Source organism: Symsagittifera roscoffensis, chromosome 10 (genome assembly GCF_963678635.1).
Source record: "Symsagittifera roscoffensis chromosome 10, txSymRosc1.1, whole genome shotgun sequence".
Taxonomy (NCBI): domain Eukaryota; kingdom Metazoa; phylum Xenacoelomorpha; order Acoela; family Convolutidae; genus Symsagittifera; species Symsagittifera roscoffensis.
In genome coordinates, this window is record NC_087071.1 from 45348902 (window position 1) to 45493080 (window position 144179).

General features: G+C 40.2%; 4 protein-coding genes and 2 non-coding genes across 9 annotated transcripts; 1 reads left to right on the top strand and 5 right to left on the bottom strand.

Moving 5' to 3' along the window:
• Positions 1-25901: 25901 nt before the first annotated feature.
• Positions 25902-58664, bottom strand: LOC134855486 (protein argonaute-2-like). 4 transcript variants are annotated; one of them, XM_063872023.1, is made up of 19 exons: positions 58124-58664; positions 57611-57808; positions 57008-57168; positions 48579-48718; positions 40991-41155; positions 40309-40493; positions 38043-38232; positions 37585-37672; positions 36979-37150; positions 36552-36735; positions 36150-36272; positions 31572-31725; positions 30550-30714; positions 29425-29675; positions 28672-28866; positions 28305-28434; positions 27698-27805; positions 27242-27440; positions 25902-26833 (listed from the first exon to the last, which is right to left on the bottom strand). In XM_063872023.1, the coding sequence occupies exons 1-19, from the start codon at positions 58270-58272 to the stop codon at positions 26725-26727; spliced, it is 3066 nt and encodes a 1021-aa protein (XP_063728093.1). In that variant the 5' UTR covers positions 58273-58664; the 3' UTR covers positions 25902-26724. The 4 variants fall into 4 exon arrangements, with proteins under 4 accessions (XP_063728093.1, XP_063728094.1, XP_063728092.1 ...); XM_063872024.1 differs by having other exon boundaries at positions 31572-31716; positions 57611-57811; XM_063872022.1 differs by having other exon boundaries at positions 57611-57811.
• Positions 58665-58777: 113 nt separating this feature from the next.
• LOC134855487 (putative peptidyl-tRNA hydrolase PTRHD1) lies at positions 58778-63980 on the bottom strand. Its single transcript, XM_063872026.1, has 4 exons — positions 63650-63980; positions 60316-60381; positions 59738-59841; positions 58778-59098 (listed from the first exon to the last, which is right to left on the bottom strand). Exons 1-4 carry the CDS (start codon positions 63738-63740, stop codon positions 58979-58981), a joined length of 381 nt encoding a protein of 126 aa, XP_063728096.1. The 5' UTR covers positions 63741-63980; the 3' UTR covers positions 58778-58978.
• A 425-nt stretch (positions 63981-64405) lies between these two features.
• On the top strand, positions 64406-64487 carry Trnas-cga (transfer RNA serine (anticodon CGA)). Its single transcript has one exon. It is a non-coding gene; the product is annotated as a tRNA-Ser (tRNA).
• A 254-nt stretch (positions 64488-64741) lies between these two features.
• On the bottom strand, positions 64742-64823 carry Trnas-aga (transfer RNA serine (anticodon AGA)). The gene has a single exon. It is a non-coding gene; the product is annotated as a tRNA-Ser (tRNA).
• Positions 64824-64896: 73 nt separating this feature from the next.
• LOC134855215 (uncharacterized) lies at positions 64897-76055 on the bottom strand. Its single transcript, XM_063871673.1, has 8 exons — positions 75771-76055; positions 72627-72819; positions 71745-71968; positions 71202-71359; positions 70844-70962; positions 69255-69372; positions 68167-68348; positions 64897-65490 (listed from the first exon to the last, which is right to left on the bottom strand). The coding sequence occupies exons 1-8, from the start codon at positions 76041-76043 to the stop codon at positions 65360-65362; spliced, it is 1398 nt and encodes a 465-aa protein (XP_063727743.1). The 5' UTR covers positions 76044-76055; the 3' UTR covers positions 64897-65359.
• A 207-nt stretch (positions 76056-76262) lies between these two features.
• Positions 76263-78522, bottom strand: LOC134855195 (2-hydroxyacyl-CoA lyase 2-like). Its single transcript, XM_063871640.1, has one exon. The coding sequence runs from the start codon at positions 78423-78425 to the stop codon at positions 76560-76562; it is 1866 nt and encodes a 621-aa protein (XP_063727710.1). The 5' UTR covers positions 78426-78522; the 3' UTR covers positions 76263-76559.
• Positions 78523-144179: the final 65657 nt, after the last annotated feature.

The window sequence follows — 144179 nt, forward strand, 5'->3', positions numbered from 1 at the left end:
CTGGAACAGGCATGGGTTCATCTACCACTTCCTTAGGTTCTTCTAATTTAATTTCCGGATTCACGTTTTCTTTCACAGTCACAGCTAACATAAATTGATCCAACCAAATTTTAAAGTTCCACGGTGGATCCGAACTAGCCGACGTCCAGAATACTGGAATACCCATGTCAGTGCGATTATCCTGTGCCATGAATCCTGCTGGCTGCGCCATGTGATAGGAGAGGGAATTGTACAACTCCGATTCAAGACAATTCTGTTATCAATTCTGTTTCTATGGTTCCATGAACCAGCTCGAATACCGTATCTTTCTGTACGTGAGCTTCAGATAAATAATAATGAAGTCAAACGATGATCAACATCCAATGACCTTGGTAATAAGATAATAACGATATAACTGCATAATTATACATAACAAAATAGGTCCCAAGGTCAGTGATCAAAGAGAACAACAATTACTACTGCACTTGCAGTAAGTGCCGTACCAGACCCCTAAATATTTAGTTACAGAAAAAGTATCGTAAAAAACAGAAAAGGCCCGCAACCCTTTGAAACGTGTTGTGCCACATTCTTGGAAATTCTCGGGTTGACCTCCATAGACCAAAATTTTAATCATACAATTCCAAAAAACTGAGCCTTTGAAAAAATATTAGTCATACAATTTTCAGACATTTTGCTAAATGGTGTCATACATTTTGCATAAAATTTTTCTTATTTTTGCATATAAATTTGGTGTATCGTACTAAATAAAAAAAATGTTAAAAAAATTGTATCATACAATTTCCATATATGCAAGATGCAGGGGCGGATCTGGGATTTTATCGAAGCGAGTGCGGACTTTCGAAAAATTTGATGACCTTTTTTTGATTTTAATTTAATTTTCTTAAATTTTCTTTTTTCTGCGCCAAATTTAATTTTTTTTCTGCGCCGTAGGCAAATTTATGAAAAACCAGGTCAAAAAAGTTTTGGACACTTTTTGGAAAACTTTGAGAAAAAAATTGTTTTTTTTTTGGCGCGCGCTCCCCCTCAAAACTATTATATATTGGCGCAAAAGGCGTCTTTAGAAAAAATTTTAGGGTCGGTCGGCCAAAAATGAATTTCTTAAAAGTACTAAAGGGGGGACCCTTTGGGTCGGCAGAGGGTCGAACCACTGAAAGTAAGCGTCCACCCACACCCGCCCCCCCCCCCCTAAATCCGCTCCTGCATAAATGAAATTTGTATGACTACAAAAAAAATTCGAAATTGGCCCCAAAAAAAAATTTTTTTTTTCAACGAAAAAAATTGAGAAATCAAAAAGTAAGAAACCATTGTTTTTGGGTAATGAAAAAAATGCTAGTCATACAATTTCCATATATGAAAAATTACTTATCATAGACCTTTCAGGCAATTTTCTGTACTGATGAAATTGCATGAAAAGTAGTGAATGACTACCATCTTTCCATTAACGAAAATTGTATGATTAGCCTTTTTGGTTAACCCGGGCATACAAACCCGTCCCAAGTCTGTACGTGGCCGTACAAGCTTCACAAACTACGAGGATAATGCAATGGCTACTGATTGGATATGATCACTGAGTTTAAGTTGCTTGAACGATTTATTTGAGATCGGCTGTATGAACTGACCTCATTATCAATTCTCGTGAGCAGTTCTTCTGTTCGCAAACAAGGCAGTAAACTTGTGCCGATTTGTGTCCACACAGATTGTTGTAGAATAGTTGAGACATCTGTTGATGATCCGAATAATTTTGTCTTTCTCAGTGGCCGCATTGACCTTTCCCAGTTTCATTACTGAGGCTACCACAAGAGTTGGTTCCCAACTTAGGCTTAACGACCAAAAATCAACCGGTTCCTGGTCTTTGGTGAACGATTTTTTCTGTACAGCCTTAATTGCCAACTTTGATTCGTTTTGAGAAGTATTGAAGCTACCTTCTCTTGCTTCTTGCTGTAGCATCTAAATTATTTCTAATTTTCTGACACGACTTAAATAACAAAACTTGGCAAATTGTCCTTTCAAGTTGCAGTTTTTGCATGATACGACCAAAGCTTCGAAGCACTGCGTGTGCTTGATGTGAAAAGGTTGCTTCATAATTAAAACTGTAATATATCTTTTTCTTCAATTGGCTCTATTTAGCTCGTTGAGTTATTTTCTGGGCATTTGATTCAATCTTTGATGTTTGAGTTAAATAATTTCAATGAGTTTGCAAATCTTTTCCCGCCGGGGCGTAGTTTCCCGACGATAACGTAGAAAATCACAAGTGCTTAAGCACGACTTTTCCCGCAGAAGTGCTGATTTCAGTGTATCTTCTCACGCTGTACCTGGACAGATGCACTTTCTCACTGAATACTTTTAAATTTGAAGATATCTTTGTCAGATTATTACTCCAGAACTTGGGACCAACCGCTTAAAACAGTTTCGCCAGTCGACCAAAAAACACCGAGTCTAAATTTTCTCGGTCGGAACAGACCGCGTTATAGAATTAACGCCTTTCAGTAATGACTTTTTGTCATTTTTGAAAAAAAAAGTTGAAAACAAAACAGTTTTCAAAGAAGTTTCGAACAACATTGCTTTCAGATTGGCATGAGGATAATTTTACAGGGTTGTTTTCTGTGTCTCAGTACCAAGGGAGAGGAACAGCCGAGCAGAGGTTTCGTTCTTTGATTTGTTTCGCAAAAGTAGACATCGGTAGGCACAGCTGGGCCCTTAACCCTTCTGTATGCATTTGACGTCTCAGTTTTCCGCACTATGCTGTAGCATCATCTTTTTTAGATTCCATGAGTGAGTATTTATTGCTAGGTTGAATTGCCCGACCCAAATTTACCAAAAACTAGGTCTGAAGTAAGTTTTAGCCAAAAAAAACTCTGACTAAATCTGTCCTGCCTGCAGTAAACGGAAACAAAATGTTGGCTGCGCCTTGTGGAGTCTTCAATTGACCTCGAGTACAAAGAGTTAAAGCCAAGACTCAATTATTCCTTGCATATAAGTGAATCGTATAATTTAGCACATATCATTGTCATGACAAACTCTAAAAAAATTCAACTCGAAGGTTTCATAAGAAGAAAACACAAGTACGAATAATGGCACCGTATGTAATTTCAAGATTGGTAGGTCGTCATCGACCTTGACAGAACAGAAGAAGCATATAGTCAATATAAAGATTGCAATTAGAACCTAAGGTACAGTTAGTGTGCTTTTGAGATGCCGCCTCCATGAAAAAAAAAGCAAAAAAGCCCCTAGAAAGTACAGCTTTTTCAATGAGCATAAAATAAGATTGTTGACGAGCTGTTCTGAGAAGACAACAGTAGTCTTTATACTTGTCATCAAAACGAAACAATGAACCAAGTCTGATGATTAACCATTTTTCTGGTTTTAAATTTTATATTTGCTTCACATGGGTGCTTATTTAATTTCGGCGGTTTTGAAGAAAAGTTTTACTGAAACGTCAGAATTTGCAATGAAAAGGTTATATTTTTGAGTAAACTAAAAAAACTCATACTTTCTGTTTCGATGGACATGGCAGATTTAAATCATATTAGCAGTAACATTTTATTTCTAATTAGATTTACAACTTATGAGAAACCTGCATTGCGACACTGCAAAAAAAATCTTGCAAAGGATTGTAAATACTGATGCAAAAACAATCAGTGCTAAATTTCAGTTTCAACAAAAAATTTGAAGCCAGTTTCTATCTTTCTTTACTCGAAGTTTTCTTCATTTTGTTTTTATAATTTTAGGGCAAATTGTTTTTGTGGCACGCCGAAAGTAATTTTTTTTAAATGATAGAAAACAAAACAATCAAAACCGAATTGATCAAACGCTGAAATAAAAGATACTTCTCTCAAAATATTGCAAAAGATTGTTTAAAAAAGATGTTTTTTTTTTCAAATTGTGTTTTTTCTCTACTGTCTTGCATTGCATTTTCCTTGTTGTAGTAATATTCCTCGAAACAGTATTTTTGCCGTTCTTAAAGATTTATCGGAGTTTCTTTTGATATATCGTGTATCAAGTCATCCTTATGATCAACGTAACTAACCTCCAATACCCAAATTACAATGCCGTGACTGGTTTTTTTTCCAGATTATGTCCTAGACTATGAAACCTTGTCCAGTATTTGCGGCTTCGGTGGCAAACTTACATCGGTATCAAAAGACTGGTCATTAATCGAAAATCTCGACCCAGTCTGTTTTTTTGAAGCATGACTCAATATAAAAAACACGATAGAATAAAAAATATGCTATCAGAAAAATCAAACAACCAACTATCAGTAAAATCTTTTTTTTTTAAACTGATAATAGTCTTACGCTAACCATTTATCTTGTTTTTAGTTTAAATCATCAATGAATTTATTCGAAGGGAATTAAGTTTACAGCCTTGAATCATTGCATTGTGAGTCTTTGAAACTAACGGGAGGCAAACTTATCTGTTATTTCAATCCGCACACAAAATAAACTTGCTGGGCACAATTGCTATTCAACCTAATCTAGGCTTAGTTTTGCAAACTGCTTTTCAGACCTCAACAGAGTTTTAGCAAAAACATTTGCAGACCTCGGGAATTTTAGTTTGGACTATAAGTTGTATAAATATATATCCATGTCTGTTGTAGGGGAAAAACACGAAGTTGGTCTTAAAGACAACAAAAATAAAACACGAGAACAAGAATGCACATATCAGGGCAAAGCCCTGAAATTTCCGACTGCGTTTTAATTTCTATGGTGTAAGTTAAAACAAAATAAACGGTGAAACTTTCCAAATAGAACTGAAAAAAAAACTCAAAATGTTTGCTGATGGTTTTTTTTAAAACTTATCCCTCGAACGCTAAGTAGTAAAGCACGCAGCGATATATTTTGCATAGAGCAAAGTTTTAAATAGACCAAAGAGCATGGCTTAATCCAGTTTGGAACGATTTCTAATATGGATTAAATCTCTGCTTACGCGTTAATAGTATGAAATGTATCGCGCGTTAATTGTCCCAAATTGGAGAAATTGGCAATCTTCAAACCTCAATAATTTTACAAAAACGAGAATATGTGAAATATTTTTCAAAATTGAGGCCAACAAAAGTTTTCTATTGATATTTTAAAAAAACGTCGGTTAACAATTGCTACATAAAAAGTCGAAATTTGTCTGGATACAAAAAAAAATAAAAAAAGGCAAAAAAATACAGTTTATATTCAATCAAAAAAATTCCAAATCATCGACGAGCAAAGTTATTTTCAATCATTGGCCAGCAAAAAAAGTTTGAACCTTTCAAAATAAGCCCTCCGACTGCCTTTTGAGGTTTATGGAGCAGTGCTTGCTTTGAGACAATGATGGACTTTTCAATTAGAACTGGAATAAAAACTTTAAAAAAATTTAATATTTTTTAAAACCACCATGACAAACAGCCTACTGCAACCAATTTGGAACAATTTTTAAGAGCGATTATTTCTCCGCTCACGCGTTAATAGCGCAAAATAGTGTTATGTGAACCAGCCGAAGTATCAACCAGCCAGAAATACTAAAGTATTATATAATAATTATATAGCAATCATGTAACAGTCAAGAAAGTTGTGCAAATTCATTCATATGGTGTAACTTTTCGGATGGCTTGAATACTCCGCGCATTTTCATTTTCGGTTGGTTTATACTTCGGCTGCTTATTTATTCTCGCGCAAAAAATTTGGCGCGTTGATTTCTTCCAAATTGGCCGTATTGGCAAACTTTATACCACCATAACCATGATCTGTCCAAGAAAATCCATCAACAAAAATCAATTCATTCCATAAACATGTTTGATTCCTGAAACTAAAAAACAAATTCTTACAAAAACGGCTTATTCGTTGTCGCAAAGCACAATAACTTAACCTTGAATGAAAGGAATAAACTACAAAATGACTATTCTAAGACAAGGCCTTTTGAGGCCCACTGATAGCTTCCCTTTATGCAGAAATCACATTATGATTATTTAAGTCTCCCTTATTTCATGTTATAACCATTTATAAGATAACTGATAAAAACGTAATCTAGGTTTCGATAGCGGGAAAAGAAAACCGTGTTTGTCAGAATGGGGAAGTGCAATTTGGTTTTCTTTTTTGACCTCGTTCGATCTATGTCCCTGGTTGAACATAACTTTACCAGGGTTTTTGGCCCTAAATTATTAACCAAACCATTGCAAACCTGTTTGCCATAAATCATTTCAAGCCATTACTGGAATGATTTCAAACCTATCCCTGCAAACCTTTCAAACTAATCCCTGGTTAATAATTTCAAGCCTTTAAACGTATCCAGCAAGTTATATCCAAACCCTTCTTTCACCATGAAATCTCCTTTGGCGTTAACAACCTATTCAAATGTGTAGCAGCGAATATGAATAGTTCAAAGGGAGTATAGGATTTTGCGCGGATCAAGTAGAGCTGTATCCTCTTCGGGGGTAAATAGCTCGAAAGGTACTTGGGGCATGTTTATAACCACTTGAAGTTAGTTTCGTAAATATTAAATTATATACCATAATCTCCAACAAAAATCTAAAAAAATGCAATTCATGTTAATCCATTGCTCTCACTCGATAACGCCTTTTATTCTGTTTTGCCAATTATGCTTGAGATGGAGGGGGGGGGGGGGGGAGGTAGCTCAAATGATCCTTACGGAGGGGCTTGCTCAATTGATCCCTTTTGCAGACGTGAAAAAATGCATTCATCAATGAGTAATTCGAGAACTTGCGTGCAAGATTTTTGATAATAGCTTATACCTAGGGACGGATTTTTTTCACAAAATGAAAAAAAAAGCCAGAAATTTTAATTCGGGTAAAGTCAGAAATGATTTTTTCTGACTTTTTTTCTCTCCAAGAATTAAGCTAACTTCTTTGTTTAGTTGAGGTTTTTTAAATAATGAAAAAACAACAGAAGCTCGAAGGATATTCTATAGAATAAATAAAGTTTAAAATGTTAAAATTTGAAACGGTCGATCATTTGTTCACAAGGTGGGTTTCGAACAATGCTTGAAAGGCCCTCTAAAACAACAGCAAAACTTCAGGCCAAAATCATGTCCTGGTTTTGATGGCGTCAAGTTTCGCGGAAAAGCCAAATCCTCAGCAGCAGTTCAAACAACCACCTAAAACAGTATGGGAGCCAATAAAACACGTTAGCCTTTAAGCATATGTTTGAAAAGCACTGAATTATTACCAACTTTAAACGCAACAAATTAGCACGACGGTGTAAGAATCATAAAAATACTATTTCGGAAATCTGCTTCAAAAACATTTGATTTAACATGAATTAGTTACACCTAAGTTATATTATTCATTTCTTTGACTTTTCTAAATGACCGGAAATGAATGCGCACTTCAAATGAGGTTTTAGGCTAGCAGAATTTATTTCGGCTTATAAAATTTGTCGGCTTCTTATTAAAAAAGCAAAACTACCAAAAGAATATGTTCAAGTGATGTAATTCATAAAGATTTTAAAGCTTTCTTTTTGACATGATGTGTTTGTACCATTTGCAGAAAGATAAAAATCCAAAAGTATTAACCACGATATAAAAACTCGAACCCAAACATGGGTGAATCTAGCAGTCATCCAAATCAGATTCGGTTTACGATGGGCCTGACACTGCAGAATTGAAAGTTTTGATATATACTCGACTTAAAGCAAGTTCGTCTTAATTAGTAGAACCTTAGATTTAAAATTGTTTAGATTTTTACGATACGATAACTTAATTTCCCAATCGAGTGATTATTAACCTAGGGTGAACAAATCAGGACAAAAAATTAGAGAAAGCTCAGGTTTTAACGTCATTATCGATACTTACCAAATAATCGACATTCAAGTCTTTATATACGGGAAACATTATCCTCGAACCTTAGAGGCGTCTACATAGCACTAAAAAGGAGCTGCAAGAAGTCAGTCCACTTGAAGGCAACAACTTCCCGAGAGCTCCAAAAATCCATCGGTTGAAAAAGAATCAAGATAGGTTATAAAAAATATCTAGGGGCCCCCGCCAACATGAACGTAGAATCTGGAGCGAGCACGTTCATAGCAGCAGTGAGGCAACTGTAGAAGCTCGTCGGAGGACAAAACCAACAGTTTATGAGATCTCAAAAAAACCTCTTGCCCCTGTTTTTACTCTGGCGCGAATAGGGTATGTATAACTTCTACTGTATCACGTCCCCCATCTGTAAAGTAGGTGGATTGAGAAAAGTTGAATGCAAATAATCCTTTTGGCTGTTTTACGGAATACATGCAACCTTGGTAGACCAGTAAAAAAACTTCCAGATACACGGCGCTGGACCAGAAGTTATTAGCACTCGGAAAAATATCCCTTAGACCGGAAATAGGCAACTTACCCAAAATAATCAGCGAGGGAAAATTGACATTATGGCCGCAATAGACAATAGATACCCACCCCGAAATAGATACTCACCCCCGGGGACTCCTTACGGTGTTAATAGCCTTTTCCTGTAAAAAATGTTATTGGACTTTTGAAATGGGAGAACTTGTGAAATGTTAATGGGATATGGATGAAACGTAGTAGATAGGGCCTCATGGGAATTTGAATCTGATTTGAGTTCCCAAGATTGACCCTGCGTGACCCCGGGGGAACTTTAATTGACTTTTGGGTGTTTAGGACCAAAATTGTTTGAAAAACCATGAATTAACATTGGAAAGTGGCGTATTCCCTAACCCTGACCCCTGCAAGCTGAAACCAACCACCTTCCTTACAATTGGGAAAAAAATTATTTATTAGAAACTGAAGCAAAACCTGACAAGGATATAGCTTTTACATTGTAACTTTGAAATACTGGACTATTTAAGATGGACCTGGCAAACACTGGGTTCAAAATAGTTTTCTCTGGCGAACAAGCTAATAATTGAAATTCAACTAGACAAAAGAAAAGTAGTCCCAGAAGAAAATGACAGTAATAGGAGCGCGGTGCTTAAAGTTAACTACCTACCCATCAAAAGTGTTAGTCATTACCCCATGGAAGTCGGAACGTTAAATTAACGAGATAATTAATTAAAGTCCAGAGATTGATTAGTTAAGCATAATTTGGTTTAGAGGTGAAATTTGACTTGATGTTTGCACATCTTACTTGGAGAAAACTATGGTGAAATTGGCATTCATAACTAGCGTCGTTGGAGGAAATTCTGGTTACGACCTTGCACAAGTGTACAAAATAATTGTCAGGACTTGTAGGGTTGATAATGAATTCATCTTTAACTAAAACCCAACCAGACAATCATAGCTAAAAGGTTACGGATAGCCTTACCTTACCTTATGCCGAACATTAAGTACTGTGTTATAGTATAATTGGTTTTCACCAGAGTTGAAAAGGGTGATTCTTGAAGTTAGAGAGATCAGTCAGAGTACCTCAAAAGAATAGTGATTCGTGGAGACACTAATAATTTTAGCATGTGGAATTGAGTAGTTGTGCGTAAATACTGAGTGTAACTGGTTAATTAGGATTAGGAGGAAAATTGTTCAGTTGAAAGGTGTGGAAGTTGAAATGCATTTATTAAAATGCAATTGAATTGAATTTTGATTAGATTGTTAGATTATTTTCTGGCCACATGGAGCCCTCTGTATTTGAATTTTTTTCTAGATTTAATTATAACTGGAATTTTTTGCAATTGTGAGTGCGAGCAATTCAATTTTAAGAGCAGAACAAAGAAGCAAGCATCATAAAACGGTACAGAGTTTAACTCTTTCGGGATTGTGAATATGAATAAAACTTGTATTCGGTCGCCCCGCTGAATTCACTACAAAAGGAACCACATTGCGGTGTCGTTAAGAGAGAGAGAGAGAGAGAGAGAGAGAGAGAGAGAGCGAACGAACGAACCTAGAATAAAGAAAATTATGTTCTTGTGTAAGTCTTTAGCATGGGCAGTAACAGAGAAAATTTTATCTGTTTTTGTTAATTTATAACAATTCGCCAGTACCAGCTGATCAATTGGAATATCTTTCCGCTCTATTCCGTCTGCCAATTTTGATATTTGATCAGAAATTATTGATCCCTTTGCATTGCGTGGGCCCGTCAAACTCTTTCTTACGGGATGCCCCATCCCATACTGTACGCCCCAGCTCTACTGAACAAGATTTTTCTTCCTCGGCCGCCCACTCCTTTTCTTCCTGAAATCCAGCCCCGGTTTGTACTTTTTTGCCCTCCTGATAGGATCGCACTCTCGCTCAATTTGTTTCAATTCCCCTGGGGTCAGTTCTGTCTCTCTTTGCCATCTCACTCGTTTTGTTCGTTCTTCTATTTCCGTCGCTAGTTTCATAGGATCTAGTTTCATGTGTGTCAGTTTCGCTCACTTATTATCCGCCCGCTAGGGCATTGGCTACTCGCGATATAATTATCTCGTGCATATATTCAAATGTTAGCAGAGCTAGTAATTCCGGTTTTCATAACGAAAGTAACGGAATACTTGTGCTGGGGCTTCAGAAAAATTTCGTCTTTTAAGCTAAGAATATTTGAGGGAATTTTTTCATTCCAGCCGGGAGATATCGTTGTCTTGAGCTCAAATTTAAAATATATATATTTTTCTTTTGATCATTTTTCATAGGGTTATGAGGGTTTAAAAATTGCCAGTATGGCCAATTTGGAACAATAACGCGCAATAGAATTCGCACTATTGACGATACGAGCAGTTTTATTTGTGTAAACAATCTTCGTGCCCTTCTTTCTATTTCCTTTCTCTCAATCTGGTCAACTTATTTTTTTACTCTTTTAACACTTTTTATTGCTAATCAATTTTCAGTCTTGCCAAAAAAATGTGAAGTTCATGCTAATTGGAACGGCTAACTTTAAGAAGCAAATCTTGAATTAGCGAGCGGTAAACTGCATTACTTTTTTGGGAACAGTTGGCAATACATTTTTAATACATGTTGTGATTTGTTTTTAGTACCTTAAAATTACCTTCGGTATTTTAATTAATACCTGTTAAACATTTTAGTTACGACCATTGGTCGATATGAACGGAAGTTCAGTGGTCCATTTTAACGATCTTAATTCAACTACCTCCTTTTACCGTTTCATTCTTTTAAGCTTATGTACATAACTTGTACATATAGAACCATAGAATTAGAATAGTTTGTTATGGCGCAGTCAAATGATTCGAACGTGCATGGATTTCCCCCCTTTTTCCCCCTTTTGGCCTAACCATACTCTTGAGCCACCGCATGCCTGGACTCGATGGAGCAACCAATTCCAATTGGCGATCATTGCGAAAGAAAATCTGGATTTAGAGAGCCTACATGGACCAGAGATACCGGAAATGCAAATTCCAATCTTGAAACAAGCAACAAGCAGCGAGTCGGACGCGGAAAAAACCAACAGAGAGAGCAGGAACAAAAGCGCAATGAAACAGTATGAATCCGCCGAAGAGAAACGGATCAACGAAGAAAGAGAAAATTTAATGGAATGAGACGAACGGAGGCGGACAAGAAACTGCGATCAATTTTATTTCTAGCCCTAGGGAGCGAAGGAAAAAGAGTTTTTACACAAAAAAAACCCGACAGTCAAAATTCTAGCAATATCGTTCTCTGAGTTCTGGACTCTACTAGACGCAGCATTTAACAAACCGCCCAACACTACGTTCGAAAGATATAAACTACTAAATCGAAAGCAAAAAGACCGCGAGTTGTACGAACAATTCTGGGGAGCACCGAAGGACCTGGCCAGCACGTGCAATATCAAGGAATCTGACGAGGCAGAATGGATAAGGGATATCTTCATTTGCAACATGAAGAACACAGACACCCAGAGGAAGCTACTTTCAGCTACCATAAGCCCGTCGGAAGCACTTAATCCAGCCCTAATCGACGAAAAGGGATATTTTAACCACCAGAAACTGACAAATATGTCACGGTCATCGACCAACGGGACAACTTTTAAATCTTTTAGTAACCACAATCATATCAAAAAGGAACCAAGTTTAAACATCGAAAGGAGTAACTCGTGCATGAAATGCGGTAATACATTTACGAAAAGGCACTTAAACATTTGCCCAGTGAAGGACATAACCTGTAAAAACTGTAATTATAAGGGACACTTCGCCAAATTATGTAAATCACGCAAAAAGAGACCAACTGTAAATACTGTATCAGATAATTATGTAAATACCGAGCATTGTAGATACACACCTCCGGAAAACTCGTGGATGGAAGAAAAAGAATCGTGCGACTTTATAAATGCGTGGAACGAGTACGGACAGAGTGACAATGACGATTTCTCGGTGTTGAGTGTCATAACTATTTACGACAATAATGGTCTCGAAACAAAGAAACTCCTGAACCTAGGCATCGGCTGGGATATGATTGTAAAAATGAACATACCTGTAGATTCAGCAAGCGCTGTAAGTTTTTTAAAACAGAACGTACTACACGAAATTAAACTAAGATACCCGAACCTCAAGATACACCAGTGGAGAAAAGAATAAACGACCTATACTGCGGATTCACCAACGACACGATCAATATTTGGGGAAAAATTATTGTCAGAACACAGTCCAATGGGTGGATCAGCGAAGAAACCCCATTCTTCATAACCGGCGGACACGAGCGAAACCGTTCCTGGGTAACGACAATTTACCCAAACTGGGCATAGAAATAACACAGAGGAAATGCCTCCAACCAATCTGCATGGTCAATCAACCCACGCTCGAGAGTGAGTATAAAAACTTACCTTCTTTATCTGACAAATTTTTTAACGAGTTCAAAAACTTATTCACTAGAGTGAGGAAAATACCTAACGATCGAAGGTAACTCATTTTCACACACCTTTTAAACCAATACAGTCCAAAGGAAGAAGAGTTCTACTCCACTTACTCGCGGGAGTGAACGAAGAATTAAAAAGAATGGAAAAAGAAGGCCACATGATAAAATTAGAGAAATGCGACGAAGATTGTTTTATCAGCCCAATTGTAATCACTCGGAAAAAGGATACTTCAATAAAACTGGCACTTGACTCTAAGCTATTAAATGATAAAAACTTTAAAAATAAGTATCAAATGCCGAACATCCATGAACTGATTGATAACGTGGCGCTCCAAATTTCAGAAAAATCCAACGGGCGAGTGTGGTTTAGTAATTTAGACTTGAAAAACGCCTATAGCCATCTTAAACTATGCGATCAAACAAGTAAACAGTGCAAATTTAGCATAGTAGCCGGTGAAACTACCGAAACGTATCAATTTTAAACGGGATTTTACGGATTGGGAGACATGCCCAATGAATTCCAACGGGTCATGGACTCACTGTTGAAAAATATCCCGTTTACAAATTGTTACATAGACGACATCCTGGTAGCCTCGCGTGGATCCCTGGAAGAACACAAATCAATAGAGTATAAAATTTTATCAATATTAGATAACAACAACATGGCAGTTAAATGGGGGAAAAGCGCATTTTTTAAATCCGACTTCGAATGGCTTGGCTTCAAGATCTCAGGCGATGGAGTACGACCGTTGGTTGGTAAAGCCGACGCAATAAAAATTTTGCCAACCCCGAAGAATATTTCTGAACTTCGTTCATTTTTCGGCTCGATAAACCAATACGTAAAATTCGTCCCTAATTTATCGACTTTAAGCTCCCCTCTTCGACCTCTTCTAAACAAAATATTGGTATACAAATGGGATACTAGCCATTCAAGAGCGTTTGAGAAGTTAAAAACGGAAATTGTAAATATTACAGAAAACAGCCATTTCGATATAAAAGAGAAGACAAGACTGAAAACGGACGCTTCACATAACGGACTAGTGGCAACCCTAGAACAATTACAGGACGACCAGTGGAAAACAATCGCGTTTGCATCCAGATTTTTAAATAACCATAAAATAAAATATTCTACCAACAAATTAGAGTTGCTGGGAGTTGTATGGGCTACAGAACATTTCAGAAACTACATGTACGGAATGGAGTTTCAAATAGTAACAGATCACAAAGCAATACTATCAGCATTTTCGGCAAATCATGGAAACAAAACGATGCATTGCCGATTGACCCGTTGGGTAAACAGACTTTTACCATTCAATTTTAAAATTTCACATTTACCAGGAAAGGACATGGGCTTAACAGACCTTTTATCTAGACTTCCTTCGGGCAAAGCCCTTCCAATTTCCCATTATGACGACGAATTTGTAGTCGCTTCAATCGACAAAATTCAGAACATCTTATTGACTAAACAATATTCTAAAATAGTTACTGTAATATCTGTAAATATACCAGCGGTCGCTGTAAATACTAATACACGAGTTAATACAATCCCGTCGGAAAACGAAAAATCAAGCGACGTGATTGGTCAGAATCGGTTGAATAGCTCTTTAGCTTTACTTAATCTCAATGTTATTGCTGCTATCATATTTTGTATTGCTCAGTCGATAAAATTTTGCCACAATCAACACTCTTGGACAGAAATTTGCACTACAATTTGCCAACCTGTCGATAATTTGAAATTTAATTTTAAAAGTATTACCTTTTCGGACAAAGTCCTTCTACATTTTTTAATACTAAACAGACACTTCATACCATCTAGCAAGAAACAACCAGAACTCCCAATGGATAAAGTGAACGAAACTCTCTTGATCATTCCCGAAGAACATAATATCGCCCTCAAATTCAGAGACGACCGACTTCCACCCGACCACGCAGACCTCTTAAGAAGATATAAGGCCGAGCTGAATTTACCAAATTCCCCAATTCGCCCGGAAGACCACTGTTCGAAGAAATTGCCTCAGATCATGACTAGAGAAGACAAGGTGCTGTGGGATTTGATAGAGACGATAAAGAAGAATCAACCTATGGGCATACACGGCACTTACATGAAGAACTAGGCCAAAGATCTCCACGTGAAGGATGAGCTACTCTTCTTAGACAATAAATTAGTCGTCCCAGCTACCATCAGGGGAAGTTTTAATTCGATGCTACATGAGACTCATCCAGGACAGTTTGAGATGAAGTCTCTCGTCGAATACTTGTGGTGGCCGCATATTTACCGGGAAATTTACCATCACGGGAGAACAAGTAGCCAATGTCTAAAAGCGGGTAAGAACAGAAAAGTGTTACTAGGCACCCATATTATTTCGAAACTCCCGACGTTGACTATCGCGAACGAAGAAATTAATTTTTGATTTTGCGGGACCGTTGGACGCGTGCTGTGGTAACAACAAATACATCCTTCTTTGCACGATGTAACAGGAACAACGACCCCCGGGAGATTGTTGTTATCCACGATGCGACTACTACTGAAGGATCACAAGAGAATCCAATTCTGGTAGACAGTATTCCGGAACAGATGAACAGCGCGACCCCAAAGACCCGAAATTCTAGACCACGCAGAAATGTGGGCCCCCACAGTTTTACGGAAATCGCAGATTTATAGACGTGGTTCAAGAGAAAGACGACCTAGGGGCGCCAACTTCCATATTCTCTCCGGCACCGGACTCCCACAGGACTACTTTCTCGGTCAACTCTCCATCTGACCTTTTGACTCCATTAGCGGAGGCGCCTCCCAGACAGATTCTCGTCGCGGAAACTACGTTGTCCTGGTCTTCAAGGAACTCCCTCCCGACGGTCAGACTTGCAACCTCTACCACGAAGACTCACCTTCACGAGATTTCTTCGGACACAAATCTAACTTACCCGACCTCGAAGGACCCCATGAAGGACAACTATAGCGATATCTCATCGACTATAGATTCGGAAGTGAGGGCTAAATTGGATGAGTTTGAGGACCAATTCAATTAATCGACATATCAAGTTAAACTGAACAAAACAATTCTTTAATCCATATTTTACCGCGGGACCTTTCAATTTTACCTGTAGATACAATTGTACATGTTAATGTACATGTTGTGGATTAGTTTTATTTAATTAGTTACTGTATACTGTAAAATTTGTAATTCTGTATAGCCACCCTGTACATTGCTACATTCTCTTTCAAATTGTGGATTCTATTTTGCTTCTGTATATTTACCTTCTGGGTGCAGTTTGTAAAACTCTTCCATTTTCGGAGGGGGAAAAAGGATGTTTATAGAATTATGTAGTTCGTTTGCAGTTTCATTTTTTTCCCGGTGGGAAATGTTGTGATTTGTTTTTAGTATCTTAAAATGACCTACGGTATTTTAATTAATACCTGTTAAACACTTTAGTTACGACCATTGGTCGATATGAACGGAAGTTCAGTGGTCCATTTTAACGATCTTAATTCAACTACTTCCTTTTACCGTTTTATTCTTTTAAGCTTATGTACATAACTTGTACATATAGAACCATAGAATTAGAATAGTTTATTATTACATTATTCTTTTTAAGCAGAAAGTTTCAAGTTTGCAAGATACCTTGTGAATAGGAAACTTGAATAACATATGAAGAAACGTAACAATCCAAAAAAGTCTTCATTTGTGAAACAAAAGCACAACGCTCATATTTCTTTTTTGGTTGAAACTTTAGAATTCAAAGCGTTTCAGCACCCGGGTCGAGGTACGCGACTCAAGTTGCGACCAACTTGGGACGCCGAAGTGAACGTTCTGCGACCGAAGTTCCGTACTCCCGCAAGAGGCTTCTGTCGTGCAAAGTCGCAAATGGGTCGCGCAAAGTCACAACGTAGCTAAAAAATGGTTCGCCCAAAGTCGCAACATGGGTCGCTCAAGGTCGCAACATGAGTCGCGCAAAGTCGCATTATGCGTCGTCAGGCAAAGCCGCAACATGGGTCGCGCAAACTCGCAACATGCGTCGCGTAAAGTCGCAATAGGGGTCGCGCAAACTCGCATCACGGCTCGCGCAAAGTCGCAACATGGGTCCCGCAAAGTCGAAACATGAGTCGCGCAAAATCGCAACCTGAATCGCGCAAAATTGCAACCTGCGTCGCCTAAAGCCGCAACATGCGTTGCAAAAATGAGTTGCGCATCATAAAAGATTTCGAGCAGTTTAAGTAATGGATTTTTTAGTTTGCTTAAAAATAATGTTGTCGGATTTTTTTGCTGGCATAAGCGTGATACAGATGCAGGTTGTCTAATTGAAGGATGCAATTAACCAAACCTGTTGGATATTACATCATTTTCCGCAATTAGTTACAACCCGTTATTCGAAGACTTTTAATTTGAAAAGTAGACAGGAAATATTAAGCCCAAGTTACTTTTCTTCGCCAGACTAATAAAAACATTGAAAGGGGAATAATTGCATCAAAAAGTTTCCCAATTCTCTACTGGACTTGTTAACAAATCTATGCAAATAGGACCAATTCCTACAAAGGATGGAAAAATTTAGCCCACACCAGTTGTCTCTATGGTACGTAATTAGTGGCGTTGGATAAATAGGAAAATAGCAAACAATATGACTGGCTTTTTTTGACAACCACAGCTAGCGACAACTCAAACTTCCGTCCAATAGGCCAGTAAATATTACAACTTATTGTACGATAAGAATATGGCAAAGAAAAGTGCAGGTAACTTATTACCCGCGCTCAGTGAAAAGAGAGGATAGATGAAGTAACTAAATCCATTTTTCATTGATTATAATCGCTTATATTTGATTCTAATATATTTTTTCTTCTATAAATTTGGTTAAATTTTGTATTGAAGTATAATCTATTAAGTTTATTTCATTGCAATTTTAGTTGAATCTGAATTGCTTATTTATTCATGCGTTTCATAGACTTTGAGTAAGACTAAACTTTGCTAAACAATTTTAGCACTTTTCAAATCAGTAATCGTGGTAAAATTTTATGTTCAGACGAGCAAAATGTGACAAAACATCTCGCTTTTTAGATTTTTTATTGACAACAAAATTATAATTCATTATAACATATATTTGTGTTGTGATAACATCCTGGCGAAAAAAAAAGAATATGATCCATTAACATTGATGTGAGAAACATTTCTACAAAAACTATATTCGATTATAATTGCTTATAACCTATTTTAGTTACCTGAAAAATGTTGTTATAAAAAAGTTAAACATTGCTTAAACATCAAAATTTGGCTCAAATAATTAATTTGAATTTTCATAAAAGTACAATTATAATCGAAATTTAACCGTTTATTTTCCCTATTTACTAAGTGCGGGTACATTCTGTGAGTTACAACAAACAAAAACATAGTGAGCCGGATGAGTGAAAATTGATCTCAAGATGAACCCAGGTTACTTTTCTCAAAATTAACCTCAGGTTTCACTGTTTTACTGAGTTAAAAGCAATCTGTTAAAACGCACTTCCAGCAAGCTGTATCGAAATTTCTATTTTCCAGTAAATACACTTTGACTTTTAAAGCTATCTTATCTATTAAGTTTACAGTAGATAACAAATGTTAGTTCAGCAGAGTTATTTAGTTACCTTTAACATAAATTGGAGAGCCATATGCAGACGTGACAAAAAGCCCGGATGACTCAGTTGTTGTTGTAGTTGCCTCTCGCCGGGGCCCTACATTGTGGGGTGTACCCCGGCCAGGTCAATGAAACGGGCGGCTTCCACCGGGTTTGTCCAAAGGGCAGTGAGGGGGAGGTCAGTGGGGTTTGTGGGGCACTGGAACAGGTGGGCAGTCGTGTGGGGGGCTGTATGGCAGAGGGGACAGGAGGACCCTTGGTCTGGTTCGAGCCTGGCCCGGTACGACAACAGGTGTTGACTGTAGCCGGACCGAAGTTGGCTGAGGGTCCTCCGAGTACGTCTGGGTAGGGTCTTCTCCTCTCGGACGTTGACAGGAGGGGGTCTTGTACCGAGGACTCCAGACGGTGGATACGACTGGGTTGTCGTCGCCACCGTCTCTGTGTGCACAGTTTTCAGGAGCCGTCGGTACTCCTTCGTTGGTAGCGGCAGGTCAACGCCTTCGAGGAGGTGTTCCAGACGGGGGGCATGGGCAGAGACTAGTGTGGGTTTCATTTGGCGGGGGGGAGGAGGTTTCTCGAGGAGTCTCTGACCAGGGTGTTCGGGGAGGTGGCAAGCCAAGAGATGTTGTGTTGCAAGCATTGCCGTGCGGGCTTTCACCGGGAGCACCTGCGTCTCTTCGTGTAGGTGGCTTTGGGGGGCCATTAGATGGTTCCCGGTGGCGACCCGCAGAGCCGCGTTTTGGATGGTCTGCAGACGCTTGACACTGGTCTCGGATGCGACTGTAGACCAAACTGGGGCCGCGTATTCGAGACGAGGCCTGACCAGGGTTTTGAAAGTCACGAGTAGCGTTTCCGTGTCCTGACCCCAGTCCGTGCCTGCCAAGGCCTTCATGGCGTTGACCGCCCTGGAGGCGTTGGAGGCAGCGACCCTGCAATGTTCCCCGAACTTGAACATCGCGTCAAACCTGACACCAAGTACTTTGGGGTGTTTTTCCAACTTGAGCGGGATATCTGCCACCGTCAAGTGTGGTTGTACGTTGCATTCCTTGGTGTCAGGCGTGAGTAATGTTACAGCGCATTTTCCGGGGGAGAGTGCGAGTTTGAGGGATTGAAAGTAGGATGTTAGGGAGTCGAGGTATGGCTGCAACTTAGCGGTGATGATATTGATCTTCGGCCCGCTGGCCCAGGGCGTCACGTCGTCTGCGTAGCTCACCACGTTGACACCCTCGGGAGGGTAGGGGAGGGAGCCAACGTAGGAGTTAAACAGAGTCGGTGATATGACTGAGCCTTGCGGAACACCTGTTCGGACAATTCTGGAGGGAGATGTCTCACCGCGGAACAGGGTGCGTGCTTGGCGGCCGGTCAGGTACCCTGAGAGCCAGCGGATCAGCGAAGGGGGTAGTGACATTTTCTCCAGCAGGGTGCGGTGACATACCATATCAAAGGCCTTGGAAAGGTCTAATGTCACCAGTACCGTGCGGTCTGCCCGTTTCTTTTGGTTGAAACCGTCGGCGACCGCGCTGGAGATTTCGAGCAGGGCAGTTGTGGTTGAGTGGAGGGGGCGGAAGCCGTGTTGGTGTGGTTCTGGGGTCAGGTGGGATTGAAGTATTGGGAGGATGCAGGCTTCCAAAATTTTGACAGCGGGGCAGAGTAACGAGACGGGGCGGTAGGAGGACCAGTCCTGTGGGGGTTTTCCGGGCTTGAGTAGTGGTATGACAATTGATTTTTTCCAGATGGCGGGGATTTGGGACTTTGCGAGGGAGCCATTGAAAACTTTGGTCAGCCAGGCGACGCCGTGCTGTCCGAGGTTTTTCAAATGCAGTGCGTTTAGCCCATCGGGGCCGCACGCCTTCGAACTCTTGCACTTGCGGATCGCCTTGCTGACTTGGGACGGGGTCGTCTGTATGGGGGTTTCGAGGGAAAGTGACTTCAATTTGCGTTTGATGACTCGGTTCTCTTTTGAGCTTTCGTGTTTGATTGGGGCCGTCAAATGCTTGTTGAAAAGTCTGGCTTGGTCCTTAGGTCGGGTGTATGTGCGTCCGTCAAACCTGATGGACGGGTTTGGCGGGTCGCGTTTTTTGCCGTCAATGGTACGAATGGTCCTCAGTTTCTCTGGTTTTGTTTTGTGATCAAATGTCTGGAGGTATTCGTGCCATCGGGCAGTTTGGGACTTCCTGAGGATCATCTCGATTTTGTTGTTGAGGAGTGGCAAGTCTGGGGATGTGGGGTTGTTTGTCCTCAGGGCATCGCGTTGGCTGGTGAGCTTGGCCGCTTCTGGCGGTAGGCCTGGAGTGCTCGTTGGGCGACGGCCAGACGGGATGTGGTGCTTGGCTACCTTGTTTACGATCTCGCGGAACAACCTTTCTCCTTTGTAGGGATCGGGCTGCTCCTCAAGAGACGCGAACGCAGCTTCTGTCTCCGTCTTGAAGCCGTCCCAGTCCGCGCGGAGGAAGTTTGTGAAGGTCTTGTTCGGGGCTGGAATTGTCAGGGGACTGGTTGATAGTCTGATGATGACTGGCAGGTGGTCGGAGCTCAGCGTGGTTTCCGTCTCCCAGCTCAGTTTCGACAGGAGATCTTCTGAGGCAAGGGATACGTCAGGAGAGGTTGCCTGGCCCGAAGTTGGCATACGGGTCGCTGTGGGTGTGTTCAGCGCTCCAAAGCTCGATGCCTCAATTTCGTCGGCTAGGGTCTTTCCGCGCGAGTCCTGAATGGACGAGCACCAAAGGGGGTCGTGTGCGTTGATGTCGCCCAGTATCAGGGAGCATCTAGTCTCGAGGAAAGGGGTCAACGAGGGGGTGAAGTTCGAGGGGCAGCTACTGCTGGGGGGGGGGGATGTACACGTTTCTTATTGTGAGCACCTCGTTTAGGAGTGGGATTTGAATCGATTGGTGTTCGAGGGGCTCGCCAGGAGGTGTGTTCTCGTCCACAGGGGTGAACGGGATTGTTTGGTGCACGAGAAACATAAGTCCTCCGCCGGCTCCGCTTCCTCGGTCTTTTCGGACTACAGTGTAGTCTTCAAAGACTGGGTCTTAAACCCGGCCGAGGGTCCCACGCATGGGCGCCCGGTGAGAGGAGTTTGACGTTGGTCTGCTGGTAGCAGAGGTCGGGTCGTCGCTCCCGATCCAGAGAGTTTGCAACCGGAGTCCTCGTGGTCCTCTGGTTGTTGGTCCCACCGCAAAAAGGCTCTCTCCTTCCGGGACCTGTAGCCGGACCGAAGTCGAGAACTTTTACACCCGGTTTTATTAGAAATTAGTTCGCAAAAAAGTCCTATATTAACTTTAAATTGACAACAAGTCAGTTTAGTTTTTTACAATGATCCAAACTGAAAAGCAAATTTTTTACTGCGTGCACTATCAAAGTTTCAAAAAAGTGTTGTTACAAAAGTTAAAATAAAATTTAGTAGATAAAAATGAATACTGAATTATTGAAGTGGCTGTGAAAAAAATCTTAACATATTCAATCAATCGGGCATAAGTAATTTCGTCAAATTTAACCGTGGTTAAAGATATCAACGATCACTGAAAGATCATCACTTTTAATTCAAACACTTCAACCAGATTTTTTCAATAATAAATTTTAAATTGTCGTGCATTAACGTTTTTTCGAAAACATCAATTTGCAAAACTTAAGAAAAAATGAAAATCAGAAAAACAGTAATGTTCCTTTACGCTTTACAGGTACCCGCACTCAGTAAAAAGAGAAAATAATAGATAAGAATGGACTTTTATTGCAAGTCTTCATAAATTTCCAGAAGAATCGATTATAATTGATTAAAAATGGATTATAATGTTACTATCTTTCGAAACAAAAAACAAACATCATAATTGATAATAATCGATTATAATCAAATGTTCTTCAGAAATATAATTCAATTTAGCCGATAATAGTCCATTTTAAACGTTTAGAATCCATTATTTTTCAACAAAAGTCATCGCTTGATTTTGCTTTGAATTAATACGTTCTGTGTAATTTTAGCTAGTATCAATTTCTTTTCCATTTTTTTCTACTCGATTTTTTAAATCTATTTTTCGAAAAAAGAACCTTCGAATAGTGCGACCTCAAAAAAATGCTTCAAAATGCAGAAGCATGATAATAAAAGTCTTTGCATTAGTATTAACTAGATTGAGTCAATGTCTGTGTCCAGGGTAGCGGCCATTTAGCCGATGGAATTAAGGCCGAAAATAAACATAATAAGTCAGGCCGAAATTAATAAACTCTTTCTTTGGGTTCCTTTACTCTGGGATATCTTTTTGAATAATTATACCTGTGTTGTGATTGTGTTGGGATATTTCATTACTGCCTCTGGGATACTTTTACTGGGATACCTTTTGGGTACCTTTTTCTTGGGCCTTTTACTGGGGCCTTGCAGCTGCTCGGGAATTTTAATTCGGTTTCAATGGTCCGGAGTGGCCGTTTCTACGGTAAATGGTGTCCACGAACTAAGAAGACTTTTTAAAATCACTTTTACTTTTTTAGTTTACTGGGAGGATTGAACTATGCATCCTATAAAATTTTTAAAAAGTCTGTATTGTTTATTGAAACCATTTACCATTTTTACTTCCACTCCCAACTGTAAAGTTTTTTGATCTATACCAAGTTCCAGCGCGGCCTCCAGAGAATCTATTTTAGCATGACAAATATTTTCAAAATTAAAATTCCGGAAGTTTTTGTTCGGGCGACGTAATTGTTTTCATAAACTCCAATCTGGAGGGGGGGTTGGAAGGGGTTGGGGTGTTCTGTTGGGAGAGGGGTGTTGTGTTGGGAGTGGTGGGGGGGGGGGGGAGCGTGGACGGTTGGTGGCTTGATTCAACCTGGAAGGGTTAACATTTCCAATCTGGGGGGGGGGGGGGTTCTGATTGTGTTAAGAGCGGGGGGGGGGGGGCGTGGACAGTTGGTTTTTATAAACTCTTCAAACTATTATTTTTTGAGTCTGTTAAACAGACTATGACAAGGTCGAGTTTTGAGCGTCTGCTTTGCTTTTTTAATAATTAGCAAAACAAAATCTAGCCAACAGAGAGTTTGAAAAGATGAACACTAAGAATTTTCACTACCTTCATTGACTCTTAACTAGCTGGTATCACTATACGAATCACTATACGGAAAAAAGGAATCACTATACGGAAAATAAATCGATGAAACAAGCCAAAACCTTCCAAACCTAGTTTCGTTTTTAAATGGAGTAAAACACGGCATTTAAATCGAAAGAACAAGCCAAAATTGTAACGTGAAGTCTGCAAAAACTTAGAACACAGTCACTTGCAGCACTATGGTTTTAGATGTGGTATTATTGAAAATTTAAAGAAGCTATCAAGAGAAGTGCCTGCTGAAAAACTAAGCCAAAAAACTAAGCTTTTAAGAAGCTAACATTTAAAGATAAATTTTTTAATTGTTCGGAACATTTTAAGATATTATCAATAAATTTTTTTCTATTATCTTGAACTTAAAAAATAATGTTATGAAAACTATATAAAATTTTGTTATAATTAAAATACAACCAATAACCGATAACTAAAAAATACGTCCAAACGAAATAATAAATTAAAGAACCATCTAGTTCTTTTTTTCTTTACTAACAAAAACTTTTCAAGGTTATTTAGCCAGAATAAAAAATGCATTTTTAATGCTCAAAATTGGGTCTAAAAAACTGGAAAAAAAAGAAAAAACAAAAAATATTTTTTGAAAAACGACTTAGAGTGACCTTATACGAGAAAAAAGTCTCAAATTTTTTGAGCAATTACACAGTTTTTTCGAATGAAAATGTTTTGATCTGTTATCAGTTAAAATTTCACACACCCGAATTTATTCCTAACCTTGATATCAGATCGAAGCATTGATCAAGCTCTTGAAAGAACAAAGAATTCTAAAAAACGGTCGAAAACTCATAAATTGGTTTTCCGAAACCATAGTTTTTTGTTTAAAAAATTTTACGCAAGGGAGCTTCACATAACTTGTTTATTCAACTGAATTTAAAATTTTTGAGAAAAGTAAAAAGTTGGTTCAAAAAAAGGTCAGTAAATCATATTTGTGCTTATTCTGAGGACGATAACTTTCTACTTTTTTGTTGTATCCACTAATGCAGGGGAGCTTCCATAGCTCGCCTCTTTCATGAAATCTTGAAACTCAGATCTGGGAGGGTAGTTTTCGACAGACAATTTGAACCAAAAAGGCTATCAATATCTTTTATGAAAATTTACGAAATAACATATCCTTGTAGTCACTGATTATCATTATTTTTCCAAGCTTAATATTTTGTTTTGCAAATAACTTCATTTGAGAAAAATAGATAGAAAAATCTTCTGTTGTTTCACTAAAAATCTTAGCACAGAGGCACGAAATAAGCCTGGGATTAGTAAAAAAAAATCTGCCACGCAACTGATTCAAACCTGCGACCCGGAGATTGAAAACCTTACTCCCTAACCTCTCAGCCTCCGATGCTTAATAATTGGCAAACACTAGCCACAATTAAAGCAGACAACAGATGCTATGAAATTTCTAATGCTATGGATCATGATTGCAACGAAAGAGCCACCAAATGAAGACTTTTATTTGCGAGCTGGATTCGAAAAAAAGGTTCATACTTACACACGCTTGCAAGCTCGAAAGTATAAAAAAGCACTGTCGAAACTTAAAGTCCATAGTTTTTCGTGCAATTTCATTTTTTTTGTGTTCAAAGCTTATTTTACTTTGCTTTTCGCGAAAGATTCGACGCGAACATAGAAAGAAATCAAACTTAAACAGTGAACAGTCAACTTGAGGCATAATAAATTTAACACAAGAAAAAGCTGACGACCTGAAAAGTGTCTCCCTTCGTTCATTGACAGGTGGGCAACTTGAGGTAAGCAACTCCCCAGTCACTGAAACTCTGAGTCACTTTTTCAGCTTCTTCCAGCTCCCATTTTTTTCGCACAACTAGGCTTAGCCATGGTTTTCTTGATCTTTGCACTGTGCTCCAAAATTAGATCATCCTAACAAAATCTTCTCTCACCGCAAAAAGTTGCCTTCGAAGTTGTAAAACGAATAAATCAAATGTTTTCTTGTATAAACCATTATTCATCTAAACGCTCTATAAAATTTCACACAATAAGGCGGAAGAGTCTATTGCAAGAGAAAGAACACATCAACTTAGGCATTATTAGACAAGTTCAACTTTGTGAAGAAATAAATCAATCGCAATCGTTTCTTGTATCATACCTTTTTTTTGAAGGTAAATCTCTTGAATGCACTTTTGTTTCATTATCTTCTACTGTAACTTGAACTTGGTTCTTGGATGGTTATTAGTGTGATACAGGGGTCCCTGCTTAAAAAAGCAGAAACCAGAGAAGAGTACCTCTTTGTCCCGCAAAATATTACTGAACTAAAGGACTGAGTAGACTTTTCATTTCAGTCACTCCGTTTTATAGCTTGCCAAAAAACAATGACTTTACTTGATATCTTCATCACCTTTTTACGAAAAAAAAAATCAGTAACTGAAAAGAATACATTACCTAATTTTGACAGAAAAACAAATAACTAACGAAAAAAACTAGTAATTCAAAAGATTGGCAGAAAAAAGACAGAAATAAAAAAATGAAGAAAAACTTTAAACACATTTCGTGAGTAGTATTTTTACTTCAAAAGAATGTTCTGCAATATTAGACTTGTTTGCAATTAGGGATCCATCAAAATTTAGGAACCCCTCGATCACACTTGTACCCTTCGATGATAAATTAAAGTATGCTCAGTGATTGATTGGATTGGATAAGATTAGAACATTAAGTCAGCTATACTGCAGTTTGACCCAACATAAGGAAAAACTAGATTATTTTTAGCGAGAAGTATGGACTATTAACATATAGATCTATCTATTACATAAATGACAGAAATAGAAATAAACAAAGTGCTTTAAAACTGAGAAACAACATGTAAAATTGCAGGAATTTGATCAGAAACAGAGCAAAAGAACGGCTAAGTCGGCACCAAACAGGAACGATATTTGACATAGTGTAATAGCTTCTATATCAATATTTGTGGATATTTTGTAATCAATTTATCTTCTTATTCTTTAAGTTATTTACAACGATGTCAATATAAAGCAAAATGAATTTACAAAAATATTTGCCGACAATTATCAGTTTGACAGCAAAACATAGTTTAATGACTGCAGCTCCGCATTTTCTTAAAATTGTCTTTTTCTCCACTTTCTCTCTCTAAATGCCAGGATTGTTTCCAGTAAAAAGTAACGGTGGACATCTTTCGATGGTACGCACTGCTGTAACGCTGGTACGTTCTCGTTGTTGTTGTTGTAACTCGCCCTTAACTGATGTTCTCTTCCAGATCGTTTTTTTGTTTTCATATGTTTTCAAGTAAGCTCCCATGTGTTCTCGTAGCTGTCGTCACTTTCTATTGTTGTCCGGTTTACTTGTTTTCGTGTCATGTGTCATCGTTGTTGTCGTGTCTCTCTTAGGCGAAGTACATGACCTTCTGGGTGTCCTGGTGTACTGTGACACACTTGGACATGGAGATGAGACTCTGCTCTTCCCCGTGTGTAGATGAATGACTCCCGTTGCCACTAAAACAATCACCATACTCAGGGCAGAATTCGACCCCTGATCACCGAGGGGGTCCCCCAAGCAACCCTTAAAATATTTCTTAAAGTCGCCTTTGGCGACAATATATACTTATTTTGAGACAAAAAAACGCGATGAAATAACGTGATTTTTTGGTGATCACCACTCGTTTTGATCACCACGCGTTCCAAAAAATGCCTGGTGCGCAAACAATTTTCGAGTAAAAAAGGGTTTTAATAAAGCTTGCGGGAGAGGTCGGGAAAACAATTTGAAATGCCATACAACTATTCATTCGCTAGAATTGTATGAAAATTTTAGAAGGAGTTTCTCAACATGTTATTTTGATCTCATAAGTTATTTCTTGAAAACAAAAGCAAATAATGCCTCTAAGAGTGATGTAGTTCTGTTACCTGTCGTGGTCTTTGTCGATGAGGTGGTATCTGGCTCTGAAGGCCACCAGATGGGCGTAGTAGGCGGGGGCTGGGATGGAGACACTCCTAGTGCATCTGACATAGGTGTGACACAGTTGGTAGGTGAGGGTCTGGATGTCATCTGAGACGAAGTTGTTGTCATCCCACAACACGTGGTAGTGCGAGGGACGCGACGTGCCTGCAACCACAAACATCAAACATACCTGTTACTAATTCCAAAATTGAACATAACTTTTTGATTGCCCATGCCATGCCGTATTTAAAACAGTTCCGATTAACAAATAAAGCAACCTAAATTTTAAAACTTCAGATCTGGGTCCAATGAAACTATTCATTTTCATTTCTTAGGTAAAACATTGATATATTAAATAAAATCGGAGAAGTGATTCAAAAAAGTGAATTGGAAGACGAAGAATATGAATTTGTGCCACTGACCCTGTATGCCTGCGTGTGAGCAGAGGTAGAAGTCGTACTCGGTGGGGTGTGTGATGACACTGTCCACTGTAGTCCCAGCTGGGATGTTGCCACTCTTCCCTATCTGCTCTACACACAGAGACAGAAACAACATAACTTACTTATAACTTGAACACTTTCTCCACATATGAACCTTTTACACAGGGTCGATCAAGTTCGATATCTCGTGATTTCTAAATTAGACCATACCTATATTACAATGAATTAGAAAATTGCATTTGAGAACAAATAATTATTGTTAAATCGCAAAAAAAGCAAAAAAAATTCTTTCAAATTGTACTCAGGAATGATCTATCTTTGTAGAGTAGGAAAAATGGGGTAACTCTGTAGCATGGCCCTTAAAACAGTTCCAATAACAAGGATAACAGTTCGTATATTGGCCTTATTAGAACATAAATAGATTACTTTACTTATCGAACTCTGTCTTCAGTTTTAAATTAATACCTAAAACCTCATTAGAATATTTTGTTGATGTTTCAGTCTATTGTGACTATGTATTATGCATGTGAATTAAACATTCTATTGTGCTTGTAGTGTAGTGTAGTGTAGTGTAGTGTAGTGAGTGTACCCTTTTTGTCGGCGCAGAACAGTCTGGTGTGATGTCTCTTCTGCACCACCACAAAAGTGATGCCCGGCTGGTATCCCACCTCCAGCCTCACACACGCCTCCCTGATAGCCTTCAACTCATGCACCAACACCTGCAAAAAGAACAAAAAATAAACTCAGTTAAACTCTTAAATTGAAAAGATTATTAAAAATTGAAGAAAAATGCAAACTTTTCTCGCTTTTCAAAAAAAAATTTTAAACGGAAATCTAGGTCACTATTTAAAAACCAGCCTGAAAACAGAACTAAAACCTGCAATTTTCAGCTTAGCTAGCTACATTTTGAATTTCCAGAGGTGTATTAAAATGAGCGAAAATGAAGATGAACATACCTGTTGGAACTGTCCTTCGCTCACACCTGTCCTGTACATGATGAGTCTGAGTGGCTTGAATCTGGTGTTCCTGTAGAACTGGATCAGCAGTTCCCTGATCATAGTAGACAAGTCACCTATCACTTCCTGTCTGTGGGACTGCACACGCACGACTGCCGCGTATCGGGATGGGTGGGCGTCCATTGACCCCACGACCTAAATGACACATTCATGCTTACTGCTTATTTGAGATTTATAATTGAACACAGAGTTTTTAACACTCATACACCAACCACTCAGCCACGGATATTTAATTGATAATAAACGCTAGCACAAATGAAGCAGAGAATCGACACTATGTAATTTCCAATGCTAGATCGTGATTATAGCAAAAGTGCCACCAAATAAGTGAACACTTTCTACTTTCAATGAACACTTTTATTTGCAAGTTGGGATAGAAAAAAAAGAAAATTCGTTCTACAGCACTAGCTTCTCGCAAGTGTAATCAAGAGTAACAAAACAACTAGCTGTATTAGAAGAACAGAATATACATACAAATCGAGCCTTTTTGCTCCGCGAAAAGCTCAAACCACTTTTGTTAACCTTTCTGACCAAACAGCCAACGTATATGTTTGCAAAAGAAAAAGAAAACGTTGCATTGAAAGTTTTAAATAAACCAAAGTTTGGAAGTTGATTTTGAAAAAAACAAGAACCCTCATTGAGCGCCCAGATGAGATCTTGAATGTAAACACATTGCAGCATCTCACAACTCACCGCAGCAATAGATGGCTTCTTCTCATCGCCAGCAGGCGGGTGAGTAATGTCAGCCCCCAGAAACATCACAGGCTCATTGAACACTTTTGGTCTGATATTGGGCACTAGGATGTTGTTCACGCCTCCTAGCTTCACATTGATCTTCAGACACAGATTGGAGAGTGTTTGGGGGGACGTTTTGTTCACATTCTTCACTTGAATGCACTGAGTGGCTAGTCCGAGTACTGTGTCGCCCACACGTTTTACTTCAGCTGTATTAAAAAAAGAAGATCATTTTGTTATTGTAACTTATAATTTTGTATTATGTCATAGTTATGCGTTATTTAGATATCGGTTCTAGGTAGGTCGTTTTTGATTGCTTACATCTATTTTGAAGAGTTTTGTCTTGAAAAATTCACACAATAGCCGAATGACACAAAAACGGGCGTAATTGTGGTCAATCTTCGACTACAGTAGGATATAAAAAAACAGTGATAATTAAACAAAAATGGCAGAAACAGCTTTTATTGTTTTTCAATTGATTCATTTATTATACTTGCATTGGCCATAATTGAGTGATTATTCGAAAATGACAAACAGTTGGAAAAGAGAAATGAACGCAAGGAAACTGAAAAAAACTGACTTGTTTTTTTTTCTTCAAAAACCTTCAACTTTAGAAATTCGAAGAAAAAAATAGATGACCTTAGAGCTCTTTGAATTTGAAGAACAATTTATGATGGAGACTTTTTTGTAAAACGTAACCCAATTTGAGAAAACTGGATCAAAAGGTACAACTTTTATTTCGCTGGGAAATCTGATAATTAATTTTCAATTTTCGAAATCAGGAGTCGATCACGTTTTTCGTGGCCTTTACATTGTTGCTGTTCGATAGTGGAGGCCTTTCTTTTAACAATGGAAATGCACTGAGCTTAAAAAGAAATCAAACTTCAAACCGAGAAAAATTAAACTTGAACGAACAAATTTTGAGACTTTTTACAAAAAAAAAATCAGCGAGACCCTTATTAGAGTACTCGCAACGTTCATTTTTCTCAATATATTTATTTTCTTTCGTACTGTCTGATTGTTGTGTTATTCTTGTTTGCTTCAACTCAAATAGAAAGAATAAACAAACAAATCAACACGCACCATACACAGGTGTCTTTCCAGGCAGCACCACTATGATCAGCTGGAGGTCCTTGTACTTGTCTGCCAGATGTTTAAACATGGCTTCCACCTGGTCAGCCCCAGTGGCATACATGCAGAAGCAGGGCTGAGAGATGATGGGCATGCCAGCGTCATTCGAGATACGACCTAAAACACAACAAACACCCACACATATTTGTACGAAAGCTCAATTGTTCTTCTTACGTGACGAGAAAAACCCACAGTTAGGACACCGAATAATATTTGCAAATGCTTTTGCGCGCCATTCGTGTTTTTTTGTTGTTGTGGGGAGGTTTCCACAAGAAGAACACCTCTAAAACTAGTTACCATATACTGGCTCTTTTACGCCTTCATAACATTATTTCTCAAACTTTGGCTGGGCTAAGTCCTTCCAAATAGTTTCATCTAGCATTTGTTAAAATTCAATTCTATATCCTAACTAGTTGCAGAGAAATTGGCGAAAACGCTAATAAAACATTAGTTCATTTGCTTGTTGAAATCGAAAATGTTTATCTCCCGCGACTGTATAAATAATCCAAATTTTCGAAGAAGTTCTTATAGTTTTGTTACTCTCTGAGAAAGAGAGGAAATTTGTCTCCCAAAACCGCCCATTACGATCTGACTTACATAACCAATCTTACATATCTTTTCAAACTAATTTGCATTAAAGCTTATAAGACTTGACCAATTCCTTCCCCAAATAAAACGATAGACAATGCTGAACAGCGCTACTTCCAAGCAAGATAGTAAACTCTTAGAACAGTCATTTTGAAAAGTCAAGGATTTCTCGAATCATTAACAGCCAATAACGACAGATTTTTGTTTGCAAGTAATTTCGTTGAAAAAATTGGTTAGCCTATGGTTATAAAGGATTGCCACCCCTATGAAGAAATAACGCAACAGTTAAGCATAAGTGAATTTTGTACCTTGAAAAGAATATCCCCTTTACCCCCTTTGGGGGGGGGGGGAGGGGGATAGTTAACAAGATGCTAATTTCAAAATACCGAGTTGGTCGGCGAAGTTGCGCAGGGCGTCCTCCTTGCACTGTCTAGTGGGTGCGAAACAGGCTATGGCCCAGCATCTGATGGTCACTCCCAGATGGAACTGCTTGCCTCTCATATCCCATACACCTTGAGTAGGCACTGCCTGCTGTCTAGTCTGCGAACAAAGGCAGACGAGAAAATATACACGATCAGCTGCACGCTTAAATTGCGTAAATAGATCAAATATTTACAAGAAACCATTACCACACTCTTTTAACAATTTTATTTCATGAAGTTCCGAAAAGCTGATAAAAATTGCCAAAAACGCCGAAATTGAGGTTTCCGAAAATCAGAAAAGAAGTTACAGAAAATTTCTTCAGAGTTGTTAAACACGGAAACTATCGTAAATAGTAGTAGTATGGCAAAAGAATTATCTGGCAAAAAGATATAGGGCAGAAAAATTTTCTCATCTGACAGCATAGAACATAGCCAACTGACAGTTGGAAAAAAGTAATGAACGCAAAGAAACTGGAAAAAAACTGACTTGTTTTTTTTTGAAAAACTTTCAACTTATGAATTTGGAAGAAAAAAATAATAGGCCTTAAAGCCCTTTGAATTTGCAGAACAAGTTATGACTGACACTTTTTTGATAAAAATTACCCAGTTTAGAAATTGGAAGTCGATCACAATTTTCGTGACCTTTACATTTTAGCTGTTCGATAGTGGAGTTTGCCTTCCTTTTACACAGATGCGAAGCTGCGTTTTGCAACTACTTGCGAGAACACGACTAAAAAGCAGCTCTATCAAGTGAAACAAGAAAAGAAAATAGCCTCGAATTAGCAAAAACTCGGCTATGTGTCGGATTCGAATCTGCGAACTAGCAAATTTGAGTCCCACCCACTAACCACTGGACCACGAATGCTAAATCCCCAAAATTTAGCCACGAATAACGCAGCTACATATGCTAAAAATTTACCAATTCGATGCAGCGACAGTAGCACCAAATAAAAAAAGACAATTTCGCATGTAATAAATTGGAAAGCATAAAGCCAAACTATGTGTAAATTATGCATTTCAAAAAATTGCGAGATACATGAGTTGGAAAATTTCTGAAATTGAGATTTTTATCATTGTACTGCTGTTTGAAACAAAAAACTTTTTTCGGTGCATTTGATGAATTAAAATTGCATCAGCTGTGTTAACTTTGTACTAATCAAATGTCAAAGCACATATGATATTATACTCAACCGCAGCGTACCAATTCAAAAGTGCCACAAAAAACCTCTTTTGCTTGCGGGTTAGCTTGGAAAAAATATTTAAATTCTTACTAATACACTTTGCTTCGCAAGTGTAAACAAGGGAAATTAAGTGAACTGATGAAGATACCAAAAGTCGAACCGCAAAAAAATCAACATTGAGCAAAAAAAGCGAAAAAAATCACCAGCCCTTTATAAGAGTACTCACTACGTTCATTACTTCTAATCATATTATCAATCAAGACGCGCTAAACAGAATTAGTGGACAAAAACAAAAGTGTCAACGAACTCAGACAAAAAACATTGCCACAGAAAAAAGTCGAGGAAAGCAAGGAAACAAAACAAAAAACGATAATTTCTGATTGATAATTTTTTGATATAACCGGCTCAATTTGAGAAGACTGGATCAATAAAGTTAAGTTTTTATTCCGCTGAAATATCTGAAAATAAAATTCCACTTTTGATGCTAGCCAATCACGCTTTACGATATCTTCACACTTCGTACTTGGTGAGTGCAACTTATCTAACTTTTAGCGAATGAAATGAAATTGAACACAGCATATACAAAAACGCACTAATAAGTATAGATGCACATTATTGCATCAGCTGTGTTAACTTTGTACTAATCAAATGTCAAAGCACATTTGATATTATACTCAACCGCAGCGTACCAATTCAAAAGTGCCACAAAAAACCTCTTTTGCTTGCGGGTTAGCTTGGAAAAAATATTAAAATTCTTACTAATACACTTTGCTTCGCACGTGTAAACAAGGGAAATTAAGTGAACTGATGAAGATACCAAAAGTCGAACCGCAAAAAAATCAACATTGAGCAAAAAAAGCGAAAAAAATCACCAGCCCTTTATAAGAGTACTCACTACGTTCATTACTTCTAATCATATTATCAATCAAGACGCGCTAAACAGAATTAGTGGACAAAAACAAAAGTGTCAACGAACTCAGACAAAAAACATTGCCACAGAAAAAAGTCGAAAGCAAGGAAACAAAACAAAAAACGATAATTTCTGATTGATAATTTTTTGATATAACCGGCTCAATTTGAGAAGACTGGATCAATAAAGTTAAGTTTTTATTCCGCTGAAATATCTGAAAATAAAATTCCACTTTTGATGCTAGCCAATCACGCTTTACGATATCTTCACACTTCGTACTTGGTGAGTGCAACTTATCTAACTTTTAGCGAATGAAATGAAATTGAACACAGCATATACAAAAACGCACTAATAAGTATAGATGCACATCTGTAAAATATTAGAGCAATTAAAGACCTTCTTTGGTAAGAAAAAAACAAACGAAAGAGGGTTCATCGACTCTTAATAACAAAACGATTGATTTCTTGTTTAGTTTCATCACAAGCAAAACTGCCAGCATTATTTCACCTTTCAGTATTGACCTAGTGGCCACTAAGCCGCAATGCCGATTTAGTTGAAATCAAAACAAGTAACGTCACGAGAAACTTTTACACCACAAACTGCAATGTATAATTTTTTTTAAATAATGAAGTTTTGCCTTTCAAACGATACAAAATAAATTGCGAACCAGCCGATAAAACAAGCGGAAATTAATTAGGCCGAACAGAGCTAATAAGCGGAAGAAAATATACAAAGCCAGGGCTGATAAATTTACAAATTACGGGAGTGAACCAACAAGTCTTGCAACTTACAGCTCAAAAATCCGTGATGTGGCAACTAAGAAAAACACAGCAGAAAAACGAAAGTCCGACAGTTCAATTTATCCGGACAAATTCAATTCATACACACTGAAAAAAAACAAGGGTCTCAAACCTCATATCGAGGTGTGCAAGCGTACACACGTTACATCCAGAGCAAATTGGAAGGAGTCTGGAAGTTAAGAATAAAGCACGGTCAATTTCTTACTGATTTGTAACGAAGTTGTTTACGGGGAGGTCTAGTTTACATGACAATTGCTCTGGCAAGTGTTAAGAAAAATTATATGACTTGAAAGTTGAAATTGATCACTGTTAATGAATGACACTTTTTCCATAAAACTAACTAAAATTGATAAAACTGGATACTTATAAGACGTTTTAGTGCGCTGCGAAATCTTAACATTAAAGTTCGAAATTTACATAAATCGAGTTTTTTCGAGCCATATGCACATTTCTCACTGGGAGCGAATTTGTTTCAACTTCTTTAACAGAATGCTTCTTAAACTTCAAAAACCAATCAAACCACCAAAATATAAACTCGAACTACCAAAACAGAAAACTGAGGAATTTTTCCCGCAAAAAAAATTCAAATTTATTAAAAATTTATTGACAGTTGAAAATTCTGATAGGGCCAATTATCTTTCAGACTAAACCAATAATTTAGTACGTTGTACTGTTTTCGAGCTTTGAAGAGAGAAAGAAAGCATGTTGGCTGAAATAGACTGATAACTTTTTTGAGCTACAACCAGAAAGCAGACTTATTTCGAGAAGATTAAAACATCACGACAGATAACGCTTTTTCTCTAGTTTTACTTATAAGATTGAGATTTATAGGAGGAGGTAAGCTCTCTAAGAGATTTAAATAGGTTTTGATTTTCAAAGCGTTTTTGAGTAGGATATGATTCATTATTTTTTTGAAGATTTGTAGACTCCGTTTTCGTATTAAGAAAAAACTAGGTTAACTTTTTATTTGGTTGTGGAAGCAGTGATTCATAAACAGATAATATATTTTGACGATTTAAAACAAACCCTGTTCTGCAAACATAAAACTACAGCTGTCGTTTTGCGTTTTCTTAAATATATAAAGAACTCAAAAGGTTATAAAAAGCCTAAGTAATTGAAAGATTTCCAATTAAAAGGACGATTTGAGAATCATTTGAAATCCACAATCCACAAAATTATAAAATACCGTGGAAATTGAAAATTAGCCGTGGTATTAGGACTTGTACTTCCGTCTCACAACCACTAACTTGGTGGTTTCAAATGAACAATAGTACGTAGCTCACAAAAAAAAGAATAATATAATAGTTCATTTCCTTGTAGAAAAGCTTTAGTAGGTATGAAGACTCCTTATCCGCGAGAAAAGAACCAACAGATTCGTATGTTCTTCCGGGAATTCAAGTCTTCGCTTTTGTGTTCAGGGGGTCTTGACAGAGAACTGCTGTGCTAGGACCCCTGATGAAAGCCCACGAGTTTTTCATTTTTAACGGTTCATTTTCTTCACTTGGAACTTGGTTCACCCTTAACCTTAACCAACGAGTACGGCAAATGGCGAGCCTCGAACCAGCAACCTTTCTACTGAGAACAGTATACCTCTGCCACTTTATATTAGCTCCTCCCACCTATGCTAAAAAAGACACGAAAGTGAACTTACTCTGCCTCCGTATTGCAGTTTGGGTGGGTTTAGTATCCTGCCTGGCACTTTGACCATTTCGTTCACTATGGTGATTCCGAAGTCATGCAGGTAGTGGTCCCTATCAAAGCCGGCATTCCTGATCTAAATTACATCACAGAAATATTACACTGATCAAGTCATGTCTGAATTCATAAAAAATATACATTTTACGGCTTCGAATCTGTCGAAAACTTTCGAAAATTACTTGGGAGAAATAAAAATAGCAAATCCCTCTCAAAAAAATTATCACTTCTATTAAAACAGACGCCTATAGGTCATACAATGGCTTTTTGATATAAACATTATGTAATACTTCTGTAAATTTAGGGAAAACATGATATTGTTATTCAATCATCGCCACAACAAATCGACTACACTAACCAGAGTAGATATCTCGTTCTCTCTGTCGGGGGCTGATCTGGCAGTAGCTTTAATCATGGTGGATGTCTGCATGTCTGTCAGTTTCTTAATACACCTCTGGCCTCCCACTATATTGCACAGTTCCAGTGGCAGGAACGTATGTTTGCTCTCCTGGCCCACTTGCAGACACGGCAGCTGCGGATATCTGGAACACAGGACATACATAGAAAACACATAGAATCTGAATTTAATTTTTCAAATTCTTATAATAATATAATAAACTGTTTAATTACTTTGTGTAAAGTAAAAACTTCGAGACTCACTTAAGATTGATGGGATTATTTTAGCATTATTTGTTACAATTATTGGCCGCTATTAAACTAATGCTTAAAGTATGGAAAGTGTGTCTGAGATTGTGGGGGATTGTGTGTGAACAGACTAGACTGACTTGAGGTTGATGGAGTACTTGTCCTTGAAGTACTTGGCCACCGTGCACTCCATCGACTGTCCATTTGGGAGGAGGAGTGGGAATGTCTGCTGCTGGGCTGTCCTCCTAGTCACATTACACACTCGGTACTTCCTCTTCTGAGTACCGCCATGTGTGATCTCCACTTTCAGTCCTAATCACACAGAACAATACCAAAATAATGAACCCTTCTACCACACAACAACTTCAAAAACAATGAATCTTATGTTTAGGACCACTTCCATAGAGACCACACCAATACTCACAGGGTTCATACACTACATTAACAACAACAACAAAAGCAACAACAGCATATGCCGCATCAGCAGTAACAACATCAACAAGAAAACCATGATTCTCTTTTTCTAACTCAAAAGTTATACTTTCTTCAACAACGGATAATATCTTTTGGCGACATCCTTTGAGCTAACTGAAATTTTCTGTCGGAAAAGAAAACAAAAAAACTCCATCACTTCTGATGATTCGACAAGAGACAGTGGCAAAGCAAGACCTTCGACTGTAAGGTCACAAAACGGAAAGAGAACTCTTATCTCACACTTACTTAATTATAGGAAATAGAAGACTGACCTTTGATCTCTTTGGTGAACTTGACTCTGTGTGAGTCACTCAGCTGTCTGCTCAGTTCCTGTCCTTGACTCTCCTTCAGATCCAACACCTGCAACACAACACAACACAACTCACAACATAGGGTCACTAATCATAACCTCTAAATGCAACTACATTTTAAGCATTTTCACACATTTTGTAAATCAAAAATTTTACTAAGGGATTCTGAAATGTTTCAAAAGGCTAACTAATCCAAGCTAATATACCGTTTAATCAAAGAACTCAATGGTTTCTTCGACATTACTACGAGATCTTTATTGTCAAAGGAGTATCAAGATACTTTTGAAGCCGAACAAAATGAAATCATGAACTAAACACTCGAAAGTTAGTTTTAACAACCTGCTCAAAAAAATTTTATCAACTTTTTTAAAAAAAATTCTTTGATTTGTACCCTAAAAAGTGAAATTAACTGGACTGACCTCTACGAGAAAATCGATGACACTTTGCTGTTTGTAGAATGCAGTGGCCGAGGCATCTATGTTCAACATCATCTTCCAGTGGGAGGGCCTCACACTCTGGTGGAACCCAAACCACACCTCCCTTCCCCCTCCCAGAGGGTGGTAGTAGTCCTTGGGGGGAGAGAAGAAGGAACGACCCACTGGCGTGTAGCTAGAATACAAAAGGTAAAAAGTTATTAAAATGATTTCAAGTTTAGATGAATGATCCACGCCGGTTCCATTTAAGGCATCTCCAAGTTCGGTCTCTGATATTTTGCTCCTTCAAATAAATCAACGAGTAGTTAGTTTTTTGAGCTATCTAAAATAGAGGTTTTAGTATAAAGGATACACAGTAGATTACAAGAGAACGAAAATCGTCTAGAGAAATCTTTGCTTTCTTCGCCACAACAAAAGTCGTTGCCATTCATATTTCGACACCTTCATCAATATTCGGATATGCTTTGTCAAAACATAACACACAAGCGAAGCTGCACTTCGCAGACACAAGCGTCAAAACGCCCCAAAGTATCTTAAAAAGGGTAAAAACATTAATGAGTTTTGAGGTTTCTATACCCTCTACTGGAATCGAACCACAGGCCTCGACATCAAAGTCGACTTATCAACACAACTATACTACTAAAGCTCATAGAATCGAAACACTGTCACTCGCTACGAGGAGACCACATGCTATTAAACTGCCAATACTATGCAGACAAATTGTTTACCAAAAAAGAACTTTTATGTTAGTTGTTGGATTGGAAAAAAAATTGGACTCGTATTATAACACTATGCTCGCTTCTCATCCAAGTATATGCACAGCGATGAAGCTGCCTTTCGGAAACAAACACGAAAACCAACAAAAAAAACTAATTTCTACACAGTAAGAACACGGCAAAAACCCGCTAATTAAAGTTCAATACGAAAAAAAAAGAAATAAGCCTCGAATTAGAAAAAATTCGGCCAGTTCTCGGATCCGAACTCCGACCTACAGAATAAAAGACTCACGCAGTATCCATTCAACCACGGACACTTGATAATTCACAAACACTAGCCTCAAATGAATCAGAAAACAGATGCTATGAAATTTCCAATGCTACAGTCCGTGCTTATAGCAAAAGTGCCACCAAATAATGAACACCTTGCCACTTAATAATGAACACTTTTATTTGCGAGTTAGGTTAGAAAAAAAGAGGGTTCATACTAATACACTAACACTCGCAAGCTCGCTACTGTAAAAAGAACAGGCGCTTTGAATGCAAACATGCTCAAAACTTGTCTGTTTGTTGGCGAAATAACAGAAATGGAGATGACAGCCACTTGAGCCATCCTGTGAACAAAGTTGTCTACGGCAAAAAAAGTACAGTACCCGGTTGCAACACACTTGCTAATCGCAAGGGTAAAATACAATAAAAGAGAGACGCCCTGTACAAAAAAGATAACTTCAATTATTGTTCCCTTTTCCAGCGGATCAACATGATAACACAGGATGATTTAAATCGATAAAATTCTGTCACAAACAATAGTCACATATAGTAAAAGGGAAGGAATTCGCTATGAGATACAAAATATGCTTTACCATTGATTTAGGCTCTTTATAGGGGGTGGTTACCCTTACTAGCTAACAAAGAAGGTATAGTTAACACAGAGGCGAAGCTGTGCATGGCGAAGAAACGACAAAGAAGTAGCTCCATACAGTGAAATAAAAAAGGTAAAACGTAAGCCTTAAAAAATAAAACTTTTACTGTGGCGAAATCGATCCTACGACCATGAGATTTATAGCCATATAGCTACGAGCTCTTGACGATTTGCGAACACTAGCCACAATTAGAGCAGCTACATATGCTAGTAAATTGCCATTGCAATGCAGCAAACGTGGCACCAAAAATAAAGAGACACAATTTTGCATGTAATAAATGTATAAAACTGTGTAATAACTGTAATATATGGAATGCATAAAACTGGGCATCCACACTAACTTTGCATATAAGAAATTAGAAAGCATAAAGCCCAATTATGTGTAAATTATGCATTTCAAAAACATTGCAAGAGTTTTTCGGTTCATTTGATGACTGACAAATGCATCAACTGTGTTAACTTATTACTAATGGAATGTCAAAGCACATGCTATCCCAAAAGTGGCACCAATTTTTGCGACTTAGGTTAGGAAAAAAATAGTCGTACTATTACACTACGCTCGCTGAAGCTCGCGAGTGTAAATAGCTAAGTGGGAGTAATTAGTAGTACTAACTTGATGGAGGGGAAGTGTCGCATGATGACATCGAGTGCCTGGATGGACTCGGTGGGGGGCAGTTGGTTCTTCCTCTCCAGCACCTGGTCCAGCAGACCCAGACTCACTCTGGTTACATACTGCAGGATCACTTTGAACACACGCTCCCTACTCTCGTCACTGGGAAGAGTCACGTCCACCTCCAACTACACACAAACACTTTATTTATTCTTCATTCATTTTAAGACTAAAATATAAAACTGAATCTTAAACAGAAGTAACAATATTTTGAATCATACTTATGTGCGAAGAACCGAACGCGGGCAAATTTTGTCAGCCAATCAGAATTAACAATTCATAAATTCAAAGATAGTAAGTGATAAAATCAGTCAATTTTGGACAGTTAAAACGGCGTTTATTGGCTGAAAATTCCCGCTCATTCGTTCCTTCGAGCAAGAAAAAATCTCCAATCCTTCCGTGTGATCGTCAAGTACCGCCTTTGATAGACATCATGCCATTTAGATTTATTTCTGATATTCATTGTTTCTGAAAAAGACTCAAATAAAAAAGGACGGCGTTTTCAACGCACGCAATCTGCGTCTCCTATCTATAATTTTTAACAAACAGGATCTCTTACATTCGGAAAAAACTAAATCACCACATCTAAATACAAATAGAATGATGAAACTGTGAATGTGCTCACTGGTCCTTCGAAGTTGTTGACTAGTGGCTGTTTGGAGTAGAGGTTCTTCCTTCCATCGTAGACTGGCTTGTGGTTGCTCTGGAACGTCTGTGGGTTGGCCCTGAACATGGTGTCTATCACCTCCCTGTTCACTCTGCGAGGACACTTCTCAGGAGTGATGGTCACCTAAATAAGTATTCTAGTTATAAACACAGCCAACAGACAGTTGGAAAAAAGTCACTGAACTCACGGAAAAAACTGAATAATTTATGAAAAAACTTGATGTTTCGAAGGTAGAAAACATTTAGGCTTAACCCTCTTTAAGACGAAATTATGATTGGCACGGACCTTCGTTTCACTTGCTATACATTACAAACACCACCAACAGACAGTTGGAAAAGTCTTGACAAACATAAGCACTAAAACTCCAGCTATCGAGTTTCAAAGAAAAAAATTATTAATTAAAAGCTCATCATATTTCCATTTTTTTAATAATTCACTGTTTTTTGCTGATATTAAGCGAAACAGAGAACAATGGATCAACAGATAAATTTTTCAATTTACTGGGAATTAAAAAGTTTAAATGCATTTTTGAAACTTAAGCTCGTTTTGGAGAAGGGAACTGAATTCACTTACTGAGACAGCTTTAAAATAATCAAAAGACAAAAAATCATCAAATTTTTAGACTTTTCTTTAATGTTTTTTTTTAAAATATCTAACTGAGTACATACATTGACACTTAAACAACAAGTCAAACTGGCCAAAAAACATTTGGAAAATTGTCAAAAAAACTAGATCTACTCAGAACATTTTGATTTGTCTCATAAGAATTTCATTTAAAGCAGAAGCTAGCTGAAAGTTCAAACGTTTATAATAATACACTAAGCTGACGCAAATGTAATGAAGCGGCAACTAAGCTGAACAAGGAAACTGAAAAAAAAATGACTTGTTTTTTCAAAAATCTTCAACTTTTGAATTTCGAAAAAAAAACAGATGACAATAAAGCTCTTTTAAATTTTAGAACAATTTATGATGGAAACGTTTATGTTAAAACCAACCCAATTTGAGAAAACTGGATCAATATTTACAACTTTTATTTCGCTGGGAAGCCTAATAATTAAATTCCATTTTCGAAATCAGAAATCGATCGTTTTTCGTGACCTTCACACTTTTTCTGTTCGATAGTGGAGCTTGCATTCCTTTTAACAATGGAAATGCACTGAGCTTAAAAAGAAATCAAACTTCAAACCGAGAAAAATCAAACTTGAACAAACAAATTCTAAAACTTTTTACAATGAAAAAAAAAAAATCAGCGAGACCCTTATAAGAGTACTCGCAACGTTCATTTTTCTTCATATATTTATTTTCTTTCGTACTGTCTGATTGTTGTGTTATTTATTCTTGTTTGCTTCAACTCAAATAGAAAGAATAAACTAACAAATCAACACTCACCATACACAGGTGTCTTTCCAGGCAGTAACCGCGAAAAAATCAAAATTGAGTGAACAAATTTTATGACTTTTTTCTGAAAAAAAAAATCAACAAGACCTATATGAGAGTACTCACAACGTTCATTACCCTTAAGAAACTCCAGAACAGGAAATTTGAAAGTCAAAGTTTTGAAGCTTGAAGTCTTCTTCCGAAGCGCACACAAGCAACAAAAATCACCCTTCAACAATAAAAAAACTTATTTTCATTGTTTCTTAAAGATAATGGAGATCTTATGGATTTATTTTTTTGAATCATCAAGTCGCGGATATTATCTCACAACTTCTGTCATAGGTTTTTTCAGGTTCATGCCTCGATAAGCTGCATAGCTTTTTGCATGATACTTGGTGGGTTTGATTTGTACATGCGGTTTATTGTTTACCTGTCTGTATAATATTACTCTCCTAAATAAACAATCCAAAAATGCGAAAAGGCAAAAAAATTGAACGGAAACGAAGAAAAAAATAATCTGAATCAATGAATCCTGAGCATAGCCAATAAAAGTTGATAAAAAGTCAATTAACGAAAAAAACTTTGGAATTTCAAAGAACAAAATAGATGAAATTAAAGCTCTTTGAATTTCAATCACAATTTATGATGGAACCTTTTTGTGATATAATTAACTCAATTCGAGAAAACTGGATCATTGGGTGTAATTTTCACTGAGTACGAAATTAGAAGAGGATCACGTGCTTCGTGACCTTTACACTTTTGATGTTCGGTGGTAGACCTTGCATTTCTTTTAAACCAAAGATTGAAACTTAGAAAGCAATCAATAGTTAAACAGTGAAAATCAAATGTGAGCGTCAACAAAAATTAAAACTTAAAAAAATTCGTCGGTACTTAAAATGCAAACATGCTCAAAATACGTCTAATTGTTGTGATAAACTTATTAAATAGATAGATATGTCTCGACGAACCGGATAAACATCTTATCTTGGGTAGCCCTTGTCTACGAAGGGATTTTAGAGATCCGGTTGATGGAAATCGAAATTGACACAAACAGAATCAGATAAAGAAGATAAACCAGCTCATTTGAGAGTGGTTACGACAGCCAGAAAAGACACGAACAAATTCCCGGATGTTATCCAGCTCATTTTAGAGCGGGAATGACAAAGAGAATTTGGAAATATCTTTAAACAAATCTACCAAAATCCAGCTCATTTTAGAGCGGAAACGACCAATAATTCCCAGCAAGACAATTGAAATATGTCGTCTCTCCACTGTACAGTATGTCAAAACGCTTTAACCAATCAATCGGTGAAATGCGTCGGTTGTCAAGCTTCTGCCCACTCTGCGTGTATTGGCCTCAACACTGCCGATAAGGTGGTTGGGCACATTGAATGGAGTTGCCCAGATTGTGGAACCTGTAAAAGAGATCTTTTCCGAGTTATTGATGAACTGCGACAAGAACTGTTCTCAATAAAGACTATGGCGCAAGATGTACACGAATTAAAGTCTGAGCTGCTATCGCTGAAGCAATATCGTGAACCAAGTAGTATAATTGAAAAGAACAAAACCAATTATGCTGGGGCAGCGAAGTTTAATCTGAATTCTTCGGCATTCATCAGAAATGCTCGTGAAAGTGTATCCTCAGAAGCTGGTAGCTCGAGGGTTACGAAGCGAAAAGGCTCCAAAGATAGAAATGACCGCAGACCAAAGAAACCACTAATTACGGGAGAAGTGGTAACAGAAGCACTCAAAGGTGTAGAGAAGCCACCACCACGACGCCATCTCTATGTTGGAAGAATAAAACAGACAAATGATGAAAGTGATATAGTCGCATGGTGTCAAAGTAAAGGATTTCCTCTGAATCATATCAGGGAAATAACAAAGGAAAATTCTCGCCACAAAAGTTTCCACTGTGTATTTGACGGCGAACATGCAACAATCATTGATCAACCTAATTCTTGGCCGGAAAATGTTGTAATAAACAGGTACTATCTTGATGCAGAAGCCAGAACCTGGCTCAGAACTTTGAAAAGCGACTGACTAAAATCAAACAAAAAACCCGAGTCTCAATCGAATGCTATGAAAGTTGGTGTAATTAATATACGTTCTCTAGCGAAAAAAGTAAATCAAATACAGAGCATATTGGCTATAGAACAAGTTGATATCTTGATCATTACTGAAACCTGGCTTAAGCCGGATACGGAATATATTCTAAATCAGTGTATAGACTCTTCAAATGAATATCGATATCATCATGTTTCACGAACGGCTAAAATAGGTGGAGGTGTTGCCATAATTTCTCGCGAAGAACTACAGGGTGAAAGAATTTTGAGCCATCTCTGGGACGATGGTGAATTCTTGGTAATTACGGTCGTAACTAGAAAAGTCAAAATAACAATTGCAGCAATATATAGACCGCCGAGTGGAAATTATAACGAGTTTTTTAATGAATTGACTGAAAATATTCTTGCCTCATCAATTGAAACCCAAATTCTCCTCCTGGGTGATTTTAATTTGGATCTAGAAAACAGACGTTGTGCCAAATCCAATACATTTTGTTCGATTCTACTGGAATATAACCTAGAACAGATTGTTAAGAAAGCAACTCACGAATACGGGAAAATTCTAGACCTCATAATTTGTTCAAACCCGGAATTGTGCTCACCCGTTAGAAATGAGCACGTTGAATACTCTGATCACCATCTATTGACGTTCACTTATGAAATCGCAATTCAACGGAAGGATAAAACCAGATTGACTATTTATGATTGGAACAATACAGACTGGAAACATTTAGAGACGGAAATAGATCAGAATTTAATCTTGAATCTGAACACCAGTGACCCGAACGAGATGGCAGAGAATTTTATCGAAATTTTGCAGCTGCTGAAAACTGATTATGTGCCAACTAAGACCAAAGTTGTCAAAAACCGATTTTGTAATTTTTACGATAAAGAGTTAGCAGACGTAAAACGAAAACGTAGAAAATTAGAACGCGTAATGCGTGTAAATCCTGGATTAGAAAACGAAACAGCTTTCAAGGAGTATTTAAAGAAATGTAAAGATCTGTTTAGAGAGAAGAAATTGATATATTTTTCCAGGCGCTTTGAGCTTTCAAATAGCCATTCGCTCAAATTTCGTGAATTGAAACGCCTTGCTGGAGAAAAACAACAAAACGTTCTACCACTGATATACTCCAGTGATTATGAATTAGCTGAAAACTTCAACCAATTTTTCATTCAGAAGGTTAGAAATTTAGTGGCAAATGTTAAAAGTAATGGCATCTCGTCGCCACTCTTTGCTTTCACTGCAGTTTCTTCTTTCCAATTCCAATATGTGACTATAGATGAACTAGAAGAAGCAGTAAGAATGGTTTCAAACGCGAACTCACGAGAAGATATACTGAAAACGATAGATATGAAAAGAATAGCACACTCGTGGAAAGATTATTTCATCATTATGATAAACAATTGCATCGATCAGTCCAAATTTCCAAAATGTCTCAAGAGAGCGGTGATAACTCCTCTCTTAAAAGACCACAAACTTGACCAAAACGTTTTAAATTCTTATAGGCCAATAGCGAATCTGATGTTTATCAGTAAAGTTTTTGAAAGAATTTTATATAAACAGCTCGATCAATACCTTAGCTCCTATAATCTTCTAGATGAACACCAATCTGCTTACAGGAAGCATTTTTCAACTGAAACGGGTCTGCTAAAAACTACAGATGATCTACTGACTAGTCTCGACAACAAGAGACAGGTCATTTTGATAGCCCTTGACCTTTCAGCTGCATTTGATACCATTGATCATAAAACATTGAGAAAGATCATGAAAAATCGGATTGGAATGACGAATGATGCAGTGGATCTAATTCTTTCCTATCTAGAGAATCGGACTCAAATTGTTGCTATCAATGATGTTTTATCGAATTCTCAAGAACTCGAATTTGGAGTGCCTCAAGGTTCTCTTCTGGGACCCCTCCTGTTCTCAATCTACCTGACACCATTGAACGATATTATTGGCTCAACTAAATTTTCATACCAAGTGTATGCCGATGATACTACTTTATACTGTGAAATCAAAAATGAGAGTGAATTAGCAGAAATAGAAAGATCTCTGGTTATTATTTCGAACTGGTTTTCGTCCATGGGGCTTCTGTTAAATGAATCAAAAAGCCAAGTAATTAACCTAGCCACTAGTAAGTCAAAAGGTCTAACAAACAGTTCACTACTCATTGGAAATTCAACGGTTAAGCTGATGAAATCAACAGAAAACTCTGTGAAGTCTTTAGGTTGCCTCATTGACCGATCCTTGTCATTGAAAAAACAGATCGATTCCGTGTGTGGCGCCAGTTACCACAGTCTCCGGAAACTATACAGCATACGTTTCTACCTTGATTTTGAAAATAGAAATATGTTGGCAAGAATGCTAGTCTTAAGTCGATTAGACTACTGCAATAGCTTGTACTCGAGCTTACCAAATTATCTGCTCTACAAGTTGCAAAAAGTCCAAAATAGTGCCTGCAGATTTGTTTTCGGTTTGAAGAAGTCAACGAGTATTACTCCTTATCTACATGATCTACATTGGCTGCCCATAAAATCTCGAGTGATTTTTAAAGTCTTGACAATCGTACAAATGCATTTTCAATCCTCAAATCGTTCCGTCTTATCTGAGTAAATATTTTTCACTACAAAAAAGTTCCTCCCGTTTCAGTGAAAGGACCATGGTCATTAAGAAACCACTGGTTAACACGAACTATGGAAAAAGGACGTTTAGGTTTGCTGCCGCACACCATTGGAATAGTTTACCATGTAACCTTAAACTACCAAATGAAACTGAATTTCGTAAACAGTTGAAAACGTATTTGTTTAACCAGTATTACTATGAGACTTGTTTCAGTTAAAGGTTGCTAAAATGACTGAAACTAGAAAAGTTGGAATTCAAAAGCTAAACGAAACCTTGCGTCTAAGAAATGTTCATGTTGAAACCAGGTTTCTCCCCAAAAGACGGATAATATTGAGCTCTGATAAGATCAAGAGAGTGACATATGCTGTTTTGGGATCATCGCTAGTTTATGGGATTTTTCTGCCAGATTCCGTGACAGTTTCGTGCCCTGGTGGAACTCTCTCAACCCTTTGTAGCGATCAGGTTCTCAATGATATGAAAAACTTGGATGTACAAACAGTGCTCATAATGGGAGGAACAAACAACCTGTTTGACCGTTCAGGGCGCCAGTCATTGGGAGCGACTGAAGTAGCCGAGGAGATGGAGAGTGCTATTTTTAGACTCCTTGACTGCAATTTCGAAGTTGGCGTCATGTCACTTATTAGCCGGGAAGGTAAACGCTCTCTTATCAGGAGAGTGAATAAATGCTACAGAAATCTAACGGCATGGTATAAAATCCCGCTCTTTAAAACTGTAAAGTTCAGCTATCGGAGGCATGTTTGCGCAGATGGTCTTCACCCCACAGCAAATGGCGTGCGCGAACTTGCTAAGGACTTTTATGACGCCTTCAGAAGCATAGAAAATCCAATGGCTGTGAAACGAAGGCAAAGAAGGCGACGACGATGAAACGCCCAGCTCATTTTAGAGCGGGTCCGATTTTTAACCATCTTCAAAGAACATTTTCTGTTCAAATCCCAGCTCATTTTAGAGTGGGTACGGCTATCGACAGAAACGAACTCATCTTTAGCGGAGCGACTGATTATTCTTACGACAAAACTGGTTTTTAATTAAACTCAAACACCTTTCAATTCAAGAAATTGGTGTCGAAATAACATATGTGATGATGGTGATGATGATGTTGGCAGTCCAAGTCTTCAACTATTATCGGGAAAAACGGCATAGTACCAGGTTGCAATACACTTGTTCTCGCAAGTGCAATAGTTCATTGTTCTAGAAAACTCATCACACCGTTCACTATCTGCATTTTTCGAACTAGCCCAATCAAAAAAATGATGAGTTTGGTGCCTTAACGTCAGATACATTTATTTCACCTTTACAGCTTGATTGAAGTATTCCTCGTGATTAATCGAAGTGCACACAAGCAAAAAAGCTTACATCTCCAAAAATTCAAAACTCTATTGATCCAGTGTTCTCAGTTTGGGTTACTATTAGCAAAAAAAAACTGAATTATTAAAGATAGTGGATCAACAAGTCAACTTACATCATAGTGGAAAATGTCAATGTTTGGCAGTTTGATCTTGAAATGATTCGCCCGCAAGTAGATTGGTCTGCCCTCCCGCCCCTGGTCTGGCCTGGTGAGACACGTGAACACTCCGTCGCCAGGGCTGGAAGGAGTTCCCGCTGAAAAAAAAAATAATCGGAGTTATATGCGGAAAAATTACACCTAGAATCCATTCCGACAGTCTGAAGTTCGGTTCGTCCTGATTGGAATATGAAAACATTACCCAACTCAAATTTCACTAAGATTAGACATCATCACCCAATACATTTTACAGCAAGACGTCAATTAAGTTTTTATTAACTATTGTCGGCGAATAATAGAACTGAGAAAAAAAAACGATTTATTGTATAACGGGTAACTTTTTCAAGCTCTCGAACCAATTAAACCGCTGTGAAGCTATTCTAAACGTAAAAGTTATTTTCAAAAAAATTTAACCATCGGAGAAAACTGGATAAACGTTATTCCTTTTATTCCACAACGCCATTTTCACTCATTTTTTTGCAGGACGTTATAGCAGTTGGGACCAATTTACTTTGCCACAATCCAACAAAGAATAAACATTTGAAAGCGTTGAAAGTTGATTTAATTCACCGAGCTATGATTAATCACGCATCATCGATAATTTGCATCAATGATAACTGCATACAAGCTCATATGTCTTCTCATATACGATTAACAATAACCTGGCTTTTACACCAGAAGCCTCATTGTTTCTTCAATTCAGTTTAAGCGACAACGTTTCAAAAGGTTATAAGCTAGAATGGATATGAACTATCGCTTCTAAATTTAAGGTCTTTTCGGCCAAAAAGAACAAAACGGAAATCTCTGTTGTATTATTTCTGACAAAATATCTACTCTATAAAAACAGATAAAAATAAGCCTTGAAAATTAAAGCTTTTGCTGTGCCGGATTCAAAACTACTGCTAGGAGGTTTAGAGCCCCCTGTCATCGCATCTGCTTGCGCCACGGGCCCTTGACAAATTACAAACACTAGCCAAAGATAAAGCAGCTACATAAGCTAAAAAAATTTCCAATGCTATGCAGCAAAAGTGGCACCAAATACGAATAGACACAATTTTGCGGGACCGCGACAAATCGAAAGAAAAGAAAACTCAAAATTAATTTATGTCGTAAGAAATTCGGTTTAAGGTCGCCGGTGGGCGCAATGCATTTGCTTTGCTACTTCGCGGAGATAACCGGCACTAAATTTCGTATGAGGTACTACCCTCTGTAGGCAAGCTCGCAACACGTTGGCACTACCGACTGCGGCGGTGAGTACATTGCGAGTTGCACTTTAATGGGAGCTGTATTTTATTGCGAGTTATCTTTTGTTGCGAGTTGTGGCATCGCGCAACTTCGCAAGTAATAATTTAGATAATAACAAATGAGCATCATGGATAAGTGCATAAGAGTGCAAACAATATGGCCCAGCAAAATGAGAAACTGTAAACATCCAAAATTTTTACGAATATTAAGCGGAGGTTAAATATCTTTCAATATGTTTAACTCGTTGCGTGACATAAGAGGAGTGTAAAAAAACTATTATTTCGCATTGAAATGAGCTTCTTGCATTGGAAAAAAAACGATTGACCGCACTAAACTGGCAAGCGTGCAAGTGTAAAATGTATATTACAGGTGATTTGAACAAACAAATTTGATTCAAAAATACGTATCAAATTGCACGGCTACAATTCAGCCTGTAATTCATAAGTAAATTTATGAATTTAATTTATCTAGTGAGCAACATTAGCGCAAATTATTTAATTTCTGTCTCATATTTACAGCAAACGCTTAAAAAAACGGGAAAATACCGTCTAGTTGCTCTTGTTTTTTTTTTTAGCTGAGACCTCTTTATACGTTAATTTTAGAAGTAGTTCAAAGCATGACTACGTTGCGCTGGTGCAAAAAGGTGATTCAAGCTTCTAAACAAACAATCAATGCAAGAGAAAAAATGAAAATTCACCAAAAGATAACCAACAGAAATTCAAATGTTGAGGAACTCTTGAAGACAAACCGAACAAAAATGAGTGACTTTTGCAAAACTGCGAAAAAACAAATCATGTTATATCTCTTTGATTTTTAGGCATCTTTCAATTTGCGCCATTTCCTATTTGGACAATGAGAAGCGCAAGTTTCGTTCCTCTACGCAATAGGACTGAAATGAAAAAATTTTGACTGAAACGAAATTTTGCAAAACTTCCTTTACGCAACATTTTGACTGAAATGAAAAAGAAATTAAAATTCAAACCGAGAAAAATCAAAACAGACAATTGAAAAAGTGTCAAGGAACTCAAGAAGTTTTTAAAAACATGATTGATTTTGTTAAACAGTTTTGCATTTTCGAGTTTCAAAGAAAAAATATATGACCTTTAAAATTTGAAAATCGCAAACCATTCATAATTGACAATTTTTGTGACCCAAATTGATCATGGAATTCTAAGTGGAATCAACTTTTGAAACTAGAAGTTTTTCATGATTTTTTTTGCACCACTTCCACTTTTGTTACTACAGAGTGTCGGTTGCCGCCGTTTATTAAGAAAACGAACTTGAATCGAACTTTAAAATGTATATCAACTCCACCTATATAAGTGTCTTCAATATGCTCATTGACAATTAATTTGAGTGCGAACAAATTTTTTCCTGGAAAATCAACCAAACTAAAAAAAATGATAAATCGGTCTAATTGAATTCGTTGTCAAACTACTTTCGTAGATCTGTCAAATACCTGAAAACGTAGATCTGTTGCTGTTACTCCCCCCACTCTGCCCATCACTACTGGAGGAGGGGGTGGAGAACAAGCCCACACTAAAAGCAGGTGTTCTATTATGGCCCCCTCCCACCAGACTGCCATTGGTGGCAGAGTTCAGAAGCAGATCTGGCGGACCACCAAGAGACAGGGGCACTCTACTGCTGTTTGATGTGGCAGACGAGGGGTTGAATATACTGCTTCCGTTGAAGTAACTGTACTCCCCCATTCACGTTTTCAAGTAAATTGAATTAGTAAAAGTAATTTTACGAATTAAATTGCAAAAAAGCCAAAAATTAAAAAGATTCCCGAAATATTTTTTGCTCTCAACTGAGTTTGTTTAAATCACTCAAGTTTGAAAATTAAAATTGAGATTAGATGTTTTCGTTTTCTTCGTTAATAACGAAAGCCAATTAGAATTGAAGTAATTATAAATACTATGAGACAAAAAATCCGGATAAATAGCTAGATGTATCCAAGAATTTACCTCCAAAAAATTATACAATTAATCAAATATATTTAAAAAATGATCTAAATTTCAAGTTTATATTGACTGTAATTTTTTTTTACTTCGGCAGCAAAGTTAATTAAAAGTTTATAGTTTAACTGGTAGTAAAACTGGTAAAATATCCGTAGTAAAAGCGTTAAGTTTAACTGAAGCGGCGTAACTTCATTTAACAGCTAACTGTGCTCTTATGGTTATAGTTATAATAAAAATAAAACATCAAAGGCTGGCAAGCGGTTAAAAAAGAAGAAGCTTCTTTACATGTATTACAACAAAGGGAAGAAAAACATTGATGTATAGGAATAGCCTTCAAATATAATACTAAAATACTGGAAATGCCGCCGTGTTGAAGGTTACGTTATGGTCTTTTTGGTACCGATTCCACGCCGCACATTTATCTTTTGAATAAGGACCGCAAGGGTAAAGAATAACTTCAAGTGAAAACACATCACCACACAACACATTACATTTACACGGGGAAATTATTTTCCTGGGGGTAAATCGAGGTGCCTGCGTAACTGTTGAAGCAGTAAAATAATTCCATCGATCTTCAGAGAAAAACTAAGTAACTGAAAATTATCAAATTTCGATTTGAGTTTTCATGAATACATTTTTTATAATTAGGAATCAAAAAGGAGCAGTAAAAAAAACTTCTCATTATCACGAAACTAGCAGACAGTTTCTGTTTCAGTCAGAATTCAATTCCCTTTAAAAATGTAACTGAATTCAACTTCAATTATAAAATGTAACTAAGTGCAGCACAAGTACAATTGTAATTGATTTATTTCGAGCATCAACATATAGCTGGTATTCTGATTATGCTTGAATGAACAAAACTAGCACAGGCTATTCCGATGAACACAGTTCTGTTCTTATGCAGGATATATAGGATCCTCTATTGCATAACAAGATGGTATGTCCATTTAGTATCGTATGGTACGTTATATGGTATCAATAAGCGTGCAGTTCGAATGGTAGAAGGAGGTATGGTAATTTGTAGGACCAAAACAGTAGTTGCGTAATAAATGATATTAGTACATGTCTGTATGTAGTGTATGTATTCGTCTTAGTTTCGATCGTGTGATTATCTAGTCTTGTTCCTCTCTTTTTACAGCTCAATACTGTTTCACTTTCTGAGGCAAAGTATGGTGGATATTTATCCGTGAGGTTAAACTATAAAATTACCGCAAAAAATCCAACAGTTGTGAACATATATCTCTATTTGGGTCTGGGACGAACTTCAACCAACGGAATTTAAGCCGACGGAATTTCAAACCGAAGCGACAATAAGAACCGTTGAAAGAGATACCGAATCACACCACTAAAACATTTGCTGCAATAAAAACACACCATGTATTTAAATTCAACCATTTTTTTGGACATATGATTTCGATGACCATGTTTTCGCAAAATATTTTGGCTTGAATTCGCGTCGGCTTGATGTCCTTCGCCCTCGGCTATCTTTATCTTATATATCTGCATGCCCATTATTTCGTCTATGGTTTTAACGTGTTGGTCACACAATACGTGTGTATCAACTGAAGGAAGACGTGACTATTTATGTGAAAGTAATGTTAAGACTAGTAGCGTAAGTACATGTATTGTGTGTATGGTAAGAATAAAGAGATCAGAGGGATAGAAACTTAAGGGTTAGTCTTACGTTAGCCCACTAGGGACGAAACTTTTCGTCCAGTTTCACAAATGGTTCGAATAGACGACGCTAAACTGTATATAACTACACAAGTAAATAAAACTAAAACTCCAGCCAATTTCAACAAAAAAAATGAAACTTTCCTGGATAAAAGATGAATTCATAACTGTTTAGTGGTAATTTAGACTTTTAAACTCAAAACATAGCCTTTGAATCCAATTCCAGTTGAAACAAGAAAAATATAACATCCATAAATAGTCGAACAAAGCTTTTGAGAGCAAAAAAAATTCGGAAACAGCAAAATTATTACAAATTATCACTAAATAGTAAAATATGGCCATGAGAACAAAACATGAAGTTTTACCAAGAACCGAACTAAAAAAAACGAAAAAATAAAAAAGCAATATTTTATAACTTCACATATTTAGCGACATTAAGACAGCAAATGCTTGAAAAAGCTAAAGATGAAAAGCCTCAAAAACGCAAAAAACGTCATCTTTACATAACTACAAATTAAAGAAAATCTTCACTTTTGGCGAATCGATCAATTCGGTTGTCAGAATCGTCGACTCAATGGTGGCATTAGGAAAAAATTACCAATTCGTAGCAAGAATTCCTTCATTATTCAAATAGTCACGTGCAAATACTTTCACTACATGTTAGTCTAGTTGATTGTGAAAGAGCGTCTATTTGTTTTACACTTTCATTCCCTCCCGTCTACTTTTGTAGTAAACTTCAGGAATCGGTAGACAAAAGAACAGTTCAATATTCGAGGGAAAAGAGTATACAGGAATATCCTCTCCTTACTTTCGCCATTCTTCCACATAACACAAGGCTCTCAAGCCATGCGATCAGCGCTACAAATTTGTTCAACCTTTCCACATATAGGTAAAAAAACATCGTCAGCACAGCTAGAAAAATGTCAATGAACTCAAGCAAAAGAAAAAACGACTGATTATTTTTGAAGTATTTTCAAAGCAAAAACTAGGCTCATCATTTTTTAGATTTTCAACATTTCAGGATTGACACTTTGAAACTCAACGTCATTCAAGTTCCGCATTTCGCGCTCAATCCACTGTCGCTATTGGAGATAGTAATTTGCCTTCTTTAAAAAAACACAACCTAATTATATGTACTCACTTCGCTCAAGGACACACAGTAACAACTCAGGATGTTCCTAATACTTCCAAAAAAAAGACATTCTTTGTATTTTCTAAGCAACGTGAAGGCGCAAAAGTCCAGCTTCTAAAGCTTTATGAAAATGGAAACAATTTTGTCATCACGCTTTTTTGGGCCTTAGGTTCATGTGGCTTTTTTGTCATTAGGCTCATCTGGCTTTTCGGGATCCGATAAGCTTTTACACAACTTTCGTTGCAGTCCTGAGCCGAAAGCCAAGCAGCGTTTTATTGAAAGAAAAGACATGAAAAAATTCCGAAAAACGAAAGCCTGGCCAACAGAAAGGTGGAAAAGAATCAATGAACGCAAGTAACCTCTTCGAGAAACACTTATTATTGACACTTGTTTTTTAAGAGTAACTCATTTTGAAAAAACTGAATCAATAGGTAAAGTTTTTCCTGCGCTGGGAAATCTGAAAACAAAAATTCATTCCGATTTTTGAAGAGGAAAAAATTTTTCGAGACTTTTACACTTCTGCAGTTCGATAGTTGAGCTTGCTTTGCTTTTACCAAGAAATGAACAGAACTTAAAAACAAATCAAGTGTCAAACCGCGAAAAATAAAACTTGAGCGTGAACACGTTAAGGCTAACTTTAACACATTAAGACTTAAAAAAACAAGAATCGAACAAAAGACTTAAAAAAAACAAGAATCGAACAAAAACAAACAAAAGAAACATCACGATCCATATAAAATTTGTAACTAGGTTCATCGACACTTGATAAAAATAAAGATCACACTTAACTCTGAAATCTCAACTTGAACACTCTAGAAGTGTGATCCAATCTATTACAGATAATATTGTAATAGTCTAGCTTAGAAGATGAGACAAAAAACTGTTAAGCCGAAACAAACATTCGCTTCGTTGGAATTTTGAGGTCGAAACACTGCAATCATTGTCTCAAACCAAGACCTAAAAACAAGAATAGCCGGTTGCTGTGCAACTAGGACAGAATATTCCGACCACATTCTCAGAAAAAAAAATTGTTCTTCTTCAAATTAGTGTGTTTTGGTATATATCTTGTGCTGATAGAACCATACAAACGCGTAGCAATTATGTGATTTAGGCAAAAACGACTAAAATTGCCTTCAATAAGGAAATTCAGATTCTCGGTAGTTTTTTTTGACAGAGCAGCGCTAAATAATGTTCACAAAACTAATTTTCCTTTTAGTAAAATCAAGCAATTTTTAGCCTTCAATGGTAATTTTCATATATAATTAACGTTACTCGATCGCTTTAATTGATCGAAAGTAGACGAGAATCAAAAAACTCAAACCGGTTTTTATCGACACTGTGAGAATTTTTTGGAATTTTTTAACGTCGTTCGTTCGAATCTGGACTGAATGGGCTTTAATATGATATCACTAAACCCAGTTCGATGATTATTTGTGGTAATTGATTTTGTGTGGAAAACACAAAAAGAGAAAAACTAAAACACACCCGAATTCAATGTTCCTTTCCATTTTCAATAGTCGGAACAACAAGGATAGCCGGTTACTGTGCAAGTAGCGCAGAATGTTCCGTCTTAAAAACGCAAATGAAGTTTTTTCTCAAGCTTAGGCATATTCAACAGTCAGAATAAAAAAGGCAAATTGAAATACAGTTTGTGTAGAAAATGAAAAAAATCATGAAATTTTTTTAATCAAAAAAGAATATTGAAATCACGTAGACAAATATTAGGTATAAAATTGAGCGTCATCAATTTCGTTTAGTGTCGCAAACTTCGCAACGTAATGATGTGATCATTTAAACACATGTTCAATTTTTTTTTTGAAAAATTAAGTTGAAAACTTACTTGAAATATTTGGAAAATTGTAAAAGACAGCTACAAAAACTTCATGAATGGGGTCAAAACCTGTTTGAGCCGAAAAAAAAACTGTTGACATCAAAAATTTCATAATAAAACCCTATCAGATAAGAAATAGCGCTTCAAAAAAACGGAAAACGAACCGACAGAAACTAGGATGAAAACCACAAAACCCCCCGAAAAAATTACAACCTGATGCGGGCTTTACCGAATTACTATTCAACTGTAGTTTTATTTGAATTTTCAAGAAATTGAGCATGTCAGGCATCCAGGAGATGAAATGAATCCTGTGAACAATGATGTTTACGAGAAAAAAGTCTTCTTGTCTCCGATTGCAAAAAATTCAGACCGCTTTTTCCCAGAACTTTGTTTTGTGGAATCCAAATGGGCTCTCAAAGGGCATCAATATGATATCAGACTTGCCTCCTATGACCTTTACCAGCGAAAATAAAATCAAACATAAATTAGCCAAGTGTATTAATTTTAATATTCACTTAAATATATACAAAAGATCTTAACGTACAATGCTGAGAGTATCCGCCGCCCCTCTGTTGGGCATTGTTGTTGTTAGGGGGTCCTCCGCCCGACTGCTGCTGGAATGCATCACCCCCTCCAGGGTATCCAGTGGATCCAGAGTGAAGAGACTGGTTCGAATCCGACCCTTTCCTGGGTCCACCAACCATGCTGAAACAACCACTCGGAGTTTAAACACAAGCATGCTGATCAGTTCTGATCACGTTCATATGTTCCCTGATTTTCTATGTTTATAAAAAATAAGGTGAAAACTTTTCTGCTTTTTTCAGTTCATATTCCTTCTATTTCTTTAATCGAAACTAAAACTTCGCTAGAGGAGTCTATGTAGAAATGAATTTTGCGTGAGAAAAGGAGGTACCTAAAGTAAGATATGCAGAGAACATAACTTATTTTTTTTGCGGGAAAATGCGCTGCTAAGAAGAAGACGATTTTTAACGACTGGTTGAAGCTTGCAGAATTTGAATGGATTGAACACTCGAATGAAACAGAAAAAAACCACCTTATTAGTTTGAAGAAAGGTAGAAAAAATAATTTCTTCATGACGATGATTGATACTGATAATGCTACAAAACTTAAAAAATCGAAAACGCACCTGTTTCGGGAGGATCCATTACCTCCGGGGGCCATCATGATAGGATCAGAGGGGGTAGGGGCGAATGCATTGAATATGGAGTCGGTGAACACTCCCCCAATGCCTGTGTTCATAGTTGTGATGCCATTGTTGTTTGTAGTGACTGCCCCGAATATACTACCAGCACCGCCACCACCACCACCGATACTTCCGTGTATACTGCTATTCGATACAAAAATGATAGATGGGTCCCTTTCAACTAATTTAATGTATCAAAAGTAACTAAAAAGGCAGAATTTCCGGAACCGGAAAATCTAACTGAAGCAAAGCTTGAAAAAAATTAAGACTCACTAAAACTAATATTTTTTCGGTAGCAACAAAATGCCGAATCAAAAACAGCACAATTTTCGTTCATTAACACATAAAACAATGCAATTTGATTCTTGGGCCAATATAATTTCGTTTTACAACTACTTTGAAATCTTCTCAGAATGAAATTGCTTGAGTTTTAGGGTCCATCTGTCATATTTATACCCGTCATTCAAGCCCCCTCCTCCCCTCTCCCCCATCCCACTAGGGGGTAAGTGGGAGTGCATGTCGCCTCTGTTGTTTCCATTCCCGTTGCCAGATCCGTTGTTGCCGGGGGCGAAAAAAGAAGGCGTATATATAGGTGGATATGACATGTTTCCTGATTCGAATAAATTATTAACTCTACTTCTTTTCCAACTAATAAATTAATTCGCAATACAAATCAAAACAAATAATATTAAACTTTTTAGATACCAAATTAAAAATAACTTCGATATGATGCAGAGTTTCTGTAGGTCCTTAAATTATTGTGAATAATAAAGGAACTATTTTGTATCTTGCAGAAATCAGTCTGAACTTAATCAATTTAGAATCTGTTTAAAATTCAGATTATATCTGTGGTTGGATGTAGTTTTCCTGTCTTTCGTTGTTAAGTGCTAGAAGATGGTGGTGAAATTTGTTCAGAATTGGATTTGAAAATCCAACTCTCTCAGAGAAAAGGATTGCTTGTTAATATTTGAGATGGTACTACAGGCTAAGCATAATCATCTCTGAAAACAAAACTGGGGTTAGTATTGGCACACACAAAAAATAATCATTTTAAAACACTTGTGCGCTTTCAAATTCCGACAAACAAATGGTTTTTAATTATTTGCAAAGAACTGAATTTACAATGCTTTACCTAAAAACTACCACCAATTAATCGCACCGGAAAGCAAAACTTAAATGATTTACAAAAATTAATAACAAAAATTATGACGATGATGCTCTACTGTTTGTACGTCTGACCGAAGGAACGGCTTAATTTCATCTTCTGTTCGCTACTTTTTTCTCCGTCATACAACTACTTGTGAATCAGTTTCATCTGAATAGCTGAAATTGTTTCACAAATTCGGATACTTCTGGCTTCCCAATGGGTCGGATGGCCAAACACGTTGGGTAATTCTCGGGCTGTTCGATCCACAGTTTGTGAGCTATGTCCTAGACAAATTCTGAACTTTTGTTTTGACAGCTGAACAGTTACATTAAAAAAGATAGCAGACAATTAGATCCTACAGACGATTATCGGAGAACATTATATGGTAGGTGTATTTACTATTGTGGTGGGCGTTTCAAAAAATTGTCAACAATTTCGTAGAGCTTTTTTGAAAGTTGACTGGATGGTTTTCCGAGCTCACAAAAACACCAGAAATGTTTAGACTAAAATTAGCAGATAAAACTAACAGCACTTATATCTACAGTTGTTCGAAATGTCTTTTAATATTTCCAAGAATATTTTGCATGAAGACCTAGCGAGTTTGCGACATTATTTGACGATGAAACTGCTCCAAACCCAAGTTAGTCTTTCAGGAATAAATCAATACCGATAATCATGGAGGCTTTTCCCATGACAGAACGAACAATTTATAGACTCAACAAAATGCTTCAAATCAAACTCTCTAAAATTCTGACCAACCTATTACGTCATTTTTAAAATAGATTTTGACTACAGAATTCTTAACTTTCGTGTAGTGTAACTCTCGGTTATTTGTATATTCTTGCATGAGTTCCTCAGCCTTTTTTCTTCAAAAATTGATTTTGTCTTCCATAAATTAATCGACACCATTGAACTCTACTGACCTTTGAGGTCAAAGTGTCACTCAGCTGAGAGAGCTCATCACTTGTTTTGCTCTTCAACACCACCTTGTGCATGTTGTCCAAATCACTCAAGTACTGCTGCGTGTCTGCATTGGATTCATTAACAATTACTAGGGTTGTCACCAATTGGAAAATGTTTACCCTATTTAACCTCAAAAGAGGGCCGCCACTGATTAAAAAAAACGCCGTAAAAACTGACGGGCAATTCTTGATGAATTAAATTTTCACGCACGTAAAACTCAAGTGTCAAATGTTGCAAAACTCATTTTTCCTTCAATAATAATACAAACTTGTCCTTGTTTCTTAAGTTTCGGTATTTTTATGCCAGTAGTTCCAGCGTGTTCTACGACATAATTCAGTGAGCCCAACTTTCTTTCATCTCGAACGACAAAAAACACGTCTAATTATTATTGTGGCATATATTAGTTTGACTCAATATGATAACAAAAGTAAGTGTTACATAGCTCACTTGCCGGGAGTGGGTGAAGGGGGGTTAGAGGGTAGGAGAAAGGAGCAAAAAAAAAAAACAATTTTGTTATATTTAAAAATTACTGACAACCCTGGATGCGAGTATGTAAGATGTATGATAGCTGAGGAAGCGTGACATGCTTGTGCAACTAGAGCTCCTGCCAAGGATCGAAAGCTTCAGCCGTTGATTTGCTTGGGAACTTTTTAAAACGACTTTTTAGAATAATTGAATGTATGAGTGTTGCGAGATAATAATAAATAAGACGATAAACAAGATAAATAAAACGCCAGTTTCTAAGCCCCGCAAAAGCACAACACATTTTTGTCTTATTGTTCATACGTAACATATTCGAAAAACATATTCGTAACATAACCGAACTTCAGAAAAAATCAAAGGGTGAACTGGAAAAGAGCCGGCATAGTCTGTCATGATTTTAGCTTCGGAACCTCGAAATGCCAAGCAGCTTTAAGAATAGAGTTCGCAGCGCTATCAGTCTAACCCAAAAAAAAAACACAAAAAAGACCATTTGACGAGTTTTAAATAGATTCCTGCAGACCCAACTTATTTACAACATTAAACATTTTAATCGAAAATATTTGACAAATCTTTCTGACGGCGTCGTTCTATTTTTCCGACCAATGACTACTAGGAAAAAATCTGTCTTTGGGCTGAACCCGGATGATAGTCTAATTCTTATAATCCATATTACGTAGTCATAATTAAATTTTACAACAGTTATATTAGTTTTCGAAGTTTCTTATAGCTATTTCTTCGGATAATTTTTTCAAATCAAAATATTTTCAGCAAAAAAATAGGCTTCTTGCGTTCTTTCATCTGTGCTACGGTGGCTAGACAATCGGGAAACATTGCCGACAAAATCGCAGAAAACTGATACTATGAAATTTCCAAATTTTTGAGTTTTAGACTAACTTCGAGCGAGTAAAGCGAGAGAGCAATCTTAACACTTGCGAAAACACGAAAAAAAAGCAGCTCTATCAAGTTTAATAAGAAAAAGTAGATATAAGCCTTAAATTAACAAAAACTCGGCTACGTATAGGATTCGAATCTGCGCCCTATGGCAATCAAAATATTTTGAGTCTCACGCACTATCCTCTCAGCCACTCAAGCTTAACAACCGACAAACACTAAAAACGAATAAAGCAGCTACATATGCTAACAAATTGCCAATGTGATTCAGCACCAAATACAAATACTCAGTTTTGCAAAAAATATTTTGAAATAAAACAAACTGAAGGCATCCACACTAACTTTGCATATAACAAATCGCAAAGCATAGAGCCACATTATATATAAACTATGCATTTGAAAAAATTGCGCGATATATTGAGTTAGAAAATTTCTGAAATCGAATTTTTATCATTGTGATATTGTTTGAAACGAATAGCTTTTTTCGGTTCATTTGATGAATTAGAAATGCATCAACGGTGTTAATTTGATACTATTCGAATGTCAAAGGACATCCTATCAAAAAGCTGTAGAGGTGCCTCACCATTTTTGGGGTGCCGCAAAATAAAAATTCCTCACCAATATTTGAGACTTAGATTGGAAAAAAAAGAAAGTTCGTACTAATACACTAGCTCGCAAGTGTAAAATGTAAGTTTATGATAGTATAATTTTTTAGCATTTTTAGCATTCACAGCTAAATTTAACACCAGTTATATCAGTTTTTGAAGTTTCTTTTACCGCTTTCTTCTGATAATTTTTTTAATCAAAAAATTTTTTTTAAAATTTTTTTCGACTTTTTAAAACATTTTTTTTCACGAAAACTGTAGAATATGCCTGACCTATTTTTCCTAGGTTCTAGGCTTTCTTACAGATCGTAACATCACAGCACGTAAAAAACGGGACGCAACTTTTTTCTGGAAAAAACCTTTGTTTTTTTTTGTGGTCAGAACTTCCTGTGTTACTTGCACAGCAACCAGCTATCACTGTTTTTATGATTGTTTTCTTTTTATTTCTATCAAAATCAAGTACCTTTAACACAGACGCAAAATAAAAATTCCTCACCAATATTTGAGACTTAGATTGGAAAAAAAGAAAGTTCGTACTAATACACTAGCTCGCAAGTGTAAAATGTAAGTTTATGATAGTATAATTTTTTAGCATTTTTAGCATTCACAGCTAAATTTAACACCAGTTATATCAGTTTTTGAAGTTTCTTTTACCGCTTTCTTCTGATAATTTTTTTAATCAAAAAATTTTTTTTAAAATTTTTTTCGACTTTTTAAAACATTTTTTTTCACGAAAACTGTAGAATATGCCTGACCTATTTTTCCTAGGTTCTAGGCTTTCTTACAGATCGTAACATCACAGCACGTAAAAAACGGGACGCAACTTTTTTCTGGAAAAAACCTTTGTTTTTTTTTTGTGGTCAGAACTTCCTGTGTTACTTGCACAGCAACCAGCTATCACTGTTTTTATGATTGTTTTCTTTTTATTTCTATCAAAATCAAGTACCTTTAACACAGACGCGAAGCTGCACTTCGCAAACACAAGCGAGGACCTCCGACCTGTATATTAAGCGTCTCTCGTACTTCCATCTAAGTCATGATTGATTTACAACAGGGAAAAATTACCCAAAAAATCGCAGAATAGAATGCTGAACAGAGAAAATAATTCTAGAAGTCAAAAAGTTCCAAATTTTTGAGTTTTAGAATAATTTTGAGCACGTAAAGCGAGAAAGAAGACTTTATACAAAAAACTCATTAGGAAAATTAGTTTTGGAATCTCAAAACTCAAAAAACAATTTTCTGCAAATGTAAAGTAAAAAATGAAAAATTTGTATATTTTTTCATTTTTGCTCATTTTTTTCATTTATTCATTTTTGCCTAATTCATTAAAAAGCTATGCGTTCGTATAGTTCTCTCATCACACCACGCAAAAAAACGTCATTAAATTGAAAAAAACTCAGCAATGAGGTCGCAACACGGGTTCTTTTCTGCTATACGGCCCAAACCTGATCTTTTATCATAATTTGAAAATTGGATCATAACGCTCGAGACTAATTTGTTAAAATTAATTCCAGCGAAGAAATTCTAGATTTTTTTGAAAGTCAAACAAATAGCCAGCAGACAGTATAAAAGCGTCAGGAAGGAGTCAATGAACGTAAGAAAACAACAAAAACGGACTTTTTTTGGAAAAAACTTCGACTTTCGAATTTTCAATTAAAAAATACACGGCCATAAAACTGTTTGAATGTCAAGAATTCATACAAAGAAATCAAAAGCCAAATGGCCAAAAAAAATCATCAAGATCTACATAAGAATCTTCACGACTTCATTGTCTCTTAAACAGAAGCTCAATTAAAAATTCTATTAGATTTGTTTGGGTCGTCTAACAGAATACACCCAGCACATTCTGTGATACTTTCTACATAAATTTTTTAATCAACGACTGTTTAGTGCCTTTGGGCCATTTCAAGTCTCCCCGAATCACAATGTACTGCACTAGATTTCCACCCCCACCATCACCATTTGCACTTTCAATTTCACTCATAATGGTCAGTAATCTCTTTCTGATATTTGAACCACAGTGATTACAATTGATATATTGGGACTTCTTGAGAAACCAGGATGTCTGGAAGACACACTTTCTAAAAATCAAGACATGCTTTCATCTGAAACTAACATTATCATCAAGGCAATAACGCGTTTGGTATTTTGACATTATCGAACTAATTTGATACCATACCAACATCATTTGTGTCTTACGTCGAAAAATAGAGTCGAAACACTTGGCCGTGAAATATGCACGTTATTTTCTATGATTCCTTATCTAGGGCCATTATATATAATCCATTGGCTCTTTTTCCTTCCCCCCCCCACCTGCAAATTTTTATCAGTAAAAATTATGTTCACTTTGTTCAATTGTTATGAAAATTGACATACGGACTAATTAGGTTATGACAAACAAATTTGGTCTTCATAATTAACCTTGTAATACCACCCGTTACACCATAAAATTCATGTTCGTGTGAGGTGGGGGGAAAAGGAAAAAGAGCCAATCCATTTAACTATCAGACGCAGCAAAAACACCAAAATGGAAATAGTCGCGGTATTAACTTTTGTTTATTTACATAGTTGGAATCTCATGATTTCATTTTTGGTACCACTATAGCAACGAGGTTGTTTTGTTGTCAATTATGTTTCACTCGTAATCAAGCAGTCATGGCCGAGTGGTTAAGGCGTCTGACTCGAAATCAGATGGGATCTTCCCGCGTAGGTTCGAATCCTGCTGACTGCGCTAATCTTTTGGATTGGTGAACGTCATTCAGTTTTATCGTGGTCCTGACTATGCCAAAAGTGCTTTATTAAATACAATTTAGCTATCGGTGTTTTCGCATCGATGTGCGGCTTTTATGGCTTTCTCTTTGGCGAATGCTTTCGAAAGCAAAATTAAATCAACAATAGTTGGTGATTAATTGGTTCTATATAGATAAATTGCGGCTGTCCAAAATAATTTTGCACTAATGGCAATGGCTGTTGCACTAATGGCAACGCAGTCAGCAGGATTCGAACCTACGCGGGAAGATCCCATCTGATTTCTAGTCAGACGCCTTAACCACTCGGCCATGACTGCCTGTTACCTACTTCCTCGCTATTTAATAGAAACAAACTGCTCAATTCTTTGCCAACTAATGTCTCTAGTTCACAAGTGTAATTTCTATTCTGTCCAACACAAGTTGTGAAATCGATTTCTGGCGTACCCAACTTAGCTGGCTAACAAAAAAGGACATGCCTTGAGAACGTTTGTTTGGTTCATTTGGATAGAAAATATAAATATCAACCAAAATAAAAAACAAATAAACGATGCAAAATGTAACGAATAAGAAGCTCAGCTCAGCACAAGAACTAGCGCCAAACTTACATTAGAGTCATCGTCAACAAAAAATCATAACAGAAGTCAAACATCAAGTTCGGACTATTTTCGAAGATACGAGCGAACAACAAACTGCAATTTAATTTGATAGTCGCAGCTTTCTGAATTCTGGCCATAGTTCGTCTTTCGTTTTTTTCTCAGCCTCACTTCTATAAATGACAGTCCCTCAAATATATGACCAACAATAACAATGCGTGTCTGCCAGACAGGAGCATGCAAACTCGTCTCCGCCCACTTCAGCTGCTGAATTGGATCAGACTTATGTAAGCAGGTGGGAAATTGCGCCTAAAGTCAGGGTAGAGGAATAGTCCATGGGATCCACATAGTAAATTCACTCCTTTCTCTCTCAGAGCAGATTCGAAACAACCTAGACAAATAAGCGCATCATAAATCAAGAAGATTACACTGTAATTAATTTAGAATACTTGGTTCCCAACATATTTTGCAGACGTAGCAAATTATAAAATCATAAGGTAAAATGAAACACAGAGGCGAAGTTGCAGTTCGCATACACAAGCAAAACGATGACCGATAACGCTAATGGGAAAAACTGAATGAGTCAATAAAAAATGTTTTAAGTGACGCACGCCAATTATGACGCATTAGCAGAACCAGTCAATTTGAAAAAAAAGAGAAACTTACCAAGTAGCATGCCTCAATTTATAGCGCCGACGCTTTTTAACTAGTGCAAGAAAATTTTCATTGAAAACATCCGACCCTGCCTAGGTTTGAACACTTTTATTTTGTTCCTTCCCTACCTCTGCGCTACAGATCCATGATACCTTGAAGGTAAAGTGCTATAAAAATAATAAATTGAATTTAAGAGAAAAACAACTCTAAGGGCCGACGGCCCATCAGTTAACAAGTCCGAGTCTGAAGTTGGTAGAGTTGATGCATGATGTACACCAACAGAGTATCGTCCACGTACAGCTGTTCCCATGTCTGAAAATTAAATTCCATTTTCGAAACTAGAAATTGATCACATGTTTCTTTCGGTGTTTGACAGTGCAATTTGCCTTCCTTTCAACAAAGGAAATGAACTTAACTTAATAAAAAATGGGTCAAACCCCGCAAAAGTAAATTAGAGCCTCAAGCCTGAACAAAGTTTGAGACTTTTCCTTAGAAAAAGAAAACAATCATCGCGACGTATATAAGAGTCTGAACTACGTCCATCGACTCTTAATAATTACATCACCACAATGGCGTAATAGCGAAAAAAAATCTAACAAATAATTGCTACCATGTATTTGAAAGAAAAGAGTCAATGACCGCACGGAAACAGAAAAGAAAAACTGACTTAATTGTTTTTGAAATACATTCAAATAAAAAATTTCAAATGATTAAATATATAGCTTTACAGTTCTTTGAATTTCGAGAACAATTTATGTTCGATAATTTTGGATATAACTTACTCAATTTGAGAAAACTGGATCGATAGGTTGAGTTTTAATTCCGCTCAAAAATCTGAAAATTTAATTCCACTTTCGAAACTAAAAATCGATCACATTTTTAGAGACGTTTACACTTCGTTACTGGAGAGCGCAACTTCACTTTTAGCAGATGAAATTGAATTGAATTCAAGTAGAGTATATATACCTAGAAGCATTCATAAAAGCATGAATATGTATGAATGATTTCTGTAAAAAAAATCGACTACTTTAACTTCTTGAAAAACCCAAAAAAATCATCACGACCTATAGACGAGTTTGAGTCGCTCGCTCATCGACTCTAAATAAATTCACAAATATTCAAGTATGCCCCAATGCGAATTACTGGCAACCTTTTATCGACTAATATAATGAGAATCACAATGCAAATGAGACAATGTGACAACAAGACAATGTGACATTAAGACAATGCGAGAACTCACTAATCCAAAACTACCTGAGCCTTCGTTGCCATTAATATTGTGACTAGAACAAACTCGCCAACACAATTGCCCGATGTAATTATTTATGAGAATAAATGGCTGAAAACTAAACAAAGACTGAATTGTTCTATTGGCTCAACTCAGTACCAAAATGTTCCAGTAATTCATCTTCCGTTTTCGACACGATACCATTGGATGAGAAAAAATCAAGCAAAACTTTCTCACTTACATAGCAATCATGTGTTTGAATCGCAGCTCGTCATTTTCGACTCTAGTTTTACATAACTTAAATAGTTTTACTGGATTTCTGGCAGGCTTAGCCTGCATACTTAGCCTAAAATTCGAAATCGAAGAGTCCCACAGAAAATCCGCATAACTGAAGCATTTTTAGCAATCTATCTTCGCACTTGAAAGTATTTGAGAGAAAAAATTTCCAAAATATTTTTTAGAGATATTCTCTGCTAAGGTAAGAAGCTCTTTGAAATTTTTTTGCACAATTATTAATTTCAAATGAAAAATTCGACGCTTGAAAAGTCAAGTACCCAAAAAACTTTTCGAGAAGGAAAGAGAAATTTTCGGGTTCAATTGTGTTGAGAGCGTATTCAAGAAACTAATTTGGCAAAAATGCTATCTTTTTTGGCAACATTTGCGCATTTTTCCCATGAAATTTTAACTTTTCCTCAGAAAGACCCACATAATTGATAAAAATTGCCCTAGGTCCGCAGCGCGTAATTTAACTACGTATGTTGTGTTACCATTATCTGACAGTTATGCAACATCATTTGCTAAACGCGGTTCAAAAGAAAGACGAAGCTTTCGGCTGGCTTATATACTGAGAAAGTAATCTTCCGCTGGTTTTTAAAGTCTGCTACTTTTTAACTTGTTTATACCCGGCTGTTTAAAATAGTCTTCCTATTTTTGGCTGATATATAATCGACTGGGCAATATATGCTGCTCATTTTCGGCCGGTTTATAATAATTATAATGTTCGTTTCTGCGATTCGCAGAGGATCTATGAAAGGTTTTGCAGCCTGTCTACGCATACTCTGTTTCTCTGAATTACCCAGATTCCAGACTGAGTTTTGTTGAGCGAAGCTCTTTTTTAGCGTTCTAGGCTGTTTTTTTTTAGTCTAGAACTTTATTCTCCAGCTGGATTTTTCACACTCTACTAACTTATATCTGCTATGTGACACTTGGGCCTCCGTCTGTAGTTCTGTGAACTATCAGTTGTAGATGCATTGTAGTGTTGTGTGGTGTTGAGTACAATCGGATCTGCGTGTGAGGGACAGACAGAGTGGAGCAAGTAGACTACTGAAGATCCTTCAGTTGCACTTAGAAGAGCCAGTCTTAGAAATCTAAACACATGGAACACCTTTGTAACAGAGCTTGTACCTTTCAACTCTTTCTGTTCAAAACGCCGTTTCACAAGTTAAATTTAGTTTACATTAAGCTGGCAACCGGTCATTGTAGTTGCTCACAAGGTGAGTGGCCTTTACTGATGAATACAAATATCGAGAAGTTAAGATAACAAGATATGAAATCGTGGCATGACAGTTCATAGTTCAGCAATGGAACATCATTCCTATTTCAAAGTTTTCGCCCCCGTCACACTCGCCCTCCTGGTCTAATCAGCTGCAAAATATCACAGACGATGTGCTCTTTGGCCAGCAAATTAAGAAAGTTGCATAGCTGTCAGGGAATCTGAATATCAAAGTCATCATCATGGGTTTGTTAAAAGAAACTATAAACGATGGCATTTAGGGTCAACTTAATTCTTTGGTTTTTTTCTGAAAATAACTTCAACTCTTAAATAGGTCTCCTTAACACAAGAGAAAGTAACTAACAGCATGTTTTCACAGGCGATGAAACCACAGTTCAAAAAACGCGAGACTCATCAACTCCTAAATCGATGTTAGGAAATCTGAAGCAAATATCGATGCCAAAATCACGCATAGCCAACTGTAAGACTTAAGAAATAAAACTTGGACGGAATCGAACCATTATCTTTCTATATATTAAATCTCAACTGCTGCATTCATCTCAAACTGGAAACGAAACACTAAGTGAGTAGGTGCTCTTTTTTACCGCTTCATCAATTACAATGGACATTATTATTATGTTTTTGTTCCTTGATTTTTTGGATTGCAACGTGTTGATTTCAGCAGCCAATTTTCAATACAGCCGGCAACACAAAAATTATTATTTCAAATAATTTTCTTCACTGGTTGCAGAAACGATAAAAGAGCTGAATTGTCCCTTACTGTTGTTGTCGTTGGGCTAGTGATGAAATGGCCTTGAAATTAGCAGAGTGGAATGGGTTGAGGGGTGAAACTTCATTCAACACACTCTTCTCGTTCAGACAGGGAACAGTCACCACCACTGCAATAAGACAAGAAAGACATTCGAGGAAAAAGCGAAAAAAAAAACAAAAAAACACCCTTGCTGATCGCTGTTAAAAAATGCACAAAAAGTTCGAACGACACTTACTGTTAAAAATAAATAAACGCTTATCTCGTTTTGAAAGATTTTTTTTTGTCTTTTGCTTCTGTATGGCGGATTATATCACTTCAACACATGTTGCAACGAGGATACTAATGCATTTAACAACGCTAAAAATAGTTAATTGCTCTACATTATACTGACACCACAAAAAAGGGTGTCAGGACTAATTGCCCGAAGTCAATTGGCCCTATGCCAACTTGTTCTATACTAACTTGCCCTACATGGCAACTTGTCCTATGCCAACGTGCCCCACATGAAATTTTGTCCTAAGCTGTTTTGTCCCATACTTAACTCTTTTACTTGATTCTTTGATGTTCGAATTGAGGACCAGCAATTGCTAATCACCACTTTTTTAATTTATAGCTATCGTACAGGGTCCAAATTTTGAGAGGTGATAAAGACCAATACTGCAATAACTTTGCTCTTTCCCTCACGCCGCCCCGTATTCTGGGTTATCCAGTATAGGGGAGTTTTAAGGACGAGGCAGCTAAATTTTTTTGACTTCTTCAAGTTTTGAACTCTTAACTTCTTGATTAAGAGTGTTGTGCACTATTAACTATGCTATAGAAGCTTACAAAATCAGCAATCAATCTTTTGAGATGTTTAATTCGACATAAAAAATGCATTGAAGTTTTGTCGCTTTCATTTTGTTCATGCATGCTTTGAACTCATTTTGATTCAGCCCATGTTTTAATGATTCCGCATTTTGTTTCAAGCTCAATTGTTCAACAAAAATATCTTTCATCTTTATGCCGACATTGTGCTCTAGAAGGATATCAAAGAATCCGGGGCAAGTTTCATTTTTTTATTATCCGGGACAAGATGGCATTGGACAAGTTGTCAACTGGGGCAAGTTGGAATCGGACAAGTTGGACTGGGACAAGTTGACTTGGGGCAAAGTGACATGTAAACAAAAAAAGTAACTCCAACGTATTCGAACGAGTTTCGTCGAAAAGAGGGAAACTCTCACCGGTTTATCTCGACACCGGAATATTTTTTGGAGAAACTTACATTCATATTAAACCAGGACTAAACATGTCTTATTAAAATATTCCTCTAATAGCAATCTGACATTTAATTTAGCTCGAGAAAAGAAAAAACGGAAAACAAATTTTCCTCACGCTAATTGTGATTGGTCGAAACAAGACAACCTCGCAAAATTGCAACCAGTTACAAAAACAAATTCAGATGTTTCAAAATGCTTCTGACCTTCTACAATGAGTTAGGTGTTATTTCGAACTAAAATCTTAAGCTTTAAAATCTTAAGCTTTAAGCCGACTTAAGCTTTAAACCCAGAATATAAACTACGATATTTTTTTTCACATTTCAACTGGTTCAAAGGACTGACCTTTAGAGAAGGCTTCTCGGAAAAGACCTGCTTCCGAGTAGTCGTAGTCGTCCAATTGTTTGAAGATCAAAGGAGACCGCAGTTCATTCAACTCATTAACACTTTTCAATCCCAGAGACCTAAAACAAACCATTTTTAAATTTTTCAATTTAACTCAATGGTCAGTAAACAGGCTCGTTTTTGTAAACTTTTTTTTGAAAATGGACCATATTAACGTTAGTTAAGTTGAGTTTCACAGGCGGTGTGGGCGAAGGTAAAAAAAATCCGCCCTTAACTTAATGTTATAAGTGATTTCTACTTTGTTTATGTATGGACCTCACTTGGATACAATTTATTAACCACGTGAGTGAACACTGACCTGGATACCATCTGCCGCCTGTCTTTCAAACTGCTCTCTGCACTGTCTGACACCAGTGCATTAAAGTGCACTTCCTCCTTCTCCTTCTCAGAGTGCACTAATTGTGAGAGGGACAAGAAGTGAGCATCTGCACTGTTGAGGTCGAGCAAGTTGTCATTCTACTGAAACAGATCAAGTATTATACACAGAGCAGTTAACAAGATAATGAGATGAACCGTACAAATTTGTATCCATTCAGTTAATCATATAAAATTCTGGGAATTTTCCCAAAAGAGCTCTTAACCGACTGAATAAGCGTTGAAAAACAAGCGTACCATTTTACTTAACTAATTGTTTAAAAAAACTCTCATTTAAGCAATCCAGAGGAAAAACCATTTCAGACATAAAATTTTGGCCTTAAGTAAGGCACCAAATCTTCAATTTTACGCTCTAGAGACTTTTACAGGGCTTGAATACTCAATTCAAATACTTCTAAAGGAAACAAACTCCCAAAATGTAAATTCCTAGCAATCTAAATGAAGCTCACTTCAAAATTGAAACTACCTGTGTTAGATTAAGCAGACTCAATGCAAATAGTTCCCCGTATGAAGTTTCAAACAAATCTTCTTTTGGCCTCTCGTTCAGTTCTGATTCTCTATTCTCATTGGCCACTTTGAACTCGGAATCAACCAATCCGCAAGCAGTGGCGAATTTTTTCAAGATCTGGAATTGAGTTTCTGTGTCAAGTTGCGAAGGCTTGTCAGACTTACTTGAAGTATTATCCACAACTGGAAACAAATAAACATTATTATATTTCTATACCTTTTTTTTTGTTTCAATAATTCATTTTTTCAAGAAAATTTTTTAATCCAGGCACAAGATTAACTTATTAAAAAAACGTCCTTGTTCAAAATATGATCAGAGAAAGAATTAAAACAATTGAGAAAAAATCAGTCAGAAAACAATTATTCATTTCGTATAATTTGATCTTATGGTTTCAAATGTGGCTCATTTAGCTTCGGGATTGCGAAAAAAGATTTTAACACAGAGGCGAAGCTTCGCAAACACTAGCGACAACACGACTAGCAGCTCTATAAAGTGCAATAAGAAAAAGTAGAAATATGCCTCGAATTGATAAAAAAGATCGGCTACGTGTCACATTCATCCTGCCACCTAGATATGAGTCTCACACACTTACCACTCAGCTACGGACGCTTAACTGCTCATGAACAATAGCCACAAATAAAGCAGAGAAGAGATGCTATGCAGTTTCCAATGCTACAGATTGTGATTATAGCGTAAGTGAAATAAGTGAACACTTTTTAATGAACACTTCAAATTGCGAGTTAAGTTAGAAAAAAAAGAAGTTTCGTACTAATACACTAACGCTTGTTAGTGTAAAAACAGGAAACTTTTTTTGGAAAACAGTATAATTTTACATCCTACTTTTCTGACGCGTTATCTGCTGTTCTTGTGACTGTGCGTCGAAGAATATACTCTCGTCATACATATCTCCACTGCGGGTAATTTCATCTTCCAATTTAGCCAGAGGGAAACTTGAAGTTCTTTTCCATGCTCTAGTGTGATCTTGTTCTGATAATTCGCTCTCAATTAGTGACTTTAAGCTGCGTTTCTTCATCTACAAAAATAGTTTTAAAAACTCAAGTTTTGTCAAGAATACGCATCTGAAAGAAAGGAAAAAACCTAAAGCTGCGAAGCTAATTTCAGTGCTGGTAATCGTGAGAAGGATCAGCTTGCTACAGCAAAAAAAAATTACTTAAGTTTTCAGCATTTCAAATAAAATGTGCAATAAAAACAAGCTTGCGCAAACATGGATAAATAAACAGCTACGCTTTTACGAAAGCGACACTAAAATAAACCTCCTCTGCGATTCGCAGGAGCGACGATTATTTATTTGTTTACAAAGATGCTAACGGGAGCTTCGCACCGCTCACGATACATATAAAAAAACATAGCATGGCAAGCTAGCGAACCAAACATCTGATCAAAGAAAAGACGGTTGCTGTGCAAGCAGTAAAGAATGTTCCGACCATAGTCTTAAAAAATACAGAGCAGTTTGTTTTCAAATTGGTGTCGTTTTTTGCGTGTTGTGATAAAAGGCTCTGAACGAAAAACTGGAAATGAGGCATATTTGAGAATAATAAAATAGGCGAACTGACCAACAGTTTTTGAAGAAAAGTGTTTAGAAAAACAGAAAAAAATAAAGAGTTCAAAAAAAGGACTGGAAAAACAAAAAATCGGCTTAACTTCAGGTGAATAGTATAAAAGTTTATGCTTTTATAAGCCTGCTCGATCAATTTTCGCTCAATTTTAGACTAAAAAATCAGAAATTTTAAACCTGTTTTTCTTGATACTGAGACAATTTTTTAAAAAATTCAATACCGTTCGCATCACAACTGAAAGGGCATTAATATGATATGTCACTTGACTGACTCATTCCGATGATTATTTGTGGTAGCTGATTTTGCGTAAAAAAAAAAGAAAAAACTAAAACACCCGAAGAAAGAGTTTAGAATGTTTGTGAATGTTTAGACTTCTAGTTATTAAAGTTCCAAATGAAAAATATCCGACAGTTGGAAAAGTGTCAATGAATGCAATTAGGCAGAAAAAAGGCAATTGTCTTGTTTTTTGAAAAACCTCAACATTCAATTTTCAAGAAAAAACAGATGCCCTTAATGGTCTTTGAACTTTAAAACATATTATGATCGGCACCTTTCCGTTCAAATTAAGCTAATTTGAGAAAACTGGATCAATTGTAAACTTTTTGATTTTGCTGGGAAACCTGAAAATTAAATTCCATTTTCGAAACTAGAAGTCGATCAAGCTTTTCCTGGCCTTTAAACTTTCGCTGTTCGATAGTGGAGTTTGCTTTCCTTTTAACTCAGGAAATGAACTCAACTTAAAAAGAAACCACAAGTCAAACCGCAAAAAAAGTATATTTGAGCCTGAACAAATTTTAAGAATTTTCCTTAAAAAAACTAAACAAAACAATCATCGGGACCTGTAAAAAGTCTGAAATACGTTCAGTCTCTTAAAAAGTACATATTTGCTTTTGGGAACCTAATTGATCAAAAATAGCATAAATAGATTCAAAATATACACAAAATTAAAGCTGCGCTTCACCAACTCAAAAAAAAATATCAATGAAAGGCCATGAAGAACATTGCATTATAAAAAAGCTAATAATTGAACAAAATTTCTGGCAAAAACGGGTCTGAGAAATTTCTCGAATTCGTGGAAACTTTAGAACGAGATCACGAAATTCGCGACAAATTGAAAAAACAAATTCTTAACTGCCGAATTCTTTGTTCCGACCAATAAAAACGAGGAACTTTGATTCGGGTGTTTTCGTTTTTCCTTTTCTTTGTTTTTCACGAAAAACAGGTACCACAAATATCATCGGAGTGGGTTGATTAATATGTCATATTAAAGCGCGTTCAGTCGTGATTCGAACATTTTAAAAAATTCCCAGGGTCGAGAAAAACCGGTTTGAGTAAAACGAGCGAGCAGGCTTATTTTTTTATTCGACAAAAAGCATTTAGCATATATAACACTGAGGCGAAATTGCGCTTCGCAAACACTTGCGAGCACATGACCAAAAAACACCTCTATCAAGTGAAATAGGGAAAACTTGAAATAAGCCTCAAATTAGCCAAAACTCAGCTACGTGTAGGATTCGAATCTGCTACCTACTGCGAAACTGAAGGCATCCACACAAATTTTGCAAGCATCAAATCGCAAAGCATAAAGCCACAGTTTGTATAAACTATGCTTTTCAAAACATTGCGAGATATAATTAGTTAGAAAATTTCGGAAATCTAGTTTTTATTATAGTTACATTGTATGAAACAAACGTCTGTTTTTTCGTTTCATTTGATGAATTAAAAGTGCATTAACTGTGTTAATTTATTACTATTCGAATGTCAAAGCACATGCTACCAAAAAGCTGTAAAAATGTCCTAAAAGTGGCACCAATATTTGCGATTTAGGTTGAAAAAAAAAGAAAGTTCGTACTAATACACTAGCTTCGCAAGTGTAATAATCGTAATGGGTGGAGTGATATACCATTTTAAAACCCTTTCAGCCTAAAGCGGAATTGAAACAATTTCAAAAAAGTTGTCCATCTCGAGAAAAACCGGTTAGAAATTTTTGAGTTTTCAGTAGAAATGAGCGAGCCGGCTTATTTTAAAAGGAAAGCCAATTAAAATCTATTTTCGCTCTAGTAAAATAATTTTCGAAGTTTTCAGCGCCATTTTTGGAATAAAAGTTTGCAAAATTTCACAAGAAAATTCTGCAAATGAAATGAAAACACTTTTTGTCAAAAAAGCCTAATTTCTGGGCTTTCGTCGCATCATTTTATCACACGACACTCATGCGAAAAAAACCCGGAAAAGCTTTTTTTAAAAGTTTTTCAAGAGTATGACCGAAACATTTTGTACTACCTGCACAGCAACCAGCTATATTTGTTCCTATTGCAATTGCCCATTAAGCTGAAACAATTGCGCGAGCATCCAAGACTTTTTCAGCAACTTAAAATAACTTCAAGCTTGAAAAAAAAAAATATATAACCTGTTCGAATTCGAGCTTCAACTGCGCAAAATTATTCTCTGAGTTGTTTGACACCTTTTCCTCTTCAATCCTCTGCTGATTCTTTTCTGTTAAAATAGCCCTATCTGTAATTCTGATTCCGCACTTCAACTCTGGCTGTTGAAGTGCACTTCTAATTCGTGCCCAGAGTTTAGGTCCGAAGAATCCTCCGTAGACTTTAGATAGAAAAACATCTGCATTGGCGAACAGAGTTTTCTCTAACCTTTTGAGCCTGTGAGTTTGGCCAGCAGTCATAGATCTAAAAAATGAGTTGTGATGCTCAGTTGGTTGATATATATTTTACTAACTATTTCTAAACCGATTCAGCGAGAATTTCAAGCCATTCAACGCTAAAGTAAGGACGATGTCCTGCTTCTGGAAATATTTCAATGTGCACTTTCAAATGGGTAAAACATTAATAAAACTAACAAAGAGTTGAAACTGAAAGAATAAAGTAATTTAATCAATCTCGTCTATGATAAGCTGAAAAGAAGTCTGAGTTATGAACTACAACGAAAAAAGTCAAAAGCCATTTTTTGATTTCTTAGAAGTCATATAAAAAGAACCGCAATACTCGCTGCAATTTTCCAACAATCGCCGAAATTTTCATGGTCAGTTAAATTCACTTGAACTTTATTTCATTTAACATTGGCGAACTTTTTTCATCTGCAGTTCAAAATTTAACAGGAAAAGTTTTTCTGATTATCTAAATAAGGCAAGAAAGGCTCTTGAAAGCACGAATAACCAAAGCATTATCAAACGATGACTGATTCATACTGAAATGGATCCATCTCTGAAGTCTGTCGTTCCAATCAGACAATTCAACAACGCCGACTTTCCTTCTTTCAAAGTTTGTTTGCACTCTTCCAAACTGCCTTCAATATTATCCTCTTGGTCTTTAAGCAGAACTCCTTTACCGCCTAAAGCTTCGACAACTTTCTCATACGATGAGAACTCAAGCATGCATCCTACATTGCTGCCCAGCATAGGTTTCTGTTCACGTGCAATTTGGGTCCAACACGCGTCATTACCGACGACTGAAAGAACCGGGATTTTGAATCTGCGATACGTATCATACTCAATTATAGAATACCCTAGAGAACCATCGCCGTATATGATCCAGATCTCAGCATTAGGGTTTGCAGCCTTGGCTCCTATGGCGAAACCAGCTCCCACTCCAAGGGTTCCGAAGGGTCCTGGATCCAGCCATTGGAGCGGACCCCTAGGGCGTAAAATATACGAAGCAGTGGCTACAAAGTCACCGCCATCTGCGACTATAATCGAGTTCTGACTCAATTTCTCCTCGACTTTGAACAAAACATGAAGTGGGTTCAAATATCTATCAACCTCCATTTTGCTCTTTTCGAGATGTTTGTCTTCCTTTTCCTTCTCTCGAGACTTTAGTTCGCTCGCCCAGCTTTCATCAGCTTTGTATCCGAGCAACGCCGCGTGTAACCTTCCAATGAAATTTGCCGAATCACCCACGATTCCTATGTCAGGTTTCCAGAACATATCACTGTTTAACTTCATCAAGTCTTTTCCTCTGTTGATTGAAATCACTTTCGCCTGTTTGCCTATAGATCGTCCGTAACTCAGTCTAAAATCACAAACAGTTCCAGCAAGTATGATCAAATCGGCCTCCTTTAGAACCTGAGATCTGTTTTGTCTGATATGAATTGGATTGTTACGTCCAAGAAGTCCACGGGCCATTCCGCTAAGAAAACACGGAGCTCCAAACGACTCAAGAGCTACTATCGTGTTTTGAAACGAACATGGCGGTATAATAGCTTGACTGCCTATAAGGAAAACTGGTTTCTTAGCTTGTGAAAGTAGTTTTGCCGATGCTTGGACTTGAGAATCTTTAGCTTTTGGAATGTCAATGTCTAAAGGTTCACAACTTCTCTCTTCGAAAGCACCAGCAAACAAGTCGTTCAAATAAATACTGAGATAGAAATTAACAATTTTTTGGACTATTCCTCTGGGTTTTTCCTTGACGCCTATTTCTTTGCTAATCATCGGGTACGGATAGAGAGTATCGATCGGCAGTTCAACAAAAACTGGGGCAGGAACCCCAGATTGTGCAATCTTGATGGCTTCTTTCAAGGTCGGTATAATATCTCGCACTTTATTAACAGACACGCAGTATTTACAGACTGGCTTGAACAACGACATTTGGTCAATGTCTTGAAGTGCGCCTCTTCCTTTCAGTATACTGGCGGCCGCTCCTCCAAGAAGCACAACTGGCGATTCTGCCATTTGAGCATTTTTTAAAGCAGTCACTACATTGGTTAAACCAGGTCCCGCAGTCACCGCAACAACGCCAATTCCTCGGCCAACTCTTGCGTAGGCATCGGCCGCAAATGCTGCGTTGACTTCATGTCGCGTGTCAATGACTTTAATTCCCAGTTCCTCGCAAGCAACAGCAATAGGTGAAATATGGCCTCCAGGTAGTGTAAAAATAGTATCAATATCGTGCGACTTCAGTACCTTTGCTACTAATGATCCACCATGTTTTGTGCTTGTGCGATCAGCTTTATGGAAAAGTTGGTACCAAAAATTGAATCTTTTGAGGAACATTAAAACTGAAACGCCGGCTGTTACAGTAGTTCCGATATAAAATATCGTCGTTACATCCATTAGTTTAACACAATCATGTTCAATAACTGAAACTTAATTGAAAATGGAAGAAACAATCAATTGATCAAATAAGAATTACCAAACGATTAAACAATGGTCCAAACTCAGGTCACACCAACCAATATATAAAAAAAAACCAATATATATAAAAAAAAAACACTTTAATTGCACATCGAAATTAATTTCAATACACAAGTGTATGTCAAATGTTTTCTGTTTTTTTTTCCTATCAGTTCACAAAAATATTATAACATCATTAGATACACATAGTTACAATAACAAGAAACAAAACAAACTCGATTACAATTATCGATGATTACTTTTCACCTGAGAGCTTCAAGATGGTTGGTAAATAAATGTTATTATTTAAACTTGAAGCTTTTCCATGAAACTTTACCATGAGTTGCCACAGAAGGGTCTTCTTTAAATAAAAATAAATAAAAATTTTTGAATTTTATCTGTGCTTTTCTGTATGTTACTATGTCTTTAAAGTTGACTTTATCATCTGTTAGTTTGTTCCAGATTATGACGGACTTTCTAAAGAAGGAATTTTCTATGTATTGCCCATTGTATCTGTCGCCGAAATATAATTTTTTGTTTCTTGTATTAATATCTATTTGGTGGTTATCATACTCAATGTTATAATAGGCTGGCAATAACTGATGTTGTATTTTCCAAAAGTGACATAATATTTTGTAGTCCAGAAACATTGTTACTGGTAATATATTGCGTTTTAGCTTCAAGTCTGAAGTTGAGTTGTATTTTGCACGATCGCAGCAAGTTTCTACTGCCCAGCTTAATTGTTTTTCCAGAGATATCATTAGGTTAGCGGATATTCCACTTAAAAGAATTGCTGGGTAATGCAAATGACTAATTACCAGTGCATGCATTATCAAGAGTCTTGTTTTCACTGGCAATGGCTTTTTGATTTCTTGAAGTGTTTTTATTCCGCATGCCATTTTCCTGAGAATATTTTTGATTTCATCTTGGAATGTGAGAAACTGATCTAAAACTACTCCTAGGTATTTAACATTGGTTTTTTCCTCAATTATTTTATCATCTAGAGTTATTTCATACTTTTCATTCTTTTTCCTTGAATGTTTTCTGCTGAAAACGATGAGTTCTGTTTTTTTTGCATTCAATTGAAGTGAGTGTTCTAAAAAATAATTTGACAATAGACTGCAATTGGCTTCGAGTGTTTTAATAGCTTTTTGTGGATTGTTATTTTCACAGAATAGTAATGAATCATCCGCATATTGAACTATTTTACATGTTTTGTCAATTTGTTTGTTGAATTCGTTAATGTAGAGATTGAATATTAGAGGGCCAAGGACAGTGCCCTGTGGGACACCCTGCTCAAGTGTAATCCAATAGGGTTCGGTGTTGTTAACAATTGTTTTCTGACTTCGATTGGTGATAAAGGAATTGATCATTTCTATAGCTTCTTCGGAAAAATTTAACTCTTTTAGTTTTTGTTTAAGATAAGTATGATCAATAGAATCAAATGCTTTAGAGAGATCCAGTGAGGAACATGCTACACTTTTGTTGTTGTCTATTGCTTTTCTGAATGCTTCAGTGCAAAAAAGAATAGCGTCGATTGTTGAATATGATGTTTTGAACCCAAAATGGGTATTACTTAGTAATTTTTGGGATATCAGATATTCGTTGATTTGTTTATTTAATTTTTCAAAAACTTATGAAAGAGCCACAGTTATAGAGATAGGCCTATAATTTTTTGGCAGTTCTGGATCTTCTTTTTTGTATATTGGTGTGACAATTGCTTTTTTGAGCTTGCAAGGATATGTCTTGTTTTTCAAAAACTCATTGTACAGAAATGTTAGATGTGTGTTTATTTCATTTCAGCCATCCTTCAGCGCCCAGGCTGGAATTTTGGATGGACCTGGTGCCTTTTGACAATTTAAATTATCTATTTCTTTTTTACATTCAGCTGATTTGATGAATCGGAATGAAAATTTATTATTATTTCGAATTGTGCATGTAGAAGTCGGTGGACTTTGCCTGATTTTTGAATTTTTCTCATAAAAAGCATCCAAGAGTTGAGAACTTGTAATTTAGCAGGTTCGCCATCTGTAAATTATTGGTTATGAAATCGCCGAAGGAGTTTCTAAGTAATAGAATGAGGTTGGAAGATTTTTTTGAGTTTCTTGTATCGTTTATTATACTCCATTTTTCGCGTTCGCTTTTTTCGAGTTAAACAGTTGGGAAATAAAATTATCATCTTCGTAGTTTACCTTTGGTTTGTCGTTGCGAATGAAAATAGTCTTCTGTGGGGCACATTCTTTAATGGTGTCAGCAATGTTAGATGTGAAGATGTCGAGCATTATTTCGTGATTATTATTGCTATAGAAACTTCTCCAATTTATAGCTGATAGTTTTTGTTTGAATTTGTAATTGGAGTAATTGGATTTGTCATATATTTTCCGTTCGATTGGTCTTACGTTGTTGTTCAGCTTAAGTTCTGTAATGAATGCTGTTGCTTGGTGTTCGGTCTTAATTGGTGGTGTGAATACTATTGAATTATTTGTTAGATCTTTTATGCCTAGGTCGGTGATAATATAGTCAATTAGTGCTTTTGAGTGAGTAGGTGTTAATTCATAGTGACGTCCAGATTATATGGTATTAGGATTGTATCTAAAGACTGTTTGTCGTCTTCGTTGAGATAGTTGAGATTGTAATCTCCTAGTAAAATTAGGTTTGAATTAAATGATTGTGCATGGTCAATTGATTTGGCTAGATCTTCTAAGAAGTCTGTTTTTTTGTTTCTATCATTTTTGTCGAGTCTGGCTTTAAATTCTATCCAGATGCTATCATACTTTTTGTGCATGTTGTTTAAGTCATGTCTTACTTTTGGGTTTAACTTTTTAGGAACCAGTAACATGACCCCTCCACCCTTCAATTTTTTACTTGATTCATAAGTTCTATCACATCGGAACAACTTATGTTTGTCATTGTCTATGGCCCATAGTTTATCATCATTTGTATCATTGAACCAAGTCTCGGAAAATCCGAAAATTGTATTATATTTAAAAGTTTTGATAAGTTGTTTGAGATCTGAACGCTTTCTAGCTAAGCTTCTGCAATTAAGATGTAGTACTTTTAAGTTGTTGTTGTAGTTTTCCAGTTTTTTCTTTATTTGTCTGAATTGCATGAATGGTCCTGGATTTGGGTGGATATCCCCTGATGTTAGGAGAGTTTTATGAAGGGACCTTTCTTGTTTTTTATAAGTCTTGCTTGCGTTTTTTATATAATAACTGTAATAGTAATAGCTTATATTATTAAGTATAGTGCAATAATGTTTGTTCGAGTATATTGTGGCAAGCCATGGAAAAATATAATTTCCTTTTCTTTTATTCAGTACCGCATGAGCTACGAAATGATCGCTTTCGCAGAAGCTGATGACAGATATGCTAGTTAAGGCAAAAAGTAACAGCATATCGCTTTGTAGAACAATTATAGTTAAAATTACAAATAACAGTCGTTTATCAAAAATATAGTCTTAACTAGCATTAATTAATAATGAAAACCTTGCGAGTAGTTATATGACTGCTGGCTAGGATTCAGAATATGGTTATAATTATTATCACAGCCCCATGAGTTGTTGTTGAAATTAATTTGACCAGTTTGTCGGCCATGACCAGTTTGTCGGCCATATGGGTGCATGCGATCGTTACTATAGGGTCTATTGGTAGACCTATAAACATTTTTATGTTGATAATTGGAAAGCAATTTTTGGTTGGAATTTGCTTTTGCAGTATAATCAGGGGCTGGTTTTACCCTCGGGAGTTTACTTAAGTGTTTGAACACGTATGAGCCGAAGCAATTGCGCAAAAATGGTATACCTAATTCATCGTTCAGGTGTATAGTGTCAAAATATAAACTCTGATAGCTCTCCAAGCTTTTGATGTTTGAGTTTAGATTTAGCACATCAAATCCCGTCGTCGAACCATACATTTCATTCAGAAAACGATTATAATGATCAATTTTGTCATTAGCATCATCATTGTTAAGTATCGGTGGTATTTCGCAAATAACAATCGATTCTGGTGAAAATTTCGAAGAGCGGTCTTGTTGTGGTCCAGAAAGGGTAGTAAAATCTTCCCAATACCCCTCCGAATTCTCGGGAACTGCTCCGCAATGATTGTAGCTGTACCTCCGCAATTCGGATAACCTCGGTTGTAATTTCAATATAGTTTGCTCTTTTTTACTTCGCTGTCGAGAATCTTTGTTGTTTCTACCAGCGAAAATCGCTCTTATGGTTTTCGCGCATTTTCACTTACTGCGAAATTTCAAGGTGACGTGTCTTTATTTCCGAACGAATTCTTGAAAATTACGTCGTCACTGCCAATTGACCTCTCCCAACTCGTCAAATTGAACAATTAACACAATTATTTCGTCGAAACTGCCAACTTTCTCATTCGGCTGCCGCTAATAAAATTTCGTTGTTGGCATGCATTTTGGCGACTGCCATATGTGTATACTTACAGGTGAGTCCTCTTTCTTCTGCATTTCAGTCCTTGTGGCCAATTATCGAACAGCTTGTCAACATAGGTGGAAATACATCTCCAACAAGACAATTTGTGGACCATATTGAACTTCAGATCACCGGAGAATGACAAATTAAGTGAGGGAAAAGTCAATTTTTTTTAGCAGACATGAATTTTTTTTTGTCTAAACTGAAGAAGCATGACGTGCATGGCGAAAAATTATGTGAAATTGAAGCGGCTGCCAAGGGCACACAAAAAAGTTACTCCAGACGTCGTGATATGGGAATTGAAAAAGCTACGAAATATCACCAAAACATCGAACAAGTGGCGGTACCTTTTGATACAGGACTTAGATTTTGCGTTTTGAAAAAACACACATATGAAGCAAAACTGACCTTAATGCAAGGATCAGAACAGTTTGAGAGACATGATAACATGAACGATTCAGTTGTTGAAAAAATTGAAAAAAAAAGTTGAACAAAGAACAAATGCCATGAACAAAAGGGATGATATTACAGATAGCTTATATGCGAGGTTGAGGTCAAATCGTGGTCAACATGCAAAACTTTATGAGCAACCCTGACAGTCATTTTGGAAAACCTTTGGCTGAAAGACTATGCGAACTTTCTGGCTATGGAAATCCCTCAAACATTAAAAACCTAGAGCACATGAACGGAAAATAACCAAAAAGAAACAAAAGGGTTTATTTGAGAACCAAGACAGTGGAATGTGAGGGTTGCTTGTATTGGTATTATAAAGATTGTGGTGGCATTTCGGATGAGGATTATGATGGCATATCAGAAAAAGTTTGACTCTGGAAATTGTGCAACGAGAGGCGTGAATGTGAGCTGAGCTTAGGCGTGAAGCGTTTCTTGCGATGAGTAGACGATATTTTGAGGACTGTTGAAGGCGACCCGAGCATGGTTTTGCAAGCTGCCAACAAATTGCACCCCAACTTACAGTTTACAATTGATACACCTATTGAGAACGGTGACTTGGCTTCTTTTAGATATTAATTTAAACGTAGACATAAATGTGAATGGTACCAAAGCTCAACGGATAATGGCATGCTTCTAAACTTCTGTATTTGCGCACCACTGCAGTTCAAGAAAAACATAATAGACGGTAAGGTGCACAAGATTTTTAGGAGCACGTCTACATGGGAGCTTTATCATGAAGCAATGATGATCAATAGACTGCAATGGGAGGAAAATCAGCACCCAGAGGAGTGGTCATCTAAAGTTGAGTCGGAAACACTAAGAAAAGATTTAGGGCAGAAATTATACCAACTAAGACGGAAACTCGGGCAAAAAATGACAAGCGAGACGAGAAACCCTCATTGCTCATGCTTCAATATCGAGGAAATCGAAGTCAATTGTTTGGAAACAAGGTTCGCAGCATCACCAAGGCACAAATTGTGTCTACGAAAATTGACAATCGCTCTCCCCTTCCTTAAGTCGTCATTCTCCCGTGATCTGAAATCCAATGTGGTCTACAAACTGTCTTGTTGTGGATGTAATTCTAGTTATGCTAGACAAACTGTTCAACGTTTGGCCACAAAGGTTGAGGAACACAAGAAAGAGGACTCATCTGTAGGCATACACAAACGTCAGTAAGGGGAGGAAGCGACCACAAGAGTGTTGAGTTGGGAGATAATAGATAAGTCAAAGACCGCATTGAAACACCTAACATTGGAAGCGCTGCATATTACGAAACTGAGGCCAGGGATCAACACGCGGGATGAGTTCAGGAGTAGAGAGCTAACACTTAGATTTTAGTCCAAAAAGTGTGTTGGCTGGGGATATCGAACAAGTCAACCGGAGAAATTGTAAAGTCGAAAAGTTAGTATAAGGAAGCGCCAAGTAAGATAAAAGATCAGAAATTTAGGAAAAAGAAAACATCACGAAACTATTAAGTAATAATGCATCAATTCGATTAGTGGGAAGGTTTTACCTTTAGTTTAGAACCACTTAATGGTCTTTTATGATGTTTTAACGTCTTTAAACCTTTTTATATCAATTTTTTTTAACCGGGCAATGGACATAGTTCCAAAAACGCTCGAATTCACCATTTAAGGATTTTTTTTTATAACAATTGGGTCAGAGGTCAGGAACGCTATTTCTTATGATTTTGTACCTCAATCAGTCGGAGCCAGTTCGCTGTTGAGTTATAGCGTTGTATTTTAGAATCGTTACAGCTTAAAAGCCACTACCAAAACACCCTACCCTAGATGATAAAATTACGCACCCATGACTAAGTCTCTAAATACCTAAAACACACGCGCACTGTTAAAAACAGGGTTACAACCTCAATTAAAAACCATTAGTTTTTATTGGACAGTGTAACTTTGGTCCATTTCAGATGGAGGAAAATAAAACTCGTCTCACTTCAACATAACTAGATAAAATGCACTCAAATTTTTTAATTCAGGTACTCACATCGAGGCAGAACCTTTGCAACTACTCCCACATGAAACCAAGTATTGTCAAAATTCACTCTAGAGGCTTTATGTAGGTGCAACTAATATAACTCAAGTAGTTTTTTTTACTTGAATCAAATTGCTCAAATAAAATCTGAACCAAAAGGCTAATTTTGTGGGCGGCCTGCCCATTCAATGTTCATATCCATCCACGAGTTGCACTCCGGTATCCATTTTCTATTTTGTTTGGAAAGAACAAGAAAACTCTAGTTGATTTACAAAAAAAACTCTCTAGAAAACTTATTGTTATTGCGCAAAATGTCTATAGTAATTCGATTCTAGACTGATTTTCCACCGAGTTTCCCGCGATTGTAAATTCGGCTGTTTCGATGCTTGAATTTTTGTTTTCTTGCTACTCTTTTTGCAAAAACGATTTAGTTCTTAGGCACTGCACGAACCTATAGCCTTTTTCCGTCGAGACAATTACTCGATACGCGGTCAAGATTATTATGGAGGTTGAAAACGTATTTCCAATGAATTACCCGATAAGTGCGGCATTGTGTTTGATGGTTTGACTTCAGATTCAGTTCATTATGTGGCAATATTTGCAATTTTTTACGACGCAGTTAACAAGACAACTCGGACTCCTCTACTGGCAGTTAAAATCTCTAAGCAACGAAGAAAAACTTGATACTCAGAGCCACGATGAATTTATATCTTCAAATTTAGCAGTTTATGGTAAATCAATTTCCTCAGTACTTGTCTTAGTTTGTGATAACGAACAAATGAATTGAGCAAAACCTAAAAACACCGATGATTGGGTGCGCAAGTCACCGGCTGAACTTGGCAGTTATGCGTTATCTTTCCGGCAATGATGAATTGTTTGTAAAAATTACTGCAATCATTATCAAGCACTCAGAAAAATACAACCTCGACCAATTTTACGTAACAGAACCATGTGATCGTTAACCTACGAAATGGTTTTACGGGTACACCAAAATCAGGGAACAGATTCCTTCTTTTGATCTTATCTACTGACTAAGTCCGAAGAAGACTCCGTAGGAAATCTCTGTTAAAATTAGCTGAAAATTGAATCTGTCACCCAAATGCTACAAAGCAAAACAAGAGTCAACTTGTCAGACATCAGAATTTCATTCGATTCCCTAGTATCTGTAACATTCGCCCGGAAGATACATATCGACGGATAACAAAACTAAGTCTTAAGACGACTGGCTAGCGTCTAAACAGAGCTTTGCATGTTTTTCACCGTCTCTACCAAGCCAGTACTTTTCGGTGGTCTTTCTTACATCAGGCTGACAAAAACGTTACTGTTCTCCGGCTTCGACCAGAACGCTCAAATTAACTGAATTACATGCAAAATCAGTGAGCTCATGGCTGGGTCTCAGTATCCCCAGACCACGAGGTCACTCCTAAAAACAGGGCTACTACTTATTATATTACTATTGTTTTTGTTCAGTAGATAAAAATCATCATCTCCATCGAAGATGGATCAACCCTTCCCCCCCTACTTCTAGCTCCTCATTCTTGTCAAAACGAATTAAGATCTTAATTAAATTCAAGTCAGGACATGACGGATGCTAAAATTCAATACAAGTTCATAAAAGTTCCCGTCCCGAGACCCTTCCGGATTCTTGAATCCGGCGAATCAAGCTCCTTAACCTCAAGTTCACGCTAACTCGGAGGGCTGGTTTTCACCCTTCACCGTTGTTCGCAACGGCCCTGCAACTATTGTAACAGCACAATAGTTGCAACTCGGAACGTCCTCTGCTGTTCGGTAGTTCGTTGTTGTTTTTCAGTCTCGATTTCGTACTGTTCGTAATCGCAGATAAAAGTTGTTCTGTTTTTTCCCTCGTTTTTGGTAAAAATGGCCGTTTTAGCATTTCTCAGATATGTTACGTCACCACTTCGAAAATTTAAAATTTTAAAATACGGGAATATCCTGACCTTCACCGTTCTGCTAATCATCGGAATAACGTCGTTAATCCTTCTAAATCGCCAATTCGGAAGGCTTGCTGCTAAAATACCGAATTCTGCAGAGGCTGCATTTTGGCCATTCTGGTCGAATGTCACATACTCCCCGGACAGTCCGGTCAATGTCCTCATTGAATCGCGCAATGTTCATAAAATGGTTACAGTGCCATCGAACAGAATTTACAAAATGCACGGAATTACTTTTACCCACGTCATATCAACTCACTGCAGAATATAAATGGCATCATACTACATCACTATAGCCTTCAAATTCTTTCATTAATCTGCACATTGAGAAAATGACCTAAGATAAAACATGTTTTCTGACTTCCAGTGTCTATGTCCCGATTAAAACTCTTTTCTCTTAGATTTAAAAGGTGTTGGCTTGCAGGACAGTCCTGCCAACCAACAAGCTAAAATTATCCTACTAGGCTCCTTCCCTTCGGAAATCTTGCTTGTTTATTGTCCTGAATATTAAAACTAAGAAACTTTGTGGTTAGAAAGAACAATGCACCAACCTCCTTCTTCAAGAGATTACTCAAGTCCTTCATATCACCACAAAGTGATCAGTTCTCCTAAGTGATTAAAAACAATCATGCAGGCTGGAATATTTAAATATACTCTTTTCTTAAGCCTTTCTAAATAAATAATAAGTGTCTCTAAAGCCACTTCTGCTAAAATCAAAATGCAAATTTATAAATGCAACAATTTCCGAACTCAACAAAATGTTTCAGTTTTCAATTACAACTTGGTTGCTTGGTTTCTCACTTGAGTTTTTCACACACATAAAACAATTCTGAGTTTTATTTTTTCTTCATCATTTCTTTGTTCTTTCCTTTTTTCGTCGTTTAGAAGTTCTAAAACTTCTACATTCTTCTAATTTTCTTTCTTGTTGCCTCTTGTTTTCTCGACCATTCATCAATGTTCCATTTCCTCCTCCTGCGATGCTGACTCCGCACTTTCGGTTTCCGTGTCTTGTAGCACGTCGTTGACTATCCTGACGCTGTTGGAAGCCGTCCTCCAACACCTCTGCTCTTCTACCCTCTGTTTACAGCAAGGTAGGGGATCCACGTTGGATTCTCTGTTTCTACAGAAGCTGTTGTGGAGACACAACGTCACGTTTCTCTCCAGATCTTCTTTCAGCATCTCTGCTTTCTCATTTCCACTACGCTCACTCGTTCTGGAAAGTCTTTTCACAGCGGTGGTCACTGCATTCCGATGAGTCACGAAAGCTCGTTTGAAAGCTCCTGCCCCAATGTCCAGCTGATATTCACTGTACACTCTGCCATGCTTCGACATATGCTTTTTCGCATACTCGTACAACCACGCAGTCATGTTAGCTCTGAACCATGGCATCAATCGTTTTCTTGCCCATATCTTCTTCACTTCCATCGGAATGTTTAGAACTTTGCACATCGTCTCAAAAAGATCTAAATCTTTTAGACAATCTAATTTCCGCAATTGTTCTCTCGTTGGTGCCTCCTGTCTATTATTTTCTCTAACATGAGCTTCCAGCCATCGTATCGCCATCATAACTCCCACTATCACTATTGTTACGGGCTGTGATGAATCTGGTAAACCCATGGAGAGCAGCTCTCCAGAGTCCCAGATCAACATCAGATTACCACGCTTGGGATACCACCAGGTCTGCAACAAGCAGTGGTAAGGAAACTCATCATGCGTCAACATGATGCTCCTCCAATTACGTTTTCCCGAAGCTTCCAGCAATGGTTCCACTTCCATCATCACTCGGTGGATTTCATCATTCTCATCTACTGCATTGTAATCTGTGACAGTTGATCCTCTCTGCTTCTGTTTCTCAAAGTCACTGAAGTTCCCGCTCACATATCCCATGAACTTCTTTCCCAATATTGACTCCAACTCTTCTTTGGTTCTCTCTGGAACTGCTGAGAAAATCTTACACAGTAACTCGTAGGACTTTTCAGACATTCTCGCCAATCTCACGCACTTCGGCACTGAAAAGGCTTGATCCACAATCGTTCTTGTACTCTTCACATCCACAGCTACGAAATGTACAGGATACTTGCTCTTGCACATTGGTGCCAACGTTGAGCCCACCAAATATCGTGCTCCTGATGGTCTACAATAAGTTTCGCTGTATCTGATGTTCATCTCTGTTTCGATTGCTTCCCTCCATTTTCCTATATACTTCTGCTCAGTCTGCAGAACTCCTGGGAATACTTCTACGCTGATGGCTGTGACCATCTCATGTTTCTGTTCTAGATTCAATAGTGACTCTAAAGAACCAAACATGCTGTAGAATCCTAGTGCTATCACTAGATTCACATCGGTTCCTCCATGGCAATCTGCTATCAGTTCCGTTTCCGTTCTTGCTTTCATCACTACATTTCCAAACAATACTGTCAACTGCTTGTGTTGTTTCTCCAGGGTTTTCACACAGTCTAGACTTCCACAAACGTGACCCTCTAGTCCACAGACTTCCGCCAGACAGCTACCAGGTTTGACCCAGTCTTCTGGTCCCCAGCCAGGCAACTCCACTTTATCTTCTCCGTCGCTCTTAGAGGCTGTTATCATCACATTATATATGATGTTGAGGTCACGCAGGTTACAGTCCGCATTCAGTTCCCTCTGTATGTCTTGTGTCGCCCGTAATATTGAGTCAGCGTTGGGACTAGGACACCATGATGGCTTCATCAATTCCCACACTGCCATCAAGCTCGTTCTCAGTAATTCATCTGAGAATCCCAACCCAAATTCCACTCTCTTGTCGGATTTTGGTACTGAAGGTGCAGTCACCTCTTCTTCCAAGACCAGTCCCAATTTGGCCTGTGGATTGTTGACGCTCTTGATCGTTACAATTCTGGACGTCCAGAATCTTAGTAACACCGCCTGCTCATAATCAAAGAAGCAATCACGTATGTCTTCACTCAGGAAAGGATTGTACGCTATCCCTATGATCCCAGATACGTAGCTATATGACTTCTTCTTGATCGGTCCACAGTATTCACTGGACTTCGGCAATGCTCCCATAGATTCTTTAGTGAGTCTCAGCTCCTTGTTTGAGAACCTCCTGATCTCATCTATCTTTTTCATGGGTTCCAGTTCTTCAGGTTCTTTCATGTTCACCCTCATCGGTTTACTTTGCTGCATGTCCAGCAATGCCAGCAAGAACAAGGCTTTCGTTCGTTCATCGCCTTCTCTCAACATTCTAACACAACTGCTTAATGCAGGTACTGAAATCTGTTCTATCAGGAATCGAATGAAACAGAGAGCATCTCTCCGCTTCGCACACACTACTGCTGCTCCCTCCTGGACTATCAGATCCCTCAGATTCGTCATAAGGAACACCTTTTCTTCTTTTGACCTCTTCCTTTCTTCTGAGTCGTATTCTTCGCGAGTCAGTCCCATCATGCACCAGGCGAACCTGAGTTGTAACTCTGTCCTTACGTAAGGTACAGCCACGAGAGCATGTATTCTTGTCGTAGTCCTCATTTCTTCTTCGAAATACCTCAATACTACTGCTTTCCATGGAAGGCTCACTAACTGCTCAATCGTTTCCGCCTGCACGTCAGACGACGCCAAAGTTCCGTACGCCTTCTGCTTGAGGGTGGTGCCTTGCAACATTGCTTCTAGATAACCCTCCATGGCTTTTTCTTCTTCCAGGGCCATTACATGCCCTCTAGCCGAGTTTCGGTATTCCAACATTTCCATGTATCCACCGGTGGGTTCATCTATCGACACTGTTTCAGGCACTGTTAGTCTGTTGTACTCCACTGGTGTTAGTTGTCCGGCAACACTTCCCTTTCCATGATTCATGGGAGATGGCTTGAAATCCCTCATTTTACTTTCTCCACATTGACTGAGTATTTCCATTTCTAAAGTCGCTCCAGTCAGAGTGCGGTCACTCCTTTTGGATTTATAGCCGGTTGACTTTATTCCCGCCATGAGAATGGGTGGCACCATCGCTATATCAGTTAATATTCTATCTGTGCCAGACAATTGATAATCACCTTGCCCCAAATCCATGACTTCCTCGACTCGTTTTCTTTTCGCTGAGTTACCAGCTTTCATCGATATTTCCGAATCCACTTTCGTCTTTCCAATCCTCCTCGGCATCACTCTGCTGCCTAACTTCATTTTCATCGCATTGATTTTATCAATCACCATTTTCGATCGCATCGTTCCTCTCCTGGTCCTTGACAGATACACCACCTCTCCCTCATTGTCCTGCGGTGTCATCTTGATGGGAGAATTCGCTTCACTCTCATCAGTGGCTGAGTCGATCAATAACTCACTCAGTCTCCCTTCACACTCATCGAGTTTGTCAAGTACTTCCCTCATTAAGGGCTGATTGAGACCTGTTTTGAGAATGGACTGGGTCCCATAGCTCTGAATCACAGTCCAGACTTCTTCCATAAACGCCACTCTATCCAGCTTACATCCCGTCCTACTCTCGTGGTCTCGGTGATGTACTTCCCATTCTTCTTCGGGCAGCGTTCCCAAGAAAGGTACTCTGGCTGAGGCCTCTATTCTTCTCCTCCGAGGTGATTCCATGAGGATTCTCTGATCGTTATTTCTTGAATTGCCAGGAGAGCAGCTCTCCGGCAAATTCCGTTTCATTTCCATAAAGGCTGACGGAGGCTCCAGTGTCGAGGTGCCTTCGCCCAGCTCAGTCGCTTCCAACGTATCCGCATTGTTTTCAAGATCACTGAAGATGTTGAAATCTAGGCTGGAGGTTCCTCCTATCGATGCTCTGTCGTCTTCCCCACCAGCTTGATCTTGTTGCATGGGTTCTTCAGTCTGACGGCTTCCACCCTGTCCATCACCTCCTTCTGACTTGTCTCTATTCGAGTCCGATGGTCCTTGTTCGTCTTTGTCGGCTTCTTCCTGGAATCTCGGTATGAGCAATGTACCGGCCGACTTATCTTCCTCTTCTCCATGGACCACTTTGATTTCTTCGCAGCCAAAGGGTGCTAGGAAGATTCTCGTCTGCAATACTCCCGCAACTTTCATCTCTTTCCTGACACTGGTCAGGATTACTGAGGCCTCAGGCAATTCAGTCCTGCCTCTCATCCTCATTGGAGCTAAGTCTAGTGCCTCCCACTCCTCATCAAATCTTCCAGGCTTGGGAGTAGCAGCGTTGCTTATTCGCCTTCTCGTCGCTTGATCCGTGTACGCAAATCGTGTGTACTGTAACACGGCGGCATTTCTCCCCACGAAGTACGTATCCATCGTCGCCGAGAAATTCCCTGCTCTCCTTTCATTGGTTTCGAATGCACTCAACCTAGGAGTTTGTACTACGGAGACTGCTCCGAGCAACATCCTTCTTATCAGAGGGAATTCAGGGATTGCTTCCGGTAGCTTCCTGTAATCGCCCCAGTCCTTCGTCTCTTCTCTCACCTTGTGATATGCTGCTGTGAGACGAGGTACTCTGGTTATCTCACCATTCGTTTTGTCATAGGGCCTTAGATTCCAAAGCTTTGGAAACACCTCAATGTGTCCTCTTTCTACTTCTCCCATGCGGTCGCAGAAGTGATCGTCAAAATTGATGACTGTCATTTCCGGCTCCGCTATTTTCGCAAACAACAGATCTTCACTCATGAGCTCCCGCAGTGCCTGCTGCTCACACCAGTTCAGTGCACTACCGTCCACTGCCGATATGAGGTTCAGGTGCAGCACCGACCTCCTATATGCTTCCACTTTAACGTCAGGGAACGCAAAGGTGACTGCTGGTCCGTAGATCACTGTCACGAACCCCGTGACTCCTCTGATCAGCGCCAAGGGATCAGTCCTCATAGCTAAGCTCAAATCTGTTAATAGCGGCATGCCTCCAACATGTCGTCTAACATCTTCTTCCTTTTCTATTGTCTCGTCTTCTCCTGTTCCAAAGCGATTTTGCTGCAAGAGATACTGGATCAGAGTGTGTCTCAGGTCTCTTATTTTGTTCCACGAGTCCGTGGATTTCTGCATATCCAGATTCCTCACTTTCTCTTTCATCTGCTCTGGACAACGTGTCAGTTTCATTAGTCCTGCCAAGTTTCCGTGGGTTATTGCGATCAATGTCAGAAGTCCATCTAGTCTCAGGTTCTGTATTCCATCCGTAAGCAGTATCGCCGGTCCTTTCACAAAATTCTCCGCTCCAAATGTCACGAACAAGGCTATTAATTCCACTATCGATACTTTCACTACTGCTTGGAGGAATTCCTTTATCAAATAGTGCGAGACTTTCGGGTATACTTTTGCCAAGAAGGACGCGGTCCATCCGGCTCCCAACCCTTCTAGCATGCTGTCTGTCCTTTCAAATCCCTCCTGTCCTTTCACTTCCTGAGTCCAGAAGGTTTCCAGAGTAACTTGACACATTCTGTTCACGAACTCAGCGGTCTTTTCTCCGGCATTTTCCGCCAGGTTCACTTCTTTCAACAAGTAGGCGTGTATCCTAGTGATCATCACTGAGCCTTGCTGAAAAGCATCAGCACCCAATGCCGCTACCCTAGGATTCAGGTGCAGCCACTGGTTTGCTTCCGGCTTGGTTCTCAGAACCATCGCCTCTAGTTGAGCTCTGGTCTCCAGTGAATTCTTTCTTCTCGTGCCTTCACTCGCCACTTCCATTGCTCGGAACCACAAGTCGTTGGACATTGCCGTAATCACTCGATGGTCGTCATCTATCCCTGGTTTTAATTTGAGTTGCCGACTGAAGTTGGACAGTTCCAACCCCAGCACCTCGTCCAACACCAACATGTGTAGCGCGTGGTCCTTAAATCATCTCATCGCGTTTGAGATATCTGACCACACTGCAGGCAGTTCAGCCTTGAGTGGCCTCAGGTTCTTCACTTCAATCATGCGATTCGGGGCTGATATGATCACATCATATTTTCCTTCCGAAAGTAAGGCTACCATCGCATACACAAACTTCAGCCCATCCGGGAGATGTGCATATCCCGGAGACAACGCAAATACTACTTTCAACGTCACTTTATTGAATGATCCCTCCTTCGTCGCATCCACCACTTCACCCATCGACTCCAGGATGTCTTTTATCGCTGGCCATACTGCGTTTTCCGCCGTTGCAGGATCTCTGAGTCTGCTCAGAAAACCTCTACCATGTAGATGGTCATTAATACCAGCAAACACAATCGTTATCGGGTTCATTTCTGTCTGCCTCTGTACCCCTATAGCCAATGACACTGATTGCAATAGGTCTAGGTCAACTGCGGCCAGCATTATGACGTCCGGCCAAAACAAAGACTTAGAGGTGTACAAGAACTCTGAATTCGCTACTACCATGATCTTGGCCTTTCTCATTTCTGCTTTGTCGTAGGCGGCGAAGATGCTCTCATCTTTCTTTATGGCTGTCAATCCGCCACATCTCTGGGCATCACCATCTTGGTTCACTTGTTTTGGGTATACTCTCTCCTTCACATGACTAGGTGGTGTCGTCAGTTGCCTGAATATCTTCACGTGTTGTCCAATTGGCGCTCGCGCCGTCAGGAATCTTCCTGGCCTTTCCTCACGATTCCTCTCCTCATGGTTCAATCTGACATCCTGCAACGGTCTTGCATTCACAGGTCCCATTGTGTTATTGGAGGGCAGTCCCTCCAAGTCAGCAAATCTTAAGGCTGTCGTGGAGCTGAAATTTATGCTAGCGGCTATCAACCAGTCTACGCCGGTTATTGAGTATAATCTGCTGACGAATAGCGTCGCTCCATTTAGCATCCTCCTTGCATCCTCAATGAAGCTTACTTTCTGCAGGTCCAGCTTCATCAGTTCTTCTTTATATATGTGCCAGGGAGACGGCATGGGTCTCGACCATAACAATGAGCCTCTGTTCGGTCTCTCCTCTCGACTGCTACTCATTGTCTCCGATCTAGTGTCTGATCTGGGCGTGCCTGCTACTCCTTCGTTTGGTTGGTTGACGGGTCCTATCCTTTTCCTAGGATGAATTGTCCTCCTCGTCGGTGCTTCTCCCAACCGATCCTGCACGTCTGTTCTTCGACCTGGTTCGCTGGAGCTTTGTTGCCGGTAATTTATTGCGGCTGGGACTGTACCCAAACGCGTTTCCAGGTTAGGAGGCACAAAGGTAGTGATCACCGTATCATTCACCGTTCCCTCTTCCTTCAGTACTCCTGTGTCAGAGAGTTCTGCTTCCAACTCATCCAACCGTTCTTGGAAGACTCGATTCAACCAAGCTTGTCCCTCGATTGTGTCAAAGTGGATGCCATCCGAAGTCAGTCTGGCTTGCTCCATGGCTCTCAATTCGTGTTCAATGTCCATCAGGATCATTCTTCCGGCATTTCGATTTGCTAGGTTTCTTAAGATGTTGTTCCATCTCATGACTCCCTCGTTGTGCCTTCTTCCTGAAGCTGTCAGGTTTCTTGCGTTCATTGGCACCGTGCAAACGGTCAGTACCGCGCAACTGAACTTCTGCCAGAGAGTGGTGAACAAACACGCCATCATTGATTCCCACAGTGCTTCCTGCTCGTCTGATCCTCTGGAGATATCGTTCGTCCCAACTAATATCATCACACTGGGTATCCTCCCGGGATTCATCAGCTCTACCATCCGGTATAATTGGGCAATTGTCGCGCCTCCAAAGGCCATCACCGTGGTGACCCATGAGGTCCTCAAATTCGTTAGCACTCGGACTAAGCTGTCTCCCAATATCAGGTGTGATGTCCCGAGTGGTGGTCCCGAGAGGTTCACAGCCGGGCTCCAGGTAGCTCGATTGAAGCAGGCTCTCGGATCTGTCTCCGGGACTCCCGTGAAACTATACTTCAATTGATTATTCTTCTGCACGTCTATTACGCGAGATACTTTCTTCGCTGGCATCTTCCTCACTTTTCTCTCTGTGATTTTCGAACTCCCCCTGAGTGGCGTCACGTCACTTATCCCTTGTCTGATTACTGTCTGGGAGAGTTGTACTCTGCCCGTATCGTCAATCGTTCCATAGGGTGCAGTCACCCCGGAACCTGGTGCATTCTTGTTAGCGACCAATCGTCCAGCTGTCTCTATCAGTTTTCTCACTGTCTGTTCTACGACGGGATCACCCAAGGTGTCACTAGGATCCGGGATTGTTACTCGATTCGTCTCTGCTGGAAGCCGTGTCTCCGTTGTTTGACTCATTTCTCGAGGTGTCAAGAGCTCCATCGGGGACTGCCCACGAGGAATATCCCTTGCAGGTATCACTTTCTCCACGGCTGTGGTCAACGCCGCCTGCTCCGATCGCTCTTTGTACTCCTGCCTCAAGCGTTCGATCTCTTGACCTTGCTTTTTGTTGCAGTCTTCAAACAACTTTCTCCACACGTCCCGGTCTTCCTCCATCGCCAGCATGGTCTTCGTCATATCGTTCAATTCCTTCTCCGTTCTTTTCAGATGATCGTTCATCTCGTCCAGATCTTGCATGGTTTGGTTCGTCTGAACCTTCTGCGTTACTTTCGCCCTTTTTGGTGGCACAGCTGCTCTCAGTGGTGGACCAGACGAGGTCGCCTCGCTGTTCATTTCCTTATGCATTCTCGTCAGCCCAGGTTTAGGCTTGGAGGGCATTGGCATCTCACCTGGTTGGTAAGTCCTAGAACTTCCCAACCCAGGCTCATTCGCCAAGTCACTCCCTGAGAGAGCCCCGTTTCTCCACCTCATCACTCTCATGTTCGGGCGGTCTAGTACTCCTCTTTCTCCATATGCTGCCATCAACAGGACTTCCGTGGGGCGGTCCCCACGGTTGTCGTGCCCCAAGATGTTAATCAGGGCGGTCAGCAACATGACCACCTCTGGGTCCTCCAGAGCGAAGTCTCGTTCGATCAGCCGACGATAGATCGCATCTACCATCGGTCCTACATATGCCTCTGCCAGGTCCATCAATTCATCCAGGTTGAAATTGTCCATACTGTTCTTTCCAAGTTTGATTTGATTTCGATTTCAAGTTTTGACTCAAGTGAGCAATTAAATGATCAATCAGGATCTAGAAAAGAAATCACGAATGTCACACTTGTCAATTTCACCTTAACATACATCGTTAAAACTAAATTTGCTTAAAAACAGTTCAGGTAAAAAGATATTTATCCTAAAATTTATTAAAATCAATTGGTTTCTAAAATTTTGGAATACGACCTAAGATTGGACAGTCCAAACTTTGGATCTATTCTCAAAATCGTCATTTAAAACTTGTTCATGGTCACTAACCCCTACTTACCCATGACCTTAATAGCTCAACACATAACATAACATAACATAACACAACACACATATCACATATTACATGTAACTTGGTCTTTGGCCTAACACCCTCTCGCACCTCACTCAGCCTATACTTAAGTAATATTTCTTATGTAGATACACTTGTATGTTCGTATCAGAGAATATCACGTGTACGAGCGCGTACAATTCCCGAGGATGCAGTCTTCCTCTATTTGGATCGTACACTGGAAGCGAAAGCTCCTTCACGTCCATTTCCACAAGGAAGACCCTCAGCCTCGTCAAAGACAAGACTAGGTTTTCTGGGTCCACGTGGTGTTTCTCTGTCGCTCTCGTTACCAAGAAGCATAAGTACTTTCCCGGTATCTGCGACACCGCCGGGGGTAAGGCTGCTACGCCCCCTATCCCTGGTCTTTGCTTCCAAAGGAATTCCACGTTTTTGTATTCTCTCTTAAAATCTGCCGCTAGCGCTGTCCTAAAACTCATGTCTGCGGTGATCGCTATCGCACATGTTCTGTCTGTGAGTACGAAATCGCTATCTGTTAGTACTATGTTACTTGAATATTCATTTGGTAAGTTAAAATATGACTCAACTACCCTGCCTATGTCAGGTTTCTTAGGTTCTTCGCCTGTTTCTGCTTCTAAGTCTCCTGTCTCTCTTGCTATTCTCAATTTTTTTATTATCAAGTTTTCAGTGTGGGTAAGTCCTACCCCCACTCCCCGGACAAAAATATCCATCGGCGTCCCCGTCGATCGCATACCGGATATTAAGTCGAGGTTAGAAGCTGGAATGAGGAGTTGTCCTTCCTGGGCAGCCCAAGAAGGATCATCTCGCTCCGTCTTAATGTATTTCGCGCTTTCACGATCCACATCTTGAATCGTGACGCTGGTCTCTTTAGGATCTGATGTCATTTCGTTCAGCCACTCCAAGACTCGCAGATTTGTGAGATCATCTCTGTTGGACTCCGATTGCTCCTCATCAAGATCTACTTCGGGTTTCGATCTGTCCTCGATCCATTCCTGGTCGTGATCATCCACTATGTCAATGTCTTGTGAGACTGTTATGCTCTCTAGACCTACCACTTCTTCCACTATCTTTTTCAGATCTATCTTGTCTACTACATAGTCGTCACCGTAACGGTTGTATTTCTTTCTTAGTCTCGTCCCGTCTTTCTGACGAGTCTGCATCGTGAACGGAAGATCTGGTTCCATGTTCTTGGGAACCTCTGTCTGTTCGGAATCCTGCCAATCTTCCTCTGCGTAGGGCAAGGTTTCATCGTCCGCTTCGATCTGTTCGTTTGGATCCAGGTCCAATGGTGTATCCGTACCTTCCTCTACGACTTCGTTTCCATCGTTCTTCTCCCTGGTGCCTTTTTCATTGACCTCACAAGCAGGATCCATCATTAGATAATCCCCTTCTTCCATGTCTGCAGGTATACACCAATCTTCTGTCGATGGATTGTGTGGCTTGATGTTCTCGTAGTGGGCGGCTCGGCCAGTACTCAGTCTATAAAAGCGTCCCTCTTGGTGCACCTCTGTAATCATGAAGGGTCCCCTCCACTTCTTCAGAAGCTTTTTTGTCCCTTTCGGTGGTATAACGTTCTGAAATACCCATACGTAGTCTCCCACCGAGTAAGCTTTTGCACCAGCTGCTTTCTTGTCGAATCTTTTCCTTTGCCTTGCCTGTGCTTGCTGAGTATTTCGTCTGCACAGATCGTTCAACTCCTGTTGACGTCTGATCACATCCCTTACGTAAACCTGTGGAGATGTTTTCTTTCCCTCATACTCTGGGTAGAAGAATGTCAAGGGTAAAGACTTCTCGTGTCCCGTCAGCATCATGTGTGGACTGACCCCAGTGGTGGAGTGTTGCGTGCTATTATAAGCTCCCATCACCTGTGGAAGGTATCTGTCCCAATCGGTCATGTACCTGGAACAATATACCCTCAGCATCGACACTAACGTCCTATTCTGTCTTTCCACTAAGCCATTCGTCTGAGGGTGGTATGTCGTGGAGTGAGCCTGAGCGACTTGTGACCGTCTCATAAGCTCTTTCGTAAGCTCGCCTACGAAAGCCGTTCCATTGTCCGATTGAAACGTCATTGGACATCCGTGTCTTGCTATCCACGTATTGATCAGGTGGTCGCATGTCTCTTCCGCCGAGGCAGTTATGCAGGGCACGGCCTCTGCATTCTTCGTGAAGTGATCTATCATGACCAAGACTTGGTTGTAACCGCTGTCTGTCATGCATATCTTCTGGTGATCTATCTGCACCACCTCGTTGAATTCAGACGACTCGATTGATTGTAAAGGAAATCGCAACTTCCTAGGATCCTTGACCTGTTGGCATGACAGACATGCTGTCACCCATTTCTCGCATGCCTTTTTCATCCCAGGCCACTCAAATCGCTTCAGAATCCTCTGATACACTTTGTCGATCCCTTGATGGCCCATCTGATCATGCGACCTGAATAACAGTTCTGTCTGATAGAGTTGCGGCAACACTATCGCGTTATATTTGTATAAGACCTTGTCTTCTTCTCTTCTCCTGCAAGCCACGATCCCGTCCTTGTTCAGATATAACCTCCCCTCCTTCTGCATGAAGTATTGTCTCAGGATCCTATAGCTGTCTTCTTCCAGGTCACCTTTGTCAGGTGCACCGTTTTCTATCCACCTTTTTAGGTTGCTTGTCATGCGATCATTTCTCTGCGCCCTTAGAAGGTCCGAGAGTCTGTATCTCGCCTTCAAGTACGTCTTCATGACTCTCATCTGACTGTTCAGCTCGTTGGGCTGATGTGTGTCTTCTTCCATCTTAACGCACCAAATCTTCGCCAACGGTTGTGTTTCTTGCTGAAACGGCTGAAGATCAGTCCTGACTACCTCTTTCTGCGGCAACAGGCTTATCGAACGTTTCGATAACGCTATTGTTTCTAAGTCATCCGCCGCGTTGTCAAAGACACTTTCGCTCGGTATAAGGTAGCGATCGCTGTCCGGATCCTGGTACACCTCTCTGTCCAGGTCTCTCGCCCGAGTTTCCACTAGTAGCGTGTGTATCGCTAGTTCTGACAGTTCTGATCCCGAGGTGGAATTCCTGTCGGAATAGGTATCCATTCCTGAGTTTCGGGAGTCATTATCCTCCGTCGAAGGTGTTGTGCTGGAGACTGCACGCTCCTCCAGATCATGTCCGTATTTCCTTCGCATCCATCTGAACTCCCCGGACAAAACTTTGTTCTCTAGGTCCTGTTTCTCCTCAGGAATTTTCTCGTCTATCTCGGACTCCCCGGACAAACTTCCTTGTCCCGGGTGTTGATCTTGTGATCGCTGGTTTTTCTCCTCATCCTTCTCCCCGGACAAATAGTCTTGCAGCAGATTTTGTTCTACAACTTCACCGTCTTTATCCCGGTCTACAAAAGTGACAGTTTTCTTTTGCCTGCCGCTCTCCTGTCCTTTCTGTCCGTAAGAAGTACTGGTTAAAATCTCTTGGGGTATTGAGGATACTAGTTGCTGAACTATTGTCCTACAATCCCTCTCGTTCTCTTCGTGTTGTCGTCTGGACGGCACGATCTTCACCTTCTCACTGATTGTCAGCGATGCCACTGCTGCTGCCCACTCGGGGTCATCTCTGGTCACTTCTCTTTCTAACAATCTACCCAGCATCCGCATTACTTGTGGTGTGACTTGCACCGTTTTATCCAATAATGAGAGGCTGTTTATATTCATGCGAGAGAGTTCTTGCTAGACCAGGTTCGAGCGCAGCAACAAATCTAAGGGGACTGGATCCTCCTTGGACAGGATCTTTATCTCAGCTGCTTTCTCTACAGGTAACTCAGGATGCCCTGGAATTGGATGTCCAGACTTATCCAACCATCTCGTTAAGGGAAGCGCTTCATAAGTTTCTTTGTCCAGAAACGAGAATCCCTCCTTTACTTCCGCCTGATTGGCCTGCTTCTGCTCCAATCTTTCATAGAATTCAGTTTTCTTGCTGAGACTGTCAGCATTCTGATGTTTATCACGCATCCTGTGTTCGATTATCATATGGTAGCCATCCAGTCTTACTATCCATCTACCAATATAACTCTGATCCATCGAGTAGGTCTTCAACCAGGATAACGCTCTGTTGTCCACGCGTAACTTGAAAGGAGCGCTCCCCAAGTATGCACGGTACTTCTCCACGAAGGTAATTACTGCAAACATTTCTGCTTTTGGTGCGCCATATTTCATCTCTGTGTCACTCAAGACTTTGCTGCCGTATGCAATGGGACGGAGGACTGTTCTTCCGTTCCATTCTTGCTCTTGATGCAATATTCCTGAGATGGCCACCACCGATGCGTCTGTGTCAAGAACATACATGCCCTTTTCTGTAGGCATGCCCAGCACTGGCGCTTCGCACAGTTCCCGCTTTATGTTCTCGAAAGCAACTTGTGCCTCATCGTTCCATTCGAACTTTTTCCCTTTGTTGCGCATCAGCTTCTGCATCGGGTACACCTTGTCCGCGTATCCTTTTATGAATTCTCGGTAGTAATTGGCAAACCCTAGGAAGCTCATGAGCTGTGTGTCCGTTCTAGGAGCTTTCCATGTCAGCACAGCCTCTACTGCTTCTGGATCTGGCCTCACACCATGCCGGTCCACCATTCTTCCCAGGTACTTGATCGAATCCCTAAGGATTTCACATTTCGATGGTTTGCATTTCAAGCCTGCTCTTTTCATACATCCAAAGACCTCATCGAGTCGATCAATGTGATCCTCCAGGGTTGGTGTCGCTATGACTACGTCATCCACGTAGCACATCAAGAGATTCCCGTACTTTTTGGTCACTCCTGTCAAAGCCTGAGCCATCAGCCTTTGAAAAGTTGCTGTTGCATTGCACAAGCCGAAGGGCATCCTCTTCCACTGGTACAACCCCAATTCGCACGCGAAACCGGTTTTTTCCCTATCCTTCTTCCGCAGAGGGACCTGCCAGAAGGCAGAACCTAAGTCCAGTGTGGTGAAGAACTTGGCATCACCAAGTTTAGATAGGCTCTCGTCTATTCGCGGTATCGGGTACGCATCTTTAATCGTTACCGCGTTCAAGTAGCGAAAGTCGCAACAGAATCTAAGCTGCCCCCCCTTCTTTTTCGCCATTACTACTCCGCAAGCCCACGGCGATTTCGAGGGTTCTATCATGTCGTATTCAAGCAACATTTCTATTTCTGCTCGGCACGCTTCCGATTTCTGCGGTGTCATTCGCCTTGCGCCTTCCCTATGGGGTACGGCGCCTTCTTCTAGTTCGATTTCGTGTTCGACGAAATTACAACAACCGATATCCGCCTTATGTCTTGAAAATACATCAGCGTTCCGATTTAGGAGGTCCCGCAATTTTTCGAAATCCCCTTCACCTATTTTCCCTTTTAAATGTTCTATCTCTGGCAAAACCGGTTTGTCAGATTCTAATTCATATGACGAGGGGCGTTCCGGAAAATTCGAGCAGCTTGATAAGCCGTCGTCCGTTTCGGATTTCATTGAAAACAATTTATGGATAGATTTTAATTCATCAATCCTCTTTAAAATTTTATCTTTATTGGCATGATGAGGACAGTTTTTGACACTATATTTCTTCAAGTTTTGTGTCTCTTCATAATCGGTCCTCATCGGCAATGCGTAACCAAGCTTCTTTCCACGCTGGATTGAAACCGTGGTGTCCAGTGTGTTCAACAACACACTGACACACAGTCCGTTTCGCGTTACCGAGAAGCTCCGGCCTAAAATCACCGAACTCTGACTATTTGGATTCGGTACTAAGCAAACCTGTTTACTATCACTTAACGAATTTAAATTTCTCATTCTAAAAATCGCTACCACAGCTTGTCCTGGTTGTAATTTTACTTTTCTATCCAAAAAAACTGGTACTTTATTCTCGTCTGTTATTATCCTATTAATTGGTCTCTTCACATACTTTCGGTCCGGGTTTCTAATCCGTATTAGACCGTTGTTCAAGTCAATCATCACGTCAAAGTTCCTGACAAAATCTCTGCCCAAGATGAATTGGTCGGCGTCGTCCAGATTCTCTACCACCAGGAAGCTCATCCAAAGGTTCCGTCCTCCCATGTGAAGGACCGTCACCGGTGTTCTTCCGGCTACGTAGATAGCTCCTCGATTTGCAGCGGCTAGTCGGAGATTCGTAGTAATCAGATCTTCCCGCGTGAAGCCCATTCTTTCCCAGGTCTTTATCGGCATCACACTCACCACCGCGCCTGTGTCCAGAAGCCCTGTGACTCCGATTTTTGTTCCGTTGGTGTCGAGCAGGTGTGCTGTCACATCTGCTTCATATCCAATATGTACCGCGTCTTGTTCCATCATGACGTCATGGCCTATCCTGCGGACTTTGAGTTCCTCTTCACCCAAATAGATCTGCCCCATTTGGTCATCATCTGTTGTTATGTAAGTCCTGGTGTAAATGCTGATTCCATCCACGTTCAGCATTATTTGATACGGCCCATAGACCTCCAAGTAGCGTCCATGAAGTTTCTTCATGCGAGGGCCACCCGTCGTTAGTAGTGCTCGCACAGCTCTCGACTCAGTGCGTGGCTCCACCTGCCTCAGATAATCTGCATATGTGTCCAAATGCATTAAAGTGAACTCTGATGGTTCACTCAAATTTCTTATTACCTGGTGTCCAGCCACTGAGATTATCGACTGTATCTTCTTTCCTTGCGGCGCCATGCCGAACCTCTTACCGGAGATCACTTTAAGTTTCATATCTAAACTGCTTGGTGTTTTCGTCTCCTCGAACTCCGTTGCCTCGAAGGTATTCAGTTGCTCCTGAAGCTTTTCATTTTCCAGTTCAAGTTTCACTTTTTGTTCGATCTCTTTCGTCACCAATTCCTGCTGTACTCTATTTAGAGCATCCTTTGCGGCTGCCTTATAATCGATCTTGAAGTCATCGGCCGCAGTTGCTGGTTCCGGTTCACGTGCTTCTTCTGTTACCGCTTGCATTTTTTTTGCCGCCAGCTCTTGAGGTTTGTCCTTCCTGCGTGCCTCTGCTTCGCTCAAGAGTCGAGCCTTGCTTGCTTTCACTCCTGACAAAGCTTCTTCATGCCTTGGATGCTTGATGTCTGCCACTGCATCCCAGAATTGCGGACAATCTGATTTAAAATGACCTTCCAAGTTGCAAAAGAAACACCTCGGGCCGAATTTCGCAATTACTCCTCTCATGAAATCCTCATGGTCCAACTCTGACGCATCTTCGTCCTCGAGGCTAAAGCCTATCGCTTTCATGCCTTGTTTGTAAGCTGGGCATGCTGACACGTGATGGTCTGTTGAACTACAATTGGCACAAGAGCGTCTCTTGTCCATATCGTCCCTCGGTTTGTACCAATTGTTCCCTTGGTTTGCTGGTCCGTTGTTAAAATTGCCATAATTGTTCTTGTAATATCCAGATCTCGAAGGAGGTTTCAACAATAGATACTCTTTTGATTTGAGCCTCAACTCCTCCGGTGTTGGCGCATTAGTTGATAGTGGTGTGTAATGCGTTGCTAGCATCGTACGAAGTTCATCATTTTTCACACCATCGATGAATTTTGAGGCTACGGCCAGGTTCATCCTTTGGTTTGACTCATCCGGTTGGCTGCGTCTTCTCAGCATTTCCAAATCATCGAGAAACTTATCTATGGTTTCATCTTCCCGTTGCCTCCGTTTCTCGAAGCGCATCATCGCCTGGTGCCCCTGCACGCCTGATCCGAAACGGTTTAACAAGATTTCGAAGATTTTCTCTGCAGTGTCACGTTGATACTGTTTCTTGGCCATGACACAGTTCAGGGCCGTCCCTTCTAAGTTGCTGGTGAGGGCGCTGCATTCCTGTCTCTCAGACAAGTCCTCTTCCTCGAAATGCAGCTTCATTACCTCTATCCAGGTATCAATACAGCCGTCAGATTCGTCTTTGTAGCATCTTGGCTTCTTAAAGACTCTCCTGGACTTTTCACTGCGTTCATTGGTTTTAGATAACCTCGTCAGGAATGTCTCCAGAGACCTGTTCAGGGGTTCAAATGCTGTGGCCATTGCCGTAGCATCCCTTGAGTGTCCCGCTTGAGTGTCCCCATACCTCGTCGAAGGCTCTGTTTGCGGTGCATCCCTGCAATCCGAATCATCGTGAGCACTTCCCGCTTGGCCCACGTGACCCCTCCTCGGGCTTGTATGCCCCTTATTGCTGGAATCACTTCTCCCAGTCGCCTGTGCGCCTTGCGTTGGTCGTTCGTTAGAGGTTCGTCTGTTCCCCGTTGAACTTGCTCTATTGTTCGGGCCCCATGCTCCATTATCCCTTGTGGCATAGCCTGATGAACTGCCCCTGCCTTTAGTGGATCCATACGTCTTCCTCTTTTGATGTTCATTGAAGTTCACCTTCGGTTCCCTGCTGGGGCCTGCCGAATTCGGTTCTCCTTCTTTTGGTCCACTTTTGCTGCTTAGTAGCCCGTCCAACCTATCCATGATAGCTTGAGTTCGCCTCTCCATCATCGCATCTATCTTTGTGTCAAGAGTCCCAAGAGACTGCTCTTGCTGAATTCTCAACTTCTCCATGTCGGCTCTTAAGCGTAACTCCCTCTGTTCCGCCTCTCTTGTCATTCGCGACAAGTTCCTCGTCATGTGTTCGTCCGTTCTCTCTTTCAAGCGTTTTTCGTTCCTGTCAACTTCTTGTCTGTTGCGGTTTATTTCTTCCCGCAGCCTTTCTCTTTCAATGTGAACTGCTCTTTCCAGTTCACTCATCCTTATCGACATCTGTTCATTTTGTTCTCCTAAACTGCCCACTATGTTGTTTAAGGCTTCCTCTAGTGCTGCCCCGTTATCCATGAGTGGCGTCACTAGTGGTGGTGTAACTCTGTCGGTCCCAGGTAGCTTCGTGCTGGTAGAGATCCGGGCCTTGGCTCTCTGTCTTGACGTTTTATCATTATCTATTTCAGGATCCGCTAACGCGTTGCCCTGCCCTCTGGTTCTATTCTCACCAGGTTCTGGCTCCGAACTTGCCCTCATCATGAAGTCTTTTGACTGGCCTGGTGTGATTGCTTCTTTGCTTATTGTTGTCACCACACCAAATTTGTCCGTGGTTCCAGTCTCTCTTCCGACGTGTGCCTCACTCTCTTGGACTGAACTGTTGAGGCTGACTTGAGATCCATAGTCCCCTTGCTCCTCTTCATCTTCTTCCTCCTGGGACTCACCATCGTTGCCTGCTCCTCCTCCCATGCTGAATGGAAAGATGTTCCCGAAGGTGTTCTTCATTCTTTCTGAAAATGATGATGACGTTGTTTGTTTCCCAGTTCCACCTGCCATCATAGTGTTGTCTGTCGGAGATCTTCTCGTTGTCGCTACCTCAGTTGAGATGTCGGACAGTTCTGACATCTCTTCTCGATCCAACGTCCCGGTGGAAGTGGCAAAATCATGGCCTTGTTCTACCGGGGTAGATTCACTCGCCAGCCTTCTGCCTCTCCCTTCCAGTTCATTTACTTCCTGGTTGTTATTCATGGTATGGTCCGTATTGACCTCCACTTCTAATAGTTCTCTTCGCTCTTCTGAGGTCTTTTGACTTTTCGTTTCAACCATTCTGCCTGAAACCGTCCCCTCTTTATCGGACCGGGTTCGTTTGATCCAATCCACAAAAGGATCGGTCATCGTTTTTCTTTGCTTTTCAGGTATGAATTTCCTAGAGCTATTACCTCGTTTTGGTATCCTTGACTTGTCTAAACTCATTCTTTATTTGTCACTTTCCTATGCCTACTCTTGACTCAATTGCTAGAGACCTTATAGTTTTATTAACAAAATAATGACACAACACAATAAATTTCACCAGATTCTATTAAATAGTGACCACGAATCTCTGTATGTTGTCAGAGTACAGTTTGTATAAAACTTATTCACACTAGCCGATTATCGGTCCAAAGATCTGGGAACTAGCACAATATGATGTTATCAGTCAATTTTAAAAGATAGTGTAGTCACTACCCAATCAAGCACAGTTTAGGTTGATTTAAAATCAAAAACAGGAATTATATATTGACACAATATGAATGTATATATAAAAAAAACGTATGTGTCTTGTACTCTTAGTTGGTCGCAGTACAATAGTCGAACCTGTCTTTTAAAGAAAAAGCTTTCCCTGTTTGGTGCTGCACCAAACAGACAAAACTTTGAAGGCAGTAATTTTCTCAAGTGGGCGTCTATTGCACCCACCGAGTATTGTGTTACCTATCTGCCTTCGGACTGCCCGAGCTAGACCTACTAAAATCCTCAGGGCAGTCACTTTTCCCAAAAACGTATTATGTTTCAATCCACACCAATGAGTCACGCTCTTTCTAATTTAGACTTAGTGTCGCGAATATCCGAGTTCGAATCTGTTTTGTATTAGTCTGGTTATTTTTGAAAGGCAGGTTACCAGTGCAGTCACTGATAGCTAGCCTGTGTATTAATAACTTAATACTTCTCACTTTTTAGTCTTTCTTTCGTTCACCTAAGTCCTTAATAAAATAATACCCCTCGGGATTGGCACAAATAGGACCCTTCCGGATTTGTCAGAATCTAGACCCCTCCGGATTGGGACCCCTCCGAGTTAGTTAATATAAGACCCCTCCGGATTTGGACCCCTCCGAATTAGCTACTATAAGACCCCTCCGGATTCGGACCCCTCTTGTAAAAACTTTGACCCCTCCGGATTGGGAGCCCTTAGCTCTGTCAAAGTAGCTTTTTGTAGTTTTCTTAATTTCAGCTTATACCCCTCCGGATACGTTATGCGTTGCTATTATGCTGTTTGAATTAACTGGGAAGGGTATAGGGTCCTTTCCTAGACCCCTCCGGATTGAAGTTAAGGCACTTATTTGACAGTTCACACTGACGGTGAAGGGTCTTATCACTTGCCTAATCTCGACTCTATTATGGTTGTCTTGTGCCTTCAGCCCTCCTTTTTTGTCTAGAACTGTCCTAAATTACTTAGTTCAATCGCTATCAACTTTTGGTAGGGGTATAAGTGTTTTTCAGAAAAATTTATAAAACGTGAAGGGTGTACCCCTCCGGATTTGTGTGATTTGCTAAAAACAATCTCAAAAAATTTTCTCGCTCGCTTTTTCGAGTAATTTCTGATCCTATCAGTAAGCTCAGCTAATTTCTGATCTATTGGTACCAAGATCAACTCGATATGCCCAGTTGTTCCAAAGTTATTAACCAAAACGTCTTTTTTCCAAATTCAAAAATTTTCTCTCTTATAGGTTCCGCCTAACTTTTTCCGCAAATCTGGTCCTTTCGACCTAAAAATTATTGATCCGAGCTCAGGAGGCCTATACTCTTCTAGTTCAATGCAAAAGACCCGATCTAAAACGTTTTTGTAGAAAAAATTTGCGAAAAACTATGCTACCTGGAGCCCTCCGGATTGGTGAATCTACCAAATCAAACACGTTAAGTTCGATTTCTCTGCAACCCGGAAGGCTTTCGGGTAGCGGGTTTTAAAACTCGTAGATTCACTAGTGGACGTTGTCCAGACAACTATTTTTACTGTCCTAACTCAAAAATTTCAAAAAATTTTCTGATTTTTTAGCGCTTTGTACTATCAAAAAAAATGGGAAATTTGGTTTTTGGTACCAAACTAGTTCCAACCACTTCCGAACTAAAGTTAACCGGTTCTACTTATTACAGTAGTGCAGTTACGATGTAACACACTAACTTAGCGCTTTTTTCCGTTTCAAAAAATATCGATATCTCAAAAATCGCGACTTGTGGGGGGATCAAAATATCGCAATTTTGACCCTAAAAACCGGTCAGTTTTCGTTGTTTTTGGCTGAAAATCGATATAAGACTATTAATATAGGCTATATAAGTAATAATACTAGGAATACTATACCCCTCCGGGTTTGTTTAATCTCCGAATTAAGGTGCTTAACTCGGATATTCGCAGTTCGGTGAAGGGTCACTACAGTGCAGCACTGTCGAGCCCCCCACAGATTACTATCCTACTCTTTGTACCAAAAGGGATACAAAACTTGTTAACGATACCCAACAGTCGATTGTAGTTGTTGTTGAGCCACTTCCTGTTGTTCCCTGTACTGCTTGCCGGATCGGTCTTCACCCAAGACCCTTCCGAATTGAGCGCAAATCAGCTGACCCCTCCGGATTGAGCGCAATTTATCATTAACGTGCTTAAATGCTCAAATAATCCTACGGTACAAGCCTCACAAACGGGCCACAAAATTGATCGTAATGATCCTGACTGATATAAATGCCTGTAACAACAATATATCTATCAACAACAAACGGGGGGGTTGAATCACATCTTGTCTGGGGGGATGATTTCTACTGATTTTTTACTTTTTTTACTTTTTTTGGTTTTTTCGGTTATTTTTTATGTTTTTTGTTTTTCTTGGGTACTATACTACTTTTTGTTTGGTTTTACTTATATCTTTAAGTGTTTTTGGTCACCAACCACTCAGGGGACGAGGGGACGGCCGATCCCCCCACCCTTCCTGGTTCGTGAATTTTCGGTCTTAACTAGGTTAAAAAACTATTCACGGCAATCTGGAAGGCCTCCGCGTTCCGAACTACCCTTCCGCCCCGGCGGTTTAGGCCTAATAAGGGCGTTAATGTGAGCATCCGCTCGGCGCGGAATGCTCGTTAACGGTTCTGCCGGTCATGATGTTAAAAAAGAATAACACCCAGGAGCGCCATAAAAACATACATGTAACATTCGCCCGGAAGATACATATCGACGGATAACAAAACTAAGTCTTAAGACGACTGGCTAGCGTCTAAACAGAGCTTTGCATGTTTTTCACCGTCTCTACCAAGCCAGTACTTTTCGGTGGTCTTTCTTACATCAGGCTGACAAAAACGTTACTGTTCTCCGGCTTCGACCAGAACGCTCAAATTAACTGAATTACATGCAAAATCAGTGAGCTCATGGCTGGGTCTCAGTATCCCCAGACCACGAGGTCACTCCTAAAAACAGGGCTACTACTTATTATATTACTATTGTTTTTGTTCAGTAGATAAAAATCATCATCTCCATCGAAGATGGATCAACCCTTCCCCCCCTACTTCTAGCTCCTCATTCTTGTCAAAACGAATTAAGATCTTAATTAAATTCAAGTCAGGACATGACGGATGCTAAAATTCAATACAAGTTCATAAAAGTTCCCGTCCCGAGACCCTTCCGGATTCTTGAATCCGGCGAATCAAGCTCCTTAACCTCAAGTTCACGCTAACTCGGAGGGCTGGTTTTCACCCTTCACCGTTGTTCGCAACGGCCCTGCAACTATTGTAACAGCACAATAGTTGCAACTCGGAACGTCCTCTGCTGTTCGGTAGTTCGTTGTTGTTTTTCAGTCTCGATTTCGTACTGTTCGTAATCGCAGATAAAAGTTGTTCTGTTTTTTCCCTCGTTTTTGGTAAAAATGGCCGTTTTAGCATTTCTCAGAAATGTTACGTCACCACTTCGAAAATTTAAAATTTTAAAATACGGGAATATCCTGACCTTCACCGTTCTGCTAATCATCGGAATAACGTCGTTAATCCTTCTAAATCGCCAATTCGGAAGGCTTGCTGCTAAAATACCGAATTCTGCAGAGGCTGCATTTTGGCCATTCTGGTCGAATGTCACAATCCAAGTTTCCACAAGCGGACCCAAAACCGAAATCATTCAAAGTACAGTTTTTGAAAACGCAGTCGCAAAAACTTTTGATGGTAAAATTGCTGAACTAACAAAAAGACAGAAAAAAGCTCGAAAAATGTTCGAGATAACCAATGATGTTGTCGATGTTGATGGAAACTTGGACTTCGCTGAAAGTATACTGCGAGCAAAACGAGCATGCGGGATTGATGATAAATTAATGAATCTGGAGTGGCTGCCTCTTACGACGAACCCATGCGAAAGACTATTCAGTCGGGCAAAATTGTCGATCGGTTATCTCAGGCACGGACTCTCTTTTCGAGCTATTCCTCTTTGTGAAGAAAGAGCTTTGGAATTCAAAATTTGCTTCAAAATTTTTTTTGCGACCAATTCATTATTGCCGGAAAGATAACACAAAACTGCCAAGTTCAACTGGTAACTTGCGCACCCGATCATCGATGTTTCTAGAACTTTTGATATTGTTCGTTATCGCAAACTAAGACAAGAAGTGAGGAAACTGGTTCACCATAAATTGCTAAAGTTACACATATAATATCATCGTGGCTCTGAGTATCAAGTTTTTCTTCGTTACTTAGAGGAGTAAATGCCAGTAGAGGAGTCTGAGTTGTATTTTCACTGCGTCGTAAAAGGTTGCAAATGTTACCACATAATGAACTGACTCTGAAGACAAACCATCAAGTACAAGGCCGATTTTATCGGGTAATTCTTAGGAAATACGTTTTTCAACTTTCTCAACAATCTTGTCTGCGTATCGAGTAAGTGTGTCGACTGTAAAGCTGTAAGACTAAATCGTTCCCGGAAACTGTTTTTACCTTCATGCTGAGTCAAGATGAGGAAAAACAACAAAGAGTGTACAAGCAAAGATTGCTTAAAACCTTCAGGACTGAGAAATTGGATTGGATGTGATTGTTGTTCTAGTTGGTATCATATCAGTTCGTAAATATTTCTCTTAGCGATTCTAAGAAAACCCAATGGTTTCAGTGTCCTTTATGAGTTGATGCAAAATCTGTTAAAAAAGCAACAATGGGTAATAATTTAGTTCTAGACAATTATGTCATTACAGCCATCTCAGATAACCGAGTACTCAAGAGCGTACCAAAAGACTCGCGTGTTAGAATTGCGATAGGACTTCGATTAGGCTCAGAAATATGCGAACGGCATAAATGCGTGTACCGAAAAGACGTTACCCAGGATGGTTGGCATGTTCTTTCTTGCCTCAAAAGTGCAGGGAGACTCTCTAGGCTTTCAAACCTGAATGCCCTTATAAAGCAGAGCTTATCTTCTACTCATATTCCGTCTGTTTTAGAACCACGAGACCTCTGCAGGACCGTTCAGAAGCGACCAGACGTTTTGACGCTCGTTCCATGGGCTGTTGGTTAGCAGTTCTTGTGGGATGTAACGGTAGTAGACTCCTTAGCTCCTTGTAGGATTAATTCTGGATCAGTTTGTAACCCTGGTACGGCTGCAGTTGAAGCGGATGAGCGAAACAAAATGACAAGTATGAAGATCTTGAAGATGATGGATATCTTTTTCAACCGCTAGCTTTTGAGATTCAAGGCGCGGCCTCCCCAGCACAGAATTTTTTTGAGCAAGCTATGTGAGAACCTAAGCATATGCATTGAGGAACCCAGAGCAGGCAGCTTTTTAAAACATAGAACCTCCCTTGCAAAACAGATTGCGAACGCCGCTTGCGTACTAGGAACATTAAATGACAAATAACTTTCAACGAAATTTTTTATTTGTAATACTTGTATATATTTTTTTCTCGTATCGAGTTACGTGTTTTTATTGAAAAAACATAACCCGTTTTGATTTTAATCGAAAAAGATTTCAACACTTGTCATACTTTTTTATCATTATCACTTCGATATCTAGAAAATTCCAAGGATTATGTCTGGAATACGCGATGAAGGGACTCCTGACTGTAATCTCGGTTACTATGATACTTTTGACCTTCTGATTACACAAATCGTTCCAACCATGAATTAATAGTTTGGCCTTTTTGTCTCACATCAGACTTCTTTAATACTTCTTTTTTTGTTGCTCTCATTGAGTTCAGTGCGCCAACATGGATGATCAGTGCTGTGGCTCATGAAATTTGAATATTTTTTGTTCATTTTCTGCTTCCTGGTTTTTTCCACATTCGCAGGCTTAATTTTTTTCGGGTTTGCAAGGCCAAGATTCGGGCTTGAGTCAATTTCTCGTTTTTTTTTAACTCTCAGATTTCAATTAAACTCCTTGATTCATAGGCCAACCATTCCCCCAACTTTCAACATAAGAGCGTCTACTTTGCCTTTGCTGTCTGTGTTTCAGGTGGATACCAAGATTCCAGGAAAAGCGCATTCATGCCTTTTCACACAAGCTTGTAATTGGCACATCAAGTACAAAATTTGTCAAACCAGCTCTAGTGAAATCTACAATTCACTCACCGCGGCGCCACATTCCAAGATCTGTATGAACCTGTTTTACAATACAGACCAAAGCGCCTTTATACACTTACCATTATCGACGGGTTTAATCATGATAGGCTGATCCACGAGAAGTTGAGCAAAAGTGAAAAAACTTAATCAACCTAATTACAAACAAGTTCCAGCCCAAAAATCTAATTGTCCCCAAAACAGTTCGAAACTCCAATAACAATGATGTTATGTACATTCGACCAGAATGTACGAAAATGCAAAGTCGGATTTCGACTTGTTATTGATGTGCATCTGACCGAGAAGACTGACGGCTTGTATGGATTAGCGGTGTTGGTCGTGCATTTTGACGAACGAGGTAGGGTTAGCTTGAGCAAACTGTAAATTTTTAAAACTTCGATTCATAAGTGAAAGACACGTAACCTTTTTATCTTTTGCACACACTGAAAACGGCGAAAACAGAAGAACAAAATGCTCAACGAGAACAACATTGAAATTAGACTGAGAAGAGTCAGACAAGAAATACGAACGATAAGAATACTATTGTGACTGACAACCACTCCGAGTTATAACGATTGTGCAGCTACAATCGTTACAACCTGAATCCCGAGAATTAGGAAGGGTTTGGGACGACGTGTCGAGCCTTCCTGAAATAAATAAGATCGTTATTTCCCCGGATTCCAGAATCCGGGGGGTCTCGGGAGGAGAACTCAAACTGTGTTTTATAAACTTTTAGCTTCTAGTCATGTCCTGAATTGAATTAATAACATCAAAATTCATTTTCAGATTATGAGAAGCTAGGAGTTAAAGGAAAGGGTTGATCCATCTTCGATCTATTTTATCAACTGAACAAAAACAATCGTAATTAAAAAAATGAGTAGTAGCCCTGTTTTTAGGAGTGACCTCGTAATCTGGGGATACTGAGATCCAGCCATGAGCTCACTTATTCTGCATGTAATTAGGTTAATTAGAGCGTTCTGCTCGAAGCCGCAAAAAGTAACGTTTTTGGTCGACTCGATGTTAGAAAGACCACCAAAAGAACTGGCCTTGGCAGAGACGGTGGACTCCCGAAAATAGCTTTTTAACCTAGTTTAGACCGTAAATTCACTTACCAGGAAGGGTGGGGGATTGGCCGTCTTGTCCTTCCCTGAGAGGTTTGTGAGCAAAAACGTTTAAAGATATACAGAAAACCGAACAAAAAGTAGTATAGTACCTAAGAAAAAACAAAAAGCACAAAAGAACCGAAAAAAAAATCAAAAACTGTAAAAATTATAAAATCAGTAGAAATCATCCCCACAGACGATATATGATCCAACCCCTCGTTTGTTTTTGTTAGATATAGTGTTGCTACAGCCATTTAAATTAGTCAGGACTGTTACGATCAAACTTGTGACCCGTTTCTGGTGCTTCTGCTGTAGGGTTATTCGAGTATTTAAGCACGTTAATGCTAATTTGCGCTCAATCCCGAACGGTCTCGTGATTAGAGCAGAAGACTGATCGGGCAAGCAGTGCAAGGAGCAACAAGAAGGGGATCAAGCCAGCAACAAACGAGTGTTTGGTATCGTTAACAAGTTTTGAATCCCTTTTGGTACAAAAAATTAAGATATAAATCTGTGGAGTGCTCGACAGTGACTGCATTGAAGTGACCCTCCAACGAGTTGCGAATTTCCGTTTTAAGCACCCTAATTCAGATATTGAACCAACCCGGAGGGGTATAATATTACTAGTATTACTATTTATACAGGTTGTATTAATACTCCTATAACGTTTTCCAGTGAAAAACAGCAAGCGTACAGGTTTTTAGGGTCAAAATAGTTATATTTTGTTCCCCCCACAAATCGCGATTTTTGAGATATCAATATTTTTTGAAACGGAAAGAAGCGTTAAATTAGTGAGTTACATCCTAGCTGTACTAGTTTAATAGCTGGAACTGGTTAACTATAGTTCGGAAGTGATTGGAACCAATTGGGTACTGAAAATCAAATTTTCTTGATTTTTGAAAAAATGAAACGCTACAAAACAAAAAAAAAAGAAATTTTTGCGTTAGGACAGTAAAAATTGTTGTTCGGACAACTTTCACTAGTGGATCGACTGGTTTTGAAACCCGTTTGCCAATAAACTTCCGGGTTACAGTGAAATCGTGTTTGATTTAGCGGATTCAACAATCCGGAAGAGTCCAAATAGATTTGTTTTTGGCAAATTTTTTCAGTTGGAACGTTTTGGATCGTGTTTTTTACATTTAACTAAATAATTTTAAGCCTTCAGAGCTTGGATTAATAATTTTTAGGTCAAAAAGATAGAAATTGCGAAAAAAGTTTGGTGGAACTTATAGGTGAGAAAATTTTTGAACTTTAGAAAAAAGAAGTTTTGGTTAATAAGTTTGAAACTACTGAACAGATTCAATTGATCTTGGTACCACTAGATCAGAATTTTGGTGAACTAATTCAAAGAGTTTTCACTTATATGAAAATGTAAGCGTTTTTATAAGATTGTTTTTAGCAAAATTACCAATTGGTGAAGATAGACCCTTCACATTTTATAAAAACAAATTTTTGGAAAGCCCTTATACCCCAGTCAAAGGGTAGCAACGGTCAAATAAGGCTAGTTTACGCTGTTCTAGTCAAAAGGCGAGGGCTAGGGAACCTATAAGACGATAGTTGAGTCAAGACTAAGGTAGTTATAAGACCCTTCACAGTTAAGGAGAATTGTCAAATAAGCAGCCAAGCTTCAATCCGGAAGGGTCTAAGGCCGGAATACACCCTTCTTAGTTAAATCATATAGCATCATAGACTCGGAGACCGTATCGGGATGGGATTCGGGTGAATTTTTTAAGAGTCGCGGAAAAGCTATTTTTAGAAACCCGGAGGGGTGCCAATCCGGTAGGGTCCTATTTTCACCAATCCGGAAGGGTCCCAATTTTGCCAATCCGTAAGGGACCTATTTTCACCAATCCGGAAGGATCCTATTTTTGCCAATCCGAAAGGGTCCCAATTTTGCCAATCCGGTAGGGTCCTATTTTCACCAATCCGGAAGGGTCCCAATTTTGCCAATCCGGAAGGGACCTATTTTCACCAATCCGGAAGGATCCTATTTTTGCCAATTTGAAAGGGTCCCAATTTTGCCAATCCGGAAGGGTCCTATATTTGCCAATCCGGAAGGGTCCTAGTTTTGCCAATCTGGAAGGGTCCTATTTTTGGCAATCCGGAAGGGTCCTATTTTTGCCAATCCGAAAAGTTCCTAAACTTGCCAATTCAGAAGAGTCTTAATTTTGCCAATCCGGAAGGGTCCTATTTTTGTCAAAAGTTAAGCAGACAAAAGAAAAATAAATAGTAAAGAATATTACGTTATTAGGTGTCAGGGTAGAAAACAGTGACTGCACTGGTAACTTGCCTTTTAATAAGACCAGAGTAGAACAAAACAGGTCTAAACCCGGCTATTCGCGACACTAAGTCCAAATTGAATAAGATTTTGTCAAAAATTTGTGTGGATCAAAATCCAGATCATTTTTTGGAAAAGTGATTGCCTTGAGGATTTTAGTAAGTCTAGCTCGGATAATCCGAAGGCAGATAGGTAACACAGGCCTCGGTTGGTGCAATAGACGCCCACTTGAGAAAAATTCAAGTTTTGTCTGTTTAGTGCGGCACTGAACAGGGAAAGCTCTTTCTTTAGAAACACATTCTAGTTCTTTGGAAACAAGTTCTAAGAGTTCTTCCTTCGGCTGTTTTGACATTGATATCACAATGAACATACATCACTTTTAAGCAATATGGTCTTTATTTGTACCAAACAAATTCTTTGTCTGGTTGCTGCAAAACTGAAAGTTCTGAAATCTATCAATGGGTCATAAAAAACATAGTTTTGAAACAATCATAGACCCATCGGCAAACCAAAAACAAGCGCATCATACACCAAATATTTCAGAAATAGTTTAGGAAAATATTTTAGGAATAGCCTGATTAGTCCATATGTCAGACTTTTCAACATTGAGATCCAAAATTTTACGAACACAAAAGTTTCAAGGGTTGAAAAGAAAAATATCCACAAACTTACCTTCAAAAACGTCAGAGTTTAAAGTATGTCGTAATTTACAGTTTTCGAAAATTTTGTTGACCTTTTCTTTAGTTTCATCAAACTTTCGTTTCGTCAAATTTTCGAGCAAATTTTTGAAAAAACAGGTTAAAAAAGTCGTTTTTGGGGCACTTTTTGAAAAAAAATGAGTTTTTAAATTAGTATATAATGGCGCCGAAGGCACTCCTTGAAGTTTTTAGGGTTGGTTAGCCAAACAGGGATGTAATAAAAGTAAAGCAAAGGAAGAACCATTCAGTTGGTATGGAGGTCAAATCACAGAAAAAAAAGGCGTCCACCCATGTTGCTTGAAATCAATGAGATTCCAATGAAGTTTTTTTAACCGATAAAATAAACCAGTTCACATTTTCAAAATCACTATCATGATAGTTTGACGGAAAAAAAAGTGGTTTTTCAGTTCAGATATGAGAAAACGCCCATTCTAGACCCCTACTTCTCTAGAAAACTTAGCAACGCATCCACTCGTCCTAAAATAAGTTCTTTCAAACATCACAAATTTGAATTTCAGTTTAGATTTAAACTATCAACATTAGCACGTTTTTAATGAATATCCGGATATCGAATAAAAAATGATTGACTTAATTGAAAAGAACTTTCCAACTTCATACGCTACAGCTTAGCCTCTCGCTTTTAGTCATAAAAACACGAAAAACTACTTCAAAACTTACGAGAAATCATCAAAAATACAAACAATTAAACAAGTTTTCTGTTATATAGGCTGAAATTCAGTTTTTCACTTCTACAAAAGTAACATATTAAAGAAGGGCGGATTTAGGGAGGGGGCGAGAAATCTTAGATTCGCCCCTGTAATAAACATAACAACTTAGTCACAGAAAACTCAAAATTAAACAAAACCACTTTATCCAAAAACATCTTTGCTTGGAAGATTAAATCAAAAATCTCATGCTATTAAATCACGCCTGGAAAATACATCAGAAAAATAAGTCCTGATTTGTGGATTTATCCCAGATTTTGAATAGCATTTAAAAATTACAGACCTTCCAAAATCCACATTTGTGGAACTTCAAGAATTCCAATTGACTTCTAAAACTTACAGTTGTAACAGTCGCCTACTTTAGTCACATATGAGGCTTAAGAAAAAAAGGTCCTATAAACATTGGCTCAAGAGTCAGGGACACTATCTCTTGTGTTTTTCTACCTCAAGAACGGTCGGAGCCAATTTGGTTCGCTTGCGACATGAGACTAGAACCCGTTACAGCTTGAAGGCCACTACCAAAATACCCCCCCACTCTAGAAAGTAAGAACTTTCCATACTTAGGTCTCGAAATACCCAAAATACATGAACGCCGTTAAAAACCGGGTCGGAATAATCCGCTTAGTTACTTTTTATTGGACAGTGGAACTTTGATCCATTTCAGATGGATCAACCTAAAACTCGCCTTATCTCAACATAGCAATCATAAAATACATTCGAGAAATTTAAATTGGAAACTCACATGTAAACGTGCTTGAGTACAAGGAGTAATAAAAAGGGTAAGCAACTCGAGAATAGGATAATATAACTAAATATGTTTGATGCTAATTAGTTTTAACAACAGGAATAAGTCCTGTCTCTAGAATTCAAGTTTTGTATGTACCATCGGGACATTCAAACTGCCAGCCTTTCCATTGAAGGCTCACTCCAGTTTGTTCGAATAGTTGTCCTTTCTCAAGTCTGTTCTCTCTTTTCCTGTTTCGGGATAAGACAGCTCTACTCTCTTATTATTTCGTATCGGGAAATTGCGAATAGCAATTTTCCTGCTGCTTTTCTTGAGTAGTTTCCCGCAATTGTTAATTCGGTCGTTCTGATATTTCACTTCTTGTTTTCAGTTGGTTCGAGAAAACTGAGCATGACAGGCTCCATTCGAAATTTTGAAAGTTAAAACTTCACTCCAAAATTACGTGTTTCTCAAGGTCAAACCTCCAGACATGACCGACTGGCACATACTCCCCGGACTCGAGAGTGTTGTCGTCTGCCAGTGAGTCCCAGAGAACCGAGTGTTGCTCAAGATTCAGTGCCAGTGGTCATTTACAGAAGTTTGCAGCGGACTTAAGTTTATCTACATTCCAAAATTCACAACCATATAAAATTTTCACACTATCGCTAAACAGCAATCAAAATCTGCACACACCTGCACCCATGAATTTCCGCTTCTCAAGCTGGTATTTTAAAATTTCTTTTGTCCTATTCAGTCAGGAAATTGTCATGCATCATTTCGATTTATATAATAGATCTATCATATTAATAACAATATCTTATTCGTCTAAAATTTCTTTTTCGTGAACCCAGATTTCATCCAAGTTCACCCTTGAGCCCCCTCCCTCTCAAGACTCAGACTCTAGAATTTTCCTTTCGAGCCACCGGCTCACCTCGTGTTCTTCGCCCTCGAGGTACCCGACACAGGTGTTCTTGACACTGTAATCTGTTCCAATAGTGCCTCTTCGTCATCGGAGCTGATCACAATCTCCTCCCAGGCCTTCAGCTGCTCATAGGATCGCATCCACTCCCTCTGCTCTTGCAACCTCTTCGATTGATTTGGTAAGCTCTTCACCTTCGACTCCCGGTTCAAACAGAAGGAATTGTGAAGACTCATGCTTACATTCTTCGCCAGGTCCTCCTCCAGTATCGATTCCCTCGCTCTAGAATTGTCTGCCCACTCTTTTCATCCCGTCGTGATCGCATTTCGATGGGTTAGCAGAGGTCTCTTGAAGGCATCTGGTCCTATCTCGGCTTGGAATTGTCGATATTCATTTTGATGTTTCCTCATGTGATCTTTGTCACCACATATAACCAGGATGTTAACGTCGCACGAAACCAAGGAAAGAATCTCAAGCGGCTCCATATATGTCTGACCTCCATTGGTATGGCGAATACCTTGCATGCGGTCTCGAACAACTCAAGTCTCCTGCTGTAATCTATCGCATGAATCGACTCAGCTGTTGGCGTCCTCGATTCCCGATACTTCGCTATGTTGTCTTCCATCCATCGTAGAGCCAACATCGTGCTCACCACCAAGATGGTCACCTTTTGTCGATGCTCAGGTATCCCAACGACCTAATTTCTTCTACATCCCAGATCAGGCAGAGATTGGCAAGGTCTGGGTACCACACTGTCTGCGCCAGACAGTGGCACGGACAATCCCCGTGTGTGAGGTCGATGCCCCTAAGATTGCGTTCTCCCGAGGCTTCCAGGAGAGGCTCAAGTTCCATCATCTTCTCGTGTATCACGTCGACTTCTTCCGAGTTCGGAGCAACTACCATGGGTTTCCCCATCACGTTTTGTCTCCCGTGGTCACTTGTGTTTTCGCTCTCCAAGCCTAGAAGCTCTTCACCCCAGATTTCACTCAAGTCGTCCCTCTGTTCTTTCGGCACTGCTCCTCGGATCTTCCTCAACAGCTTGTGTGAATGATGCGACATCCGAGCCAGTCTCACGCATTTGGGCACTGAGAAGGCTTTGTCTACCAAAACCCTCTGGCTGGACACCTCCACCATCGCCATGGGTAATGGATAGTGGCTTCCACATAGGTTGGCCATTACTGACCCCACTAAGGACTTCGCATTTAGGGGCAGTCCATAGGCTTCGCTCATGGGAAATCCCATCTCCGCCTCGAGTCCAATCTTCCAACTCTTGATGTGCTTCTGGCTCACTTGTAACACTCCGGGCCATGGCTCCACGCTCAACGCGGTCACTAGGTGGTGTTCCGACTCTAGCCTCTCCAGTGACTGGAGACTACACATTTTTGAGAAGAATCCTAGAGCTGTCGCTAGGTTCACAGTGGTACTCGCGTAACACGCAGCCACTATCTGTATCTCGCTCTTCTCCCTTTCGGTGATATCTTCAAACCAGGTGACTAGGTCCTCTCTCTGGAAGGACTGTATCCTGACGCATGATCGTCCATCACAAGTATGATCGCCATTGCCACATGTCGAGTCAAGACAACTGCCCGGCTCCATCCTCTTTACCGACCCTGTTCCACTCGTCACCTCACTCGACTCCTTCATCTGAGGTAAGATCAGTCTATGTACTATACTCAAGGTCGCCAAATCTTCATCCTCTGTTGGTGCCAATCTCACTCGCTCAGTGACCTCCTCAATCAGGCTCGCATGGGGATGTGGGCACCAGGGGGGTCTGAGCAATTTCCATACCACTCCCAGATTCGTGGTCAACACGCCATTCCCGTCGTTACCCATTTTTAGTTCCACTTTTTTACTTGAGCGTGGCACACTTATCACTTCCGGTGTTCTCTCGAGAATCAGACCCAGGCTAGGTCTCTCTCTCTCCACAGTGTCTATCTCCACTATCTTCTCTGTCCAGAACTTCAGCAGCTCCGCCACCTCGTAGTTTCTGTGCGCACCTCCAGCTTCCAAGTCCAAGAAAGGGTTGTACGCCATTCCCATCACTCCAGACACATACTGGTACTCTCCCTTTTTGTTGAGTTCCAAGTACTCTCCTGACGACGCCAAGTTACGGTGAACGTCGTGTTTCTCCTCGAACTTCTTGTTGTAGAACCTCCGTATCTCATCTAACCTCCTATGACTCTCTAGCGATTGCCTAGAACCATCCTCCTTTTCTATTCCAGTACTCTGGTACACATTCAAGATGACTGTGGAGACTCTCCTTTCCAGCGTCTTGCTTCCAACTGCTCTCTGATGACATGCTAGGATGGTACTGTCAGTCATCATCGACATGGTCCATCTCAAGAAACAGGTTGCATCCTTCCTTCTTGCCGGACTCAAGCCTGAGTTGTCCCTAGCGACGTGCTGCATCAGCATTCGATATATCTCTAGATTTTTGCCTCCCAGCTTCAGCTTATCGTACGAAGTCAGTGTCTCCAGCTCTATCCCCAACAGGCTCCACGCGAACATCAGTTGTCCTGCGGTCCTGATAAAAGGATTCGCCATCAACGGCGGTGCCGAATTAGGACGTTCTCATTGCTTCTTCAAAGTGATCTTTCAACAAGTTCTGCCAAGTTCTCTTCAGTTGGCTCCCCAATTCCAATTTATTGATGTCAGCCTTCTGCTGGGTAGCCCAGTTGCGTCGTTTGCGACACCCCACTGTCGAGCTTCTTCAGACAGTCCTCCATTTCTTGCAATGTTTCCAAGGCCACCCACCACGGTCGAGAGGTATTCCTGATTTTATTCTTCCCAAGAGGATCGCTGGTCACTTGCTTCCCAATAGCCTGATGTTCAATTGAGAACCATTCATTGCCGACGTCCACTTCCAAAGTCTGCCCGCTCGTCGAACTTCGCTTCATTTTTATTCTCTGAGGTTTGAAGTCCTCCTCTGTCGTTGAGCTAGTGGAGTTCTCCATTTCTTTTTCTACGTCGAGCAGTTTCCTCTGTTCGTAGCTACTTTTGTAGGCTGCTGTCTTCCATCGCGCCAGAACCATGGGGGCCGTCTCTCTCAAGTCCTTTTCCGAGACCGCATCCGCTGAAGGACTGCCCAATCCCTCTTGCGAGACCTCACGTCTTTACTCGGGGGCGTTGCCGTTATCATCACTGATTCGACCTCCTTGTCTCCAGCCAACCCTTCCAACTCTTGCATCCCCCTGCTCGAGCCTTAAGGATATTAGTACTTTTAATTATATTACTAGTTCCTACCTTATCCCCCCTTGTATATTTAATTATTTTATTGTCAGTTTTTTGTTTCGGAGTAGAGCTGTCTTTACATTTGTCTTCTCTGGTCTTTCTTGATGCTTTCCTCAACTCGACCATCTTGCTCAGCAGCTCTCCTCTAGCTTTCTCCTCCAAACCTGTCCCCATCAGGACAGGCTCACCGAACTTCACCACCGTGTCCCACACTTCCTCTTTGAAGTTGTCCAACGTGGTGTCTTCGTCCACTTCTCGATTGAAATCGCTCAAGAATTCTTGCCAAGCATCTTTATCCAGAGTGCCCAGGAAGGCATCCTTATTTCCCTCGAAGGTATTCTTCTCCCTTCTCTGCACTCAAGAATATCATTCCCATGTTGGGATTTTCGCTCGTCAATGGCAACTCTGGATCTTTGCGGGGGGATGAGGTCAGAGGTGGCGTGGGCGGGTCCGCCCAATTTTCTCCACTTAGGTCCTTCAACAGTTTTCGAGTGGTGAATTCTTCCTCCGCTGGCTTCTGCTCTGGCGTATTTCCCACCTCCATATCCTCTCCTGCCTCACTGAGAGTCTCATCCATGCTCTCTTCTCCCGACTCTGCTTCTCTCATCTCAAGAATCCTTCTGAATCGATCTTCCACGGTGCCACTCCTGTTCTCCCCAGGGGTATCCACTGACAGAGGTGATGGTGTCGCTGGATTCGTTCCCTTGTGCTCTGTCAGTGCCACGTACAATGGGCCTGCTGCATCCAGCTCATTTCCTTCCTGTCTCTTTTTCACCTGCTCTAGTCCGTGAGGTGCTCGGTATTTCCTTGTGGCAAGCAATATCTCGTCGTCTTCTCAGCGCGATATGCCCTTCATTCACTATTATCCTGCCATCGTCCCACACCGGCAACTTGTTCTCCAGACTTGCTCGCTCAAGTGTTCTCAAGGCATCTCGCGCCTCGAATTTCGGGGGCAACGACCCTCTCATTTTCTTTGCTTGAGTCGTCCATGGACTTATCTTCGCGTCGCTGATATGAAAATAAACAGCTGCAGTGTAGCCGATGAAGAGAGGATCCCAGCCGTCGATGAACTCCTCCTGCTGTTCTTCGGCTATTGTTCTCGCGTAAAGGGACGGGACAACCAGGGAACTGTTCATCCCCAGGGTCATTCTCCTCACTGTGGGGAACTCTGGAATGCTCGCTAGCAGGACTTCCTTCTCCAATATCGCTTCTAGCTCCCTTTTCACTAGCTCGAAGCTCTTCTTCCATGCAGGAATCCTCAAGATCTCTTGTCCATTTGTTGTCAAGGGATTCAGGTTCCAGAACTTGGGATAGGTTTCGATGGGGCCCTCGCGCTTGCCCACCATCCGGCACTGCAGTTGTCCTCGAAAACTGTATACCACCAACTCTGGATCCTTCACCTTTCCAAAGAGCACCGTGTTGCTCATTTGTGCCCTTAGCACCTCCTGCTGACACCAATTGAGTGTCGTCCCATCCAATATGCTTATGAGGCTCATATGGGTCACTGAGTATCGGTAAGCTGTTACCAGAGGATCTGGAAACGCGAACGTGACGGCCGGTCCATAGATACAGGTTACCACCTCTCCCAGCCCTCGGATCATCCCCATGGGGTCCAACCTCATGGCCAGGCATAGGTCCGTAAACAGGGGTATGCCTCCATTCATTCTTCTCCGTCCCTCTCTTGTCTTCGGGCTCTTTTCTTCACCAGTCAGGTGCCTGTTTTGCATCAGCAGGTACTGTGTCAGCAACGTCCTTAGTCCGGCAGCACATTTATACGAGTAGGTGTCAATACTCGAGTGTGTTCTTCCCATCGACAGGCGCTCTCCGTATCTCATCAGTCGGTGAAATGACGCCAGCTCACCGTGGGTCAGAAGCACTAACGTCAAGTACCCGTCTATCCTGAGGGTGTCCACGCCTCGACTGAACATGTATGCTGGACCCAAATTAAACAAGTATCTCGGGTAAACCAGGTACAGTGCCAGCAACAGACTGATAGGCATATTCAACATCTCCTGTATGAATGCCTTGAGTCTCTTTCGCACTATACACTCCGGCCAGGAAGTCTTTTCCCCAACAAGGACTCAAGAACTCAAGAATCTCATGATCCCTCCTCGTCCTCAGTTCACCCCTCGCGTGCTCCCTCCAGAATCCTCCAATCGTGACTTCATTGGCTGCTGTTACGAACCTGCCAACCGCCATCTCCCTCTTCTCAGCTATTCCCAGTTGCTCCTCAAGAAAAACCCAGATCTGCTTCACCAGAAGCGGCGCATCTTCTCTTGTTTTCTCCGTGGCGTTTTCCAGTCTTGGTGTTAAGAAGGGCTACTTGCCTCTCTCTTGTGTTAATCGATACGCCATCGACTCTAGCTGCCTGCTTCTCCGATGCGGCCACATTCGTTGTTCGGCCCTCGAATTTTGCTGGTGGAGCTTGTGATGGTCAACTCCAAGTTTCGAAACCACAGACTGGCCGTCAGGTGAGTCACCACTGGATGATCGTCACCTATAATCGGACTGAGCTTGAGTTGCCTAGCGAAGTTAGATATCTCTAGCAAGAGGACCTCGTCCAATACGATGAGGATGTCAGCCAACTCGTAAAAGCCCCTCAACGCGTGGGAGACATCCGCCCACGCCGCCGCTAGTTCTGATCTGCGAAGTCTCAAGTTCGTATGTTCCAGTTCCCGATTGGGAGCTGCCATCAGAATACGCCATCCTTTCCCTTCTGCTATCAAGATCAAGATCGCATACACAAATTGCAGAGCGAGAGGCATGCTCGAGTATCCGGGGGATGTTGTGAACGCCACTTTCGTCTTGGAGCCGCATCTTGAGGCAACATTCTCTTGTACTTCATTCATGGCCGCAAATAATGTCTGGATGGCTTCCCAGATCCTCTTCGGTGTAGGCTCATCAGCCTTGAGCTGCTCAAGAAATCCCATTGCATGCAGATGATCATTCATCCCTGCAAACAGCAGTAGCTCAGGCTCGCAGGGCATCTCCGACTTCATTGCCACCACCAGGGTCAACATCTGGTTTAGCTCCGCTCCCGGCAAGGCATATATCAAAGTCTCCGGCCAAAACAACTTGGGAGACGTTCCCTCAAAGTCTGATCCTGCCACGATGACCACCCTTGCTGCGGCTGGGTCTGCCCTGTCATAGACTGCCAAGGTTTTAGCCAGCTGCGTCTTCCCGCAGGGTTTCCCGTATCGGGGGTCATTGGCTAACCTTGTACCTTCATATGCGGCGTCTGGTAGTTCCATTTCTCTCGGGTCCATCAGCTTGTCTACCACCCTCAACTGTGATGGAGTGGCCACTCTAATCCTGGCAATGCTGGTTCGGTGTTTGAGAGGCTCCACCACGAGTCCCGGGCTCCCCAATGACTTGAGAGGTCTGTAGTTAATCGGTCCCATCACTGATTTCGTAGGGATCCCAGTCAGATCCGCCGTCTCCATCAACTTCGCTCTCGAGAAGTGAGTCTCATGTGCCTTCAGCCAGTCCACGCACTGGTGTCTGCCCAAGTCTTCGTGTGACACCTGCTCAAGACCCAAAATTTTCGCTAGCTCCAGTCTGCATTCCAGATCCTCCAAGTCCAGTTCCTTGATTTTCTCCTCATATTTCAACCTGCTGACCTCCGCTGGCCTCTCCGACTTCTTCTTCTCCGCCACCACCACCGAGGATATTATCGACCCCTGAGGAGTTGACGACGTCGCTTCATCAGCTTCCATGGGCGCGGCGCTCGGCAGCTTGGTCCGACTGTTCCTCGAACTGTCTCTAGAATCAGCCCTATCGCCCAAGCGACAGGACAAAGCCCTCGGGTTGAAGAAGGGTGGGTTTGGGGGTGGTCCGAATGTGACCTGTGCCGTCTCTAGTAATTCTGCCTCCAGCGCACATATGTGCCTTTGGAAGACGTTGTTCAACCACTCCACCCCTCTGGGCCTATCAAAGTGAATGCCATCCGCGGATGCATCGTCTGGGAAAGTGGATAGCTCCATTTGCTCGGCCACGTCCAATAGCCCAAGGGGAAGGACACTCCTTTGATGTATCTTCCTGATTATTTCGTTCAGGCTTCGCACTTTTGTATTCATCTCCACTGCATGCTGATCCGCTCCCATGTTGTAGGGGACGGTACATACCGTGAGAATGGCCGGATCCATTTGGATCCGCAATTCCTCGAGAATGCAGCTCATCTTGTCGTGCAGCCTCGTCACTTTCCTTGCTTCCCCCCTGGACACGTCATTCGTCCCGACCATCAGGGTGACCGTGTATGCACTTACCATCCTTAGCATCTCAAGTGTCGCTAACATCTGCGGCGTCGCGGCTCCAGCGAAGCTCAAGATTCCCGTTTGCCAATGGGACTGGATCCGGGTCAGCACCCGCAGCAAGCTGTCCCCAATGATCAAGTGAACCACGCCCTCAGGCATTCGCGGCTGCGTGAGGTACTCCACCCAAGTCGCGTCGTCGAAGCAATCTCTCCTCTCCCTCTGCGCCGCGTTCCAGTCCATCCGATTGTGCTTGCGGTATCTACCTTCCGTATTCTTCTTGTAGCTCGAGATTACCACACTCCTGACAGGTTGCTCCCCCCACGTCGAGGGTAAGTCCACTCTTGCCGGACTCTCGCGACTCCTCAGCTGTAGCCGCTCGTGCAACTCTTTCAGTCGTGACGAGCTGCCACTCACCTGACTACTACCCGGGGTCGAACTCGGTGTATATCCAGGCAGCGCGACGTCCATCAATGGTCGTATTACTTGAGTCTCTAGACCACGCAGGGAGGACGCTGATTCGGACGGTATCCACACCTCTAACCCCTCGTTCATATGTTCTTGGGCCGCACGATCGAGGTTGAATCGTTCCTTCGACCTAGGAGCTTCATCTACCTCCATGCGTGACTCTGGCCATGAGCCAGTCACTACCCGCTCTTCGGGCCCAGCCCCTTTCTGCATGTCGAGCTCGCGTTGTTGTCGCTGGATCCTCTCAAGTTTTGCCTGATCTTTCTCGAGAACCTGCTTCAGCTGCTCGCAATTCGCGGCATTCTCCCGCACCCTTTCTGCCTGTAGCTGTTCAGCTCTCATCATGTCCAGTTCTCTCCGCGCTTGATCCCTCTCAAGCACCGCTTGATCCCGGTCGAGGTTTGCCTTGTTCCTCTCCCGCTGAGTCCTCTTGAGCTCTCTCTTCATGGTACTGACGTCGGGATAAGCTTCCCCCGTCTGCTGTGCCCGTGTCATCGATGGTACCTTACTCGTGCTCTGGCTCGTGGATCTGACTGATGGTCTGACCGGCAGTGGGAATTCCCCCGCGCCATACTCCGTATTGTTGTTCAGGCCAGAGTTCCTCGCCAAATCGAACCCCCTTATCGCCCCATCCACTTTCCAGGACAGCCACCTGGTTTGTTCTTGATTGGACACTCCATCAGTGGTGTAGCCTACCATCAAAACCGCTTCTGTCGCAGACTCCCGACACTCGCCCTGTTCTTCCAATTGGAGGATGGCATTCAACATCACTGCCATTCTCTCGTCCACTTGAGTATAATCCAGGTCCTTCAGCCGCCTCTACAATCCGTCAAGTGTGGGTTTTTTCAAAGCCGATGGCATGGACTTCCAGAATCGATCTGCCATTTCCGTGATTTCAAGTGATCTTGAGTATTAGCAACTTGAGTTTTACCTAAGCAACTTGAGTTTTACCTGAGCAACTTGAGTATGAGCAGCTTGAGTTATCTTTTTGAGATATCGTTTTCTTTCTTCAATTGAATACAGATGAGTAGTCAATTTGAGTTCAACAAATCAATCTGAAAATAACACCCGATTTTTTAGACCGACAAGCTGTGTCCCTAACCAGAAAACCCCATTACTTTTATGATTAAAAACCCTTTCCTTTTCGCCCTACTAAAATAGTTCAATTGAAATTTTCTAAAAACATGCAAATCATTTTATGTTTTAGCACCATCAATCATTTAAATTACTAATTGTCATGCCAATCACCCCTCTGATTCCTTACCTGTTTTGTACCCCAGCACCTAACTCAAGACTCCTCCCTCACACCCGACTCGAGACCCCCGTGTACCCGACTCAGGCGATGCTCAAGTAGTATTTCTTATGAAGGTACACCATTATCTCAGTTTCTGCGAAGACTACATGTAGGATAGCGTACAATTACCTTGGGCTCAGTTTGCCCCTGTTTGGGTCATACACCGGCATTGAGACCTCCGTTATCCCTCTTTCAATCATGAAGTCTCGTAGTCTTGTTAGTGCCAACATCACGTGTTCGGGATCAATTATATTCCTGTCATTGACCCTCGTCACTAGGAAGCACAGGTATTTCCGCGGGACTTGTGCTACTGATGGTGGGAGCGCTGCCATCCCTCCCAGTCCTGGTCTCTGTCTGAACAGAAACTCTACGTTCTGGTAATCTCTCTTGAAGTCAGCTTCCAGTCTTGATTTGAAACTCATGTCTGCCGTGATGCAGATCGCGCTCGTTCTGTTTGACAGGATGAAGTCACTATCTGTTATCATGATGTTTTCCGAGTACTGATTGGGTATTTCAAATTTCGTTTTGAAATTCCGGCCTATGTTGGCTCTGGCTCTTCTTCCTCCAGCTCCAATTCGCTTGTTTCTCTCACTTCCTTCAGCTTCTTTATTATCAAATTTTCGGTGTGGGTAAGTCCTACCCCCACTCCCCGGACAAATATATTTATCGACGTCCCCGTCGATGTTGTCGCGTCTGAATTGTCCGGTGGAATGTCCAGCGGCCTGTCTGTCGCCGTCCAGCCGAAGAGAGGGTCTTCTGACTTCATATGTTTTTCCGCTGACACGTCGACTTGTTGAATACTCTGTCCTCCATGGCCTTCGTCTTTGACGTCGCGTATCCACTCTAGTATCCTCAAGTTCGTGTTCTCCCTCCTCTCTATCTCGCTCTGTTCGAGGTCCGTCTCCATTTCTGGTGTCGAGTAATCTTCCTGGGGGTAGTGTCCACCATCATCAATGACCTGCCATTCCTCTTCGGCTTTCAGTTCGCCTACACTCAGTAGTTCCTCACCCAATTTGTCTGGCTGTATCTTATCTATCAAGAAGTCATCACCGTATCTGTTGTACCTCATGCCGGTCTTCTTACGATTGCCAGTCCGGGTCCCCGGTGGTATTGGTCGATCTGGCTCCATCCACTTCGGCTCCTCGTCTTGCTCCGGATCGTTCCAGTCTTCTTCTACAAACGATCCTGCTTCAGACTCCAACTCTATCCTTTCATTGTCGTCCAAACTCAAGTTCTCATTACCATCATTTTTCTCTCTAGTGCCCTTTTCATCCACTTCACACGCTGGCTCTACCACCAGGTACTCGAGACCCTCCATTTCCTTCGGTATGCACCAGTCTTCCGGGGACGGGGCGTGAGGCTTCAGATTTTCGTAATGTGCTGCTCGCCCCGTACTCAAGCGGTAGAACCGTCCTTGTTGATGTACTTCCGTTATCATGAATGGTCCCCTCCACTTCTTGAGTAGTTTCTTTGTTCCCTTGGGTGGTATGACATTTTGGAAGACCCACACGTACTGGCCCACTTCATATGGCTTTGCTTGTATTATTTTTTCGTCGTTTTTCTTGCGTGGTCTCATTTGCGCTTGCGCCGTGTTCCTCCTGCATAGTTCGCTTAGCTCTTGTTGTCTTTTGATCGCTTCTTTCACATATGCCTGAGGCGACGTCCTTTTCCCCTCGTATTCTGGGTAAAAGAATGTCAGAGGCATTGCCCTGTCCCTGCCCGTCAACATCATGAAAGGACTGTTGCCCGTCGTTGAGTGCTGTGTACTGTTGTAGGCCCCTACTACCTGTGGCAGGTATTTATCCCAGTCCGTCATGTATCTTGAGCAGTACACCCTTAACATGTTGACCAGTGTCCTGTTTTGTCTCTCTACCAACCCGTTGGTCTGTGGGTGGTTGGTCGTCGAGTGTGCTTGAGCAATGTGCGATCTCTTCATCAATTCTTTTGTCAAGTCCCCCACAAAAGCTTTGCCGTTGTCCGACTGGAAAGTCATTGGAAACCATACCGCGATATCCAATGAGTTATCAGATTGTCTCCACGGAACCGCTTCCGCCAACTTTGTGAAGTGATCTATTATAACCAGTATCTGGTTATATCCCGACTCCGTCATGCAGATTTTTTGATGGTCTATCTGCACCACTTCATTGAATTCTGAGCTCTCAACGGACTCGAGGGGAAACTTCATCTTCCTTGGGTCTTTTACCTGGAGACATGCCAGGCAGGCAATCACCCATCTCTCGCAAGCTTTTCTCATTCCCGGCCAATCAAATCTATGAAGTATCCTTTGTTGTACTTTATCTATCCCCTGGTGCCCCATCTGGTCGTGTGATCGTAAAAGTACCTCCGTTTGATATAATTGTGGCAGTATGATGAGGTTGTGTTTGTGTAATATCTTTTCCCCATCTCTCCTCTTGCACGCTACCACCCCATCAGCTGTGTGATAAAGTAAGTCTTTCTTTTCTTTGTAGAACTGGCTCAAGATCTTGTAGCTGTCCTCCTCAAGTTCCCCCTTCTCCTTGACCCCCGACTGGATCCATTTGGAGAGGTTACTTGTCATTTTGTCATTCTTCTGGGCTCTTATTAGGTCTGACAGCCTATATCTCGCCTTGACATGCTCCTTTAGCGCCATGATCTGTCCATTCATCTCACAAGGGTTGTGGATGTCATCACTCAGTTTCACGCATATCATCCTTTTCACGATTTTCATGTCGTCTTCTGGTACCAGATTCGTTCTGACGTTTGAGTTGCACGATAGTTCCCTGAATGGCTTTCTTGAAACCGCTATTCTCTCAAGTTCTTCACCACCTCTTATCTTATGTATGTCCAGATTGTACGTTCCTGAAGATGGGTCCGTTTGTAACTCCCTGTCGTGGTGCCTTGTCTTCTCTTCCGCTAATATCATGCACAGACTGTCTTGGCCTTCGCTGCTCTCATCCGAGTCTTCATCCCCTTCTTCACGCTCCCCGGACAATTTTCCTTCTCCGGGTTCCTCTTCTTCTGTGAATCTGGACCACTCCCCGGACTCTTGACCTAGACCCAGGTGTTCAGTTCCTTCTTTGAATGTCACTTTCTTTTTCCTGACTTTTGTCTGCTCCAGAATATTTTCGGGGATTTTGTCAACTAGTGATCGCACGACATTTTTGCTATCAGTGACGCTTCCTTTTGAGGAGTCAGTATTGTTCGCTGTTTCTTTTCTCCGAAGTATAGTAAGTTCCGGTCCCTCTTGACCCTTCTCTTGGATCACGGGCTTATCATCTGATAGTTTCTCGAGCAACCTCATTAAGTCATCATCTATCTGTGCAACTCCCGCTTCTACCTGGTTAAGATCATAGCCTTTTGCCTTAAGTGTTTCCCTCACGATCTTCGACTTGAGTATTAGCTCTATCGGGATCCTTCTGTTCTTCTTCAAGATGGTTTTTTCAAGAGGCTCTTTCGGTAATTCGGGATGTTCTTCAATCGGTTTGCCTGATTTGTCCAGCCATCTCGTGAGTGGAAGACTGTCGTACGTTTCCTTGTCCATGAAGGAGAAGCCCTCTTTGATTTCAGGTCTGTCTGCCTCTCTTTGTTCTTGTCTCTCGTAGAACTCCGTCTTCTTACTCAAGCTGTCGGCGTTTTGATGTTTATCCCGTGTTCTGTGCTCAATTATCATGTTGTATCCGTCCAGGCGAACTATCCACCTCCCAATGTAACTTTGGTACATTGAGTACGTTTTCAGCCAGCTTAGTGCTCGGTTGTCGACTCGCAGCTTGAAGGGCTCACTGCCTAGGTATGCCCTGTATTTCTCGACAAAGGTAACCACTGCGAACATCTCTGCTTTCGGTGCTCCGTACTTCATTTCTGTGTCACTTAGGACTTTGCTCCGGTACGCTATTGGTCTCAAGACTGTCTTCCCATTCCATTCTTGTTCCTGATGGAGAATTCCTGAAATCGCAACTACCGATGAATCCGTGTCCAGCACGTACATCCCCTTCTCAGTCGGCAAACCTAGTACTGGTGCCTCGCATAGCTCTTTCTTTATTCTCTGGAATGACTCTTCTGCTGCGTTGTTCCACGTGAACTTCTTGCCCTTGTGTCTCATTAATTGTTGCATGGGGTATACCTTGTCCGCGTAGCCTTTGACGAACTCTCTATAATAGTTAGCGAAACCCAGGAAGCTCATCAACTGGTGTTCCTTTTCGGTGATTTCCATGTTAGAACTGCTTCCACAGCGTCCGGATCAGGTCTGATGCCGTGCTTATCTACCATCCTGCCCAAGTATTTTATTGAGTCCTTGAGTATCTCGCACTTTGATGGTTTACACTTTAGCCCCGACCTCTTCATGCACGCGAACACCTCGTCGAGTCTCTCTATGTGGTCTTCTAGTGTGGGCGTTGCTATCACCACGTCATCCACGTAGCACCTTATCAGATTGCCATACTTCTTCGTCACGCCTATCAGTGCGTGTGCCCTCAACCGCTGAAACGTGGCTGTGGCATTGCAAAGTCCAAACGGCATCCGTTTCCATTGAAACAGACCCAACTGGCAGGCAAACCCTGTCTTGTCCCTGTCCTGCTTCCGTAGTGGTACCTGCCAAAAGGCCGAGCCTAAATCAAGAGTCGTAAAAAAAGTTGCATCACCTAACTTCGAGAGGCTCTCATCAATCCTAGGTATGGGATAGGCATCCTTCACCGTGACGGAGTTCAGGTATCGAAAGTCACAACAAAACCTCAACTGGTCGCCTTTCTTTTTGGCCATCACTACTCCACAAGCCCACGGTGATTTGGATGGTTCTATCATGTCATACTCTAGTAACGTTTCGATCTCTTTTCTACAAGCATCCGATTTATGTGGGGTCATGCGCCTCGCCCCCTCCCTGTGTGGTACCGCATTCTCCTCAAGTTCTATTTCATGCTCAACAAAATTACAATACCCGATATCCGCTTTATGCCTCGAAAAAACTTCTTCGTTCCGCTATAGTTCGTCCTTGATGGCTTCGAGCTGTTCGTCTGTCAGTTTGCCCCGCACGTGTTCAATCTCCGGGAGAATCGGTTTATCTATTTGCATTTCATCTAATGTAGGCCGCTCTGGAAAGTTCGAACAGCTCGATAGCCCACCGTCCGTCTCTGACTTAAGTGATTTAACAAGACCTGGTGAATATTTTACTTCTTGTAATCGTCTCAAGATACAAATTTTGTCCCTATGATCGGGACAATCAACGACTTCATTCTGTTTTGAGTTCTCAGTCATTTCGTATCGGGTTTTAACCGGTAAAGCATATCCCAGTTTCCTCCCTCTCTGTATCGTGATCGGTATATCAAGAGTATTCAACAAGACACTGACGCAGAGGCCGCTCTTCGTTATCGAGAAGGATCTTCCTAAAAGAGCAGCACTTTGACTATTAGGATTCGGAACTATACACACTTGCTTATTGTCACTTAATTCATTGTAATTTTTCATCCGCAAGCCTACGATTGCCGCTTCATTCGCCTTTAGCCTCACCCTCCTACTCAAGAATACCGGTGCTTTGTTTTCATTTGCCATTATTAAATTTACCGGTTTGATTGCGTACCTCCTATCCGGGTTCCGTATACTGAACATCGCGTTGTTCAGATCAATCGCTACATCAAAGTTCCTGATGAAGTCTCTGCCTAAGATAAATTGGTCAGACTCGTCCAGGTTTTCTACTACAAGAAAACTCATCCACAGGTTACGCTCCCTTAGATTGAGGGCTATTATTGGTGTTCTGCCCAACACCCGCGGGGCCCCTTTGTTTGCAGCTGACAACCGTATTCTCGAGTCTATCAGATCATCTTTGTTGAAGCCCATTCGTTTCCAAGTTTCGATTGGTATGACACTCAAGACAGCTCCCGTATCAAGTAACCCACGTAACTGAGTCTTTTTGCGACTTCTGTCTAACACGTGCCCTGTCACATCTGCCTCTGTCCCGATGTGCATCGCATCTTCTTCAAGCATGGCGCAGTGTCCAATCGATCTCACCTTTAACTCTTCTTTCCCTACGTAGATTTGCCCGATTAGGTCTTCATCACATGTTATCATTGTTTTGGTATAGATGTTGATTCCATCTACATTTAGCATCACCTCATGTGGACCATAAGCTTCTGTGTACCTGTTATCAACACGTACCGACTTGCTACCCCCTCGCGTGAGTAGTGCTCTCAATGCTCTAGAAGTCGTTTGTGGGCTTATTAAACTCAAGTAATCTGCGTACACATCAATGTGCATTATTGTCTGGTCGCTCGGTTCGCTCAAGTTTCTGGTTACCTCGTGGCCGCCCACTGTGATTATCGACATTATTCTAGCCCCGATTTTCGATATGCCGAATGGTTTTCCTGTCACCATCTTTACAGTGTTACAATTTCCAATCTTTGTCGAGCCCGATGCAGCCTCTGGTGCTGGCTTCGATCCAGTTAATGCTTCGTTGAAATTCTGCTTTTCGATCTCCTGCTTTAGTCGCTGATCTATTTCTTTCGCTGCCAGATCCTGTTTAACTTTGTTGATGGCCTCCGCTGCCGCCTTCTCGTAATCTATTTCTGGGGCATTCTTCGCGGTGGCCTCTACTGCACTATTACATTGTGTTACAGCTTTCACTGTTTTCGTTGGTAGCTCTACACTTGGTCCCTCAAGTTTTTTCGTCTCAAATTCACCTTGTCTGTTTCTCTGGTTCTGCACCGCTGCCAGCGCCAACTTTTGTTTCGGATGACTCTGATTCTTGACCGCTTCCCAAAACGACGGACAGTCCATCCTGAAGTGTCCCTCTTGGTTGCAGAAGAAGCATCTTGCACCTATTTTGGTGATCAAGCCACTATAAAACTCGTGTTCTTCCATCTGACTCATATCTTCTTCATCAGATGCATATCCCAAACTCTTCATGCCATGCTTGTATGTCGTGCAATCCGCCACATGATGATCAACTGACCCGCAGTTAGCACACGACCTGCGTTTGTCCATGTCATCTCTGGGCTTGTATCATGACGACCTTTGTGGCTGACTCCCCCCTTGGGTGTTCCTGTTGTCTGAGTACGAGTATTTCTTGGGTTTCATCAGCATGTATTCTCTTGACTTCTGCCTCGTCTCTTCTGGAGTTGGTGCATTATCTTTCGACAATGTGTAATACGTTGCTAACATCGCTCTCAAGTCATCACTCTTTACCCCATCAATCAACTTTGAGGCTATGCTGAAGTTCCTTCTATTGGTAGATTCTTCTGGGTCACTCCTTCTTCTCAAGCTCTCGAGATCATCTAGGAACCTGTCTATCGATTCATCATCTCTCTGTCTCCTTTTTTCAAATCGCATCATCGCTTGATGATCCTTCATGCCTGAGCCGAATCTATTCAACAGTATTTCAAAGATTTTGTCCGCGGTATCGCGTTCTTCTTCTTTCTTCGCAACCACGCATTTTAATGCCGTGCCTTCTAAGTTTCCGAGTATGGCTGTGCATGCTTGTCTTTCATCGTTCAAGTTATCCTGTTCTAGGTGTAATCTCATCACTTCCACCCAAGTATCAATGCATCCATCAGAGTCATCCTTGAATTCTTTTGGCTTTTTGAAAGTTTTTCTGGGTTTTCCCTCTCTTCTATCGCTCGAGTCAGTGTTCCTCGTGGCGAAGGCCTCTAGGGTCCTATTCATCTTTTCCCAAGTGCTTGCCCACGTCATGGCATCTGGACCTGCGTTGCTGTTTGATGTTGAGTCCCCCGGACCGCTCGTTGTACTTGACGTTCCATTCTTCATGATTGTTTTAGCAGCTGTTGGTGCTATGCTCACCGTATCCCGGGTTAAAGGCAACGGTGTCGATTGCCGTTTGTTCCTTTGTGGTTCCACAAAGTCAACTCTGGTGCCTTGCGTGCGATCCGCTGCCGTTCTTTCTTGTGAGGTAGAATTTCTCAAGATTGCATCCAATTTCGCCTGTATTGCACACAAACTTTCGGCCTGATTCCTGCTCATTGTGTCCATTCTCTTTTCCAGGCTACCTTATTGGCTGTTGACATCATCATATCGGTTTTTCAACTGTTGCATATCTTTTTTGATGTTTCTATCTCGTTCTTCATTGGTGGCTTCTACCTTGTCTGACATCTGCTGGAGTCTCTCGTCTGTCGCCTTAGCCAGGTTAAAAAAACTATCCAGATACTCGTGTTTGTTGTATTTCAACTCTTTCCTTATTGAGTCTCTGTCTTCCTCACTGTACTTAAGTTTTTTGTCGATCTGATTTAGTTTTGTCATCAGGTCGCCAAGCTCAAGAGTAGCTGTTTCATGATCAGCCGTTGTCCTGTCTTCGGATGTGGCTTCTGTTCTAGTTTGTTCTTCCTTTGGGTCAGCTCACTGTCCCAAATGCCCGTGCTCTTTCAGTTTTTGATTCTTCGGCCGTGTTGTCTCTCGATTTCATTCCGACCATCATCGCCAACTTATCCGTAAAGGATGTCTTCTTCACTTGAGAGTCGTCTTTCTAGGTCTCTCGAGTATTGCCTGTTGTGTCTTCCAATGCGTCTATCGGCGAAAACTCCACGGTTTTTGGATTTTGATCTTCCATGTGGGGCATCGGTGTGGATTCTGTTGTCTTCTTCTCCACTTCATCTACACTCTGGTCTGGTGTCTCTAGATCGATTTCAATTGTGGGCTCCACCTGTTTGTCTTTAGCACCTTCCCTTGTTTTGTTCTCGGTACTACTCCTCGTGCTGACCATGCTAACTGAAAAGTTATCATTTGTTTTCTTTGGCCCCATTGATGTCGTTTTGCGTAGCGACGAATTATACTTTGTCTTCGCTTCAGTAGATCTTTTTTCAGCTACCGGTACCCTGCTCCGCCTCATTATTTACAACTGTTACTTTTTACAATATTACTATCTACAAAATTCTACTCTAAGGTTAAAATCCTATGGAAAAAAGAAATTAACAATTCGCTAAAAACAACTTTCCTTGAACTCTTGAAATATTTTTTATGTGTTAGGTTAGGATAGGGAATATGTTGTTGTAATTTGTTACTTCAACCTAACTTAGTATTTTTTTGTAGTACCCCCTTCGTAATACCGTTCCAAGACTTTCTCTCTACCATCTCAAGACTATTCAGTGTTGTCCCAATACTTCTTTTTAGTATCCTCAGAGCAATGGCTCAAGACCAACGTCCCAAGAGTAATGTCCCAAGACTAACGTCCCAAGACCAACGTCCCAAGACTAATGTCCCAAGACCAATGTCCCAAGACCAATGTCCCAAGACTAATGTCCCAAGACCAATGTCCCAAGACTAATGTCCCAAGACCAATGGCCCAAGACCAATGTCCCTAGACCAACGTCCCAAGAGTAATGTCCCAAGACTAACGTCCCAAGACCAACGTCCCAAGACTAATGTCCCAAGACCAATGTCCCAAGACCAATGTCCCAAGACTAATGTCCCAAGACCAATGTCCCAAGACTAATGTCCCAAGACCAATGGCCCAAGACCAATGTCCCAAGACCAACGTCCCAAGACTAATGTCCCAAGACCAATGGCCCAAGACCAATGTCCCAAGACCAACGTCCCAAGACTAATGTCCCAAGACCAATGGCCCAAGACCAATGTCCCAAGACCAACGTCCCAAGACTAATGTCCCAAGACCAATGGCCGAAGACCAATGTCCCAAGACCAACGTCCCAAGACTAATGTCCCAAGACTAATGGCCCAAGACCAATGTCCCAAGACCAATGTCCCAAGACTAATGTCCCAAGACCAATGTCCCAAGACCAACGTCCCAAGACTAATGTCCCAAGACCAATGGCCCAAGACCAATTTCCCAAGACTAACGTCCCAAGACATATGTCCCAAGACCAATGGCCCAAGACCAATGTCCCAAGACCAACGTCCCAAGACTAATGTCCCAAGACCAATGGCCCAAGACCAATGTCCCAAGACTATTTCGTACCAAGACTGCTCTGGTCCAAGACTGTCCCAAGGCTGCACTGTCCCAAGACTGTGTTGCCCCAAGACTGTCCCCAGACTGCAATGTCCCAAGACTTCTTCGGTACTGTCCCAAGACTCGTCACTGAGTGTCTGGATGTTGGATCGCTTTCTTCTTCGTTGTAGGGTCTTCTTGAATCACTGTACCTTGTACCACCACTCAACCTCTAGTGAAAATTTTTTCCAAAAACCCTCTCTTGATGGCCAAATGCTGACCCCCTTTTTTAAGTTACCTCTTTTTCAATGTTCCCAGCAATTGAAAGCCAAAACTTGTGCGCAGGTATCTTGTTATCACCTGTTTGTATAAAAACCAACCGCAAATCCTCACCAAAATGCAACAATAGAAAAAAAAATTTAAACAAGAAAAACTAATAAAACAGAGAAATCAACCCACCTAAAATTCAAAGGTGATAAACGTCTACCTTCTATCGAAAAAAAATGTCTGGTACCTTATTGCCACGCGTTTTCCTCCCCCCACTAGCGATCTTATGGGGTATCACACAAAAACTGTCTATGTCCGTTCCCCCCTACCAATCCGACCAGCGTACCTGTCTTAACTCGAGTTTAATTTTGGATATCCACCTATTATTACCAACGCGTGTTAATAGCTAATGTAACTAAATCAACGATGTCGATTAATTAGTTACTCTAATCTCCCCCCTTTTTACAGTTTACAACCGCCAACCTCTAACCTAACCAGCCCTCTTCTAACCTCCCCCCTTTTTTAGCCCCCCTCTTAAGCCGAAAAATCCCTTAAGCGCCGGGTGCTAAACCTCTCGAGAGAAAACCGTAGACCTGTTTCCAGGCCTGCTTGAGTAAAAACTGCCTCAAAACAATGGGACTCCGCTTATCCAATTTTACACTTATTTCCTATAATGAAATGTGGATTCTAACAATACCCGTTGCTCGACTTGAGAACACGCCTGTGCGTCCTCTTGTAGTGATCCTGTGCTGGTTGTCTCTGTTCTGCACTTGACAGCAGAACCACTTTCCCACTTGGCTGGTCACCTCTTCCAGTCAAGTTTCCTAGTGGTCCGTCTCGATCCTTGTGAACCACTTTCCCACTCGACTGGTCACCCTTTCCGGTCAAGTCTCCTAGTGGTCCGTTTCGATCCTTGTGAACCACTTTCCCACTCGACTGGTCACCCTTTCCAGTCAAGTCTCCTAGTGGTCCGGTTGGGTCGCAATCTATCTGAAAACCCTTAACAACGCCCCCCATTCGGGCACTTTACTAAAATCACTGGTTTAAATTGCTAGATTGATCGAAACGATCGGTCTTATAAAACAGTATGTGTATACTATTTAATTAATATAAAGGTTTGATCCAACTAATTTGGTGTCAAAGTCACTGTATTTTTTCGTTTTATGGTTTTTGTTCCTTTTTGTATTCTTTTTGTTCGTGTTTTTGTCCCCCTAGTTGCCCCCCTTTACTCGGTTAGCTAAGCCTCGTTTGGAGAGCGTACCAGGAAGTTTTCTTGAGTTTTCTTATAAAGCTATCACGGTACAACCGGAAGGTTTACACGTTCCCGTTGAACCGTACCACCGGTACTCTAGAATGGGTATGTAGCCCGGAGCTGTGTCAAGTGGGTTCGACTCCGTAGTCATGATGTCGTCAAAACACCCAGGAGCGCCATAAAAACACTATGTAACAGTCGCCTACTTTAGTCACATATGAGGCTTAAGAAAAATAGGCCCTATAACCATTGGCTCAAGAGTCAGGGACACTATCTCTTGTGTTTTTCTACCTCAAGAACGGTCGGAGCCAATTCGGTTCGCTTGCGACATGAGACTAGAACCCGTTACAGCTTAAAGGCCACTACCAAAACACCCCCCCCCCCCCCACTCTAGAAAGTAAGAACGTCCCCATACTTAGGTCTCAAAAGACCCAAAATACATGAACGCCGTTAAAAACCGGGTCGGAACAATCCGCTTAGTTACTTTTTATTGGACAGTGGAACTTTTATCCATTTCAGATGGATCAACCTAAAACTCGCCTTATCTCAATATAGCAATCATAAAATACACTCGAGAAATTTAAATTGGAAACTCACTTGTCGACGTGTTTGAGTACAAGGAGTAAAAAAAAGGGTAAGCAACTCGAGAATAGGATAATATAACTAAATAAGTTTGATGCTAATTAGTTTTAACAACAGAAATAAGTCCTGTCTCTAGAATTCAAGTTTTGTATGTACCATCGGGACATTCAAACTGCCAGCCTTTCCATTGAAGGCTCACTCCAGTTTGTTCGAATAGTTGTCCTTTCTCAAGTCTGTTCTCTCTTTTCCTGTTTCGGGATAAGACAGCTCTACTCTCTTATTATTTCGTATCGGGAAATCGCGAATAGCAATTTTGCTGCTGCTTTTCTTGAGTAGTTTCCCGCAATTGTTAATTCGGTCGTTCTGATTTTTCACTTCTTGTTTTCAGTTGGTTCAAGAAAACTGAGCATGACAGGCTCCATTCGAAATTTTGAAAATTAAAACTTCACTCCAAAATTACGTGTTTCTCAAGGTCAAACCTCCAGACATGACCGACTGGCACAAGTACTTGTAAGACCCTGATTAGCACAAATTTCCAAACTCTTATGTATTTTCTCAATGGAATTATGCAGTTCTAAAGCATTCAATACTACCAGCATATAAAAAAAATGAAAAAAAAAAAGATTAGAGTGCATTTTTGTGGCCTAAAAAATTGTCAATATAACCGACTAAAAATTGATTCAAATTCAATTTTTCTCGCAAAAACCTAATGCATGAAAAATCATTTGAAACCCATAATATGATAAGTAAGAAAATCATACTAAAATTGAGTTTTTTCCAATTCACTTTTGATTCGCAAAGTGCAAAATTTTGCAAAATGAGTAACGCAGAAAACTTTGCAGAGCGAGTGTACGGTTAAAAGTTTCACACCAACCAAATGTTTGCCCCTTCGCCCACCCCTTCACACTTGAACCACCTCCCCCATCCCCCGCATTTGAACCTTGGGGTGGGGGTTAGTTCAGACCGGGAGGGGGCTGTTTCAGGTGGGGGGATTGGATCAGGAACAGGGGATTGCTGCAGGTGGGGGGAGATCATTGGTCGAATCTAAGTAAAAAATCAAAAGTCAAAATTCCGCAACAAAAAAGTTGAAACTGCGTACCAAGTACAAGTTTAGTTTAAGAAGGAAAAAAGATTTTATGCCCGTTGAAACTCACGTCTCAATAAAGTGGAAAAAAACCTCAATTGAGTTTCATGGTCGGTAACCACAAAAGAGATGAAAAAAAAAACGATTAAAATGGATTAAAAAGATAGCAAAAAATACACTTTATTTTTTTTGAGCGCAAAGTCATCAGACATCTCAGGGAAGGGAAAAATCGCTTGTTTCTGGAGAATAGTAATGGGCAGCCTCGCCTAAAAAAGGAGGTCAACAACCTTGAAGTTTTTATAGTCTCCAATCTCCATATCTAAAAATCTCATTGGTACATGTTTTGCTCCCACATGTACTACTTTTTTGTTTCCGCTAGATCTCGCATTTACTGTTCAGATAAATAGAAGGATTGCATGGCATTGATGGCCTTTTTGTCGCTTAATAAGGAGTGATTTATTTTACATCAACCTGTTTTTTCTTGTTTTTTGTCAGCCTCGCACTAGGAGAAAAAAAACTCGAAGCCAAACAAACTTTGAGTTGAGGCATGAAGGTCGAGCAAACACTTATGTCTTAAAACAGTGAAAAAAAGCTGATATGATTGTAAAACTGGAACTAAATAAGATAAGAATATTTAACGCTCTCCAAATAAAGTACGTTTCTCAATGGTTGAAATGTTTCTATTGTTCTCTCAATCTAGCAAATCTGTATTAAAAGATAAAAACTTTGGTAGACACACTCGACAAGAACAGATATTAAATAATCGTAAGCAGTTTGAAAAATCAATGTGACATTCGACCAGAATGGACAAAATGCAGAAGCAGCAATTTCGAGTCTTTAGCAGCGAACGTTCCGAAATGGCGATTTTGAAGGAATAAGAGCGTTATTCGAACGATTGGACAAATCGTGAAGGCTGAAGGATTCGGAAATTCCTAAAGTTTAGAAATTCGAAATGATGACGTAACAATTCTAAGAAACGTCAAAAATGGTCAAAAACTGCTCTGGTTTCCTCAGTGCATATGCTTAGGTTCTTACAAAGCTTGCTCGAAAAAACTTCTGTGCTGGGGCCGGCCGCGCCTGAATTTCAAAAGCTAGCGGTTGAAAAAGATATCCATCATTTACAAGATCTTTATACTTGTCAGTTTTTCGCTCTTCCGCTTCAGCGGCAGCCGTACCAGGGTTACAAACAGACCCGGCATTAATCCTACAAGGAGCTAAGGAGTCTACTACTGTTACATACCACAAGAGCTGCTTACCATCAGCCCATGGAACGAGCGTCAAACCGTTTGAAAAATCAATGTGACATTCGACCAGAATGGACAAAATGCAGAAGCAGCATTTTCGAGTTTTTAGCAGCGAACGTTCCGAAATGGCGATTTTGAAGGAATAAGAGCGTTATTCGAACGATTGGACAAATCGTGAAGGCTGAAGGATTCGGAAATTCCTAAATTTTAGAAATTCGAATTGATGACGTAACAATTCTAAGAAACGTCAAAAACCGCTATTTTTTCTTAAAGGTAATCAGAAGGTCAAAAGTATCATAGTAACCGAGGTTACAGTCATGAGTCCCTTCATCATGTATTCCAGTCAAAATCCTTGGAATTTTCTAGATATGGAAGTGATAATGATAAAAGAAGATGACAAGTGTTTAAGTTCTTTTCAATTGAAATCGATACGGGTTACGTTTCTTCAATAAGAACACGCAACTCGACACGAGATAATATAATATACAAGCGTTACAAATAAAAAATTTCGTTGAAAGTTATTTTGTCATTTAATGTTCCGAGTACGCAATTGGCGTTCGCAATCTGTATTGCCAGGGAGATTCTCTGTTTCAAAAAGCTACCTGCTCTGGGTTCCTCAGTGCATATGCTTAGGTTCTTATGAAGC

Bases quoted from the DNA above. Each gene is read 5' to 3' on its own strand.
- LOC134855486 (XM_063872022.1), bottom strand. From the start codon at position 58,272: ATGTCATATCCACCTATATATACGCCTTCTTTTTTCGCCCCCGGCAAC. The intron at 41,156-48,578 runs GTAAGTTGACTT...ATACTTATTTAG, and splicing joins TTGACATTTTCCACTATGAT to GTGACCATCACTCCTGAGAA. The intron at 37,151-37,584 runs GTCAGTCTTCTA...CTGTGTGATTAG, and splicing joins GTTCACCAAAGAGATCAAAG to GACTGAAAGTGGAGATCACA.
- LOC134855487 (XM_063872026.1), bottom strand. From the start codon at position 63,740: ATGAGTGAAATTGAAAGTGCAAATGGTGATGGTGGGGGTGGAAATCTA. The intron at 60,382-63,649 runs GCACTAAACAGT...GATCCTTGGCAG, and splicing joins AGACTTGAAATGGCCCAAAG to GAGCTCTAGTTGCACAAGCA. The intron at 59,842-60,315 runs GGTTGTCAGTAA...AATCCAATGCAG, and splicing joins TCTTACATACTCGCATCCAG to ACACGCAGCAGTACTTGAGT.
- LOC134855215 (XM_063871673.1), bottom strand. From the start codon at position 76,043: ATGACTGCTGGCCAAACTCACAGGCTCAAAAGGTTAGAGAAAACTCTG. The intron at 70,963-71,201 runs GTCAGTGTTCAC...GGTTTGTTTTAG, and splicing joins AGGCGGCAGATGGTATCCAG to GTCTCTGGGATTGAAAAGTG. The intron at 65,491-68,166 runs GTTAGTAGAGTG...TTATTTGTCTAG, and splicing joins GTGTCACATAGCAGATATAA to GTTGTTTCGAATCTGCTCTG.
- LOC134855195 (XM_063871640.1), bottom strand. From the start codon at position 78,425: ATGGATGTAACGACGATATTTTATATCGGAACTACTGTAACAGCCGGC.